Source organism: Rattus norvegicus, chromosome X (genome assembly GCF_036323735.1).
Source record: "Rattus norvegicus strain BN/NHsdMcwi chromosome X, GRCr8, whole genome shotgun sequence".
NCBI classification, from domain to species: domain Eukaryota; kingdom Metazoa; phylum Chordata; class Mammalia; order Rodentia; family Muridae; genus Rattus; species Rattus norvegicus.
The window spans coordinates 108,093,243-108,237,421 of record NC_086039.1 but is presented as its reverse complement, the minus strand read 5'-3'; the positions used below and the strand labels follow the sequence as shown (position 1 = coordinate 108,237,421).

The following is a 144,179-nucleotide window of genomic DNA, read 5'->3' as shown; positions in this document are numbered from 1 at the left end:
GTGAGTGGGTGGGTGGGGAGGCTGCAGAAGGGGAGGCTACATAGTAGCAAACTGTTCTCCAGAGGGAACTCCCAGTCCCAGCAACCTGGGAGGTTGAGTCCAAGACATGGCACATTTGGGACATTTGGACTTGAGAACAGAAGCCCCAGGCACCATTTGCTCTCTGTGCTTTGGGACTGTGCTTGCGTAGTAGAGAAGGCCTATGCTCATCGTTCTGAGCAGCCTCTGCCCACCTTTTTGCCTCCTCCACGCAGTCCCGTTCAATGTGCATTCAGGCTTTGTGTCCCCAGCACAGGATGCTGATTCAAGAAGCAGACACTGTAATGACAGTGTGGGATGCAATTTCCAGACAGGAGAGAACACTGGTTACTGGGCCTTTCAGCTCAGCTCCTGGGGCTGCATGACCGATACCTGCTGACTGAGGCACTTCCTGACTTTCTGGTAGCCCCTTTTCTTTACTGGCTTCTGGTGGCGACACTGGTAACACAGTGTTAAGGGCCCAGTGATTGAGTTCCCAGCTTAGTTTTGTCACTTTCAGCTCTTTGACCTTGGGCAAATGTCTATCTCACCTGCAGAATGGAGCCTTTAGTAACACCTTTCCTCCGAGTTTCCTTGTGACGATAAATTAAGCCCTGTAAAGTGTTTAGACCGCTGTCTAGCACATCTAAGTTTCACTGATGTTCCCTGCTCTTAGTATTTGTTCTGAGCTACTTCTCTCCACCAACATCACATCTCCTTGCTGTGTCCCTAAACTCAGCTCAGTACATTTTTCTCCTTCATTCATTTTTTTTTCTGGAATTGACCATTCTTTTGTTAAGAGCAAAGAACTCTGTGAACAGTGAATTACAAAATGACATATGCACTACTTCAATGGTCACATTCTCTTTTACTATGACTCCCAATAAGCTATATACTTTACAGCACAACTCAGTGCACAAATTTATGTATGTATGTATTATGTATGTATGTATGTATGTATGTATATATGTATGTATGTATGCATCTATCTATCTATCTATCTATCTATCTATCTATCTATCTATCTATCTATCTATCTATTCATCTACCCAACCACCTACTTATCTATTCATATCCATCTACCCACCCACCTACCCACCCATCTCTGTCTGTCTGTCTGAGTAAAATAAAAGTTTCAAAGTTGAGAATGTGTCTCATCATTGTCAAATGGAATTCGTTCTTTATTTTTATCTATTTTTGTGATAGGGTCTCACTATGAATCTTTGGTTTCCTGAAACTCACTGTGTAAGCCAGGTTGGTTTCAGATTTACAGAGATCTACTAGCCTCTGCCTCCCGAGTCCTGCTACTGAAAGCGTGTGCCACCACATCCAGGTGGGGTTCCTTTTTACATTCGCTATTCATTTTTTTAAACCCTGATCTCAACCTACCAAGTTAGTTTTGAAGCCTGCCAAGAATTTATGAGCCAAGGTCTGAGAACCACAGCCTCGGGGAGAACCCCAAGACTCTGTGATATACTCCATTCAGAGTGAGCATAAGATATTTCATGGCTGGAAAATGTATGAATTGGTTACAGATGAAAGTCCTGTTTGTAAAATAGAAATGGAGTCACTGGGAACTGCAGAGAATCTGACGGAGCAGGCTGGACTCAAATGACAAGGAACTTCCACACAGAGGAGTTTGGCTTTTCCCCATAAGTAACTAACTGGGGATGACTAGCAGTTTGTAAACGGAGGAAGATCACACACGGGACTGTTATAGGAAGATTATTGCACATTGGGTTGGCAAAGCTAAGTCAAAGACAATCAGGAAGTTAGCTTGCTTCAAAAAGAATTATGGTTTTGGACCATGAGTTTTAAATGATTAAAACTAGTCTTAAACATATTTTCATGGATCAAAATGGAAACCATAATAACTTTTTTTTTTAACAACAAGAAATGTTTGTTTATTCTTGTAGCAGAAAAGTCTGTGATTCAGGACTTGACAAACTCTTGGCGAACATTTTTCTCCGTCCTACTAATCGGGGGAATGTTTTCCCCGCAAAATGTTGTCTAGATAGATGCTGTAAAAAATGGGAGAAGATGCTTGAAGAGTTGCTGAGAGATTAGTTGAAAATAGCAGATGAGGCAAGACTTAGAAACTCGAGTTCTTTATTTCCTTTCTTTAGTAATTAAATTTGTTCAATGGTAATTTAATACATAAATACAACACACAACCAGTAGAGGAGTGGTTCATTGCTGAGGACTGGAATGAGGGAGGGTGATAGTCTAAAAATGACAATTAAAAATTACTCTCGGGGATCTAGCTCAGTGGTAGAGCACTTGCCTAGCAAGCGCAAGGCCCTGGGTTCGGTCCCCAGCTCTGAAAAAAAAAAAAAAAAAGAAAAAAAAAAAAAAGAAAAAAAATTACTCTTATTCTTCACCTTCCCTTCCTTAGATCTCTCTCACCCCTGGAAACACTGGTCTTCCAGACAGTCTCCTTTAAGTTTTTCTTTTCTTTCTTTTCTTTTCTTTTCTTTTCTTTCTTTTCTTTTTTTTTTGAGAAGAAGACTTTATTGAAATAAAGGTTTGGGAGCTGAGGATATGAGATGGCTCACTGGTTAAAAGCAGCACTGGTTGCTCTCGTATGGTTCAATTCATAGCACCCACATGGCAGGTTCCGGGGGACTTCATCTGGACTCCGAAGGCGCTGATACTAACTACAGGAAAACCATGAGCTCAACTCTGCTTAAACCAGCTGTGCCCACCTGGGAGAATGACAGGGAAACCTGGACATGTTGTCTAAACCAGAAATTCCATTTATTAATCCATTTTACCCTACCCAGGCATGGTGCCCATCAATTGGGGACTAAGTGAATGAGCCCTTAGTGCATTACAAGCCCACTAGTGGTACACCTGTTATCTCAGCTTCTGGGAGAGATCCACACCACCCTCATATGCAGCTGGGATTCATTACCCCCCCCCCAATCTAATTACAGTAAGGCTCAGGTCTATTATTTAAAAGGTACAGGGATCTGTGAGTAGTGCCCACAGGAGCCCTTTAAGCTTTGATTGTACAACATGAGGTCAGGTATTATTATGGAGAATTGGGCCCCTTCTGTTGACAATACTGGCTGTGTTCATTGTAGTTTCTGGTTATCTCCCCAATGTGCTGAGCATACTACTAGGATGTAACGGCTTCAATAGGGAGCTAGAAAACTGGACAGGTAGGCATCACACCACCCAGTAGGACCCAAGACTTAGTATTTGATACAAGTTTGACTTTGGGAAGTGTTTTGAAACTTCTCAGTCCACTGAGAGGACTGTCACCAGTTTGTCCTATGACATGCACACAGCCAGTTGAGAAATGGCTCGTTGCTGTTGACTAAAAGAAGGCAGGATGGTAGTCTAAAATGACGATTAACATCTTTTTTTGGACAGCTCATAAGGCACTCATCAGTTTTGCTTCCCATTCTGAATGGCTATTAAACAGTCTCCAATGAAATCTTCACTGTCTACTCTAGTTGTAAGAGGACCAGTTTGGATTGGTCGTTGGCACTTCCTGGGCTAAATATGTTGATGATGTTGAGAGTTGTCTTTGCTGCTCTACAATCACTTTGAACTTGGATAGGAAAATCACTTGAATCTGGGGGGTTTTTTGAGACTAATCTTGTTTACACAATATAAAATAAGCATCCAGGGAGGGCCTTGTAGACATGACTCAGTGGAAGAGCTGAGGCTGCTCATCTAGAGGACCCAGGCTCAATTCCCAGTGCCCACAGGATAGCTCACAAAAATCTGTAACTTCAGTTCTGAGGAATCTAATGCTTTCTATGGCCTCCATGGGCAATGTGTGCATATGATGCACATGCAGGCAAAATATCCATACACATAGAAATATGCATTAATAAAATAAATAAATAGCCAGTCCTGGAGCCACATGGCTTTAATTCTAGCACTTGACTGGCAGAGTCAGGAAGATCTCTGTGAGTTTGGGGTCATTCTGGTCTACATAGTGAGTAGGGACAGTCAGGGACACATAGAAAAACCCTGTCTCAAAACAACAAACAAACAAACAAACAAAACAATGAGAACAAAAGAAAAAAGTAACAAGTCATTAAGAAAAAGACAGAAAGCACAAATGTGCATTAAAATGGTATATAACAAAACCACACTTATTTAGGAATGTATCCCAGGCTAGAAACATAACACGTTCTTTCAATAAATATTTATGAGAGTGATGCTAAGAAATTAGCATCTCATTTTACCAAGTGAAAACATTAAAGAAATACACTAGTGTTCACCATCACCTTCACTTTGAAAATGAGATCATTTTATCACCCCAAACTAGGAAAGACAGAATCTCAGAATGAAGGACAGTTGTTTAGAACTCAATAAATTTAAATTGTCCAAAAATTCTCCTAGTGAAGTTCCTCTCATTTTACTGTGATCCACTGGGAAAAAAAATCACTGTATCATCTGGATTTGAGGCTCACTAAGTGGGGAAATGAGCAAAGGAAGAGAGGTCAGCTTCAAAGACTCTCAGCCAGGCCTGGTAGAGCATGCCTGAAATTTCAGCAGGAAGTGGAAGCAGAAGGACCTGTATAGGCTACAGAGACCCTGAACCAAAATAATAATAATGATGACGAAGAGGAAGAAGGAGGAGGAGGAGGAAGAGGAAGAGGAGGAGGAGGACGAGGAGGAAGAAGAGAAGAAACTGTGAGGTTCAATTTCCAGGAGAGAGATGATAGAGAGGAAGGCAGACAGGGAAAGAGAGAAAGAAAAAAAAAAGAAGAGTATCGTGGAGAGCAAAACTGGAAGACAGATTTGAAATCTTAGCCCTTGGCCAACAGGGTCTATTGTTGGGCATTCCCTAGCAAGGGGATGGACTAGAAAGAGGACCTACAGTTCAGAGAGTTCATCGACTTTGGCAACTAAGAGGTTATCAGTGACCTTTGTCAGTGACTTGTCAGGAGATGATGGGACTGGAGCCAAATTGCCATTGGCTGAGGTGTGAATGAGAAAAGTGGGAGTCCAGAAGAGACTTTCAACAGACCTGAGAGGGAGGGAAAGAAGAGAACAAGGCAAGGAGGTGGGGAGAGAAAGAAACAGGGAGAGAGTGTATTAGGGGAATAAGAGGACTCGTGTGAGAAATGGGGGGTGTCCCTTGTTTTAGGAAGTCACAACAACAGGTGGTTAATACTCTGGTGTGGGGAAGCTGGGTTTTCCTATAGGGAATGAGTATATTGTCCTGGAGGGAGGGCACAGAGGAGGGTGGATGAGGCCAAGGCTCAGGAGAGAAGGGATTAGCTTTTAACGAAAGGGGCACCTTGTTAGGGGAAGGTGGAAGGAGGGAAGGACTTTGAAGAGGCAAGTCGGTTTTGGTGGTTGGGGCAGGGCACTGAGGTAATCCATGCTTGAAGGCCTCTGTTTTCTCAGGGAAGTAGGAGGAGATGTTGTTCTGAGCAGGGAGAAGGGTGGGGTAGGAATATGGTAGGTTGCTGAAGGAAATTTGGAATGAGGCCCAGAGACACTTGGAGGCTGCTCAGGGGCCTTGACAAGGGAACCTGTCTGAGGTTGGTGGAGGGGTTCCTGTTTGGCAGAGACTAAATGGTTTTCCTCCACCCTCTAAGCTCTGAGCCCTTTGGGGCAGAAGCCACAACACCTTCCTCTTTCTAGGCCATCTCTTTGCCAAGCAATGCTTACCAAAGTGTTGGGCCCAGACAGTGCAAGTATTCCTCTCAGAAAAGTCTGAGGAAACAATAACTGACAAAAGCCTGCATGCTATTGTTGATAGAGAAAATAGGTGACATCTAATCACCCTTTATTAGCAGTTGCCCTGTTTGGCTTAGCCTGACCTTTCCTGCCACCATTTTGACCACCTCACTCCTGTTCTGTACTAAATACAAGAGATAGGCTCAGATATTTTGGTTCAGCAACAGGCACTGGTCAGTGCCTTCATCTCCTCCATGGCTGGCTGACTCTAAGCTGAGTCTCATGAGGCAGCAGTCAGAGCAGGTGGATCAGGAGAATGAACAGTTGTGGAGACAGATGGGGACAAGCAGAACGCTCGCTGGGAGTTAGGAGAGCACGCTGGATGTGAGTATGAAGCAATCCATGAAGCCTGCTTTGGGGAGGGAAGGGAGAAGCTGAAGAAATACCAGTTTAAGATCAAAGGTGGCATGGTGGGTGACAAAACTAAGTCAGGTTGAGAATGACCTGGGACCTGCAGAGAAATATGTGCATCCCCACTCCCCTTCCCTCTGACCTCTTTTGGATTGTCAGAGGTTACCTAGAGAGAAGCCAAAAAGATTCCAGTATACGACAATATATCTTGGGTTCTCTCTGATTTGTAGGCTGTCTCTTTTCAGCCCAGTCTTTTTGACTTTATTACTTCCTTCTCTTGGCCTCACCCTTCCTTTTAGCAAACTTTCACAGGATCCCTGTCTTAGATCCAGCATCCAGCTCCAACTTATAATTCAGCATCAGAGAGCTTAGCCCAGTCCTAGGTAGTGTATCCCACGGGACTCATTTTACCTCATATAACAAACCTCTGTTTGTGGATGGTAGGTACAGTGCCAGGCCCTTAGGTAGTTGAATCGTTAGAAACATTTCCTTAGACTAGGCCAGAATGAGTCTTCCTTTAGCTTCTATCCATGGGCCTCTCTCTGTCTTTGAAGTCACACAGGACAAGTATAATTCCTTGAGGTCCAATCCTCAAGTATTTTAAAATGGCTGCTGTCTCCCAAAGAATTTTCGTGCTTCCTGGACAGATGTTATATATATATATATATATATATATATATATATATATATATATATATATATATATATGTGTGTGTGTGTGTGTGTGTGTGTGTGTGTGTGTGTGTGTGTGATATGTGTGTGTGTATTTGTATATATATAATTTTATTCATCAGTTAAAACAGAGAATATTTACTGTTTTTAATATATATTCTTTAAATATGTATTCAATATATATTTGAACATGTCTTCAAGAGTGAAAAGCTTAAGTTTCAGAAATATCACTTAGGACTATCCCATTTTGATAAGAAAAAATGTGGAATGTACAGTATGCACAGAAAAAATGCTGTTTGGTTTTCTTCTACTTAGAAGAAAGGATAAATAACATATCTGGGTTAGGAAAACATAAATGCAATGTTTTTACTAATTGAGAAGGTATACGGCCTGTTTTTACCACCCTTCCAAATTGGCCCCACATTCATAGCCATTCAACTTAGTGTTCTCATTTATTTTTACATTTTGTTCACTAAACAGTATCGGTTCAGGTGAGGAGCTTGTTTCAAAACATCATAGAACCATAAAGGAGGTAGAACTCCACCTTGTTCTCTTACTCCCAGGGCTGAGACATTGCAACAGCCTTTCCTCTAACCAGCCTTTTTCCCCGAGCATTCTGTACATTTTTTCCTTATCAAATGGGATTATCCTGAGGGATATTTTCGAAACTTGCGATGTTTCTCGCTCTTGAACACATTGGCTGTTTACGCATTCTTCCACCAGAACATTCTTCCACCAGGACAATTTTTATATGGAGTCGTTGTTTTCATTTTTCCTTTCTGGGAATAGGGGTCAAACCCTGCTGTGCGTTTGCCCTGCCACAGAGCCATCCATATCTTTAGCTCCGTCTTTCATTCTTTTCTTTGCTGGACAGATCTGAATAGGGTCAGAATCCAAGCAGAGTGGTGGTCGGTGGGAACTTGATAAGGAGCCGTGGGGATAAAATTCGTCACAGCATTTGGCATCTAGCTTTCACAAGCTTTTGCATTGATAACATGATTTTGACTGTCTGCTTAGTTTGTGACTACAAGATTGACCACAATTAATAAATCTAACTGGTTTCCTATTATTGGACACTGAGGTTGTTTCTAATTTCTGACCATTACAAGCCAGGCTGTGATGAATATCCAAGACACTAAATCCGGGCAGGTGCTGGCCACTGAGGTCAGGAGGAATATTTTTGAAACCTCTAAGCATGAAGTGCCTGCCAGTTGTTGTAACTGGAAGCGTTTTGGCAAGGGCCCAAAAAGCTGGCTAATGCCAAGGGCTCTGCTCAAACCTTTTGGCTCTCTAGGGTCACTACCCATTACCCAGCTCTTGTCACAGAGTGTTCAGGTTGGCAAGGCTTTGGGGACCACTGAGCCAGCACCCTCATCTCACGTGAGATGAGGCCTGGGATGGTCCTTTGGCAACCCAATGCTGGGCAGAACCCTCCCAGCCTCCAGCACCTGGGCTCCAAAACTAGAAACTGAGCTGTGCCATTTGGAATCTGCCTTGAAAACTCCCTGGGCCTGCTCCGCTCCCCACACCAGACCACTCTCTGCTTAGGCTGAGGGGGTTTTAGGCACTTTTGCAATTCAACTGAGCAGTGAGAGGGGAGGGGAGGGCATTGAAAGATGACTTGAGGTTTACCCAGCAGGAGACTGAACCTGCTCCACCCAGAACCCTTCTTTATTCTAAGGCACGTGACATGCTTCATGGCAGTGACCCTTTATCCGGGTCCACCTCGCAAATCTACTTGGGATTTGAGCTGAAAGAGCTGGTGAGTCCCTCACTCTCTTTTCTCACTGGGAACCAGCTTTGCTAAAGGCCTGGTATTCAGCCTTCTGTCCCAGACAAGCCTGGGTACCTTTGGGTACTAATGAGAGCCCCTCCTTTCCACTTTGGGACCTGGTCCTGCCTGGGAAATTCACACAAATGGTGTGAAATTTGCCCCTACTTTGTTTTCTTTACTGACTTGGAGCTATAGCAGACCCCTCACCTCCACCCTGGACCCTGTTTACTCAACTGGGAGAGATTTCACACCCAAGAACACAGCTCTCTCTCCAGGATCCCCCTCCCTAGATCTTTACCAGCATCCCGCATCCCCCATGCTTGCATTGCCTGAATAATTGATGAGTCAAGGCAGGGCTTATAAAAGGGTCTCTAGGGGAAAAGCCAAAAGAGTGCTGAAGGTTCTGAGAACTGGAAAAGCTGTCTGGCTTGGTGTCCCAAGGATGGACCCTGCTGTCCCTGCTGCTGACCCTGCAGCTGCTCCTGCTGCTGCTCCTGCTGCTGTCCCTGCTGCTGCCCCTGCAGCTGCTCCTGCTGCTGCCCCTGATGCTGTCCCTGATGCTGCCCCTGATGCTGTCCCTGATGCTGCCCCTGATGCTGCCCCCCATGGCCAGGACCTGGCCCAAGCCCCTGCCCTAGCACAAATCAATGGACGAGAAGGTGCTGAGAATGAACGGTAAGTAGAACTTGGCCTTTGACAGTCTGAACCTAGGGAGCTGAGGGCAGGAGGTGTGACACCTATGGTGGTAGACTTCGTTCTCTTTGAAGGGGGAGAGCCAACAGAGAGCCTCAGCCCTCCCTCTATACCTTTGGCTGGAAATATTTCACAACACTTCTCACTCCAGGTGACAGAAGAGGGACTGAGAGAAAGAGTGAACATTGGCAAAGCTGAGAGCCAAGTAGCCTGATCTTCCTGGGGTAGTCCATACAATTCACTGAGGGAACAGTAGAGGCTGCTGTGGAAGCTAGGCTTAATGCAACCTGGACTATGGGACCTAGATGGTGGCAGGTGACAGAGTGAAAGGGCCAAAGTCTAAAGAGACCTCTGGCTGGAGTGCTGCCTCTGTCCTGAGCATGCCACATTTGCCTTTCCTTGCTTCTGGCAGTCTAGAGGAGAAGCAATGGGCCCAGGAGTATTCTAGACCCTTTCTCCAACTAGAAAGATGGCAGGATTCTGTTCTCAATTACTTAATGCCAGAAGTAGGCAGTAAGATAGATACTCCTTATATAACAGGCATTCTCCCTTCCAAAACATTTCATGTTCACATTCAACAAATGTTTGCTCAAGCTCCTCCTTGCACAAAGCATTGTACTAGGGGTTAAGGATTCAGATATACTCATACATATCTTTAAGCATAAATGGGCTCAGGCAGAAAATGACAAAACAGTGGAATAAAAGTTGTGATAACATTGTTGGAGCGGGGGGGGGGGGGTATCTGTCACAGCCTTGGCTTAGTGGTCACGGGACAGAAGGTCCCGTGGAGCCTGGAACACATGGCTTGTTAACCAAACTTTCAGAAGGTCAGTTCTGTGATCAGAGGAAGCCTATGTTTAGGTCTCTTCCTGTACCAATTTATCTTTTCTCTTTGCCACAGAGAAGCTTATCTTTGGAGACCCTGGCTGTCCTCTATAAATGACCAGCCAAGGCAGGCTAGGAGCCTGGTGGACTGGGTGAGTTTGAGGCTCTGTGACATGTTTGCAGACACTTACAGTCATGTCCCTTCTCAGAAATCCCCTGACCCCAGTCCAGGGATGCCAATCTGGGGCAGCATTTTGCCAACTCTGTTAACATTTCATTCCCACAGTAACTCTGGGAGGAAGGCAGGACCAAGGTTTCCATGACAAATGAGAGTAGGAGATCAAAGCATAGAGTGGGTAAGGGACCTGGGCTGTGCTTGAAGTGTGTTGTGGAGCTGATGCTGGGATCCAGGTCCCTTGGTCCCTTGCCTCAGTGCTCTCTTACTCTTCTGCCTAAACGTTTCATCCTTTAAGAGAACTCTGTCCCCTGGATAGCCTCCAAACGGACACTGGGACACTGAAACAGGGTCAGGAAAGAAAGCAATCCCCATGACTCTTTTGACTTATTTTCAACCAGATCGAAGACAGACCCCTTGCTGTAGGGCAGGGCTGGGAGGTGGCTGGATCCCAAGGGATGCCTACAGTATTTTGGAGATGGTCAAAACCTGCAGGTTTCTGAACCTTTGATATGGGAGAGGCAGTTAAGCCACATGCTATCTTTTGATTTGAACAGGCTGCTGGTGAGGCAACAGCTGCTGAGGCCAAGGCTGACTCAGAGTTCCACCACCCTGTCAGGTAAGTGTCTGGTGTTCAAGTTCAGACTGTGACAAATAGCCACAAGTACTATGGATGCTCATGACAAGGCCATGACGCAGGAGGAAAGAGGCCATGGAACCTAATAGGCCAAAGTGACTTTCCCCAGAGGTCCTCCCTGTCACTGAGCTCTAAGAATGGAAATCCCATGACTCCAACCAAGGAAAGATTCCTTAGTAGGAAGAGAGGGACTGGAATGATGGAGGGGTTAGTGAGGCTGGTACTAGACTCCACTGGCTCTAGGATGACTCACTGTATACCACTGTGGTAGGCCTGCCAGAGGTGATGTTCTTTCTTGGAACCATTCGGTAATGGTTGTAAAGGTTCTGTACCACAGCTTCTTCTTTCTTTCCCTCTCAGCCCTTCACTGTACCTAGCTACGGGTTTAAAGGTTGACTTCCTTCTTGGCCTTACTGGCTTCTCTGCATTTGAGAGTTGCCTAAGTTAGGTGCCGTTTCTTCTCTGTCCACAGGCTCTACTGGCCTAGGTCCCGCTCCTTTGACTACCTGTACAGTGCTGGGGAGATATTACTACACAACTTCCCTGTCCAAGCCACCATCAACTTATATGAGGATTCCGACAGCGAAGAGGATGAGGAAGATAAGGAGGAGGACGAGGAGGAAGAAGAGGAAGAGGTCAATGAAATTGAAGCAGAAGGGTGTGTGGGGGTACCACACGAGGCCACAGCTCATTCCCCTGACCCATACTCGACCAGTCCAAATTGAAGCAATTCCAGTTAAACTTGGCAGGTTTCCAAGGGCATCAATTAGCAAAGCGTCTCCAGACCCAGCTTTTCTGGATTGAAACCAGTGTCCTCAGGCTGTCTAGCTCACCCTGGCTTTCTGGATTGGCCTGCAAGTCTAGGCCTCTGGCATGTTCTTGTCTGGGCTGCTCTTGTGCCAACAGTAGGAGGTTCCTCGGGCCTGGAAGGGACTAGGGAAGACTTGATTTCTGAAGCCCTCATGAAGTAGAGCAGAAAGGATACCCCTGTACAGTGAGCAGTCACTCCTCAGGGCCTTTCGAGTTTTCAAAGATACCAACACCAGTTCCAAGCAATACTAAGGCATCTGGAGGGAAGGGAAGGGAAGGGTGTGGAAGGGAAGAAGAACCTTAAGAATCTGCTTATCTGGGGACCTGCATCCCACTTTGCCTGCTATTCACTTAGTCTGGGTATTGGCCTAAGGTGAGTCAGGAGAAAAATAAATGGAATGATGTTTGCTTTTTTCTTGGAATTGTGCTGATTTCTTAACTGAACTCTGCCCATGTTGTGAAGCCATAGGCAGAGGGTCAGAGACCAACCCAAGGCCAACTCTTTGTTCTACCTCTACCTCAGGTCAGCTGACAGATTTTTCTCCTCTGAGAATGTAATGCTGGGGTCAGAGCCTCTTTGCTGAGGCCTTCTCTGTTCACTTGTGAAATCGGGCTTGATTACACTTCAAGGGCAGCTTAGAAAAGGAAGGAAAAAGCACTGTCACCACAGCAACCACACACACACACACACACACACACACACACACACACACACACACACACACACACACACAGAGTTTGAGAGTTATGGGTAGAGAATGTGGACTTGGGTAAAAGTGAGATGTGCTTAGTCATTTAACCCTTAGGGGCCGCTGTTTGATGTGAAGAGAGACACCTAGGCACCCACTAACTCCTGTCAATTGTATCTCTTTGGTTCCCCCAGTGTCTACCACAGCTCCAGCTGTGTTAACTCCTGTCCCAATTATTCGTCAACACTCTGACTTACTTTCAGCCCTTTGTTTCACAATCTGTCTGCACACTGGCCACCAAATAAGGTCATGTCCTTGCCTCACCAACAATTAGACTTGTGGTTTACGGTTTATTCTTTTCTGAGGGGTGGGGGCTGCCATAGATTTACCACAAGGCACCATGGCTTCTCTTGTTAGGAAAAGCCCATGCTTGTTTGGCTAGGCCTCTGATGCTATATCTTCTTCACAAATTAGGTCTTTACTGTGCTGTTCTGGCTTTTTTAGTTATCTGCTTTTGTGTTTGCAGCCCCAGTCCTCCCCCGCCCCCGTGCCTTTTTAGGACATGGACTTGTTTTGTAGCCCTGGCTGTTCAGGTACTCTGCAGCCCAGGCTGGACACAAACTCACAGCAATCCTCCTGCCTTAACTCTCACTTGAACTACAGTGCCTACTGCTAGTTATGGATTTCTGCTGGTCTTTTCAGATTCATCTCTCCACCCTTAAACTTTGTTTTGCTTGCCCTTAAATACTGCATACTTTCCAACTCCTCTGTGACTTTAAATGCCTACCCGCCATGGCTTTCCTCTTACGGGCCCTTTAAACTCTAATTCCTTCAATAGAAGTACCTCATACTACCCTTTTATGGGGAGTGTCTCCAGGCCCCCAAGTCCTCACACACCCAGTGAAAACATCTGCCTCCTCCTTTCCTATATTTGATATCCCATGCAACCTCGCATGCTACGTTAAAAGAGGGCTCAGAAAATTGGAAAGGAAAAATCCTCCAGTGTTCTCAAAGTAGCTCTTGGGAGGAGGACTTCTGATCCACTAGCCCACTCCCTTAAGTGGGGAGGGGAAATGCTAACACCATCTTATTGAAAAGCACAGTGGTGACTCTTTTCCTTTCTCTTCCCTGTTGCTCCAGCTCTGAGCCCTAGCAGAGACTTCCTTAAAAGGGATGGACATGCTGGAGTAGGCCGTCAAACTCAGGGAACGGGGCTATCTATCAGTTAAAGTTGAACCTTGGTCTGGGAAGCAGGCTATCAGGCCATTGACCTTTGACTTCTTTAAATTCCTTCAGTCCATTCTGTTTCTTCTGGTAAATGAAATGGAATCTCCCAGGAGCCGGATGCATGACCTTGGGTGAGTTACTTATCCACCCTGAGCTCTAGTCTCTTTATCCCTATCATGAGGGTTCTGGTGATGGTTGCTGTCAGGGTGACTGTGCTGATTCAGTGAGATGGAATAAAGAAAATAGTGTGGGTTCTGACACATGGGACGACTGCTCACAAGCCGGCAGTCACTGTAGTGTTAACATCTGAACTAGGAATTACTGATATTATAAAAGAAATATGCTTCCAGGCTTGCTTGTGATGGTGACTGATTTATTTAACTAATGAGTGTGTCTGAGGCCTCTTTGGTTAATCTTTGTCATCATTTGATGGTTTACCAGGCAAAGTAAAGCTTACAGTGTTGATAAATGATTAAAACACAAAGAGAGGCCTACTGTGGCTTGTTGGGCCTCTCTACCTTCAAACGGTCCTTAGACTTGATGTTCCTTTGTTCTGGGACAGAGGTTTTAAAACTTGACAGTCTTTAGCAGGAAACCCTTTCTTCTGAATTGAATGTGGAAGTCTAACAAGTAAATCAGATAAAAGTATCGCTGTCCCAGGGAACTGGAAAACTGAACTGTAGGGTAGAGGGGGTGGGCAGAATCCCTCTTGTACTCTCTCTTGTAAGCAAACTCTCTTCATCCTCCTTGAAAATACCTTTAAAGCTCCCCAGACTGTGGGAGAAGACAATTTGGAAACACTGTCCCAAGGGTAATGTCAAGAATGGTTTGAAAATGAAGAGGGATTAATTAGTATTTTAACATGTCCGGTGTTTCATCTAAAATCCTTGTTTTGGATCCTAAGCTCCAAGCATTTAATAATTTGCTCAAGTTCTTCTTCTACTGTAGGTTATAAGGATTTAAAGTCCTTGGAATCCCAATATCCTTGGTTTTAAAGTATTATATAGCTTAGAATTATGAATCCATAAATCCTCATGGGTTTAGAGACCCTAAAACCTTTGGAGTCGTAATTCCCTACTCCAAGGAGCGCAGCTCACCCTCATCCCCACCCCCATTACTCACATGCTGTTTATTGGACTGACATTTTGTCTTCTGTTCCTCTCAGTGTGTGCGTGTCCTGAAATGGCTTCCATCCTCTTCCCCTGCATGGTTGCTTAGTGATTGGAATGTTCTGTTCTAATTAAGCACAGCCTGTGAGCCCTACCTCACAACAACTGCAGTGCCGTGCCGTAGATGCAGGAGAAAAATATCTGCATAAAATCCAGACACTTTCTAGTTCCTCCAACTTCTTCTGTCCTAGTGTGCCACCCATCATTGCCCCAGCATGGATTGTTTCCTACTTGGTAACCACACTTGATGACAGCGGGGCTGTATTTGAGCCTTGAAATATAGGCATTGATACAATAAGTGCTAGGGGCCAGAGAGATCAAACCAATAAGTAAGGTCGCCATGTTAAAAAAAAAAAGGTAGAGATGTGAAGAGGATCTGGGAAGACTTTGGAGAGGAGAAAGAAAATAATCAAAATCTATAATGTGAAAAAAATTAATAAGAAACCTCCAACAATTATATCTATGAGTTTTTACCTGCCATTATATGAACACACTATGCTAATACAGTGCCCGAGAAGGCTAGCAGATTCATAGATTCCCCTGGATTCAGAGTCACAGACACTATGTGTATACAGGGAATTGAACCTGGATCCTTTAGAAGAGTCAGTACTCTTAATTACTAAGCCATATTTCCAGCCCTGAGACCCCAGTTTTTTTTTTTCTTTTTTTTTCCGGAGCTGGGGACTGAACTCAGGGCCTTGCGCTCACTAGGCAAGCGCTCTACCGCTGAGCTAAATCCCCAACCCCGAGACCCCAGTTTTTACTACCAGAGTCTGGGGAGGCAAAGGGACAAACGGTCCGCAGAGGTTCAGTCAAGGGTGTGTGGGTGGTTGGTAATGCCACCGAACTGGAAGAGGCAATTTTTTTTTTGGTCATCCTGAAGAGCACACACAGGGGTAGAGTGACTGTGAGGCATGGCAGAACCACAGATAGTTCTCGAAGCGTTCCTAAGTAGCAGTTTTGGAGACTCAACCTGAAACTGACATACAGCAATTCTGAGGGACGGGTAGTTAGGGAAGCTGAGACTTAGATTAGGCTTTATTAAAAACCGATAACCTGGACACTTGTAAGTGCCAAGTTCTTTATATGAATCACCTCATGTAATCCTTACAACATCCCCAAGTGTAGCAACTATTATTACCCACATTTTATAGACCAGGAACTGGAGGTTCAGAGATAATAAAGGATCTGTTCATGGTTACACTCATTCTAAGAGTGTGGCTTCTACGAAGCAATGGTTGGAGAAGTCATCGTGCTTGCCCATGATTACAGTGATGGAGAATGGAGGAAGTAGGGGTTGGGGCCCTGAGATCTGAAGCCCTCTGCCCCAGGAGGTCAAGTGACCAGGGTCTGGCAAACGCATATAGTCCTGTGAGAGGGCCAAGAAGAAAAGGTTTAAGTTATGCCTGGAGGGAAGTGAGTCAGAGGATGTGAACTCTGGGCCAGTAGCCAGGAAAAGCTGAAGGCCACTGAAAGGAGTCACAGAAGAAGGGACTATGGCGACCTGTGACTTGGCACAGAGAAGGAAGCATTTGGAATGATAGTTATAGGCACAGTGCTATCAGAGGCAAGGGACTATTGAGAGAGAGAGGAGGGAGGCTTATCACCACCCCAGTGCCAGGCTGGTGGAGAATGGGCCAGGCCTCATCTGCCTAAACCGGAAGTCACTCAGAACTACCCATTGCTGAGCACTTCCTAGGTGACAAATTTGGTGCTTTTCACCCTTCACATTCTGCTGAGAAAGTGCCTTACTAAAGCCTAGCAGAGTGGGTGAGGTGGTCCTCATGCATACATGCATGTGACTCAGAAGTGGAGTGGCTCGGCCAGTAGTCACTCAGTGGGTCAGCTGGAGACCCGAGACAATCAGTCCTGGCTTGTAACTAGTAGGGCTCTGTTTCTTTTCCTCAGAGAAGCCCCCAAGATCCCTGCAAGCAAACTGCGTCATACAGACTACAGGAAAGTGTGTAAACTGTCACCTATACCTATCATTGGTGAAACCTGAAGCCCAACGGGAAGTGTGGATTGTAAAACACAGAGACAATCCTACAACTAACTGGAATCATAAGGTGTGAGCCACGCTCTGGGGTCAACTGGTGTCTATTACCAGAAAGGTACATAGCGCCCCCTCGTGGTTCAGCCCTAAACGTACAGTTTTTGGATTCTAACTTGGCTCTTTCTTACCTATGGCTATAATGAAAAGCTCCCTATATGTTCTGAGTAAAGGAAAATGCTGATGTGTTAATTAACGAGTTGTCTGTTACAGTAAGAATTCTATGAAACGCGTTCAGAAACCTTGCTTGAAGAAGGTATACATGAAAGCTGAGGAAAATAGCATCCAAGGGAAAATATTACCATAAAATGTCTCTTCCTTCATGGGGGAAGGAGAGCTACACATTAAAGATTAAGAACTTGCCATACGAGACTAGGACAGAACCATTAATATTAAAAAATCATTTTCAATGGTTCAGTGGGACAAATGTTTTAAAAACCACGTAAAATTATAGCCTTATAGCATGTTACCAGGGATTTTCAATTGGTCCAGAGCTCCAGTACAGCTTAAAAGTCTATGTGATTTGATATAGAAATGTGTCACCCATCAAATGTTAACTACAGAAGTAAGTCACCTGCCTGCACTTTGTTATGTTCCTGTGGGTCTTGCTAGACATTGAGTTCAAGCTATCTTTCCACCTCTGACGCTTAGATAACTGAGACTATGGGCAGGTGACAGCACACCTGGGCAGCAATATTTAGTGCCAGGTTGTAATGTGGATGGGCTGTGGAGTGAAACTACATCTCCAGTGACATGGTCTTCTCTAGCTATGCATTCAGTAGAACATTAATACTTAAGGCTTAGCTTCCTTCCCTCCCCTTCCCTTTCTTCCTCTTTCTTCTTCCCTCCCTTCCTTCCTTTTAGACATATGGCTATTACATACATATACATACACATACATATACATATACACATATACATATACATATACATATATTCATACATATATACATAAGATATATTCATGTGTGTGTTTGTGCATATTGCACACAATTTTAGACAATTTACAGTGGCTGAGGCTGACCTTGAACTCAATACATAGCAGATGACCATGACCTTTGACTTCTGATTCCTCTGCCTTCCTCTTCCAAGTGCTGACATCACAGGCATGTGGTACCACAGCGGGCTGACTGCTTTGTTGTAAACACATGCTTAGTAGTAGAATCTCCGACTTCCCCTCCCCTTCCTACTCTGTTTCTCTTCCTTATTTTACTGTCCTATCTTTGGTTACCTCTGTCCTACTGTCTTGTCCCAAAGGATGCACTGACGACAGCCACGTGTGTTCTGACTGTGTATGAGGTTGTATAACTGAGTCAGGGGGTAGCAGCAAATTTTGGCCGACAGTAAAAGTTTTCTGAATGCATATATAAAGACATAATTTTCCAAATCAGTTTTCTCCAATAGAAGGTCACTGGGTATAGCAACCAAACCCTAGGACAGGTCCCATTGTGGGTGCATGTGTGTGCGTGCGTGCATGCATGCATGCATGCATGCATGCATTCTTGAATTTTTTGTTTTGGCATTTTTCATATCTTCTCGTTTGATTATAATTTTTGTGCTTCTGAGAGAGGGAGAGAGGGGGAGAGAGAGTGAGAGAGAGCACATATCAAGTTAGGTGGACTGGGAAGATCTAGGAGGAGTTGGAGGATGGGAAAATAAAATTAAAATACATTGTATAAAAATTTTATGTAAAAGTGAAATTTTATTTTTTTCAATCAAACACAACCTGAATCTGAGGCATTTTATTCATGCTCACCGTGGAGCATTGCTTAGCATCACTAATGCCTTACTGCTAACCATGTGACACACAACATGCATATGTGCGCATGTTGTCAGTCGCAGCATGCAGTTCCAAAGAACACTCTCTGAACTGCCTTGGGCCAGATCCAAGACTACTACGTATATGAATTGTGTGTCTGGTAACCTTAATGAGCTCTCTCTTCTTATAGAAGTATTCTGGTTTGAGTATATAGCCAATAAAGACTTTCACCCATTTCTTTCTGTCATTTCTCAGCATGTATCAGGTTAGCCCATTTTTAAATTCTATCACAATGTTTAAATTTGAAATTTGCTGCTGGGGTTGCTGATATGAGTTTAATCAAAACAATCACCAAATGATCTTTGGCTTGGAATTAATAAAACATTTCCTATAATTTCTGCAATGGTTCTAAACATAACGATACACCTAGGACCTAGGTACAATGGCATTCCCAGCACTGACAACTGTCAAAAATAAATCAAACTAACTCTGGAAAATGTGGAAGACGCTCTACAGCCTGTAGGATCAAATATTCCACCAAGGTTTAACTCTTTATGTAAAGCCAGGAAAGCACATCTGTCTCATTTGCAGACAAATTGTTTTCATATGTATCCTTGTTATTGTTCCTGTGTGGTTGCCTGTGTGAGCGTAGGTATAAACATACCACAGGGCTCATGGGAAATTCGGAGGACAAGTTTTTCAGAGTCAATCCTCTCTCCTCCATTGTGGGATCTGGATAGCAAACTCAAGTCAGCAGGTTTGCACAGCATGTATTTTACCTACGGAGGCATCACAACCAATAAGCTAGCCCTGTTTTTATCTTCAACAAATGGTAAAAAATTATTTGTATACCAAAGAATTAAAAATCTTTAGTGTTTATTACAGGTAAATGTCTTATGTATAGCCTTTATATATATTTATACACCAAAAGCTGTGCAAAATTTCACTGAGTGTAGAGGGTTCATAAGTGAGAACCATTTAAAAATGCATTGCTTTAGTGCTTGTGGGCTAGACTAGCATACTTGGTCTTTTCCGTGTCTGTTTTAAGATGCTCAACTGCACATTTCCAGTCTCTTGCGGATACTACCATTGCCTCGCACAGGCCAGCATCTCTATCTGTATTTGAAAGTAACTTTACTCTGAGCTCCCAGTTGCTTTTCACACTCACTAAAGAGATGGAGTAGGGTGGAAAGGAAACACTGTGTTCAAGGCTGCCCAGGGGGCAGGACCAACAACACCCAGAGTCTTAAGTCAAGCTCAGTGCTTTCTACCAGCCCTTGCAATCACCTATGACCCTGAGTTCCGTCCAAGGATGAGGCATTTATACCCCAGGTCATGGATGACTCTTGAAAGTCACATCGCTACACTCTGATACCCTATTTCCTATTTCCACAGAAGTTGAAGTTGTTCCCCTGGTAAACGGTCACACTAGAGGTCTTCACACAAAGGAAATGGCAGCATGTTGCTAGGCCCGGTGACCCAAAATAGCCACATCTTAAAAGTAGGCCAGGAGTATGATCAAAGATTAGAGGACAGGGCTGAAGTGCCACGAACATTATGTCCTCACCCAAGCACTGTACACTGCTAAGCTAATGTCTGCACTCACAGCCTGCTTGGTTTAGTGGCTCATCTCCTGTTGGAACTAACCACTTGGTCTCCGAAGGGCAACTTGTCTCTAGTTCATGCAAAGATGGGGAAGTGTTGATTTGTACCCTCAGTGTGGATCCCAGTGGTAGGCAGCATTTTTTTTTTTTTTGCAGGCACGGATGGGGCTGGTGATAATAAATAACTCAAAGCTCTCAGTGTCACTTGACGTGTCCCAGGGGCAGAGAACATAGGCTTGACAGCCACTACCAGAGGCTGCCTTGTCTTATTCTAACATGGTGGTAACCATCCAAGCGGGACTGAGATAAATCACTGAGCCCAAAGACCCCCCCCCCCCAGCCCTTATTTGACATGGGAGCTCTGGCGAGCGTGGCTCTGCAGAGAGGGGAAATCTTGTTACTTCTTCCTGCTGGATTTCTGAGTGACACTGAATTTCGCTTTGTGCTGTCACTTGATCTTCACTCTCTCGTTACCATGACAACACAAGCTGAGGAGCCAGCATTGAGATCAATTTCTTCCCAATCGGCATTTGTGGAACAGCTAGTGGAGCACTGTAATATTAGGGAAACAGAGCATTTTTAACCCTCTTTTCATACTTCAGCTGTGCTCTATGGCAAATACTGTCACTTGTAATTCCAGGCACTTGGGAGCTTCCTGTCTTCCGTCTTTCTACATGGGACTTACAAATCGGATTAGCCTCAGATCAAGTACTGGGCCTCCCGTCACAGCAAAGATGTCAGAGCAAAGCATGATCCCCATCCTTTGTACACAGGCCATGTGGTATAAGATTCCTAGGGCAGGCCAAATCTGTTCTGAAGACTGGCTCCTCAGGCTGACAGAGAAGTATCCTTACGCTGCATTTTCCAATTCCTCAAAAGCCAGAGCCCCCTGGGATGGTCAGAGAGAGGGAGATACTGAACTCTCAAATCAAGGTTTTGTTAATATTTTCTGCTTTGTCTGAAAGAACAGCAAATGTTAAGATTCAGGTAAAAACTTCCCTTTGAACGCACAGCACCTAGGGTTTCAGCTCGATCCCAATCCATGTCCACTGTGGGTAGAAAGGGGACACATACTCGCTTTCCACACCCATCACTGATCTGAGGAACAGGGACATACATCAAGTTAAATTCAACAAATTAATGCAACTATGCATGTTATTGTGTGTGTGGTGGGGTGGCTATTCCAATGCATTTACAATAACAAGGAAAGACAGAATCAAGGCGATTGGCTTATCATTCCCTCCAAGGATTTCTTGGTGTTAAGGCTGTTCTAATTCTTCTCTTCTGGCCATTTTGAAGTCTTTTCTGGATTCCTGTTAGTAATCCCACTGTTCTGTATAGAACATAAGGAGTTATTTCTCCTTGCACCCTTTAATCATTTTTTTGTTCCCTCACTCTCACACCCTTCTCAGCTTGCAGTGCCCGTGAGGCGCTCCACATGCAAGTGAGAGCCCGGAGCACTGGCACCTCCGTGTTCACCTATTCTACATAAATGCTGTACATCTGTGAGCACCCGCACGCATGGGATAAAATAATGAGACCAGTGTTTCCAAGGCAAAGAGAGAAATAAAGTTGGCATGGTCGCTAAAACAGTAGTAATCCCAACAGTCTGGTGGCAGAGGCAGGAAGTTTGTGAGTTTGAGGCCAGCCTGAATTAAACAGTGAGAACTCATCATTAATTCATAAATAAGTAATGAATGTTTTAAAAAGGAGATAGGCAGGTTAAAAAGTAAAATCTACAAACAGTATCTAAGAGTGCATGATCTGTGAGCTTTTCATTTTTATTCGCTTGTTTTCCAAATGTTCCTTAGAAGGCTTACATTGCTCCTTTTGGCTTTACGGGTTCAGCCAGTCAGAGGGGGACAAAACCAAGGCAAACCAAAACAACCCCCACCCCGATACATCAGCCTCAAAGGGCACAATAGAACTGGCAGCTGCATGGAATCAGTAAAGGCCAAAGGCAATGGGATATTCCTATAAAGTCCTGGACACAGTAAGAGCAGGCAAAACGAAGTCTAGAAGTTGATACCAAGGGGCAAATGTCTTCTAAAGATGAAAATACACCCATACACACATATAGCAGATTGGGTTTTGTCAAAAGCATAAAAGCAATTCTAGGGGAGAAAGAGCTTGTCCCAAAAAGCCAGTACTGGCCCAACTACACAGGCAAAGGCACAAAACACTGAACCTCAAATTACACCTTGTCCTTTATTTAAAAGTCCAAAGTGAATCAAGTCTTTCAGATTGCACATTTAAGTGAGATCAGCTCGCATTTGCCTCTCTGTGGGTGGCTTCAGTTAAGATCACTGTGCCCTCCAGTCATTCGTATCTCGAACGGCAGGACTGCTTTCAATTTTCAGTATTCCATTGTGCATGCTTACCACCCTCTCTTCGTCCATTCATCTGCTGTTTACTTCAGTTATTGTGTGTAGTGCTAGCAGGACCGCGGGAGCACACATGTCTCTTCAGCATACAGATTTCATCTCTTGAAGTATATCTCCCAAAAATCGGAGGACAGTTGCTCAGGTCAGAGGTTAGAGGCCAAAGAGAGGAAGTTGGAGAGAGACTGGCGAACAGATACAAAATGACTATGGTTATTGGCAAGATGCTGCAGTTTTGAAAAATGCTAACAGAGCCATCCATCTGCCGTTTGTTTATGAGTTATTGCGGATACTGTGAGAAGGATCATGGGAGCACAAGATGATGATTATGCTGCCGTTTTGAAAATGTCAACAGAGCCAAGCATAATGCTTCATGCCACCACCCGATACCAGTACCTGGGAGGCTGAGACAGGAGGACTGCTACAAGTTTAAAACATACCGTGATAGCTTGTGAAATACAGGCCAGCTAGGGCTACACAATAATGCTCAGACTCTACAAAGTAAGGGACAGGAGGTTAAATATTTTCAGCACAAAAATCTAGAATAATGGAAAGGTAATGTGTCTCCTAACTGGGGAGACTTGGTTATTCCATAATGCAGAAACACTTTAGAAAATCATGACAATTTTATCTGTGATTTTTAAAGACAATTTCAGAACAACAACAGAAACTCTAACAATAAAACAGCTTGGTTCCAGAATTCTGACCAACTGGTGGCGATGAGGGAATGACGAAAAGATAGACACTTTTCCATAAAAGCTGAGATACAGTGAGCTGGACGCTCTCATGGAGAAGCCACAGCATCCCAAAATGCAGCCTGTTCAATATGTTCGATTGAACAGGGAAATGGGCTATTGCAGTGGAACAAGGAAACAAACTTATTAAGGGAGCATTCTGCAGGCCCTTAATAGCTTGGGTTGGGAGAAAGCTACAGTGGATGCTTTCTGTACACACTGGTAACATTCACACACAGTCCCAAAGAAGGCTTTGCCATACCTCTGAACCCTGCTTGGGTAAGGCTTTTCCAGTCCTGTGGGTCCAAAGAACTTGGGTCTTTGACATGTCTATACTCATACCAAACAATACACATTTACTCAAAACGTCCCTTGCTCCCTATGCACACACACATGCACACACACATGATAGATAATTAAATAAGTAAAATTCAAATTAAAAAATAAAACAACAAACCAAAGGCTCAAAATGCACCATAGGCAAGCTGACTTAACAGGTAAAGTAGGTGCTTTATTTGATGGCCTGAGTTCAATTCTCCACATTCACAAAGTGTCAACAGAGGGTCCAAGGATGTCCTCTGACTTACACATTTGTGTCATGGAATATGTGTGTATGCACATATACACATACAATAAACACATGACACACATAATACAATAAAGACATGTAACTTAAAAAATGGATCATAGATGCTTCACTCCTTCATTAAAAGAGGAACAAAGAATACCCTTGGCAGGGAAGAGAGAGGCAAAGATTAAAACAGAGACTGAAGGAACACCCATTCAGAGCCTGCCCCACATGTGGCTCATACATATACAGCCACCAAACTAGATAAGATAGATGAAGCAAAGAAGGGCAGGCAGACAGGAGCCGGATGTAGATCGCTCCTGAGAGACACAGCCAGAATACAGCAAATACAGAGGCGAATGCCAGCAGCAAACCACTGAACTGCGAACAGGACCCCAGTTGAAGGAATCAGAGAAAGAACTGGAAGAGCTTGAAGGGGCTCGAGACCCCATATGAACAACAATGCCAAGCAACCAGAGCTTCCAGGGACTAAGCCACTACCTAAAGACTATACATGGACTGACCCTGGACTCTGACCCCATAGGTAGCAATGAATATCCTAGTAAGAGCACCAGTGGAAGGGGAAGCCCTGGGTCCTGCTAAGACTGAACCCCCAGTGAACTAGACTGGTGGGGGGAGGGCGGCAATGGGGGGAGGGTTGGGAGGGGAACACTCATAAGGAAGGGGAGGGGGGAGGGGGATGTTTGCCCGGAAACCGGGAAAGGGAATAACACTCGAAATGTATATAAGAAATACTCAAGTTAATAAAGATGAAAAAGAAAGAAAGAAAGAAAGAGAGAGAGAAAGAAAGAAGGAAGGAAACCTTAAGCAAATAATATGGACTGTGAGTTCTGTAGCTAGTGGAAGTGTTTGCCCTACTGTTTTGTGCTTTTCACTTACAAAAAAAAAAAAGATTAGTAGACTATTCTAAAGCAGTTTTAGGTTTGTAGAAAGCTATGCAGAAATGACCCTCTACACATCGTCCTCACTAAAGTCTTGCAGTTGTGTGGTGCATTTGTGCGATGAACTGACAATTGTGTGTTGTTGTATATGTAACAGTGCAGTTTTTGTTTTTAAGTTCTTTGACCTTTGAGGGATGTGTAGTGTCATGTATCCACAACTACAGTATATTATAATGATATTTAATAAACATAAATAGCACATCTATTTATTCGCCCCTTTTCCTTCTGATGTAATGGCAACCGCTGACCTCTTTACTACACCCACAGGCTTATCTTTTCCCAACAATCACATTGGTAGACTGATAAAAATCTGTAGTTTTTCACACTGGCAGCTTCAATTAATTATATGCATTTATGTCCATGTCTTCTTTTTTTCTTTCTTTTCGAAAATTTAATTTATAAATTAGCCACACCAAGATGGTAAAGTAATAACTGATGAAATAGTTATACCAATATATGCAATAAAATCACTTAAAATTAAAAAAAATGGATCATAGACTGGTGCAAAAGCAGAAAATCTTTGAGATCCCCAAGCAGGCAAAGAATGCCAAAACAACACCTAACATGACTACAAAGGAAAATGGATAAATTGGACTGTATTAAATAACAACTCATGTTCCCTTAAAGATCCTTTGAGTCATTAACTACAAGCTACAAAGGACAAAGACATTTAGATTATAGAGCCCTCAAAACACGACAGCAAGAACAAAACAAGCAAAAGGAGAGTAGATATGTAAGTTAGCCAGGAAAATGACAAAGGGCATGAGACAGCAGTGCCACCATGTGGATGAATATACAGATGGCAAACCAGCACATGGGAAGGTGGCCAGAGTTATCAGCTACATTCGTTTGCTAGGCCCTGCCATAACAAAATAGCCCGGGCCATGTGAGTTCAACAACAACAACAACAACAACAACAACAACAACAACAACAACAACAGTAATACCAGCCCATATATACGAAGCCACCAAAACTAAACAATATTTCTGAAGCCAAGAAGTGCATGCTGACAGGAGCCGGATATAGCTGTCTCCTGAGAGGCTCTGCCAGAGCCTGACAAATACAGAGGTGAATGCTAGCAGCCAACCATTGAACTGAGAATGAGACCCCCGTTGGAATCAGAGAAAGGTCTGAAGGAGTTGAAGGGGCTTGCAACCCCATAAGAACAACAATGCCAACCAACCAGAGCTTCCAGGGACTAAACCACCACCATCCAAATAGTATACATGGACAGACTCATGGCTCCAGCTGCATATGTAGCAGAGGATGGCCTTGTTGGGCACCAATGGGAGGAGAAGCCCTTGGTCCTGCCAAGGTTGGACCCCCCCACCAGTGTAGGGGAATGTCAGGGTGGGGAGGTGGGAAGGGGGAAGGATGGGGGGGAAACGCCCTTACAGAAGAAGGGGAGGGGGAGGGGATAGGGGGCTATGGACAGGAAACTGGAAAAGAGAATAAAATTTGAAATGTAAGTTAAAAGTATCCAATAAAAAACTGAATAAAAAGAAATGTAAATAAAAAATATCCAATACGGTCTTCCTGGTTGCTGCCGCTGCAGAGAGCCCGTGGGCAGCACCCCACGAGCGAACTTGAGCCCCGGGACCACAGGTAAGACCAACTTTTCTGCTGCAAGAAAGCTGCCTGGTGAGCTTGGGACACACGGAAGCAGAATTCCTGTAGGACCGGGCACGTTCTGTGTTTACCGGAAGTCCCACACCCGCGGATCCCGGCCTGCAGCAGCTCTCTGCCCCCAGACCCTGTGAGAGAGAGACCCAACCGCCTGGTCAGGTGGGCACTCCTGAGGCTGCAGAGCGGAAGAGACCACCAACACTGCTCACCCCTGCCCACATCCCTGGCCCAAGAGGAAACTGTATAAGGCCTCTGGACTCCCGTGGGGGAGGGCCCAGGAGCGGCAGGAACCCTGTGCCTGAGACACCACCAGAACCAGAAGGAAACAGACCGGATAAACAGTTCTCTGCACCCAAATCCCGTGGGAGGGAGAACTGAACCTTCAGAGAGGCAGACAAGCCTGGGAAACCAGAAGAGACTGCTCTCTGCACACACATCTCGGACGCCAGAGGAAAAAGCCAAAGACCATCTGGAACCCTGGTGCACTGAAGCTCCCGGACACGGCGGCACAGGTCTTCCTGGTTGCTGCCGCTGCAGAGAGCCCGTGGGTAGCACCCCACGAGTGAACTTGAGCCTTGGGACCACAGGTAAGACCAACTTTTCTGCTGCAAGAAAGCTGCCTGGTGAACTCAAGACACAGGCCCACAGGAACAGCTGAAGATCTGTAGAGAGGAAAAACCACACGCCGGAAAGCAGAACACTCTGTCCCCATAACTGACTGAAAGAGAGGAAAACAGGTCTACAGCACTCCTGACACACAGGCTTATAGGACAGTCTAGCCACTGTCAGAAATAGCAGAACAAAGTAACACTAGAGATAATCTGATGGCGAGAGGCAAGCGCAGGAACCCAAGCAACAGAAACCAAGACTACATGGCACCATCGGAGCCCAATTCTCCCATCAAAACAAACATGGAATATCCAAACACACCAGAAAAGCAAGATCTAGTTTCAAAATCATTTTTGATCATGATGCTGGAGGACTTCAAGAAAGACGTGAAGAACTCCCGTAGAGAACAAGTAGAAGCCTACAGAGAGGAATCTCAAAAATGCCTGAAAGAATCGCAAAAATCCCTGAAAGAATTCCAGGAAAACATAAATAAACAAGTAGAAGCCCATAGAGAGGAGACACAAAAATCCCTGAAAGAATTCCAGGAAAACACAATCAAACAGTTGAAGGAATTAAAAATGGAAATAGAAGCAATCAAGAAAGAACACATGGAAACAACCCTGGATATAGAAAACCAAAAGAAGAGACAAGGAGCTGTAGATACAAGCTTCACCAACAGAATACAAGAGATGGAAGAGAGAATCTCAGGAGCAGAAGATTCCATAGAGATCATTGACTCAACTATCAAAGATAATGTAAAGCAGAAAAAGCTACTGGTCCAAAACATACAGGAAATCCAGGACTCAATGAGAAGATCAAACCTAAGGATAATAGGTATAGAAGAGAGTGAAGACTCCCAGCTCAAAGGACCAGTAAATATCTTCAACAAAATCATAGAAGAAAACTTCCCTAACCTAAAAAAAGAGATACCCATAGACATACAAGAAGCCTACAGAACTCCAAATAGATTGGACCAGAAAAGAAACACCTCCCGTCACATAATTGTCAAAACACCAAACGCACAAAATAAAGAAAGAATATTAAAAGCAGTAAGGGAAAAAGGTCAAGTAACATATAAAGGGAGACCTATCAGAATCACACCAGACTTCTCACCAGAAACTATGAAGGCCAGAAGATCCTGGACTGATGTCATACAGACCCTAAGAGAACACAAATGCCAGCCCAGGTTACTGTATCCAGCAAAACTCTCAATTAACATTGATGGAGAAACCAAGATATTCCATGACAAAACAAAATTTACACAATATCTTTCCACAAATCCAGCACTACAAAGGATAATAAATGGTAAAGCCCAACATAAGGAGGCAAGCTATACCCTAGAAGAAGCAAGAAACTAATCGTCTTGGCAACAAAACAAAGAGAATGAAAGCACACAAACATAACCTCACATCCAAATATGAATATAACGGGAAGCAATAATCACTATTCCTTAATATCTCTCAATATCAATGGCCTCAACTCCCCAATAAAAAGACATAGATTAACAAACTGGATACACAACGAGGACCCTGCATTCTGCTGCCTACAGGAAACACACCTCAGAGACAAAGACAGACACTACCTCAGAGTGAAAGGCTGGAAAACAACTTTCCAAGCAAATGGTCAGAAGAAGCAAGCTGGAGTAGCCATTCTAATATCAAATAAAATCAATTTCCAACTAAAAGTCATCAAAAAAGATAAGGAAGGACACTTCATATTCATCAAAGGAAAAATCCACCAAGATGAACTCTCAATCCTAAATATCTATGCCCCAAATACAAGGGCACCTACATACGTAAAAGAAACCTTACTAAAGCTCAAAGCACACATTGCACCTCACACAATAATAGTGGGAGATTTCAACACCCCACTCTCATCAATGGACAGATCATGGAAACAGAAATTAAACAGTGATGTCGACAGACTAAGAGAAGTCATGAGCCAAATGGACTTAACAGATATTTATAGAACATTCTATCCCAAAGCAAAAGGATATACCTTCTTCTCAGCTCCTCATGGTACTTTCTCCAAAATAGACCATATAATTGGTCAAAAAACGGGCCTCAACAGGTACAGAAAGATAGAAATAATCCCATGCGTGCTATCGGACCACCACGGCCTAAAACTGGTCTTCAATAACAATCAAGGAAGAATGCCCACATATACTTGGAAATTGAACAATGCTCTACTCAATGATAACCTGGTCAAGGAAGAAATAAAGAAAGAAATTAAAAACTTTTTAGAATTTAATGAAAATGAAGATACAACATACCCAAACTTATGGGACACAATGAAAGCTGTGCTAAGAGGAAAACTCATAGCGCTGAGTGCCTGCAGAAAGAAACAGGAAAGAGCATATGTCAGCAGCTTGACAGCACACCTAAAAGCTCTAGAACAAAAAGAAGCAAATACACCCAGGAGGAGTAGAAGGCAGGAAATAATCAAACTCAGAGCTGAAATCAACCAAGTAGAAACAAAAAGGACCATAGAAAGAATCAACAGAACCAAAAGTTGGTTCTTTGAGAAAATCAACAAGATAGATAAACCCTTAGCCAGACTAACGAGAGGACACAGAGAGTGCGTCCAAATTAACAAAATCAGAAATGAAAAGGGAGACATAACTACAGATTCAGAGGAAATTCAAAAAATCATCAGATCTTACTATAAAAACCTATATTCAACAAAACTTGAAAATCTTCAGGAAATGGACAATTTTCTAGACAGATACCAGGTATCGAAGTTAAATCAGGAACAGATAAACCAGTTAAACAACCCCATAACTCCTAAGGAAATAGAAGCAGTCATTAAAGGTCTCCCAACCAAAAAGAGCCCAGGTCCAGACGGGTTTAGTGCAGAATTCTATCAAACCTTCATAGAAGACCTCATACCAATATTATCCAAACTATTCCACAAAATTGAAACAGATGGAGCCCTACCGAATTCCTTCTACGAAGCCACAATTACTCTTATACCTAAACCACACAAAGACACAACAAAGAAAGAGAACTTCAGACCAATTTCCCTTATGAATATCGACGCAAAAATACTCAATAAAATTCTGGCAAACCGAATTCAAGAGCACATCAAAACAATCATCCACCATGATCAAGTAGGCTTCATCCCAGGCATGCAGGGATGGTTTAATATACGGAAAACCATCAACGTGATCCATTATATAAACAAACTGAAAGAACAGAACCACATGATCATTTCATTAGATGCTGAGAAAGCATTTGACAAAATTCAACACCCCTTCATGATAAGAGTCCTGGAAAGAATAGGAATTCAAGGCCCATACCTAAACATAGTAAAAGCCATATACAGCAAACCAGTTGCTAACATTAAAGTAAATGGAGAGAAACTTGAAGCAATTCCACTAAAATCAGGGACTAGACAAGGCTGCCCACTCTCTCCCTACTTATTCAATATAGTTCTTGAAGTTCTAGCCAGAGCAATCAGACAACAAAAGGAGGTCAAGGGGATACAGATCGGAAAAGAAGAAGTCAAAATATCACTATTTGCAGATGACATGATAGTATATTTAAGTGATCCCAAAAGTTCCACCAGAGAACTACTAAAGCTGATAAACAACTTCAGCAAAGTGGCTGGGTATAAAATTAACTCAAATAAATCAGTTGCCTTCCTCTATACAAAAGAGAAACAAGCCGAGAAAGAAATTAGGGAAACGACACCCTTCATAATAGACCCAAATAATATAAAGTACCTCGGTGTGACTTTAACCAAGCAAGTAAAAGATCTGTACAATAAGAACTTCAAGACACTGAGGAAAGAAATTGAAGAAGACCTCAGAAGATGGAAAGATCTCCCATGCTCATGGATTGGCAGGATTAATTTATTAAAAATGGCCATTTTACCAAAAGCAATCTACAGATTCAATGCAATCCCCATCAAAATACCAATCCAATTCTTCAAAGAGTTAGACAGAAAAATTTGCAAATTCATCTGGAATAACAAAAAACCCAGGAGAGCTAAAGCTATCCTCAACAATAAAAGGACTTCAGGGGGAATCACTATCCCTGAACTCAAGCAGTATTACAGAGCAATAGTGATAAAAACTGCATGGTATTGGTACAGAGACAGACAGATAGACCAATGGAACAGAATTGAAGACCCAGAAATGAACCCACACACCTATGGTCACTTGATTTTTGACAAAGGAGCCAAAACCATCCAATGGAAAAAAGATAGCATTTTCAGCAAATGGTGCTGGTTCAACTGGAGGTCAACATGTAGAAGAATGCAGATCGATCCATCCTTATCACCCTGTACAAAGCTTAAGTCCAAGTGGATCAAGGACCTCCACATCAAACCAGACACACTCAAACTAATAGAAGAAAAACTAGGGAAGCATCTGGAACACATGGGCACTGGAAAAAATTTCCTGAACAAAACACCAATGGCTTATGCTCTAAGACCAAGAATCGACAAATGGGATCTCATAAAACTGCAAAGCTTCTGTAAGGCAAAGGACACTGTGGTTAGGACAAAACGGCAACCAACAGATTGGGAAAAGATCTTTACCAATCCTACAACAGATAGAGGCCTTATATCCAAAATATACAAAGAACTCAAGAAGTTAGACCGCAGGGAAACAAATAACCCTATTAAAAAATGGGGTTCAGAGCTAAACAAAGAATTCACAGCTGAGGAATGCCGAATGGCTGAGAAACACCTAAAGAAATGTTCAACATCTTTAGTCATAAGGGAAATGCAAATCAAAACAACCCTGAGATTTCACCTCACACCAGTGAGAATGGCTAAGATCAAAAACTCAGGTGACAGCAGATGCTGGCGAGGATGTGGAGAAAGAGGAACACTCCTCCATTGTTGGTGGGATTGCAGACTGGTAAAACCATTCTGGAAATCAGTCTGGAGGTTCCTCAGAAAATTGGACATTGAACTGCCTGAGGATCCAGCTATACCTCTCTTGGGCATATACCCAAAAGATGCCTCAACATACAAAAGAGACACGTGCTCCACTATGTTCATCGCAGCCTTATTTATAATAGCCAGAAAATGGAAAGAACCCAGATGCCCTTCAACAGAGGAATGGATACAGAAAATGTGGTACATCTACACAATGGAATATTACTCAGCTATCAAAAACAACGAGTTTATGAAATTCGTAGGCAAATGGTTGGAACTGGAAAATATCATCCTGAGTGAGCTAACCCAATCACAGAAAGACATACATGGTATGCACTCATTGATAAGTGGCTATTAGCCCAAATGCTTGAATTACCCTAGATCCCTAGAACAAACGAAACTCAAGACGGATGATCAAAATGTGAATGCTTCACTCCTTCTTTAAATGAGGAAAAAGAATACCCTTGGCAGGGAAGGGAGAGGCAAAGATTAAAACAGAGACTGAAGGAACACCCATTCAGAGCCTGCCCCACAGGTGGCTCATACATATACAGCCACCCAATTGGACAAGATGGATGAAGCAAAGAAGTGCAGACGGACAGGAGCTGGATGTAGATCGCTCCTGAGAGACACAGCCAGAATACAGCAAATACAGAGGCGAATGCCAGCAGCAAACCACTGAACTGAGAATAGGTCCCCCGTTGAAGGAATCAGAGAAAGAACTGGAAGAGCTTGAAGGGGCTCGAGACCCCAAAAGTACAACAATGTCAAGCAACCAGAGCTTCCAGGGACTAAGCCACTACCTAAATACTATACATGGACTGACCCTGGACTCTGACCCCATAGGTAGCAATGAATATCCTAGTAAGAGCACCAGTGGAAGGGGAAGCCCTGGGTCCTGCTAAGACTGAACCCCCAGTGAACTAGTCTATGGGGGGAGGGCGGCAATGGGGGGAGGGTTGGGAGGGGGACACCCATAAGGAAGGGGAGGGGGGAGGGGGATGTTTGCCCGGAAACCGGGAAAGGGAATAACACTTGAAATGTATATAAGAAATACTCAAGTTAATAAAAAAAATAATAAAAAAAAGAAATGTAGGTAAATAAAATATCCAATAAAAAATTACCAGTGAAAAAAAATCCAATACAAACAACAATAATACCAGTAGCAGCAGCAGCAGCAGCAGCAGCAGCAGTAGTAGTAGTAGTCGTAACAACAACAAATTTCTCACAATTCTGGTGGCTTAAGGGCCAAGCTCATGTCAGCACTCCTGGTTTCTGAAGCCTCTCTCCTCAGGTGTAGATGGGCCTTCTCATTGCTTCTGTATGTTGTCAGTATTCCTCAGTGCACACACTCACCCCGGTGTTGACCTTTCTTTTCCAAAATTAAAATATTTGTACTTACCCTTTAAAGTTTTGTGTAAGTATATAATACAATGATTATATCCACCCCTCACTCCCCATTCCGATCCCCACTACTCTCCAATGCCTCCAACAACAACTTCTTCTTCTTCTTCTTCTTCTTCTTCTTCTTCTTCTTCTTCTTCTTCTTCTTCTTCTTCTTCTTCTTCTTCTCCTCCTCCTCCTCCTCCTCCTCCTCCTCCTCCTCCTCCTCCTCCTCTTCCTCCTCCTCCCCCCCTCCTCCTCCCCCTCCTCCTCCTCCTCCTCCTCCTTCTCTCTGTCTCTGTCTCTGTCTCTCTCTGTGTGTGTGAGTGTGTGTGAGTGTGTGTGTGTGTGTGAGTGTGTGTGTGTGTGTGAGTGTGTGTGTGAGAGTGAGTGTGTGTGTATCACTGAATCTGATTACTGATGCTCATATGCATGTGACTGTGGGGTCATCCACTGGGGCCTGGACAACCTACCAGTGACTGTACCTATAAAGAAAAGTGACTGTTCTTCCACAAAGTCATCCACTGGTAATTGCTCTGCTGAGAGCTGGGGACTTGAGAGCTCTTTTCTCATGCATGCTGGAAATTGTTTATCAATTAAATTTGTTTTCAGATAATATCATATATATATATATATATATATATAGTATATGTGCAGGTCTGTCTTTTCTTAACACAAACCATTCTTGCTGGACTAGCACCCCAACCTAAAGGCCTCAATCTGTTTTCTGACGATTCCACACATGTATGTAATGTATCCTTATCGCCTTCTCTCTCTTCTCTCTCTCTCCCATCCCTTTCAAGACTGGGCTTGACAACAGTCAGTCATGAATGAGGGAGGGAGCTCTCATGGGGTCCCATCCCTCCCTGGGGAACTACTGGTTCTTACTGGGATGAGGTCTTATTTCTGATTTAATCATCTCCTTGGAAGCCCCGTTTCAAACCCCCTGTTTCCAAATTTATGCTGTGAGGTAATGGGAATTAGGCGCCAATATCTGAACTTGAGGTGGACAGAGAGCTTCTCTCAGGAACTATCAAGATCATAAAATGCTGTTCAATATTAAGTCCCAGGCTAATAATATGAATCAAAACCTGCAGTGAGATATTACTGCATACTAAAACAGCTGTTAATAAAGAGACAGAAAATAACAGGTGCTAGCAAGGATGCAGAGAAAGAGTAAACCTGATCCAGTGCGGCCGAAAATGTAAAACAGTCCAAGCACGTTCGAGAACAATCTGTCAGTGCCTTAAAATATTCAAAGCAGAGTTACCATATGCCTCAGTAATTCTATTTCTAAATATATAAATACTTTAAAGAAATGCATAAATATGGGTACAAAAATACAAATACAACGGTCCTTCCAGACACATTATTTAGAATACTCCCAAATTAGGCAGCAAAATTTCTATCAAAAGTAGAATGAATTTTTTAAACTGTATCTATACAACAAAATATCACAGCACAATCAAAGGGAACTAAGGGTTGAGATACCATATGAACACATTTCATGAGCATAATGCTGACTCAAAGAGGCTAAAGACAAAAGAATGCATATTTCATCACAAGTGTAAGATTGCAGATACATAATTTTCAAAAATGGGCAAAACAAATTTGTGAGTTTTAGAAATCAGTATTGTTATCTCTGGAGAGAATCAGAAGAGCTGAGGCCCAGCAGGGGTCAGTAAATCTATAATGCTCCCTGAGGTGTATGTTCACTCAAGAAAGACTTCATCCATTTAACTGTGTGCTTAGGGTCACATAGCAAGATAGTTCACCTGTAATTTCCAGGGGCTGTGACTGGGACCTAGTTTTGACATGAGGAAATAGACATGGGCTCCCATACCCAACCAAGAATCTATCTCCAATTGACAACTGCTCACAAAGGAAAAAATAGTTTTCTTCAATGGAGACTCACTGGTTATATTTACCACAGGAGAATGGGCCTGATGACCAGCAATAAATGATCAACACAAGATGAAACCAATAATATATAGTTTCATCATGCTGTTTAATCTAGCATGTTGCCTAGAAAGGTTTGTAGTATTGAGAGTACAAATACTTCTCCAGCATGTCTCCTAGAGGCCAGTTCACCCACTGCTCTGTTTGGCTGCTAGCCTCTTGCCTCTCTCTTCAGCAATGGTGAGGCAGATTCCTTTTCCTTGGGGAGGAGAGATCCATGGTTTATTGCCCTTGCCAATAATGATAATGTTGGAGAGCCAAGTGGTAAAGCTGTTGCCATTGGCGTCTTTCACATGAACCACATCACAAGAGCCAGGATGTCTCTCCCTATTGGTGACCACACCAATTCTCCCCAAGTTAGCACCTCCAGTCACCATACGCAGGTTCCCAGTGTCGAACTTGATGAAGTCAGTTATTTTGCCTGTTTCCAAATCAATTTGAATGGTGTCATTCACCTGGATGAGGGGATCAGGGTAGTGATCCTGGGTCACCAGACGTGGGATTCCTTTTGTGCCCGCAAAGATCTTTCTCACTTTGCACATCATGTACATGGCCTCCTAAGGTATAATTCAATGATCAGACGGAAATTCTCTTTAGTCTTGTCACTGCTGATGACACCCATGAACCCAGCAGGGTACGTTAGATCAGTCCTGACTTTCCCATCAATCTTAATGAATCACTGCATGCAAATCTTTTTTACTTCATCTCCAGTCAGGACATATTTAAGTCTGTCCCTTAGGAAAATGACCAGAGGCAGGCATTCCCTCACCTTGTGAGGATTAGTGGATGGACGAGGAGAAACATGTCAGTCAACTTATCTAGCATCCAATGTTTTGGAGTGGCTATGCACTTCAGATGTTTCTTGGGACCACAAGCCATGGTTGTGCTGGGAGCTCAATGATATTTCTATAAACCATGGTTTTCATGTTCCTCTGTTTGGGCATGTTTTGTCTTACTGGTCGTCGGTTTTTGTATTATGCTTTCCAACTTTGTATTTTTATGTTTCTTTCTTTTTTTTCCGTGTGGGTAATTCTTATAGTTTTTTTAAATCCTGGTTTGTTTTTTGCCTTTTGCCCATTTGTTTTCTAAAGAGAAAGAAGGGGTGAGGGTCTGGGAGTTGTGAGAGGGGAGCTATTATCAGAATATAATGTATAAAAACACTAAAAAAATTCCCAGGGCCAGCAAGATGGTTCGGTTCTTTCTGTGCAGGTGTGACTTAAGTTTGATCCCATGAATCAGGGAAGACAACCCAACTCCTGAAAGAAAGGTGACCTCCGACTTCCGCATGATCATCATGGAATGCCTCCACGTGGAATAAATCAAGTTAAAAATGTTTTAAATCTTCCTAAATTATTAAAAAAGAAAACAAAGGTCAGGCAAAGTAGTGAGGCAGATGGCACTGAGAAGCTAGGGGCAGGAGGACTATGAGTTTGAGGTTAGCCTCAACTAGAGGACACATTAAAGTTTCATCATCTCCTAAAATCTCTGTTGCTTCTTTGTGGTCAGATGTAGCCATACCCTGAAACCCAGAGCAGCCATTGGTCTCTTCTTTATCACTATAGCTTTGGTCTTTCAAGAATGTCCAGACTTTATTTTAAAAGAGTATATTACATTTAGAAAAGACTACTGATTGGTACAGAGAATCAACATAAGACTTTGCATTGAGAAGCAAATAGAAGAACACAACGTAGGGGTCGGCAGGACTGCTCCTCATTGAAGTATATATCAAGGGAAGGTACACCATCCCGTTCCCTACGGAATTCTTCATTTTTTAATTTGTATGATGTTGAAGACTAGACCACAGGGCTAGGCAAGAACTGTACCAATGGCTTTATCTTCTTTATTAAACAAGGTCTCTCTGTGGAGCTTGCTGTCCTGGAACTTTTTATGAAAGTTTCTATGGCTGGCCTCCACCTCATAGAGACCCACTTGCCTCTGTCTGCTGAGTGCTGGGATTAAAAATGTGCACCATCGGGGTTGGGGATTTGGCTCAGTGGAAGAGCGCTTGCCTAATAAGTGCAAGGCCCTGGGTTCGGTCCCCAGCTCCGGAAAAAAGAACCAAAAAAAAAAAATGTGCACCATCATCCCCATCTTATGGTAAGTTGACTTTATTGAAGTTCATCAGACAACAGTCTTTTCAATAAAGTACAACAGTTGAGTATCTAATAGCAAGAAAATTAAAATGGATTATTTATTGAAACCATATAAAATCACATCAAATGGATTAAAGACTGTAAAACTCTATGAAATTTTCATGAGCAGTTTCCTTAATCTGAATCAGAAAACAAAACAAAAAACCCCCCAAAAAAACCCAAAACCAAAACCAAAACAAACAAACACACAAACAAAAAAAAGAAAAACAGGCCACAACCAAAACCATAGGAGTGTATCAAACTAAAAGTGCTGATACCAATGTGGCAACAGCCACCAGAGAGAAGAAACAACCCATGGATTGGGAGAGAGCATTTGTAATCTATTCATTTGATAAAAGGCCAATATCTGCAACATGCAAGGAGCGAGTTCATTAGTTAGAGAAACCTGTGAAAATGATTTTCTTCATCTATTTTGCTTGCTGTAACAAAATGCCTTATAAACAATACATATGTATTGCTTGTGGTTTTAGAGACTTGGAAAGTCAAAGACCAAGAGGCAAGCTGCTTCATAAATGGCACACTTCTTTCTGTCTTTACCAGGCACAAAAGACAGCTCTCTTGGGTCTTTTCGTAAGGGTACTAATGCCTTGGGACATAATTAACATTTTTAATGATTTTATTTTATTTGCATTCGTACTTTGCCTACATGTGTGTCTGTGAAGATGTTGGATGGCCTGGAACTGAAGTTACAGACAGTTGTGAGCTGCCATGTGGGTGCTGGGACTTGAACTCAGACCCTTTGGAAGAGTAGCCAGTACTATTACTGCTGAGCCATCTCTCTAACCCCCCAATTAACATTTAGTTTGTCCTCAATACTATTTAGAATTGGGGGTTATGTTTCAATATATGAACTCGGTAAGGAGAAACATGGACATTCAAGCTCTACCAATAAACAAAGCCCTGGAGAGATATTTCTAAAATAAGATAAATATTAAACACAAGTACTGTTCAAAACAAAAAATTAAAAAAAAAAAAAAACCAAACCCAAACCCACGACTCAGCTTTGTTAACTAGACAGAGAATACAAACTGTAATCTCTGTGAGCTATTATTTCCCACCGGTTAAAAGGACTAAAGATCACCATTGCCGAAGATGTGCAGATGCAAGATGCTCATGAGTTCCTTGATATGCGCTTCTTGTTGTATGACCTGACAATTTGTCATGGGGGGAAATAGTCCTGTTCTTTTTTTTTTTTTTTTTTTTTTTGGTTCTTTTTTTCGGAGCTGAATAGTCCTGTTCTTAATGTGGCTTGATTTCTATTAGAAGGCGATGAGGGGGTAGAGCTTTGGGTAACCCTCATTAAGACAGAATTTTCTTAAAGCCTGATAATATTGAGGAGCAGAGAATGATCCAGAGAAGAGTGAGAACAGAGACAGAATCACTCAACATACTGGGCTTCCTATGAGTCTGGAAATGAGGCTCAAGGAACAGAGTCTTCACTAGAGAAAGGCCATGGCCACGTAGGCAAAAAATCATACACAAAATTAAAATTAAAAACCAGATAAACCATAAGACATGCAGACCACTGGAAAGATTAAGATTTTAAAAGCATGAGGGCGGAGGCTCACAACTCAGTGGTTAACAGCATTTGTTACTCTTCCAGAGGACCCAAGTTCAGTTCCCAGTACCTACATGGTGGCTCACAACCATCTGGAACTCCAGATCCAGGAGATCTGATACCCTCTCTGGCTTCAGAGGGGCACAAAACATGAATGTGATACGCATACATAGGCAAACACTCATGCACATAGTCTAAAATGAAATACATCTTTAGAAACATATCTTCAATCAGGAATCAGAGATGGTTCAGCAATTAACAACATTTTGTTGCTTTTGTACCGGAATTGAATTGATCTCCTAGCATCCTATCAGGTACTCACAAATGGCCCATGACTTCAGTTTCAGGAGTTCTGATGCCTTCCGGACTGCAAAGATTCCTGTCCTCATATGTATATTCACACATATACATAATTGAAAAATTAAAGTGATTTTAAAATTAATCACAAAAAACTGATGCCTGCAAAAGAGATAGGTGGAATTAGGGTGGCTAGTAAAGGATGGCATGGTTGTAAAAATGTAGTTCTAATGACAGAAATAGAAACTGTAGCATAATGTGAGCTTGAGATAAAGTAAACGTGCTTTTTCTGATGAATGTCTAGGAATGAAGTTACTGGAAGAATCTGTCTTGCCTTCAGAGATCCAGTGGCACAGGGCCTCAATGTCACCCGGATGTCTACCTCAAGCCCTCAAACAAAATATAGCTGATAATAAACCAAAACGCAAAGTACTAATGTGATCCAGTTAAAAATGGCGGGGGATAAATTGTTAGCATTCAAAAATCACTTTTACACCTACTCCAGAAGCAGACACCTCCGTCTCCAGAATGCACTGCGTTTCCCTGCCTTTCCTATGGCTTGCCAATCATTTAGAAATTCTAGGAACACGTGTCTGATTAACCACTCCTTAGTTACATGGCTATAAGGGGTAGAGATGTTGGGGAATCAATCATCTGCTGTTTTTATAAAGTTCAAAACCGATCCGTGCCTGGTGAGGTGTGTGAGAGAATACATAAATGGATGGCATTTTGTTCCTAGGGCAAAGAAACTATTCTGTATTCTTGTTGTGATACAAGTATATACATGTTAAAATTCACAGATGTATATACTGTAAAAAGTTAGTTTATGGTATCATCAGACCAAACTCTTCCCACCACAATGACAGCCTTGACCAGTTGGATAAATGAGGACTGCAGGAGACACCCAGTTTCTCCATCCTCATGAGGTATATATATATTCATATATAATATCAATTTTCCTCAATAGTCTCTCCTCCCTCTGTTTTATATCCGTTGGTATTCACTTTATAGTTTACACATTGCAGGCTCTCAAGATGAGATGGAGAATGAATAAGGAGGAACAAACATCAGCCATGCATGGATTCGAGAGAGACTTGGATCTTCCGTTAGGAGAGCAGTGTCCTGTTTATTGGAGGAAGGTTTCTGGGATGACGGGCTGGGGCAGCAGCTTCTGTTATTACCTATTATTTATAAATATATTAGAAGGGCGTGGTGTGTGGTGAAAGAAAGAAGTAACATAGAAAATGACACAGATCGACACTGGCGGCAGGTAGATTCTAGGGCTCTCGGGGGCACCTCTCCTAACCTCTGCCCGCTGATCTTGCTTTTCTGAAATCCTCTCCCCTTAAGCACAGGCAGCACTGATTACTTGTTGTTTTTTTTTCATCAAAAGCACATGGCAAAGGCAGGGGCACCGCTATTGGGGTTACGTCAGATCTAAGATACTCTTCCCAGAAGACTCACTCTGGAGGCTGGCCTTTTATCTTTTTATCTCAAGACCTACAGATGCTAAAGTCATCTGTGGAATTGTGTGTAGCCTTTAGCAGCTGAGCTTCGCCACCTGTAAGAGGCTGTGCTTTCAGACCTAGATAGAAAGGACATAGAGACTTGGAAGTAGACTTCTTCCCCAACCGAAACTCTACCTGAGAACCAGTCTAGATTATCCCTAGGTCACAGCCTCATAATCCTACCCAGAGGACCTAGCTAGGCTGAGTCCCTAGTGATGACATACTAAAATAATTAGTTACTAAATGTGTATTATACTAATTTATTATGCAGCACGAGAAGGGGTAAATCCTCACACAGTTCAAAGGATCCATTCCGGTCTATGAGCGTGTCTGCTGGACTTCAGAAGGGAAAAGCACAATTCCCGTATTCCTTTACCATCATCATTCTGGACTTCTGACATCTCTACTGCTGAAGATGTCTATGAAGATGTTTGGCTGTTTCGCTACAATTTAGTTGGGAGTGCATGGGTGGTGAGGGGTAAGGAACTAGGCATCCATTTGCAAGCAAATCACGTTTCCGGACAAGAATTAACAACTTTCCTGGTAGCCTGGGAGGGGCGTGGTCTTGGAACTTATAATTGAAAGTTCAACTAAGCTGGTCTTTCAATAATTATACAAGCCACTTACTATCCAGTGATAAACAGTTTCCTGCCTAAACTATTAGGGAACAAGTTCTGGTTTTCTTACAGCTAGACCCTACACTGACGTAGAAAGGATACCCTCAAGTGATCTTTCAGTTATGTGTAAGTAAAATGCATAATAAAACAACATTTGGGGGCTGGGGATTTAGCTCAGTGGTAGAGCGCTTACCTAGGAAGCGCAAGGCCCTGGGTTCGGTCCCCAGCTCCGAAAAAAAGAACCCCCCCCAAAAAAAACCAAAACAACATTTGGCTTTTTAATAAACAGTTCATATTTAACATAATAGATTTTTAATACTTAGCTTTATAAAGACACGTCATCTTATAACATTTAATGTAAAAGGCGTTAGTGCACTGGTCCAGTTTGACACAACAAAATATTTTGAATATTGTGACTCATAATAATCATTTGCTTAACAAGGCAGCAGCTACAAAACTATAACATGTTTCACTTCTCTTGGAGACTCAGAAAATACATTGTTGTCTTGCTAACCTTCATTTATAATCTTCTTGAAACTCAAAAATCTCTTTAAGTAGTTAATTAATCTAGACTAAAATACAATATTCAGTCATCTTTACAATTTTGACTCTAAAATAATATCAAAAATTAACAACATATTCTCTTAAGAAAGTATGTGTTGTAAATACAACTGACAAAATATTAACCAAGTGTGTATAACAGTGTCTTTGTATACAAGCACGGAGCATATGTTTTTCTAGAGCTATTGTCGTATAATTTAACAATCATTGCATAATGACAGATGTGTGATGGTTCTCACATAGACTATTAACTAAAATTGAAAACGGGGACATATTTTAGCTAATCATTTCTGAATTGAGGCAGAAAGGCTTAGTTTTACACTATCTCTTTTAAATAGTTATTTCCTTGAAAAGGCAGCATAATCAAACCTTAAAGACACTACCAGCATTTGACCACATCCAACTCAGGAATTTTCAAAGACAAAATGTGAGAAGTGCTTAACTTCCTTGAAAATAGTATGCAGTATGGCAACACGGCTCGGTTTTATTCACGGTACGTTCTCGTGGAAGGCAGACCACACCAATTCCTTCCCACAAAGGGAGACTTTGGTCACCATGAAGGAGGGCTACCCTTTCATTGTTTTCCTTCTAGCCAAGGCAACGGCTTGAAATCAAAGTCTAGTGTGGAGACACAAGCTCCACATGATGGTTCCTGCCCCATTTCCCAGGACAACTGCTAAATAAAGTATTCGTTAAAAATGGCAGAAGATAGGACAGGTCCACGTGGTTTGCTTGTTTTTTGTTTTGTTCTTTTTAAAGTGCTATCAAAGTCCATATATATTTACATGGACCGCCATAGAAGAAGCATAAAGTGTGTAAAAATTGCACATCTAAGTCGAACCTTTTTAAGGTAGGTGCTGGCAATTCCACATAGTACCTTAGTGAGTATTACATGAAGTATACTTCACATGCTTGCCAGACTAGTACAGCAATTCAATCTTAGTGTAGCTGTTCCGCACTACCTACTACAAATTAAAACACAACCAGTGAAAATTAAAAACATAAGGCTGGGACACAAGCAATCACACGCTATTCTGAAACAAAAGCCATAAACAATTTGTAGTTATATCTCAGTCTAACTGAAAGAGCTAGATAGTCAACTGAACTGTCTCCTAACCTTTTCTTGTTTTTCAAAATGCTGGCTTTATCTGATTTAAGTCTAAATCTAGTGTTGTTTTTCTTTATATCAGCCCAGAATTTAGACTTCCTGATTTGCATTATCAGCAACAGAGTTAATAGTGTTAACCTCCAAGTGCTTAATCCCTCAGGAACAGAGAATGAAGAAGTTGATTTTAAAAACCATGTATTACTGTCCTGAATAAAATTACATTTTAGAAGTTAATCTTTCAGTTATAGAACTTGGGAATCAGGGCCCTAAAAGGCAACTTCCTAGATAATTAAGGCTATAGTTCTGAAGTCCAGTTTTCTAAGGTGGTTTTATAGGACTGGGGCGATTTGAAAAACAAAGCTTACCAATATGCTATGACAGCATTAAAATAAATACATCATCACCTTTTGAAACACCAGTAATCTCATGGAAACAGCAGTACAAACTTGTGAGTGACTCACTAAAGTGATATGGTGGCGCCCTCTGGTGGTTCCACGGAGCATGTGACCCTGATGATGCTTATCTTGTGACATAGAGTGGGAGAATTTTTTAAAGTGCAATTAATACAAAGCAATGAACCATTGTGCTTCTGAGTGTCTTTCTCTTCTGCCCCGGAGCACATTGGTAATGCAATCTATTCCTGAGAAGTATTCCCAGGAGCCAGGCTGATAGAACAGGAATCTTAGCAAACCGGAGGACGGCAGAGATTTACATCTTGGTTCTAGACCTTAACTGGGAGCTTTTCGCCTTTTCTAGCTTGGCTTTTAAATCTAAGGGTCTCTCAAAAAACCTCACCAGGGCCGGTTCGTTTAACAGGGAAGCAAGAATCTGCTCGAATGCAAAGGACCACTGATGTTCTTCTCTGGGAGAGGAAGGATCTTTCTTCACACTGCTCTCTGTGTTTCCCTCACTGGGTCCAGAATCACAGGCTACACTGGACAGTCCTTTGGCTGATGACGCCGGGCTATGGAGTTTCCTTCCAACTTCTTCCATCCTGAGAAGAAGGTTGGTTACAATAGCAATGGCTTGATATAGCGCCTCTTCTTCGGGGTCCTCATGAAATAAATTATACAGGGTCTTTGAAAACTGAATAAATTGTGACTAGAAGACACAAGTTGGAAATGGAATGTTTTAACGTTAGATTTAGCAAATATAAGTGGAACTCAAAAGTGGATACCATCCTGTATAAAATTTATAGTACATAACCTTCACCATAGAACTGAATCCATGATACATCTTTGCTCAAGAAAAGTAAGTATGAACCATGGAAGAACATGCCACTAAAGCCATCTCACACATTGCCTAATCAAAGACTACCATATCCAAACTAATCTCTGGCAGGTTTATTGGTACTAAATATCCTGGCTTGCCAGGATTATTTAGTGCTGGGTGACAATTTTGGTTATTCAAAATTCTGTGTTTTCCTCCATGCAATTTTCATCAACCAATTTTAAGAAAAGGGTTATGGACTTCATCTGATCTCAAAAGGCTACACTGGGCACTAAACAAAGGTGATTTAACTTTGGGGAAGAATGACTTTTTGAGACCTACTTAGTAGTGAAAGGAATCTAAGAAATCCCTTCGGATGTGCTTATCTTTAAAGGCACACATGGGGCCAAAGTTAAGAAAATCTAGTATTTCTGCTAACTGTCCCCAGAAAATTCTAGATATTCCTAGTAAACACTTGTCAATTTAAAAGCTATTCAAACGGGGTTGGGGATTTAGCTCAGTGGTAGAGCGCTTGCCTAGCAAGCGCAAGGCCCTGGGTTCGGTCCCCAGTTCCAAAAAAAAAAAAAAAAGGCTATTCAAACCCAAGTGTTCTACAATTCAGTCATCTAACATTAAAGGTTAATATGTATATAAAACAAGTACAAATAATATTTCATAAAATGTGTTATAAAATGCTTTCCTCCTTCCTTTTCATATTACATTCATAACATATTTCAATCATTTATAAAGATTGAAAAATAAATATACCATATACTTATTTTATAAAGGATTCATTTAACTATCAAACTGGAAAGTCCATTAAGACACGCTAAGCTATTTGATAGTTGTTTTTGCAAAGTTCGGGAAAACTTCAGTATGAGAGCATCACTTGGTCTTTTGTTAAAGAATATAAAAACATATGGGCAATGTGTAAGAAAGAGATCAATTTAGATCATATTTATACTAGTCCTTAGTACTGCCTACGTAGTGTCAACTACAAGATCACTGGGTACTAAAGTGAGCTCTATCTTAGTAATTTCTTAGTAACTAGCAATAGATTTGACATCTGGTAGACAACTTAATGTGTACTTGGTAAACATATGTTTTGATGTTGGAAATATGTCCTATGTACAAGATTTCTTATAGAACAAAAATACATTTAAGTGTATACAGTATAAAATAATTTAAAAATTGTTCACCTCTTTAATGATACCTGCATCTTATAAAGATGATAACCTGTGGATTAGTTAACTCTTTTGTAATAGTATATGTTATTTTATTTTTCTTTCTTTTTCTTTTGTGATATTGGTGACTGAACCATGGGCATCATGCACTCACATTAATAAAAAAAATTAAGAATTTTCACTGAGAAAATTGAATTGAAAAAACGAATACCTGATTCATTCTTGGTAAATCTTTAATGTTCTCTTCTTTTTTGAGAAGTTCATCTTGCCATTGACTTAAATAGGCTTGAATATCAATTTTTCCTTTGCCTGAATGAAAGAAATACGCAATTTTGTAATGAACAGCTCACAACATTTTCCCAAATTTCAAAAAGAATCCCTGAAACCAAAAGTTATTTCACCAAGGTAAAAGAGCCCATCTCTTTCAGTCCAGGACATCATCTGAATTTAGCTTTGATCTCACTCACTGGTCTTCAGAATACATTTTCCAATTCCATTTAGATCAGTGGCTCTCAACCTGTGGGTTGTGACCCCTTTGGAGTGGGAGTCAAACAACCTTTTCAAAGGGGTTGCCTGAGACTATTGGAAAACACACATACTTACATTAGGTTTCATAACAGTAACAAAAATCAGTTAGGAAGTTCTCTTAGGGTTTTACGGCTATGGGCAGCCCACACCATAACCAATGCAACTGTTATAAGGACAACATTTAATTAGGGCTGGCTTACAGGTTCCGAGGTTCAGTCCAGAGGTGGGAAGCAGAGAAATGTGCAGACAGACTGGTGCTGGAGGAGCCAAGAGTTCTTCATCTTAATTTGAAGGCAGCCAAGAGGAGGCTCTGATTCCATCCGGGCTGGAGCTTGAGCAGCAGGGACTTTGAGCACTAGGAGGCCTTAAAGCCAACCCCCATAGTGACACAAGTCCTCTAACAAGGCCACCCCTCCTCCATTAAGGCCATACCTCTTTTTTTTTTATTAACTTGAGTATTTCTTATATACATTTCAAGTGTTATTCCCTTTCCCGGTTTCCGGGCAAACATCCCCCTCCCCCCTTTCCTTCCTTATGTGTGTCCCCCTCACAACCCTGCACCCATTGCCGCCCTCCCCCCATAGTCTAGTTCACTGGGGGTTCAGTCTTAGCAGGACCCAGGGCTTCCCCTTCCACTGGTGCTCTTACTAGGATATTCATTGCTACCTATGGGGTCAGAGTCCAGGGTCAGTCCATGTATAGTCTTTAGGTAGTGGCTTAGTCCCTGGAAGCTCTGGTTGCTTGGCATTGTTGTACATATGGGGTCTCGAGCCCCTTCAAGCTCTTCCAGTTCTTTCTCTGATTCCTTCAACGGGGGCCTATTCTCAGTTCAGTGGTTTGCTGCTGGCATTCGCCTCTGTATTTGCTGTATTCTGGCTGTGTCTCTCAGGAGCGATCTACATCCGGTTCCTGTAGGCCTGCACTTCTTTGCTTCGTCCATCTTCTCTAATTGGGTGGCTGTATATGTATGGGTCATATGTGGGGCAGGCTCTGAATGGGTGTTCCTTCAGTCTCTGTTTTAATCTTTGCCTCTCCCTTCCCTGCCAAGGGTATTCTTTTTCCTCATTTAAAGAAGGAGTGAAGCATTCACATTTTGATCATCCGTCTTGAGTTTCATGTGTTCTAGGCATCTAGGGTAACTCAAGCATTTGGGCTAATAGCCACTTATCAATGAGTGCATACCATGTATGTCTTTCTGTGAATGAGTTAGCTCACTCAGGATGATATTTTCCAGTTCCAACCATTTGCCTACGAATTTCATAAACTCGTTGTTTTTGATAGCTGAGTAATATTCCATTGTGTAGATGTACCACATTTTCTGAATCCATTCCTCTGTTGAAGGGCATCTGGGTTCTTTCCAGTTTCTGGCTATTATAAATAAGGCTGCGATGAACATAGTGGAGCACGTGTCTCTTTTGTATGTTGAGGAATCTTTTGGGTATATGCCCAAGAGAGGTATAGCTGGATCCTCAGGCAGTTCAATGTCCAATTTTCTGAGGAACCTCCAGACTGATTTCCAGAATGGTTTTACCAGTCTGCAATCCCACCAACAATGGAGGAGTGTTCCTCTTTCTCCACATCCTCGCCAGCATCTGCTGTCACCTGAGTTTTTGATCTTAGCCATTCTCACTGGTGTGAGGTGAAATCTCAGGGTTGTTTTGATTTGCATTTCCCTTATGACTAAAGATGTTGAACATTTCTTTAGGTGTTTCTCAGCCATTCGGCATTCCTCAGCTGTGAATTCTTTGTTTAGCTCTGAACCCCATTTTTTAATAGGGTTATTTGTTTCCCTGCGGTCTAACTTCTTGAGTTCTTTGTATATTTTGGATATAAGGCCTCTATCTGTTGTAGGATTGGTAAAGATCTTTTCCCAATCTGTTGGTTGCCGTTTTGTCCTAACCACAGTGTCCTTTGCCTTACAGAAGCTTTGCAGTTTTATGAGATCCCATTTGTCGATTCTTGGTCTTAGAGCATAAGCCATTGGTGTTTTGTTCAGGAAATTTTTTCCAGTGCCCATGTGTTCCAGATGCTTCCCTAGTTTTTCTTCTATTAGTTTGAGTGTGTCTGGTTTGATGTGGAGGTCCTTGATCCACTTGGACTTAAGCTTTGTACAGGGTGATAAGCATGGATCGATCTGCATTTTTCTACATGTTGCCCTCCAGTTGAACCAGCACCATTTGCTGAAAATGCTATCTTTTTTCCATTGGATGGTTTTGGCTCCTTTGTCAAAAATCAAGTGATCATAGGTATGTGGGTTCATTTCTGGGTCTTCAATTCTATTCCACTGGTCTATCTGTCTGTCTCTGTACCAATACCATGCAGTTTTTATCACTATTGCTCTGTAATACTGCTTGAGTTCAGGGATAGTGATTCCCCCTGAAGTCCTTTTATTGTTGAGGATAGCTTTAGCTATCCTGGGTTTTTTGTTATTCCAGATGAATTTGCAAATTGTTCTGTCTAACTCTTTGAAGAAGTGGATTGGTATTTTGATGGGGATTGCATTGAATCTGTAGATTGCTTTTGGTAAAATGGCCATTTTTACTATATTAATCCTGCCAATCCATGAGCATGGGAGATCTTTCCATCTTCTGAGGTCTTCTTCAATTTCTTTCCTCAGTGTCTTGAAGTTCTTATTGTACAGATCTTTTACTTGCTTGGTTAAAGTCACACCGGGGTACTTTATATTATTTGGGTCTATTATGAAGGGTGTCGTTTCCCTAATTTCTTTCTCGGCTTGTTTCTCTTTTGTATAGAGGAAGGTAACTGATTTATTTGAGTTAATTTTATACCCAGCCACTTTGCTGAAGTTGTTTATCAGCTTTAGTAGTTCTCTGGTGGAACTTTTGGGATCACTTAAATATACTATCATGTCATCTGCAAATAGTGATATTTTGACCTCTTCTTTTCCGATCTGTATCCCCTTGATCTCCTTTTGTTGTCTGATTGCTCTGGCTAGAACTTCAAGAACTATATTGAATAAGTAGGGAGAGAGTAGGCAGCCTTGTCTAGTCCCTGATTTTAGTGGGATTGCTTCAAGTTTCTCTCCATTTACTTTAATGTTAGCAACTGGTTTGCTGTATATGTCTTTTACTATGTTTAGGTATGGGCCTTGAATTCCTATTCTTTCCAGGACTCTTATCATGAAGGGGTGTTGAATTTTGTCAAATGCTTTCTCAGCATCTAATGAAATGATCATGTGGTTCTGTTCTTTCAGTTTGTTTCTATAATGGATCACGTTGATGGTTTTCCGTATATTAAACCATCCCTGCATGCCTGGGATAAAGCCTACTTGATCATGGTGGATGATTGTTTTGATGTGCTCTTGAATTCGGTTTGCCAGAATTTTATTGAGTATTTTTGCGTCGATATTCATAAGGGAAATTGGTCTGAAGTTCTCTTTCTTTGTTGTGTCTTTGTGTGGTTTAGGTATAAGAGTAATTGTGGCTTCGTAGAAGGAATTCGGTAGTGCTCCATCTGTTTCAATTTTGTGGAATAGTTTGGATAATATTGGTATGAGGTCTTCTATGAAGGTTTGATAGAATTCTGCACTAAACCCGTCTGGACCTGGGCTCTTTTTGGTTGGGAGACCTTTAATGACTGCTTCTATTTCCTTAGGAGTTATGGGGTTGTTTAACTGGTTTATCTGTTCCTGATTTAACTTCGATACCTGGTATCTGTCTAGGAAATTGTCCATTTCCTGAAGATTTTCAAGTTTTGTTGAATATAGGTTTTTATAGTAAGATCTGATGATTTTTTGAATTTCCTCTGAATCTGTAGTTATGTCTCCCTTTTCATTTCTGATTTTGTTAATTTGGACGCACTCTCTGTGTCCTCTCGTTAGTCTGGCTAAGGGTTTATCTATCTTGTTGATTTTCTCAAAGAACCAGCTTTTGGTTCTGTTGATTCTTTCTATGGTCCTTTTTGTTTCTACTTGGTTGATTTCAGCTCTGAGTTTGATTATTTCCTGCCTTCTACTCCTCCTGGGTGTATTTGCTTCTTTTTGCTCTAGAGGTTTTAGGTGTGCTGTCAAGCTGCTGACATATGCTCTTTCCTGTTTCTTTCTGCAGGCACTCAGCGCTATGAGTTTTCCTCTTAGCACAGCTTTCATTGTGTCCCATAAGTTTGGGTATGTTGTACCTTCATTTTCATTAAATTCTAAAAAGTTTTTAATTTCTTTCTTTATTTCTTCCTTGACCAGGTTATCATTGAGTAGAGCATTGTTCAATTTCCACGTATATGTGGGCATTCTTCCCTTATTGTTATTGAAGACCAGTTTTAGGCCGTGGTGGTCCGATAGCACGCATGGGATTATTTTTATCTTTCTTTACCTGTTGAGGCCCGTTTTTTGACCAATTATATGGTCAATTTTGGAGAAAGTGCCATGAGGAGCTGAGAAGAAGGTATATCCTTTTGCTTTAGGATAGAATGTTCTATAAATATCTGTTAAGTCCATTTGGCTCATGACTTCTCTTAGTCTATCGACATCACTGTTTAATTTCTGTTTCCATGATCTGTCCATTGATGAGAGTGGGGTGTTGAAATCTCCCACTATTATTGTGTGAGGTGCAATGTGTGTTTTGAGCTTTAGTAAGGTTTCTTTTACATATGTAGGTGCCCTTGTATTTGGGGCATAGATATTTAGGATTGAGAGTTCATCTTGGTGGATTTTTCCTTTGATGAATATGAAGTGTCCTTCCTTATCTTTTTTGATGACTTTTAGTTGGAAATTGATTTTATTTGATATTAGAATGGCTACTCCAGCTTGCTTCTTCTGACCATTTGCTTGGAAAGTTGTTTTCCAGCCTTTCACTCTGAGGTAGTGTCTGTCTTTGTCTGGTGTGTTTCCTGTAGGCAGCAGAATGCAGGGTCCTCGTTGTGTATCCAGTTTGTTAATCTATGTCTTTTTATTGGGGAGTTGAGGCCATTGATATTGAGAGATATTAAGGAATAGTGAGTATTGCTTCCCGTTATATTCATATTTGGATGTGAGGTTATGTTTGTGTGCTTTCATTCTCTTTGTTTTGTTGCCAAGACGATTAGTTTCTTGCTTCTTCTAGGGTATAGCTTGCCTCCTCATGTTGGGCTTTACCAATTATTATCCTTTGTAGTGCTGGATTTGTAGAAAGATATTGTGTAAATTTGGTTTTGTCATGGAATATCTTGGTTTCTCCATCAATGTTAATTGAGAGTTTTGCTGGATACAGTAACCTGGGCTGGCATTTGTGTTCTCTTAGGGTCTGTATGACATCAGTCCAGGATCTTCTGGCCTTCATAGTTTCTGGCGAGAAGTCTGGTGTGATTCTGATAGGTCTGCCTTTATATGTTACTTGACCTTTTCCCCTTACTGCTTTTAATATTCTTTCTTTATTTTGTGCGTTTGGTGTTTTGACAATTATGTGACGGGAGGTGTTTCTTTTCTGGTCCAATCTATTTGGAGTTCTGTAGGCTTCTTGTATGTCTATGGGTATCTCTTTTTTTAGGTTAGGGAAGTTTTCTTCTATGATTTTGTTGAAGATATTTACTGGTCCTTTGAGCTGGGAGTCTTCACTCTCTTCTATACCTATTATCCTTAGGTTTGATCTTCTCATTGAGTCCTGGGTTTCCTGTATGTTTTGGACCAGTAGCTTTTTCCGCTTTACATTATCCTTGACAGTTGAGTCAATGATCTCTATGGAATCTTCTGCTCCTGAGATTCTCTCTTCCATCTCTTGTATTCTGTTGGTGAAGCTTGTATCTACAGCTCCTTGTCTCTTCTTTTGGTTTTCTATATCCAGGGCTGTTTCCCTGTGTTCTTTCTTGATTGCTTCTATTTCCATCCTCCATTCCTTCAACTGTTTGATTGTGTTTTCCTGGAATTCTTTCAGGGATTTTTGTGTCTCCTCTCTATGGGCTTCTGCTTGTTTATTTATGTTTTCCTGGAATTCTTTCAGGCATTTTTGCGATTCCTCTCTGTAGGCTTCTACTTGTTCTCTAAGGGAGTTCTTCACGTCTTTCTTGAAGTCCTCCAGCATCATGATCAAAAATGATTTTGAAACTAGATCTTGCTTTTCTGGTGTGTTTGGATATTCCATGTTTGTTTTGATGGGAGAATTGGGCTCCGATGGTGCCATGTAGTCTTGGTTTCTGTTGCTTGGGTTCCTGCGCTTGCCTCTCGCCATCAGATTATCTCTAGTGTTACTTTGTTCTGCTATTTCTGACAGTGGCTAGACTGTCCTATAAGCCTGCGTGTCAGGAGTGCTGTAGACCTGTTTTCCTCTCTTTCAGTCAGTTATGGGGACAGAGTGTTCTGCTTTCGGGCGTGTAGTTTTTCCTCTCTACAGGTCTTCAGCTGTTCCTGTGGGCCTGTGTCTTGAGTTCACCAGGCAGCTTTCTTGCAGCAGAAAAGTTGGTCTTACCTGTGGTCCTGAGGCTCAAGTTCGCTCGTGAGGTGCTGCCCACGGGCTCTCTGCAGCGGCAGCAACCAGGAAGACCTGTGCCGCCCCTTCCGGGAGCTTCAGTGCACCAGGGTTCCAGATGGTCTTTGGCTTTTTCCTCTGGCGTCCGAGATGTGTGTGCAGGGAGCAGTCTCTTCTGGTTTCCCAGGCTTGTCTGCCTCTCTGAAGGTTTAGCTCTCCCTCCCACGGGATTTGGGTGCAGAGAACTGTTTATCTGGTCTGTTTCTTTCAGGTTCCGCGGTGTCTCAGGCAGGGGTCCTGCCGCTCCTGGGCCCTCCCCCACGGGAGTCCAGAGGCCTTATACAGTTTCCTCTTGGGCCAGGGATGTGGGCAGGGGTGAGCAGTGTTGGTGGTCTCTTCCGCTCTGCAGCCTCAGGAGTGCCCACCTGACCAGGCGGTTGGGTCTCTCTCTCACCGGGTCTGGGAGCAGAGAGCTGCTGCAGGCCGGGATCCGCGGGTGTGGGACTTCCGGTAAACACAGAACGTGCCCGGTCCTACAGGAATTCTGCTTCCGTGTGTCCCAAGCTCACCAGGCAGCTTTCTTGCAGCAGAAAAGTTGGTCTTACCTGTGGTCCCGAGGCTCAGGTTCGCTCGTGGGGTGCTGCCCAGAGTCTCTCTGCAGCGGCAGCAACCAGGAAGACCTGTGCCGCCCCTTCCGGGAAAGGCCATACCTCTTAATAGTGTCATTTCTCATGGGACAAGCATATTCAAGCCACCACAATTAGGAAGGTTGAGAACCACTGATTTAGACCAAAATTTTTACTTTGGGAAACTTGGGGAAGAGCAAAAATATGAGCAAAGAGGGAAGATGATGTATTTAGATTAAAAGAGCATGCTCTGATCCCACGATAAATTTCATGTAGCTACACACCCATATATCCTATTATGCTTAATATTTTCTATATGCAGTTCTTCATATGCACATATGAAAGTCATTAATGGTAGCTCTTTTTCAAAAATTAAAAACACTGCTTATTGATTCATTTGTTTAAAGGGTTCAGTTAAGATGATATTTCTGTGACCTTTAAATTCTTATTTAAATTTCTTGAAAGCTGAGTAAAATAGTGGAGGAGTTATGTTCAACTAGGTCTTTGGGAATTACTTTTAATTAAATGTTTTAAAATGAGTGATGAGCTTTAAATGAATAATGTCATAGTCTCTATTAAAATATCAAGTGTGCATTCTACTTTATTCAATATTCTTATACTTCTCTGTATTTATCTTATTTTAACGAGATATTTCTTAAATTGTCCTGAAATTTATATGTCAATTTTTGGCATCATAGTTTGCAGTAAAAATAATTGGAAACATATTAAATGTCCATCAGTATTGAGCTACTGATTGAAAAAAGTCTTAACAATTAAATCATGAAATGTTCTGTTCCCATTCAAAGTCAAAAGAGTAAATGAATAGACATGAAAAATTACCCATGATATACTACAAAATAAGAAAATAGCACTCAGACGACTGTTTGTGGATAATTTAAAAAGAGATATGCCTACATGTTTATGTATAAAAAGAAACAAGTCTGAAAAGGATATAGCCAAAAATATTACAATCTTTACTTCTGGATAGGCTTATCTGGGGGTAAGAAAGACTACATACTATCTGAATTCCAGCCATAAACAATACCTATTATTTTGTAATTAAAATAAAATATTTAAAATGATATAAATGAATATGGATCACTCAGTGTTATATTTTTATAACTTCTGAGATGGAAGTATCATAAGAAGAAAGAAATTGTTATATTAACATGATGTAAGTAAAACCTTCATTGGGATACATCTACAGCCTTTAAAAACCTCTACCTTCCCTCCCCTCTTTTCAGCTATCCCTCCTTATAGAATGAATAATTTATTAAATTGAATGATATTCCTAGATTGTTATCATAGTACCTTTCTCAGGGCTTTTTCTTCCCAATTCTGTTTCCTTCCCATCTGCAGGCTTAGAAACTAAAATGGAAAGAGGGTAATTCACATTTTAAACTGTTTAACAGGTATCTTTCAAAAGTAAAGTACTATTTTGTACAAAAACTTATAAGCACTTAGTTTTTTTACCCACCAAAGCAATTATGTAACCTGACCTCCTAACATGAGAATATAAAGTATTAGAGACATTCATAGTAAAAGAACACTGTATATTAATATTAAAACTATCCTAGAGAACAATGCACCAGTACTTGTTTCTGAGTGATAGTTTCCTTATTTGACTGCTTTCAAATTAAGTGGTATTACTTTTATTACTGGGAGGAAGACTCCTCACATAATGGGAGTCTGAAGAAGAAGCCACAAGTCCCAAGTATGGTAACAACTCGTTGTGAAATGCTGTACAAATCACTTGTTTCTGTACTCGACGCCCTTATATGTAGAGTTGCAAGAATTAAATAGATAATTTTTCGGTTTTTATAATACTTACTTTATATATAGCAACCAAATATAGACATGCACACATAAATTTTCTCTATAAGACCATTACATATCTATGAAAATAAAGCAAATGACACATACAAGTGTGTATTACTTCCAATTTATGTCAGAAAGCACAATCATCCCTACAGTTTTAAATAAAAGCTCTGACTTATAAATCATCAAAGATCTGATTGGCTTCATTGTCCTTTATCAAAGCATAAACATGATATGATATAACATAGAGATTCCTTTAATAAAATTAAATACAAAATATATTATAAATACTATTTTTAAAATTCTTTCATAAGAAATTTCAAAACAGAAAAATTGTGAAATACAGTCTGATCGGTCAAATATTTAGAGGCTTTGCTAGTGTGGTATCAAACAGTGAAAGTGCAGTGGCTCAGGAAGATTGCCACGAGTAAGCAATCAGGATGTCCTTAGTCCTAGCTACCGGAAGACTGAGGCACGAGGATCACTGGAGCCCAATACAGCAAGACCCAACTCAAAACAAGCCAGATTTTGTTATAAGGTTAAACAAATATTTACCTTGGAGCTGACTGAAATAAAGTAATTCTTCTGTTGAAAGCTCATCACCTTTTGAAGAAGTCTTAGATATCACTTCAGTATAAGCTGAAAACATATAACCCAAATTCACATTTACTAGCAACAAAGGACAGACAGGTTAAAGAGCAGAAATTAGATGACGTGTGTGGAAATACTATTGCTCTGCTCTGCTGTACACCCAATAAGCATTTGATCACTTTGAGTTTTCTGATTTCTCTTCCTTGTGCTTTCCTTCTTTTATTGCTTGAGAACATCATATATTTGATCAAATTCATCTTCACACTTCCTTTCCTGCAATGTTCTCTCTTTCACTACTACTATTCCTTTCTACCTTCATGGGCTCTTTTATAAAACCCAGGGAGTACATTTGATACCCAGGGCCATCATACTGGAGCAGGGGTAGCCTACTTGTTTTACTTTTTTTTAAAAAAAGTCTTAACTCTTTTTAATTATAATTTTTAATAGCTTCTTTGGGAATTTGACATCATGCACCACAATCCCACTCATTTCCCAGTCCTTCTATATTTTCCCTCTACCCTAACTTCCCCTCCAAAAAACAAAAATAGAAATTAGGAAAAAAAACATCTCCATGACCCCTCCTGGCAATGACCTGCTCCTTTATCAATGGAAGCCTTCCACTCTCTTGTACCAGGCAGAGCTGTTGCACCTCCTCCTTACACATTGAAAAAAGGAAATCTGGCATTTAGGTCACATCTAAACACAAAACCTCAGCATGTTTAAAACTTCTGCACTACTAAGTAAAACACGAAGCTGAGTGCCTTGCTTTGCCTACCACTGGTTATGTAACAGGAACATAATATTTCCTATTTAATATTCCTACTTTTAATTCCTCTAAAAAGATACATGAAATGGAAAAATTAAGCCTTCAAATGGTAACCTAACATAATAACAAAAATTATTCTTATAATTCAGTTATTATGTGGTTTATCTTTTGTTTCTAACATTGTATTTGTGATTCAAGTGTTTGAAAGGTAACGGTGTTTTTGATCTTTTTGTCTGCTAAATAATGATTCCTTACTAACCTGAAAAGCATTTATAAAGCTTTAAAAGGAATCCAGGGAGAGCATTAGACAAATTATGAAGTGCTATTTGATTTTTATAAATTACCCAACTCAAGCTACTTTTTGTAATATTTTGTTTTTAGAGCAGGGATATGTTGGAAGTAATTGTCTTAGGTCAGTGGAAAGAACTTTACGAGTTCTGAAAGGGAATAGTAACTTTGGGGAAGTATAGTAGAATGGAGAAAAGAGCTGTGGATCAGATAGATCTCATATCAACCATGTGATATTTGCCATATACTTGAATCTTCTCAACTGTCGGTTTCCTTTTTGTAAAAATTGGAAGGATGGCATAATTTTTCAGAGATTGTGAGGCTAAAATAAGAGAGTGCATATAAAATATATTTTATAATGTGTGTGGTTATGCATGCTTTCATTCATATGCGCTCATGTGCATGTGGAGCTAAGGTTGCCATTGGATATAACGTGAATAACATGACATAGCACACACTCAACACCATGGCTTTTGTTCTTCTTTGTGTAAGTATTTACTATACTTGCCATCTGGTCCTATACTCTGAATAATTTGCACCATCTGCAAGTTGGTAATTTGCCTACGGTGAATCTCTATCCTAATGACATGATAGCAGAAATTCAACATTGTCCCAACATTTCAATGATACATAATTCTTGTACAAGTTATCATTTAAGATATAGCTAGCTGGACATAATGACACATGCCTGTTATACTTGCACTTCTGAGGCTGAGGTCAGCTTAGGATACATTGAGATACTATATCAAACCACATACATTTATACATACATATATAGATAAGTAAGTGACTAATAGGAAACCGAGGATCCACCTGTTATACAGAATCTCTCCCATGATTTTATTCCACTTATATCTATATCATACCAGCAAAAATACTTATGATACTACTTGAGGTTATAATGAAACAATAGCTTTGTGTCAAGTGGGAAATTATTTTTTTAAAAAATAGAATTGTCTATGCAACGATGCCTGTTACAATGGAATGAGCTCTTACTCTATACCCGTAAAGACAGCTAAATTCTTACCTGGAGGAATATGCAGCTTAAAAAGCAGCTTGAGCTTCTCAGTAAAACTTCCATTGTACATTATATCTGTTTGGTAAAATTCAATTAGAAAAATCATGTTATCTAAATATTCAACTGATTTCAACCAAATGACTAAATATATCTGGTGTGGCAAAGCAGCCAGGAATTAGGATCCAAAACATTATGTTCCTTAAGATAACCGTTAAACAAACCACTCATTCAGTTCGATTCCTCTCTTTCGAACACAAACAAAAACACTCTGCCAGGGACGTACCATGCTCCCTTAACTGGCTCTTTTCTCTCAACCTCAAATTTGCCTTTCTCTTTGAATGAGGGTTTACAATTCATTTGAGGAAAGAACTGCAACTTTAAAACCCACAAAAAGAAACCATTGCTCGGAGGGCATGGTAACCAAAGACACAAAACCTATAACATCAACTATAGGCACAACTCATTTACTTGCTATTTCTGTATCACTTATCTAGGCTACATGGATAGATTTTTACCTGAGGAGAAATCCTTTCTTTGCATCTATATATCTGGTGTGGAAAAAAAACCCTGGACATTCTCTTCCTGCCTTTTAAATCATTAAAATATTCACAATGAACAGGGTTCTTTGAGAGGGATGGGGCAAAAAGAGACCAATATGTGGGGCTGGAGAGAGGGTTCCGTGGATAAGAGCAGTGGCTGCTCTTCCAGAGGACCCAGGTTCAGTTTCCAGCAACCACATCATAGCTCATAAATGTCTGCAGCTCTAGTTCCTGAAGACCCGACACCCTCATATAGACATATGCAGGCCAAACACCAATGGACGTAAAATAAAAAATAAACCATGAAAAAGCTTTATGCATAGGTTTAGCAACAAACACATTTTAGCCCCCAAATTACTAGTGAAACATCTGTCTAAATTATCAGCAATAGGCAGCAGTATAAAACGGTTTTTGGAGGTGGGAAGGATATTTATGTCTTGATTTAGAAACTGAAAGGGCATTAGCCTACCGATTGCAGAGGAGAATTCTTTGAAGTTTATAAGGCAATCAGAGTTCTCATCCAACAATCTGAATGTCCACAAAGCTAGAGAGTCTCTGTTTGCAGAATGAGCCCAGGGACACAACAAGTGAAACAATACTCTGAATTGCTGGCAGTCAATCTGATATTGTTCCAAATATGACAGGCTGGGGTCATGATGCTTCAGTCCTGGACAACTCAAATACCAATAACAAGATATGAACAGCTCTTTCTAGCAAAAACAAATAAAAAAGGAAGATCATTAAATCACAAAAAGTAAAAGGTTTCTTTTAAACATGTCCATTAAAACATAAAAATATTTAAGAGTAATTTTGATAAAATTCTGCTAAAAGGTTAGTTTTCATTACAGAGGAACAACTGTACCTTAAAAATGACATAAAGTTCATCCAATTCCTGAAGGCTCATTTTCACATCTTGTGATACAACACGCAACTTTAAAAAGATTAAAAACAAATTAGATGGTAACATTTCTGCTTAGAAACTATCTTTTTGAATTCACTCCCAGTTTTCCTCTTCCAGGAGAAAATGTTTTTTTTTAAATCTACATATCAATTTTTTACTGCAGCTTTATTCATCATAGCCAAGTTAGTTCTTGATATTTTTAACTGATGAACTACCTAACATTTTGTTTCTGATATAAACACTATTTAAACACTATTTGATTTTAGTACAGTCATTATATAGTGTTAGACTATTAACACTTTGTTAATTAATTGAAATAGTAAAATACATTTTAGTGTAATAAAAAAATCACAAATAAACATCGATGAGAAAAAAAATATATGGACTGGCAAAATGGCTGAGTGGATAAAGACTGATGACCTGAACCCGATTGTAGGAACCCATGTTGAGAGAAGTGAATGTCATAATTTGTACTCTGGCTTCCATATGGATGTATGGCACATAAGTGTACCCTCCAACAAATAAATATAATAAAAAATAAAAGATAATAGATAAAGATGGATATGAAAGTCATTATGGTATTCATTATATAGAATGAGATAAACTGAGGCAAAATAGATAACTCTCTCGGAAAACATGTTACCAAAATAAACTCAAATGTGCAAAAAATTGAATAGACAAAATGGAAATAATAAGCCGAGAGCTGCCAGCATCAGAAGTCAGCAGACCCAAAAGTGTTGATAATCTTGTTTGCCCAAACTTTCTATGTAATGTAAAATATTCCAGAGCATAGAAAAAGATGAGTTTGCTACAAAATCTATTATGTAACATAAGTGAAACTGATCTAAAAATTAGCATTCACAAAAAAAGAAAATCTTAACTGTGCCTAGTAGTGGTGCACACCTTTTATCCCAATACTAGAGAGACCAGATTAGGCAGCTCGCTGTGAGTTTCAGGGCAGTCTGGTCTACATAGCGAGCTCCAGGCTAGGTAGAGCTATATAATGAGATAACGCCTCTAAAAAAGCAAAAGAAATTCTGAAATCAATATATTTTTAAAACAGCTGCAGAGAACCTTGCTACACTGTTTAAATCATCAAAACAGAACATGAATAAATCTTAGAGCCAAATAAGGTTCATTTAAAAATGCAAGGGAGTTCTAATAATTCTTCAACAAAATTCACTGTATTAATAAAGTAAAAAGCCACTCAATCTCAAGAAATGAACATCATTCTATCAAAGTTAATATTCACTATAAATTTTTAAAAAAATTGTTCTAAATTCCAGTTAGAATTTTCTGTGTGGTTAGCAAACACTCTACTATTACCTCTTAACCTAGAAACTTAATAAAACTTCTTTAGTTTAATAACTGACATCCTCCAAAAATAAATAGTAATAAAACATGAGGCATCTCTATTAAATTTAGAAATTATATTAAAAGGCCTACTTCTGGTGTTATTCAATATTTCTTCAAGGTTTTAAGATATATACACACAGAGAAAGAACATGTATTAGGAATGGTCAAAATGCTTAGTACTGGAAATGATACACTCTTTAAGATACCAAAAAAGCCAAGTGAGAAATAGGACAATCAGTAAGTCAGTGCTGTAGGTGCAACGAAATGCAAGGAACCCAAATCAAGAGCTTTTGCATTTATGCCAATAAATAGCTGGAAATTTTAAAGAAACAAGTCTCATTCATTTTAGCCATAAAATGTATGAGGACAAAATCAACAAGAAATATTTAAGACCTTTGTGCTAGTTAGCTTTATGTCAACCTGACTCGAGCTAAAGTCATCTGAGAGGAGGGAACCCCAATTGAGAAAGTATCTCCATAAGATCAGGCTGTAGGCAGCTAAGCCTGCAGGATATTTTCTTAACTAGTGATTGATAGGAGAGGCAACAGCCTACTGTGGTGGCGATACCCAGGCTGGTGGTCCTAGGTTTCAGAAGACAGCAGGCTGAGCAAGCCATGAGGACCAAGCCAGCACACAGTACTCATCTATGGCCACTGTATCAGCTTCTTCCTCCTCCAGGTCCCTGCCCCGACTTCCTTGGATGACAGAGCATGAAACTGTAGGAGAAATAATCCCTTTCCTCCTCAAAGTGCCTTTGGTCATGGTGTCCATCACAGCAATAGAAACCCTAAGTAAGATAAATGTACACGATCAAAACCATAAATGCTTGCTAAAGGACACTGGAAAAGTCAGACAACTACAATGGATATTAAAAAGGAAAAACTTCTCCCCAGTTTTTGAAATATACTATAAAGACACAGTAATTAAAATGTATGACTTAACTGCAACAACAAAAAATATTATAGATGTACTTTTATATATGTATAAAAGAGTTCAGAATATGAAAAAGTATAATATAATAATAGACAATTTAATAGTATTCAGATAATGGTTTGAGTTAAAAATATTAATACTATGTATAAACCAAAATCCTCCAGCTACATTAAATTTTAAATGTTAAAATATGAAATGTAAATATAGAAACAAACATAAGTAATTTTATAATTTGGATAGAGAAAGCTCAAGTTTTACACTAAAAACAGGCATTATATAAAAAAAGGAAAGATTTGACTAACGTAAAAATCTGTAATTTGTATAATCTGACAGACATTATAAAAACACGGCAGAGAAATGTTAGGTTATAAATATAACTTTCAAATAATTTATACTACTAATATTCAATGAGAGCTTATACACCAAGGATAAAAAGATGTCATAGAAAATGGGCAAAGGCTACAACTAATCAATTAAGCCATGAGAAAAATTAATAAACATACGATTAGTAAAATACTAAAAACCTTAGGTTGTCTAGCCTCCAGAACTTGATACTAAGACCCTATTGTTGAACTCACCTGAGTCACAGACCATGGACAAACGTGGCTGGTACTGGACAGTGCAATATGTCTGCTGTCCAGTTGGGAACTCTAAGCTACAGCAATACCTGCCTGGTAAGATCTGCCCATTGGTGCAATAGTGGCTAACTGCTTTTTGGTTAAATTTAGGGCCCTCCACAAGATACAATCCATAGCTTCCCAATGACTTATTGCTATAACCATAGATCAGTGCATCTCTCAAGCCTCATTAGAGACGCTGCTCCTTGCAGTAGACAGCAATTGGAATAGAGACCGACAACTGGTTAATGGGAAGAGAATAGGAGAGCTTGGAGTGTTCAGCCCTAAATTGGATGTCTATATCACACCTTGCTTCACAAGGCTCAGAGATCTATGTCTGCAAAGGGGACAGAAAGGTTGAAAGAGTCAATGGCTTCAGCTAAGTTCATGGAAACAGTTGCCCAGACACAAGAGGGAAGATGCACATATGAACTCACAGTGCTCAGGATAATATGCATATAATCTCGAACCTGAAAAAAATTCCAGCATGCAGAGGGGAGGCAGCCATAAAACGTTATTCCTGGCTGAGGGGCCATTGGCATTCGAGGACTACCGGGAGAGACAAGATCAGTGTGCTAGTGTACTGACTGTACTCCAGGACAAACCCTATTCCCAGGAGTACTCAGCCCACAGAAACTGGACTCAACAGATTTAAAAGAGACAGAATATGAAGTTGAGTATCAGAGAGGGAGGTGTGGAAAAATCTGGGAGGAGTTGGTGAAAGGGGAGGAATATGATTAAAATATAGTATATGAAAAAATTAAAAAATTAATTATACTATGGTATACTACTTTGTGCACTAAAAAGAATGAGATAGATTTAATTGTACTGATATGCAATGATAATTAGATGTCTGAGTGTAAGCATACTTTCATCTAATTTTAAGATTGTGGGATAAGAAAACTTCATTTTAGAAATATTCTGTAATGTTTTAATTATCTATAATAAATATATGTAACTCTATTTTAAGTTAATATTTAGAAACAAAATCTGAGATTCTCTGCCTTATGTCACAGTAGCATTACTGAATTATTTAATTGAAACCCAAACCTAGCATCTTCAGAAATGTTAATCCTCCTAGATTGTATCTCTGAGGACTCAGTTTTTAAGTTATGAGGTTTATAAAATAATAAATCCCTATGATAAAAAATTCAAACAGTATATGTCAATATAAACAGCAAAGTAAAGTTTTTCTCTGTGGGATCAGTGATCTATTCATCTCACTGACCAGAGGTAAAGAATTTTAACAGCTGCCTATAAAACCATAGAAATATTTTAAGAATTGATTCTGTTTTATACCCTTTAAATTTTCCTTTAGGCATTACAGAGCCTATATTTACTAGAAGCACTGACTATTATGAGGGTTATTTTTAATTTTAGGTTTAATTTTTAATTATGTGTATTTGTACATGTATAGATTTGTACATTTGAGTGCAATGCCTGTGGTGGTCAGATGAAGGTGATGGATTCACTATAGCTGGAGTTAGAGGTGGTTATAAAGGGCTGGATATGGATTTCTGGAACCAAACTTGTGCCCCCCAACCCCCCAAGAAGAACATGTTCTTAACCTCTGAGCTCTCTAGCCCAAGCTAATTTTACTGAAGCAACATGCCACAAATGTATGTCAGTAAATGTTAGTAAATGAATCGTAGCATTCAGTACTGCTTCACAGTAATGTTGAAGGCCAAGTAATACAAAACGTGTTGAAGGAAACACAATCATTCATCCAGAAGAAAACAACATTGCTCCTCTAAAAACCTGCAATGACGCAAGCTAAGGCAAGAACTTAGCTGTAAAGTTTAGCCCCTTTCATTCTATTCACATGGAATTTTAAACAAAGTAAACGTTACTACACACACACACACACACACACACACACACACACACACACACACACACACACGCAAACACACACACACCCCGCCCCAGTGGATACTTACCACATTCTGCTTTGTTGTTTCCTCCAGGGTCTGTATCACATACAACCTATTTCGACAGCGCATGCTATGTATATCTTCATAGCGAATACTACCATATTTCTGCAAGAAATGATTTCAGTGGATACTCACTCATAATAAATATCCACATCTCTTACAATTGCATTTCATCAGACTCAATTCTCTGAGGCCTTGATTTAATTTCTGGTTATTGTCATGATCTGTTCAATGATTGCACATTTTCATCCTAGTTTGTTTGTTTGCATATACATATATACATATACACATATATATATATTCACTGAAGAAATTATATATAGCTACTATGTGTTTTCACTAAGAACATTGGTAAAACTCTTAGTCTATAAAAGAGAATCATTTTAACTTTTTATACACTGATACATATTTAAAGATGTCATCATTTGTGAAATCAAGTGAATTTTGTATCATTTAATGAAAAATAAATTGAGAAAGAGGCAGTTATACAACCTAGGATCAATACACAGAACTCAATTTTATAGTAAAGTTTAAGTTGTTTCTTTCTTTGAATTGTTATCTCACTCTTAATAAATAAATATGTCATACAATTATTTATAAATATTTAAATATGCTAAGTCATGATGTTTATGGTATAAAACCCTTACCTCATTGGACTCTCTAATCAAATCTGTAATATCCACTTTAGCATGATTGCTTTTTCCATCATTGATATTTGAACCCTGCTGAACATTTGAAGGCAATGGGCTATCCTTATTAATGACATTGTCAAAGAACCTATCCAAAAATGACAAGAATATAAGAGTTAGTGGAAGTCACACAGTTGTAGCAGAAAAAAATCCACAGTTAATATTGCCTGAGTTAGTCATAGATCAATTTTATAACTGAGAACTCTTGGGAAGAAGTATAAAAAAGAATTTGAAGATGGTTGGGAGTTAGGAAAACAAGTGGAAAGAATTAGATGCAAACATTTCTTTGTAAGAAAGAACACAAGGGAAGTGATCAGGTGTAGCAAAATTTTTGAGAGACACAAATTTTAAATTTTCTTTTAAAAACACAGAAATATTATAAGAAAGTGCTTTTGTTTTAATCCCAGATGTAGAGATGTGGGGCTGCTTCAGGCTGTCCACAGCAGCCAACTGTTATTTGCTTCGTGCTCTAGCAGAAGTGTAGTTTTGTCAGCTGCAGATAATCTCTGCGACTATGTGACGTTTGGAATTCAGGGAACTTTTCAGAGGGTATACAAATGCTAGGGCCCTGAGAGGTGTGAAGTTGATGGTCATTCAGGGAGGTTGGTTGTGATTTATTAGTATCCATGTTCAAAGAAGAAATGAAAGGAAAGAAATTAGATTCAGTGGAGTACATGTCTTTGTTATATGTTGGGGAATCTTTTGGGTATATGCCCAAGAGAGGTATAGCTGGGTCCTCAGGTAGTTCAATGTCCAATTTTCTGAGGAACCTCCAGACTGATTTCCAGAATGGTTGTACCAGTCTGCAATCCCACCAACAATGGAGGAGTGTTCCTCTTTCACAACATCCTCGCCAGCATTTGCTGTCACCTGAATTTTGATAGCCAGAAGCTGGAAAGAACCCAGATGCTCTTCAACAGAGGAATGGATACAGAAAATGTGGTACATCTACACAATGGAATATTACTCAGCAATCAAAAACAATGACTTTATGAAATTCATAGACAAATGGATGTAACTGGAAAATATCATCCTGAGTGAGGTAACCCAATCACAGAAAAACACACATGGTATGCACTCATGGATAAGTGGATATTAGCCCAAATGCTCGAATTACCCAAGATGCACAGAACATATGAAACTCAAGAAGGATGACCAAAATGCGAATGCTTCACTCCTTCTTTAGAAGGGGGAACAAGAATACCCTTGTCAGGGAATAGAGAGGCAAAGATTAAAACAGACACAGAAGGAACACCCATTCAGAGCCTGCCCCACATGTGGCCCATACATATACAGCCACCAAAGTAGACAAGGTGGATAAAGCAAAGAAGTGCAGGCTGACAGGAACCGGATGTAGATCTCTCCTGAGAGACACAGCCAGAATACAGCAAATACATAGGCGAATGCCAGCAGCAAACCACTGAACTGAGAATGGGACCCCCATTGAAGGAATCAGAGAAAGGACTGGAAGAGCTTGAAGGGGCTCGAGACCCCACATGAACAACAATGCCAACCAACCAGGGCTTTCAGGGACTAAGCCACTACCCAAAGACTATACATGGACTGACCCTGGACTCTGACCTCATAGGTAGCAATGAATATCCTAGTAAGAGCACCAGTGGAAGGGGAAGCCCTGGGTCCTGCTAAGACTGAACCCCCAACCCCGCCCCCGTGAACGAGATTGTTGGGAGGAGGGTGGTAATGGGGGTAGGATGGGAAGCCCATATAGAAGGGGAGGGGAGGGGTTAGGGTAATGTTGGCCTGGAAACCGGGAAGGGGAATAACAATCGAAATGTAAATAAGAAATACTCAAGTTAATAAAGATAAAAAAAAAAGAAATTAGATTCAGGAATTTTCCTAATTCTTCACTCTCCTCTATCCTTGTTTCTTTCCTATCTAGTGTTAGTGCATAAAACTATGTTGATCAAGGGTGGGAAAAAGAAGAACCCACAAAGTAGCAAAGACCAGCTACAAAATATGTTCAGCACATATTCAGCAAATACTCCAAACCCATTCAGAATATTAGGTCAGGTCTGTAGAGGGATGAAATGGGAAATCAGTTTTAAAAAGGAAAACTGAGGCCTTATCTTAAGAGTTCTGAATGCCAAAGGGAGGTAGGTGTCTCTATTATTCTGTACAGAATGGAGTTTAATGAAGCATGACAACAGCTGCCAATTACTTCCTTCCTTCCTTTACTTAACTCATACAAATACATGTATATACACAAAATCCCATGTGCTCCAATACAAAATAGCATTCATAGAAAATCACGCAGGAAAATAAAGTTCAACCTACCTGACTCCACTGGATTTGAACACTTTAACATTTCCTTGTGTGTATGTGTGTCTACACAGCAGACATGCTGAGGGGCCTATGGAGGCCAGAAAAGGCTATCAGGTCCCCTGGGGTTGGACAGCACCTTTACATGAGTGCTGGAAAGTGAACTCATTTGGGATAGCAGCAAACCTTCTCAATTGCTAACCCATCTCCCCAGCCCCACCTCCAGACGTAAACATCATGGTCCTTACAGTACCTGTTTAGTGCTGTCACAGCTTCAGCGTCATCTTTACATGTCAGAAGTTTGTCTAAATTATAGTCCAGTATTGCCAATCCCAGTTGTAAAATGGCTTTGATTCCGTCATAGAAGAAACAGTCCACCACATTCACTGCACTTTCAATAGGAAGCACACTAATGAAAAGCGTGAGGAACCACGAGAGAGAAACTGAGGAAAAGAAAGTCATGTCGGTCATGTGGTCTGTCAGCTGAGGAAGGTGATCCCTGATTAGTTCTTCAAACACTGCCTGATCCACCAAGGCACCTGGAAAACATCAAAACAAATTCCTCTCAAAAGGCTGGATTTGGGATTCCTCTCCACTTTCATTAGCTTCAGGAAGGAGCTCACCATATTTCCTCCAAGTAGGAGCCCATCACTACCTTTTCTCTAATTTGCACATCTCTGCAAGTGCAGTGTTATGAACCTAAAACCTCTTGAGAAACTCATTTCCAATTCATTTGAAGGGTTCCTGAGTCCTTCATACAGCCAGAGACATGTACTAGACACTAAAACTAGTGGTGTGAGCTCTTCTTCAAAGAATTTAGTATCTTTTGTGGTGGTAGCATGTAACTCAGACTGGTGCTTACTAAGCAAATGTGCTAGCACTGAGCTACATCCTTCCGCCTACAGGAATTCAATAGTGAGCAGAGGTAAAGGTAAATGCACAGATAACTATATTAAAGACAACATAATCAAAACCTGGGCACAATACTTTACATTTATAAAGGTACAAAGAACAGATTATCTAGAGGTTTAAAATAGGTGATCTTTATGTATTTGATAACTAAAGATAATATCACACATTAACAAATAAAAACTCCATTTCCTTTATATGTAAACATACAAATATGAAAGATTTAAGTTGATTAAAATCTCTTTCTTATCAAGAAACTATTAAAAAATTTCCTTAGTAGTTCTAGATGTCTCAAATCATTATTTGGACAATACAATGTTTATAAAGTTAAGTAAGTTTCCCTTTTAATATGGAGCAGACCACGTCTTTCATTTTTAAAAAGTGTCATATAAAACATTTTCCTAACTGTACATTCAGTATCAGAAGCTCTTTTCCCCAAAGCATTAGTCAATCCAATATTTTGATATAAATCAATTTTTCTATCTTTCTCAGTCTAATTTACTAACCCTTCAATTAGACTTATAATTTACTAGGTAAGAAGCCAGGCATGGTGGTTTATATCTGTAATCTCAGCACTTGGAAGGCTGGGGCAGGAAGACTGCTAGTTGACGCCATACTCTGAGTTATACCATCAGACCTTGTCTTAATAAACACCCCGCTCCCCAATTCACAAACAAAACCACTCTTGTACGAAATAGACATTAAAAATTGTTTTGAAAATATTAAGTCTTCTGTGGTTTAAAAAATCCATATGGTCCTTGATTCATATATCAATATTTAGAGTTAGGATCTCTGGGAAATGATTGAGATTCTGCCTTAATGAAGTAACAAGAATATTAATGAATAGATTAGTTAATTAATGGGTTAGCAAGTTATAATGGAAGTGGTTTTGTTATTTTTAAAAAGCACACTACCACTCTGTCTGGCCATATGATACTTTATGCCATGTTACTGTGAAGTAATAAGACACTGACATCATGCTGAGCAGATGCTGGCACCATGCTCTTGGACCTCCCAGCTTTCAGAAACACTAGTTCAAATAAATGTCTATTCTTTATGAATTATTGCCTGTGCTATTTGGTGATATCAGTGAAATGGATTAAGTCAGCAATTATGTGGACATATATGCATGTATGGCTTTTTACATTTGTTTTTACCAATGATTCGACGATTAAAATAATCTGGCAACATTCGTTCACATACAGCAACCAGAAGCCAAAAAGCTTCTTCTTCTTTTGCATATAGGAGCAATACTGAAGTCAAAATGTTCATTGCCTAAATTTCATAGGAAAGAAATGAAAACAGTGAATATTGCTCAGGTAATATCTGCATTTCTCCCTCAAGTACAGAACTTCTCAACAACAGTAATAACAGTTCAAAACAGCAATGTATAATCAGGTGAACATTTGCTAACCAGGTATTTTATATCGCAATATTAAAGTAGTAGCATCATGGATACAATGTAATTAGGCTGATTTAAATGGGTTAAAAGTATTAATTATTATGAGCCTTAAAACAAAACACATAATTGTGAATGATATCCTAATGTTGCAGAAAACAAACTTTATAACTATCTACTGGAGCCTATCCCTCAGACATGAAATCAACTACCCTTCACTATGCACAAATGAACCCCCCCCCCATTAAATTCTTTGTCTTCCTAGTTATCTCATTTGTCATCACTGTAGAATCTCATTGTCTGGTACATGTAATTTTGAGTCAAATCCTAGAGTTTCTACTAACAAAATAGATTTTTTTTAGATATATTCTTTCTTCTCCATTTCCATCCCTACTTAACTTTCTGCTTATACTGGAGGGAAGAGAAAAGGGGTTGGAGCTTTTCTACCATTTGTAGAGGACTGTCATTATTCAATCTGTCTGACAGTCTTCTGAAGACTCCATTTACACAGCGGTCTTTACTTGTACTGACACCAAGTTCATCTAGCACAGAAGTTTTTCTCAGGAGTGTGTTAAATAACCAGAGGTATCTATTGAGCATGTGGCAATGGATAACAGCTGGGCCAAACAAGAAATTAGCAATAAAACATTTGGAGGGAATCTGGGGACTTTGAAAAACTAGCATATCCACGAGAATCTAGAAGTCTATGTCCAAGTATATTTATAGCTTTATGTATATTATTTTCTGAGGTGCTGGGTATGAAAGTCATGGCTTTGTGGATGCTTGGCAAGCATTGTATTACTGTGCTGTCTTCTAGCCTGTATGTATGCTAAGAAAGAAAAAGGCCAAGCTCTCACCATTGAGTAAGGTTTGGACTTTTGGCAAGCATAAAGTGGTAGAAAATGGAAAAAGGAAAAGATAAGAAAACTTAACTGTCCCGCGCGACCTCTCGCCAGCAAGAATACGTGGGAACACATGAATCCTTCTGTAGCCAAAATGCTTATATTTATTAATAATAGAGGGCGGCCGCGGGGCGCCAGCATGGCGCGGCTTATATACACCCTAGTGCAGCGCATCCACACCTGATTGGTTGCTTACCCATGATCTCATTAGGCACGCCCCGGAGTGGGCCAAGACCTGGCACGAAGGTACTCTTGCACATGCGCACACAGTTAACTTCCTGAAAGGAAGTCGGCTGGCGCGGCGGAGGCCAGCGCCATCTTGTAATGGCAAAACTGTCTCGGCCTACCACGTGGGGCGCAGTGGAAGCCAGCGCCATCTTGTGACGGCGAATGTTATTGCGCCCCTCTACACTTAACATTATCAGTCTTACTCAGCTATGAATTAACTACATTAAGAGCTGACCTTGCAAGACATCTCTAGGTGCAACAAGGGTACAAATACTATGGGTGTAGCCAATCACTTTCTCATTATATTTATGGCTCACTCCACAAGATGAAACCCATAAATGACACCATTGCCAGGCTGAGAATTTATAGCTAGAGAGATCATTGACCCTAGGAAAGAACCTATGCCTGTGATTTGCTAAATGAGCACAATATTAAGCCAACTCCTAATGATGTCATCACACCCACACATTAAGGCATCTGCTAGCCCTTATCAAAGAAACTATTTGCGGTAGATGATGATGATTGTGGCAACAAGCCACAACTAGCCAAAGGGCAAAGAATAAGAGGCTACCTAATGTTCAAGCTTAACGTGAACTCCTCCCACTCAGAGGTCACTGCAAAAGAACACTGGAAAGAGCCAGCTGTGGTGAACAACTACAAGGAAACAGTGCCTTCTGGATCCTGCAGGGCTTCTGAAAATGCGAACTCACAGTGGTTCTGACAGGATGTATAAGAGCTATGTGAGTATAAGGCAGACCAAATCCCAGCATGGAAAAGATAGTTGGGCACAAAGTCGCATCCCTAGCTCAGCAGTTATTGGCAAGTCTTAGCTGCTTGGAGAGAAAGGGACAGTTTTCTCTATGCATACAGGCCTTGGTATGTCTACCATGTGCCAATGGACAGTGACACATCCAAGCCTATTTAGGTAGCACAAATTGGCCTTGATGGGACAAGGAAGGAAAAAGAACATAAAGTTGGGTGGAAAGGGAATGAGAGTGAGTCTAGGAAGAGTTAGAACAAGGAGGGTAAACATGACTAAAACATGGACAAAGTTCTCAAAGGACTAATGAAAATATGTTATTTAAAAAAGAATTACAACAAGTAAGTTAGGCTCACCAAAACATTTTTAAAACAGTACTCTTAAACACTACCTATCTTTAGGTAATTTAACCAAAATGAGAGAGAGAGAGAGAGAGAGAGAGAGAGAGAGAGAGAGAGAGAGAGAGAGACTGAACTACATTACCATATGAAAGAGGTAACATGCAAACATCATAACAGAAACAGAATGTGTCCAACAACTGTTTGTTACAAATTGGATAAAATGGGCAACTTTCTTAAAAATACTAATTGCTAAAAACAGCTATAGAGGAAAGACAACTCAGAATGGAGATCCAGTAACAGACTGAATTAGTAATGGAAATAATTCCTTCAAGATAATGAAGAACAGAGGGCCTCACTGGCACATTCTGCTAAACATTTAAAGAAGTAAAACCAGTTCTTCATAAACCATGCAAATCCTAAGAGGAAGAAACACAATCCAACTCATTCTAAGAAATCCTTACACAGAAATTAGACAAAGATATTACAAGATGACTACACAATGTATTTTATGAATATGAATGTAAAATTCTCAACAAAATAATAAGAAACCAAGCTTAAGATCATATAAAAATATTATATACTAAGAGCAACTGGGATTTATAATGGGAATGCAAGAATAGTACAAAATATAAAAACCAAATAATGTGACATGTCATTTTAACCAAAAAGGAAAAACCATGATAATCTCAATGGACACAAAGAAAAAAATCATTGACAAAATTTCCAGAGGCCTCAACCTTACACAAAGAACTACGGGCATCTGAGGAAGCAGGGAATAGGAGAGGTGACCCTCCCCAGAAAAGAGCACATTGAGTGCTTATCCAGTGCCAATTGGTCGGCCCTGAGAACATACATATGTGTAGCATTATGTGGCCTGGACAGGTTATATTTAGAAATATATGGATGTGTGTGTGTGTGTGTGTGTGTGTGTGTGTGTGTGTGTGTGTGTGTAGTAATAAGTAATGAACATAGAGGCCATACATTTGAAGGAGAGTAGAAAGAAGTTTCTGTGAGCTTTCTGGAGAGAGGACAGGGAAGGGGAAAATGTTGCAAATAAAAATTAATCCCGCTTCCTGGTTGCTGCCGCCGCAGAGAGCCCGTGGGCAGCACCCCGCGAGCAAACTTGAGCCTCGGGACCACAGGTAAGACCAACTTGTCTGCTGCAAGAGAGCTGCCTGGTGAGATCGGGACACACAGAGGCAGAGTTCATCTAGGACCGGGCACGTCCTGTGTTTGCCAGAGGTCCCACGCCCGCGGATCCCGGCCTGCAGCAGCTCTCTGCTCCCAGACCCCTTGGGAAAGAGGCCTCACCGCCTGGTCAGGTGGGCACTCCTGAGGCTGCAGAGCGGAAGAGACCACCAACACGGCCCACCCCTGCCCACATCCCTGGCCCAAGAGGAAACTATATAAGGCCTCTGGGCTCCCGTGGGGGAGGGCCCAGGAGCGGCAGGACCCCTGCCTGAGACACCGCTGGAACCTGAGGGAAACAGACCGGATAAACAGTTCTCTGCACCCAAATCCTGTGGGAGGGAGAGCTGAACCTTCAGAGAGGCAGACAAGCCTGGGAAACCAGAAGAGACTGCTCTCTGTGCACACATCTCGGACGCCGAAGGAAAACACCAAAGGCCATCTGGAACCCTGGTGCACTGAAGCTCCCGGAAGGGGCCGCACAGGTCTTCCTGGTTGCTGCCGCCACAGAGAGCCCGTGGGCAGCACCCCATGAGCGAACTTGAGCCTCGGGACCACAGGTAAGACCAACTTTTCTGCTGCAAGAAAGCTGCCTGGTGAACTCAAGACACAGGCCCACAGGAACAGCTGAAGACCTGTAGAGAGGAAAAACTACACGCCCGAAAGCAGAACACTCTGTCCCCATAACTGACTGAAAGAGAGGAAAACAGGTCTACAGCACTCCTGACACACAGGCTTATAGGACAGTCTAGCCACTGTCAGAAATAGCAGAACAAAGTACCACTAGAGATAATCTGATGGCGAGAGGCAAGCGCAGGAACCCAAGCAACAGAAACCAAGACTACATGGCATCATCGGACCCCAATTCTCCCACCAAAACAAACATGGAATATCCAAACACACCAGAAAAGCAAGATCTAGTTTCAAAATCATATTTGATCATGATGCTGGAGGACTTCAAGAAAGACATGAAGAACTCCCTTAGAGAACAAGTAGAAGCCTACAGAGAGGAATCGCAAAAATCCCTGAAAGAATTCCAGGAAAACACAATCAAACAGTTGAAGGAATTAAAAATGGAAATAGAAGCAATCAAGAAAGAACAAATGGAAACAACCCTGGATATAGAAAATCAAAAGAAGAGACAAGGAGCTGTAGATACAAGCTTCACCAACAGAATACAGGAGATGGAAGAGAGAATCTCAGGAGCAGAAGATTCCATAGAAATCATTGACTCAACTGTCAAAGATAATGTAAAGCGGAAAAAGCTACTGGTCCAAAACATACAGGAAATCCAGGACTCAATGAGAAGATCAAACCTAAGGATAATAGGTATAGAAGAGAGTGAAGACTCCCAGCTCAAAGGACCAGTAAATATCTTCAACAAAATCATAGAAGAAAACTTCCCTAACCTAAAAAAAGAGATACCCATAGGCATACAAGAAGCCTACAGAACTCCAAATAGATTGGACCAGAAAAGAAACACATCCCGTCACATAATAGTCAAAACACCAAATGCACAAAATAAAGAAAGAATATTAAAAGCAGTAAGGGAAAAAGGTCAAGTAACATATAAAGGCAGACCTATCAGAATCACACCAGACTTTTTGCCAGAAACTATGAAGGCCAGAAGATCCTGGACTGATGTCATACAGAACCTAAGAGAACACAAATGCCAGCCCAGGATACTGTATCCTGCAAAACTCTCAATTAACATAGATGGAGAAACCAAGATATTCCATGACAAAACCAAATTTACACAATATCTTTCTACAAATCCAGCACTACAAAGGATAATAAATGGTAAAGCCCAACATAAGGAGGCAAGCTATACCCTAGAAGAAGCAAGAAACTAATCGTCTTGGCAACAAAACAAAGAGAATGAAAGCACACAAGCATAACCTCACATCCAAATATGAATATAACGGGAAGCAATAATCACTATTCCTTAATATCTCTCAACATCAATGGCCTCAACTCCCCAATAAAAAGACATAGATTAACAAACTGGATACGCAACGAGGACCCTGCATTCTGCTGCCTACAGGAAACACACCTCAGAGACAAAGACAGACATTACCTCAGAGTGAAAGGCTGGAAAACAATTTTCCAAGCAAATGGTCAGAAGAAGCAAGCTGGAGTAGCCATTCTAATATCAAATAAAATCAATTTTCAACTAAAAGTCATCAAAAAAGATAAGGAAGGACACTTCATATTCATCAAAGGAAAAATCCATCAAGATGAACTCTCAATCCTAAATATCTATGCCCCAAATACAAGGGCACCTACATATGTAAAAGAAACCTTACTAAAGCTCAAAACACACATTGCACCTCACACAATAATAGTGGGAGATTTCAACACCCCACTCTCATCAATGGACAGATCATGGAAACAGAAATTAAACAGAGATGTAGACAGACTATAAGAAGTCATGAGCCAAATGGACTTAACGGATATTTATAGAACATTCTATCCTAAAGCAAAAGGATATACCTTCTTCTCAGCTCCTCATGGTACTTTCTCCAAAATTGACCATATAATTGGTCAAAAAACGGGCCTCAACAGGTACAGAAAGATAGAAATAATCCCATGCGTGCTATCAGACCACCACGGCCTAAAACTGGTCTCCAATAACAATCAAGGAAGAATGCCCACATATACTTGGAAATTGAACAATGCTCTACTCAATGATAACCTGGTCAAGGAAGAAATAAAGAAAGAAATTAAAAACTTTTTAGAATTTAATGAAAATGAAGGTACAACATACCCAAACTTATGGGACACAATGAAAGCTGTGCTAAGAGGAAAACTCATAGCTCTGAGTGCCTGCAGAAAGAAACAGGAAAGAGCATATGTCAGCAGCTTGACAGCACACCTAAAAGCTCTAGAAAAAAAAGAAGCAAATACACCCAGGAGGAGTAGAAGGCAGGAAATAATCAAACTCAGAGCGGAAATCAACCAAGTAGAAACAAAAAGGACCATAGAAAGAATCAACAGAACCAAAAGTTGGTTCTTTGAGAAAATCAACAAGATAGATAAACCCTTAGCCAGACTAACGAGAGGATGCAGAGAGTGCATCCAAATTAACAAAATCAAAAATGAAAAGGGAGACATAACAACAGATTCAGAGGAAATTCAAAAAATCATCAGATCTTACTATAAAAACCTATATTCAACAAAACTTGAAAATCTTCAGGAAATGGACAATTTCCTAGACAGATACCAGGTATCGAAGTTAAATCAGGAACAGATAAACCAGTTAAACAACCCCATAACTCCTAAGGAAATAGAAGCAGTCATTAAAGGTCTCCCAACCAAAAAGAGCCCAGGTCCAGACGGGTTTAGTGCAGAATTCTATCAAACCTTCATAGAAGACCTCATACCAATATTATCCAAATTATTCCACAAAATTGAAACAGATGGATCACTACCGAATACCTTCTACGAAGCCACAATTACTCTTATACCTAAACCACACAAAGACACAACAAAGAAAGAGAACTTCAGACCAATTTCCCTTATGAATATCGACGCAAAAATACTCAACAAAATTCTGGCAAACCGAATCCAAGAGCACATCAAAACAATCATCCACCATGACCAAGTAGGCTTCATCCCAGGCATGCAGGGATGGTTTAATATACGGAAAACCATCAACGTGATCCATTATATAAACAAACTGAAAGAACAAAACCACATGATCATTTCATTAGACGCTGAGAAAGCATTTGACAAAATTCAACACCCCTTCATGATAAAAGTCCTGGAAAGAATAGGAATTCAAGGCGCATACCTAAACATAGTAAAAGCCATATACAGCAAACCAGTTGCTAACATTAAAGTAAATGGAGAGAAACTTGAAGCAATCCCACTAAAATCAGGGACTAGACAAGGCTGCCCACTCTCTCCCTACTTATTCAATATAGTTCTTGAAGTTCTAGCCAGAGCAATCAGACAACAAAAGGAGGTCAAGGGGATACAGATTGGAAAAGAAGAAGTCAAAATATCACTATTTGCAGATGATATGATAGTATATTTAAGTGATCCCAAAAGTTCCACCAGAGAACTACTAAAGCTGATAGACAACTTCAGCAAAGTGGCTGGGTATAAAATTAACTCAAATAAATCAGTTGCCTTCCCCTATACAAAAGAGAAACAAGCGGAGAAAGAAATTAGGGAAACAACACCCTTCATAATAGACCCAAATAATATAAAGTACCTCGGTGTGACTTTAACAAAGCAAGTAAAAGATCTGTACAATAAGAACTTCAAGACACTGAAGAAGGAAATTGAAGAAGACCTCAGAAGATGGAAAGATCTCCCATGTTCATGGATTGGCAGGATTAATATAGTAAAAATGGCCATTTTACCAAAAGCAATCTACAGATTCAATGCAATCCCCATCAAAATACCAATCCAATTCTTCAAAGAGTTAGACAGAACAATTTGCAAATTCATCTGGAATAACAAAAAACCCAGGATAGCTAAAGCTATCCTCAACAATAAAAGGACTTCAGGGGGAATCACTATCCCTGAACTCAAGCAGTATTATAGCAATAGTGATAAAAACTGCATGGTATTGGTACAGAGACAGACAGATAGACCAATGGAACAGAATTGAAGACCCAGAAATGAACCCACACACCTATGGGCACTTGATTTTTGACAAAGGAGCCAAAACCATCAAATGGAAAAAAGATAGCATTTTCAGCAAATGGTGCTGGTTCAACTGGAGGGCAACATGTAGAAGAATGCAGATCGATCCATGCTTATCACCCTGTACAAAGCTTAAGTCCAAGTGGATCAAGGACCTCCACATCAAACCAGACACACTCAAACTAATAGAAGAAAAACTAGGGAAGCATCTGGAACACATGGGCACTAGAAAAAATTTCCTAAACAAAACACCTATGGCTTACGCTCTAAGATCAAGAATCGACAAATGGGATCTCATAAAACTGCAAAGCTTCTGTAAGGCAAAGGACACTGTGGTTAGGACAAAACGGCAACCAACAGATTGGGAAAAGATCTTTACCAATCCTACAACAGATAGAGGCCTTATATCCAAAATATACAAAGAACTCAAGAAGTTAGACCGCAGGGAAACAAATAACCCTATTAAAAAATGGGGTTCAGAGCTAAACAAAGAATTCACAGCTGAGGAATGCCAAATGGCTGAGAAACAGCTAAAGAAATGTTCAACATCTTTAGTCATAAGGGAAATGCAAATCAAAACAACCCTGAGATTTCACCTCACACCAGTGAGAATGGCTATGATCAAAAACTCAGGTGACAACACATGCTGGCGAGGATGTGGAGAAAGAGGAACACTCCTCCATTGTTGGTAGGATTGCAAACTGGTACAACCATTCTGGAAATCAGTCTGGAGGATCCTCAGAAAATTGGACATTGAACTGCCTGAGGATCCAGCTATACCTCTCTTGGGCATATACCCACAAGATGCCCCAACATACAAAAAAGACACGTGCTCCACTATGTTCATAGCAGCCTTATTTATAATAGCCAGAAAATGGAAAGAACCCAGATGCCCTTCAACAGAGGAATGGATACAGAAAATGTGGTACATCTACACAATGGAATATTACTCAGCTATCAAAAACAACGACTTTATGAAATTCGTAGGCAAATGGTTGGAACTGGAAAACATCATCCTGAGTGAGCTAACCCAATCACAGAAAGACATACATGGTATGCACTCATTGATAAGTGGCTATTAGCCCAAATGCTTGAATTACCCTAGATACCTAGAACAAATGAAACTCAAGACGGATGATCAAAATGTGAATGCTTCACTCCTTCTTTAAAAGGGGAACAAGAATACCCTTGGCAGGGAAGAGAGAGGCAAAGATTAAAACAGAGACTGAAGGAACACCCATTCAGAGCCTGCCCCACATGTGGCCCATACATATACAGCCACCCAATTAGACAAGATGGATGAAGCAAAGAAGTGCAGACCGACAGGAGCTGGATGTAGATCGCTCCTGAGAGACACAGCCAGAATACAGCAAATACAGAGGCGAATTCCAGCAGCAAACCACTGAACTGAGAATAGGACCCCCGTTGAAGGAATCAGAGAAAGAACTGGAAGAGCTTGAAGGGGCTCGAGACCCCATATGTCCAACAATGCCAAGCAACCAGAGCTTCCAGGGACTAAGCCACTACCTAAAGACTATACATGGACTGACCCTGGACTCTGACCTCATAGGTAGCAATGAATATCCTAGTAAGTGCACCAGTGCAAGGAGAAGCCCTGGGTCCTGCTAAGACTGAACCTCCAGTGAACTAGACTGGTGGGGGGAGGGCGGCAATGGGGGGAGGGTCGGGAGGGGAACACCCATAAGGAAGGGGAGGGGGGAGGGGGATTTTTGCCCGGATACCGGGAAAGGGAATAACACTCGAAATGTATATAAGAAATACTCAAGTTAATAAAAACAAAAAACAAAAAACAAAAAAAAAGTAAAGTAAAAAGTTAAGTAAAAATAGTATGCAAATACTAGATATTTTAAGTACAATTTATGTACTATGATACAGTTCATGTATCTATGGCATACCTTTGACTCTTTGAATAAAATCTGGTGTTTAGAAGTTAAAAAAATTTAATCCCAAAAATTGAAAATTTGAATAATGTTTTTCCTGATTAGCTTTTTAAGACAGAGCCCATTAAAAAGCCCAACTTCGGCTTAAACTCAAGATTCCCCGTGTCTTAGCCCCTAAGTGTTAGAAGATATAAATCACAAGACTAGAATATTCATTTTCAATACAGTTATCAGGCCAGGTGTGCTGGGATACATTTGTAGTCCCAGCTGCTCAAAAGGCAGGCGTGAGAAGGTCACTGAAGCCTAGGAGAACTAGACAAGTCTGAGCAATAATGAGATGGCATCTAAAAAACTAAAATAGTAATATTAACAATTCCACTTAACATTAGATTGAAGGTTATCAATTTAGGCAAGAAAAAAGGAAGACCAGTGCTCAGACTGAGATGGAGAAAAGCATGTCATTATTCAGATTTTGTGATTTCAATATTGAAAGTTGAAAGAAAGCCACAAACTATTTATTAGGACCAATAACAGGTTCAGCAAGGCTGAAGAAGGCAAGATAGGTATATATAAAATGAATTGTGTTTAATGCACTAGCTAAAAATAATAAAAGAAACAAATTTCATTTGCTATACTTTCAAAAGGCATTCCCTGCTTCCTCAGATGCCTGTAGCTCTTTGTGTAAGGTTGAGGCCTCTGGAAATTTTGTCAACATGTACTATTCCCCAAGTTGATCTGCAGAATCCATGCAATGCCTATCAAAATCTTAGCTTTTTCTCTAAGATGACATTTCGAACTCATATCCTAAGTTCCTTAATAATCTGATGAAAGAGAACTGTCTACTGACCTAAATAGTTGTTTCTATTCACTCCTATAATTAAAAATACTCTATATTTCAGTTATTTTCTATTTGTGTCTAGTAGCAGTTAACTACCTTATGAACACAGTGAATCCCTAAAGAATCTTTACCAAAGATTCCTCCACTGTCTACAAAATAAATTTTAAATTCCTTTTGATTTCTGAGACAGGATTTGTCTGTAGCCTTGGCTGTCACAGAACTTGCTCTGTAGATTAGGCTGGCCTCAACCTCACAGAGACCTGCCTCTGCCTCCCAAGTGCTGGAATTAAAGGTGTGCACAAAATATGGATGTGCTGTCCTCTGGCAGGTCCATGTGAAGGCCAAAGGTTGATGTTGTGGGTTCTTCCTCGATTCACATTTCATTTCTTTTAGAGACATGTTTTGTTTTACTGGCCCCAAAGCTTGCCATTTCAGGTAGACCAGCTGGCCCCAGAACCCACTCATCCCCACCTCTCCTCAGCTCTAGGGTTACCGATGCACAATGCCATAAATGCTTTTGGTTTGTTTTTTAAACATCAGTGCTAGAGATTCAAACTCAGGTGCTCATGCTTGCACTACAAGCATGTTACATACTGAGCTACACCTTCTCAGACCTGATCTTTATATATTTTCAATGACAAGATCTTTATGTGATGCATCTTTATATAGCATTAAGTATGTAACACAGTGTCATTTTTAGAATAATCCATATATATACATATATACACACATATATGTATATGTATATATGTGTATAAATATATATTTGTTAAATGAAAAAATAAGATGGCTCAGTGGTTAGGAGCTCAGAAGACTGGAGTTCAGTTCCCAGTGCCCATGTTGGGCAGCTTACATCTGTCTGTACCTCCAGCTGCAGGAGATCCAATGCCCTCTTTCAGCCACCTAGGGTACCTATACAAATATGGCAAGTACCCTCACAGAGACACACACACACGGTGAATAAAAGCAAATGTTTACAAAAGAAAATAATGAAACATCAATACTCTAAAATGCTCCCACTATCAACCTCCTTAAATAATATTCACTATCAATCTTAGCCTACCTCTGTTCTCATTATCATATGTTCCAAAATTCTGGAGTTGAAGTTGATAGTATTATTTGAAATATGCACATAATATTTGGGAATCACAGTGATGCTCTACCTGGCAGTATCCTATTTTGGGATTCCTATATGCATAAGCTGTCAGTACCCGCCTCAGAGCAGATATGCCAGTATCACTCTGAAATGCTGGGTGTTCAGGCAGGGAGCGACGCAAATCACGCTCAATTTCTTCAGTTGCCAGGTTGGAGGTCCCTAAGGATTGTTCAACCACTTCAGCATAATAGCCAGGGTTAGCTGCCATGTCATTAACAGCACCTGCAAAGACAATCGCATTGACATACAAATAGAATACACTGAAGCTAAGATTTGCATACAGTGACATATTTTTATTTATAATTTTAAAGTTAAGCTTTATGCTTAATAAATGTCTGAACACAAATAAGAGAAATTGAAAGAAAAGGGAAGCATTGTAGACAGGAGAGTCTACAATACCAAGTTAATGTTATTTTCTAGAATAACATTTTCAGGAAGTTTTTTTCTTTTAAAATTTCCTCGATGCTACAGATATGGACCCCATACTCAGAATTATATGTATTTTGCCTAATGAATTCATCTTGCCAGACAGTCAATGTGTAGATACTTAGGTAAGCACATGTAACTACAGCTTTTTCTCTTTGAGTAGTCTGAACTCATGTCCTAGCCATCTCTGTGCTTAGAGCCTAACTCCTAGAAGGGCCATGTTCACTGTCTATTAACTGGATAAATCAAACCAATGTCATACCTGAGAAAAGCATCCAGAGCTCCCCTCTTAAAGTCTCTGGAATCCCTCTTACAACCAGGTCTCGAGTCTTTTTTGTCCGGAACATGCTAACCCCACGACCACATTCTGAAAATAAGATGTTCCATGATTGTTCCTTCATCTTTTCCTTTAACTGGAACCAGAAAAGCAAGACATATCAACAGTGAAAAAATAATTTCTTTAAAGTGACTTCTTCACTCTGTTTACCATGAAGCAATATAATGCAGAGCAAAGACTTAGAAAATCAAAACTCGGATTCCCATTCTAAAGCACTGGACCCTTACCATACAAAATCTTAAACCCAGGCAAACCTAACAGTTTTAATGGACTATCATTACTAGTTAAACTCTTCAAAGTTGCCAGAGTCTAACACCTAGGAGGTAAAAACTTTGAACCATCGCTCTTCCCCAATCAATTCCACTTTAGTACAGACTATTAGAAATCCATGCAAAGAAACCTTGATATCCAACAGTCCTCTTCTATCTTCACCATTGATGATAGTCTGAGTGTTTCAGAACCAAGCAAAGTACGCTGCAAACCTCAAAAGGCACACTTTCTGTTCTCATACCATGTAGTCTAGTGGTTCTCAACCTGTGGGTCACAACCCTTTTTGTGGTCAAATAACCCTTTCACAGGGGTCAATTAAGACCATCAGAAAGCACAGAAATTGACATTATTTTCCATAATAGTAGCAGAATGACAATTATGAAGTAGCAATGGAAATAATTAATTTCATGGGTGGGAGTCAGCACAGCATGAAGATCTATATTAAAGAATTGCAACAGTGCTAAGAACCAATGACCCGCTCTGCTTTCAAATCACCTTTCATCAACAGCTCTGATCAATAGAATTAAGGATTTTGTTTCCTTACCATTTTAGAATCAAGATTTTCCAAATTTTGAGGGTGAAATACTGTCATTAAGGCTTCAGTGTTCACAGTTTTACTGCATTCCTTCGGAAATGTCAAAGGTTGTTCCTCAAAATTCTCAGATAGGCCTGTAGAGTCAGAACTAATAGCAACCTGAAAAGAAAAGTCAGAGTGTGACTGTCAAATGCTGTTCGCATGTTTCAGAAAGAAAAATGTGTTCAAATGGAGAAGAAGTGGATCTGGGGAAGGGAAATGAGTGGAATGGTGGGACTTGGAGACAGGAAGGAGGGAATTATGGTCAGGATGTAATATATGAGAGAAAATTTTAAAAAAGAAAAAAAAGTCTTAATGTTCGGTCTGTCATTTATAAGCCAAAGTTTAATGATATATTAAATATTAAAGAAACATTGCTTAATTTTTTGTCAAAATTGAGTTTGTCAACAAAGTGGCCTCTAATAACAGAGCAAAAGGAAGAGAATTGGAAGTACACTGTGTTCTTGGTGACCTGGCTGGCTGCTAATATAGCATTTTTCTCCACTTCTATACTTTAACCCAAATGGAACCCTTGACTTTTAATCTTTCCCTCTTTAAATCCCTTCTTTGTAGATTTAATGAGATGTCAGTTTGTTCCCCTGCAAAAAGAGAGACCACGCCTGTTTGGCAAGAGTACAAGTTTGTTTAATTAATTTATTGGTGTGTGGAGAACAAACCAAGTATCTCAACCTTCCAGGACAAACATTCGCCCACAGGCTACACCACAAGCTCTCAAGGACAAACTTTGGGGGTTCCATAGGCATGGAGTCAAACCTGGCTCTCTAAGTAAGGGAAGCTAAGAAACAAACTATTAAATACAAATCAGCCATAATTTGCAGGCTTTAGAAATGTTTCATTTTCAGTTTTGATACATGAAAAGACAATTCTGAGAACAAGATCTAGCTTCTAGGCAAAGATAAAAGCCAGAGCCACTCTTAGTAAATTAGCAAAACCAGAGCGCACAACTAAAGAGTCATTTCGTAAGATATCATAGAGACCGAGTTGGTGCTTCCTAGACGCTTTCTCTAAAAATACTGTAACAACTCTTTCTGTAAAATATAAGAAAAGAGTAACCTTGTCCAGGAGGTCAAGAAAACCGAGACTTGGAGTATGATGTTGGTTTAATAGAAAGTAGAAAGTTATTTAAAAGAATTCATAAGAAGCCCACATAATTTTTAAAGGAACTATTTGTAGTTTGAATGGAAAGAATTTAGAGAGCACAAATGGAAAATAAGTAATAGGCAAAAGACAGGAAGATATAGCAAATAAAAATATTAGGCATCATATGATATTACTAAATGCACTTTTTTATTTGATATTTTTTATTTACATTTCAGATGTTATTCCCTTTCCCTGTTTCCAGACCAGAAGCCCCCTATCTCATCCCATTCCCTTTTCTACAAGGGTATTCCCCCTCTGCAACTACCCCCCTTGACACCCCACCTGATATTAGCCTGCACTGGGGGTGGGGTCCAGCTGTAGCAGGACCAAGGCCTTCTCCTCCCATTGGTGCCAAACAAGGCCATCCTCTGCTACATATGCAGCTGGAGCCATGGGTCTGTCCATGTGTAATCAATCATTCAGTAGTGGTTTAGTCCCTGGAAGCTCTGGTTGGTTGGTATTGTTTTTATGGGGTTGCAAGCCCCTTGAGCTCCTTCAATCCTTTCTCTAACTCCTCCAATGAGGACCCCATTCTCAGTCCAATGATTTGCTGCTAGCATTGCCTCTGTGTTTGGCAAGTTCTGGCTCCTGTCAGCATGCATTTCTTGGCTTCATCAATATTATCTAGTTTTTGGTGGCTGTATATAAATGAGCTGTATACCAATCTGGGGCACGCTCTGAGTGGCCATTCCTTCAGTCTCTGCTCCATATCCCCTGCTATGAACATATTTGTTCCCCCTTCTAGGAAGGACTGAAACATCCACACTTTGGTCATCCTTCTTCTTGAGTTTCATGTGGTCTGTGGATTTTTATCTTGGGTAATTCGAACTTTTGTGATAATATCCACTTATCAATGAGTGCAAACCAAGTGTATTTTTCTGTGATTAGGTTACCTCACTCAGGATATTTTCCAGTTCAATCCATTTGCCTATGAATTGTTGCCTCAGTCTCTTGAGTACTAGGATTATAAGCATGCATTGCTACGCCCAGTTTTCAGTATTGATTCATCTATCCTAAGTTATTTCTATTTCCACGTAATTTTTTTCTTTCTTTTTTTTCTTTTTTTCGGAGCTGGGGACCGAACCCAGGGCCTTGTGCTTGCTAGGCAAGTGCTCTACCACTGAGCTAAATCCCCAACCCCTCCATGTGATTTTTATTACCTCTGTTTTGACTTTTATGATATATCATTTACCTAAGCTTCTGAAAATTAACTATCCCAGAGATCTTAAATGATTGAAAAGAAAAATCATTTGACCCCTTAAATTTTACCAGCTTAAGAAAGATAGATAATGCCCATGGCTGAGGTAGATAGAAAGTAACACCTTCTTTGTAAATATAGATAGAAAATTCAGGCTGAATCTCAAGTAATGAACCACCATATGACCAAGGCAGCAATTATTGATAATAATACTCACACTACTGGAAAAATATTTTAAAGGAAGTAAAAAAAAAAAGCTCATGACAAAACCCTAAATACAAATTTACAAGAGCAACTGCAAGTATTTTAGTTGTATTTGTAACTGCCTCTGAAGTGTTCATAAAAATCACATTCACCTACAGTGACAGTGGCTTGAAACAAGTGAATATTGGAATCGTTACATGAGTGCAGTGAAGTGGACTATTTAAGCAACAAAGCTTAATTCTTGTCAATTATGTTTTTTCTCCCCTGACCTTTACTTCATGGCTATAGCATTTCTAAGCAGCACTGATTTGGTGCTCATAATTACATAAGGAATAAACTTGGCACTCAGACATTTTGTTGCCTGAACAAAATCCACTCCCATCTAGAAAGTAACATAGGTTATTTTTTGACAAGTACACTTCAACCTGTCTTATCCTTTTTTTTTCTGTATCAAGCACTGATTTTAGAAATAGGATGTGTCCAAAGAAATAGGATGTGTCTTTAACAGTGAAGGAAATGTAGGGCAAAGGTTAATATTTCTTTGTGTATAACCTTTGTTTAAAGTAATAGACTTAAAATATCTTACAATCAGCACAATCAGTAGTGATTGGGAAACAGAGTTGAGCTGTAAAATAAAAAAAGACAAAATGTACAAAGAAATACTTCTTTCAAATACAAGAAGCTTATTGTAAATGGCATCCTATTCACATCGACAACTTAAAATAGATTGCTAATTTTATTTCTAACAAAATTTCTGGTTTCCTAATAAATCTGCTCCCCTTGAGCTAAGATACCTATTTGTAATTGTAGTCACAGAAAACGCTCCTTCTTATTCTTTAAAAAATTACATTTATTTAGTGTATGTGCTGTGTGTGTGTGTGTGTGTGTGTGTGTGTGTGTGTGTGTGTGTGTGTGTGTAGATCAAGGGATGACTTGCTGGAGTCAGTTCTTCTTTTCCATCTAGGATCAAGATAAGGTTGTCAGGCTTGATGGAAAATGCTTTTACCTGATAAGGGTTGTCTCTGGTTCATATTCCCTTATTTTTAAGGCAAACAAAATCAAACACACACACACACACACACACACACACACACACACACAAACACACACACACACACTCTTTCTGTCTCTGTCTCTGTCTTTCTCTCTCTCTCTCTCTCTCTCTCTCTCACATACACACACACACACACACACACACACACACACACACACACACACACACGGATTTGGAGTCACTTAGCACTAGGAAAACTGTTCCTTTCAGAAGCCATGATTTACAAAATAAATAACCCAGTGTGGCTAAGGAACTGTGGAACAGTCTGGGACAGGATCCTTCCAGTCTCCATCTGCACCCAGAGCAAAGGCTGTCACACAGCCCTCTGGAACCAAAACCTGCCTAGAGGAAACTGGTCTCCCAGGACTGTTCTCGTTATTAAGCCCCCAAGTGAGACCCCACTTTCGTTCCACTAATTGTCCAAAGAGGCACCCACCAGGAGCACAAAGGGCACAGACCTTCATAGAAGACCTCATACCAATACTGTTCATACTATTCCACAAAATAGAAACAGAAGGAGCACTACCAAATTCCTTCTATGAAGCCACAATTAAGCTTATACCTAAACTACACAAAGACTCAACAAAGAAAAAGAACTTCAGACCAATTTCCCTTACGAATACCAACACAAGAATACTCAATAAAATTCTTGCAAACCGAATCCAAGAACACATTAAAATGATCATCCATCATGATCAAGTAGGCTTCATCCCAGGAATGCTGGGATGGTTCAATATTCATAAATTCATCAATGTAATCCACTATGTAAACATACTGAAAGAAAAAAACCTATGTGATCATCTTATTAGATACTGAGAAAGCATTTGACAAAATTCAACACCCCCTTCATGATAAAAGTCCTGGAAAGGTTAGAAAATGAAGGTGTCTTGGTTCCAAAGAATTTCAAAGCCAGTCACTCTGAATCATTTAGGATTCTGCTGCAGGCTAAAAATCAAATTGAAAATGTCATTCTTTAATGCCAAAGTCTTAGTTGTTGTAATAAACAGCTGAAATGCTTAAAAAAAAGTCCTGGAAAGATCAGGAATGCAAGGTCCATACCTACACATAGTAAAAGCAATAGACAGCAAACCAGTAGTCAACATCAAACTAAATGGAGAGAAACTTGAAGCAATCCCACAAAGTCAGGGACTAGAAAAGGATAATACTTGAAGTCCTAGCCAGAGCAATCAGACAACAAAAGGAGGTGAAAGGGATACAAATTGGAAAGGAAGAAGTCAAAATATCACTATTTTCAGATGATATGATAGTATACTTAATCAACCCCAAAAGTTCCACCAGAAAACTCCTACATCCACTAAACAACTTCAGCAAAGTGGCTGGATATAAAATTAACTGAAGCAAATCAGTAGCTTTCCTCTACTCAAAGGATAAACGAGCTGAGAAAGAAATTAGGGAAATGACACCTGTCACAATAGTCACAAATTATACAACATACGTTGGTGTGACTCTATCCAAGCAAGTGGGAGATCTCTATGACAAGATATTCAAGTCTCTGAAGAAAGAATTTGAAGAAGAGCTCTGAAGATGGAACGATCTCCAATGCTCATGGATTGGCAGGATTAATATTGTAATAGTGGCCATCTTGCCAAAAGCAATCTATAGATTCAATGCAATTCCCATGAAAATTTCAACTCAATTCTTCACAGAGTTAGAAAGAACAATTTGCAAATTCATTTGGAATAATAAAAATCCCAGGATAGGGGCTGGAGAGGTGGCTCAGTGGTTAAGAGCACTGACTGCTCTTCCAGAGGTCCTGAGTTCAAATCCCAGCAACCACATGGTGGCTCACAACCACCTGTAATGGAATCCGATGCCCTCTTCTGGTGTGTCTGAAGACAGCTACAGTGTACTCATATACAAAATAAATAAATAAATCTTTAAAAAAAAATCCCAGGATAGTAAAAACTATCCTTAACAATAAAAGAACTTCTGGGGGAATCATCATCCCTGACCTCAAGCTGTATTACAGAGCAATAGTGATAAATAAAAAAAGTGTATGGTATTGGTACAGAGACAGGCAGGTAGAAGATCAATGAAATAGAATTGAAGATCCAGAAATAAACCCACATACCTACGGTCACTTGATCTTTGACAAAGGACCCAAAACCATCCAATGGAAAAAAGATAGCGTTTTCAGCAAATGGTGCTGGTTCAACTGGAGGTCAGCTTGTAGAAGAATGCAGATCGATCCATCCTTATCACCCTGTACAAGGCTTAAGTCCAAGTGGATCAAGGACCTCCACATCAAACCAGATACACTCAAACTAATAGAAGAAAAAGTGGGGAAGAATCTCGAACACATTGGGTAATGGAGAAAATTTCCTGAACAAAACACCAATGGCTTATGCTCTAAGATCAAGAATCAACAAATGGAATCTCATAAAACTACAAAGCTTCTGTAAGGCAAAGGACACTGTCAATAGGACAAAATGGTAACAACAAATTGTGAAAAGATCTTTACCAATCCTACATCTGATAGAGGGCTAATATCCAATATATACAAAGAGCTCAGGAAGTTAGACACCAGAGAACCAAATAACTCTTTCAAAAAATGGGGTATAGAGCTAAACAAATAATTCTCAACTGAGGAAAATCGAATGGCTGAGAAGCACCTAAAAATATGTTCAACATCCTTAGTCATCAGGGAAATACAAATCAAAACAACCCTGAGATTCTACCTCATACCAATCAGAGGGGTTAAGGTCAAAAACTCAGTTGACAGTAGATGCAAGGATGTGGAGAATGTGGAACACTCCTCCACTGTTGGTGGAATTGCAAGCTGGTACAACCACTTTGGAAATCGGTCTGGAGGTTCCTCAAAAAAGGATCCAGCTATACCACTCCTGGGCATATACCCAAAAGAGGTTCCAATATAAAACAAGGACACGTGTTCCACTATGTTCATAGCAGCCTAATTTATAATAGCCAGAAGCTGGAAAGAACCCAGATTCCCTTCAATAGAGGAATGGATACAGAAAATGTACATTTACCCAGTGGACTACTACTCAGCTATCAAAAACAATGACTTCATAAAATTTTTGGGCAAATGGATGAAACTGGAAAATATCATCCTGAGTAAGATAACCTAATCACAAAAGAACACACATGGTATGCACTCTCTGATAAGTAGATATTATCCCTAAAGCTCGGAATACCCAAGAAACAGTTCATAGACCATACGAAGTTCAAGAAGAAGTAAGACCAAAATGGATGCTTCATTCCTTCTAAGAAGGGGGAACAAAATACTCATTGGAGGAAACACTGGGACAAAGAGCAAAACAGGGACTGAAGGAAAGGTTATCCAGAGACTGCCCCGCCTGGGGATTCAGCCCATATACACACAGCTACCAAACCCAGAAAATATTGCTGATACCAAGAATTGCATGCTGAGAGGAGCCTGACATAGCTGTCTCCTAAGAGTCTCAACCATAGTGTGACAAATACAGAGGCAAATGCTATCAGCAAACCACTGAACTGAGAATGGGGTCCCCTTTGAATGAATTAGAGGAAGGATTGAAGGAGTTGAAGGAGCTTGCAACCCCATAAGAACAATTATGCCAACCAACCAGAGCTCCCAAGGAATAAGTCACCAGCCAAAGAGTACACATGGAGTGACCCATGTCTCCAGATGCATATGTAGCAGAGGATGGCCTTGTTTTCTATCAATAGGAGAAGCCCTTGGTCATATACAAGCTCAGTGTAGGGGAACTCCAGGGCTTTGAGGTGGGAGTGGGTCGGTGGGAGTGGGAGCATCCTCAGAACCAGGGGGAGGAGGAGGGGGGAAGGGACGTGGGAAAGGGGATAACATTTGAAATGTAAATACATAAAAAAGAAAGTCACTCAGGGTGTCAGAAAAAGAAGACGTGTAATAAAAATTAATAAAAGCTGATGCTATCATGCTTTCCAGAAGAGAATAAAGCTCCGAATGACAGCCTCCTACTGCACAGCATTGGCATTTCCTATCCGTGACTATCCTTTCATTAAAAAGATGAATATTGGCCAAGAGTTCTGGCTGCTCTTCCACAGGACCTAACTTCAATTTCCAGAACCCACATGGCACGTCGCAACTGTCTATAACTCCTGTTTAAGGGGTTTGATACCCTCAGGGCAATGCATACACAAAAGAATATTAATTGAATTATGTTTTAAAAAACAGTGTTTGGGATACTTCCCTAAATTTATTGGTTATGGTTATCCTAGAGGCCATCTAAAAATATCGGCTATTCCCACTGTTCGTGATCATCACAAGAACTTGATGCTAAGAATGCTATTGGTGAATACCACATAGTTTGTACACAGGACAGGAAGAATTAAATTGGTACTGCCCAGGGAGCTGCCCCAGATTGCTACCTTTCAAAGTATCAATATCAGGCTGCTGGGGGAGAAATATGTCAATAGTTTCATGTAGCTATGAACTCTTGGATTATCCCTGGGCACAGTATTGTCACAAATATTGCAGGGGTGACCAACTGCTTTCTGATGGGATTTAAAGCCCGCTCCACAAAGAGTAACATATGTCTAGTACTGTAAGGATCACAAAGAACCCATGGTTGGAGAAGCTCACAGGTTCCTATTACTATTATTTTGCTAAATGAATGACATATCAGGCTGCCCTCTAAACACATATTCTCATACGTATAGATTAATACAGCTCTCAGCCCACATCAAAGAAGCTTTTTTGTGCAGTGGACAGAGATAATTCAGAAACTCACAACTGGTAAAAATGCAGAGAACAAGTGTTTCCGCAGTCACCAGCTATAAATGAGACATAAATATCATATCCCCTTTCCCCATGGCTTAGCCATCTTAGAAGAGGGAGAAGAAAGGTTTTAAGAGCTAGAGGTTATGGGAGGATGCAGGTGAAACTGTCTTCTAGGCATAACAGAACCACTCTGTGCAATGGTAACTCACAGCAGCTGTAGGTACCTGCACAAGGCTTGAGTAACATCAAGCCAGTCAACATTCTAGCATGAAATGGGGGAAAGGCTCATGAGACCCCACGTCTAGCTGAGGAGCTATGGAAAGTTGATGGTTTCTGAGGGAGGGAGAGTCAGTTTTCTTTAAGAGTGTGGCCACTGGCGTGAGTACTATGCACCAGCCAAGGACTCTACATCTATTCACATGTGAGCATAGATTAGGAAGGGCGTTAAAAAAAAAGGGAAACCCTAAAGTTGGGAGGTAATTTGGGAGGAGTAAGAAGGAGAAGTAAGAGTGACTATGTCAAAATATACTGTATGCATATGTGGAGTCCTCAAATAATAAAATAGATTAATAATAGAAATAAAACTGTCCTTGACAGAAATAAACCTCCTTTGTTTGTTTTAAATATGGATTCAATCCAGGGATAGAAGCATGCGATAAAAAAGCAGTAATCCTGAGCCATATCTCTAGCTCGTTTTTTTTTTATTGTTTTTAACTTTTTAAACATTTTATTTTGAAAAAATTCTATTATTCTAATTTACTAATACTAACACCAGCTCTGTTTTGACAGTGTTTTTTCTTTAATCCTTTTTTAAAGTCCAGTCATTATCCCCCTCAAGTTCTGCCCTCCAACTGTTCCTCATGCCATTCCTCCTCCCCCCTCAAAGAGGCCCAACAAGCAGCTGACTGACAGAAGCAGATACTTACACCCAACCAATGGTCTAAAGTCAGGACCCCTGTGGTTGAATTAGGGAATGGCTAGAAGAAGTTGAGGAGGAGGGCGGTCCTATAGGAAGACCTTCAGCCCTTTTATTTTTTAATTCCCTTAGTTACTTAGGCTGTGCTTAAACATGTAACCTTCCTGCCTCAGCCTCCCAGGTAGCTGGGGTTATAGGTCCTGGCACTATCAGCTTTTATTTGCAATTCTAGCATTAGGCAACATCAATATGTCAAGTAGAACACATGTTCCCAGAACTTAATACTTACAACCTAAAAACTTAAGAAATTCAGACAAAACCAAGAACTAATTACACATGCTTTGATAATCTGTAGAAAATATTTGCCCTATCTAAACATGTTAAGGCATAAATCCAATTCTATTTTTTTTGACATTCTATAGCAGTGGTTCTCAACCTTCCTAATGCTGTGACACTTTACTAGTTCCTCACATCGTGGTGACCCCAACCATACAATTATTTGCATTGCTACTTCAAAACTGTAATTTTGCTACTGTTATGAATTGTAATGTAAACATCTGTTTTTTCCAATGGTCTTAAGCAACCACTGTGAAAGGGTCATTTAATCCCCAAAAGGGTGATGACCTACACGTGGAGAACCACTGTCTTATGGTTCATTTGTAATGCAATTTAAAATAAAGGGATCTCTGATAGTGCTTTCTAGTCTTGGGACCACTTGCCTCATGCTAAACTAAAAGAGCCCAACTTTCCTATACTTAGTAGCTTCGAATCTTATCTAGTAATATTTATTATACACATCAAAAACAGTTGGTCCAGATTTTATAAAACCTCTTCATGTGCCCATGTTTTAGTGTAACTTATTAAACTGTAGAACATGGTAATTGATACCTAGTTAAAATTTGGACAGAGCTGGTGCTTATGCATAATCCCAATTATTTCTGGAAGGTTTTGTTCTTTGTAACATATTTTATGTCCTCAACAGGCCCTATGACATGGGAAAAACTTCCTGAAGTCCTTTGTGGCCTCAGATTCAGACATGTTGATTTAGACTCTAAGATTTAGATTTTAAAAGTTTTATTGTATAAAAGTCACTGAGTTTGTTAAAATTACATAATGCACTTTTCTCATTGTTTAGGTAAGTTTCCTATAGCTATAAACAATGAAGCGACAACTTCTGTTATTTAGAATTCAAATGTACTGGCAATTTTTTTTTGAGGTTGAAAGAATTTTTATTTGCAGATAGTTAATACACATAAATTAGGTGAAAAACATTACATGTCAGTTAATATATAAGTTAGGTCATCTATTTGGCTCAGTGCAATGCAGAAAGGTTTCTCCAAGGAAAGTCGGTTGGGCTGTGCTTCAGGGTACTGGCAATTTTTTAATGCTAGGTATTTAATGCCGGACACTATCCATTGAGATATATCCCTAGTCCCTAGCTCTTGTTTTAGAAAGCTTTCTCTTCACTAATTTTTATGATGTCCTACAGATATAGCAAGGTATACAGAGATAATTCTAAAATGGGTCAAATTTCTTCACCATTGCTAAGATGAAAACCTTCAGTTATGGGTCAGTAAAATGGCTCGGTAGCTAAAGAAAGCTGCTGTCAGGCTGAGTCCAATCACCAGGACCCATATGGTGGAAGCAAAGAACTGACTTCTACAAGTTTTCCTATACTGACAATCAATCTCTCTCTCTCTCTCTCTCTCTCTCTCTCTCTCTCTCTCTCTCTCTTCTCCTCCTCTCCTCTCATCCTCCCTCCCTCCTCCTATCCATTCCCTTCTCCCACCACCCTCTCTCAGAGTCACACATACTTAAAATCACTGAAAATAAAACATGAGAATTCAAAAATATATTTCCATGCAAGCTCTTATACTAATTAGTATATTCTGAACATCTTTACACTAAAGCCTCTGAAATGAGAAAGAACTAGACATCCTTAGCATTTTGATGCATCTAGAAGTGGTGAACATTTAAAACAAAATCTTTCCTTGACACTCATCCACCAAAGACATGTGAGGCTTCCAAGAAAATTTATAGTGGGACATGAAAGGAAAGTGGAGGATACTCAGAATAAATGCTGGATCTAGACTAAACCTAAGATTTAAAAAAAGGGTAGGACAGATTTGACAAAAGCAAGAATGTGGAGCTATTAAGAGATTAATTATCAAGACTAGTTAAATTTTACTTGTGTTTTTGCATTAGGCTAAGGAATATTCTGGCTAAAAATATTCTAAAAAATATGTGACAGAAAATATGGGCAAGAAAAGTTCTTCATGGCCTACATAAAGATTCTGAATGTGGGACTGAGATGACACATATATTTAAATACTGAGGTTTATTGAAGGGAAGGCTTAGTCTACCAATACTACATTATAAATGAATTAGCATATTATTTAGTCTTCATTCCCCAGTGATAAAGGGCCTTATATGGCAATCTAAAGAAAATCATGCAACCCGAAACATCAATTTTGATTATTTACACGTGAATCTTTAATTAAAAATAAACTGTTAAGTTTGGTACAATTTTTAAATATGTAAAAACACAGAACTCCTGGATTGAGAGTGGAAAATTCATTTGAATTCAATCTGTCAATCCGTCTACACTTTCTTGAAAAACATACTAAAAATAAAAACCAGGTTTCTAACTACACTTTGTTCAGAATATTTATTATCTCTAACATTTTTATAACTTAGAACTTTCAGCAATATCATTGTGTATATTTAAAAATTAGAATTATTATTGCTACACTTGTGTGTTTGTGTACAGGTATGTATGTACAGAAAACACAGGTCAACTCTCTGGACTTATTTTCTTCTTTCATCCTTCCTTGGTTCTGGGAATCAAATTTAGGTTGCAGGGCTTGTATGGCAAGTCATCTCACCATCCCCCTTCCCTAAGATTTTCCTAATAAATGCCTACGTCACTGTTTTGCCTCGGACAAAATTATGTTAATAAAGGTGAACAATTAGGTATTAAAATATTTAATCTTGTTTAAAACTTCTATCTCTATAGCAATAAAAAGAAAATGTTTACTCTTTGTCATTTTATGTGTGTTTGCCTGCATGTTATGTATGTGCACCATGTGCATCCAATAACCACAGAGATCTGAAGACGCATCAGATACCCTGCAACCGGGGTTATAGGTGGTTATGAGCCGCCCAATGCAAGTGCAGACATCAAGAGCCACTGTAAGAGCAGTCTGCACTCTTAACCACCGAGTCTTGTCATCAGTCCCAATAAGAGACAACAATCAAGGTTCTCAAATACAGATTAAAAGTCAAGTTGAATGAACATATAAGAGTGCTTATTGAACAAGAGCAAATAAAGTAAAATCAAATTATAATATTTCTTAAAGTATTAATTCCTAAACACATTAAACTCCTTAATTTTTACTTCAGCACATATTTAGAGTATATAATTTCTTTAGACTTAGGCTTTTACAATAAGACAGACAGATATAAACAGGAAAATTATCATAGATTCCTTTTGGAAGACCAGACTATTCTAAAGACAAAACTGTCCTTCAAAACTATGTTATTGCCATAGAGTTTACCTCTGTGCTACCATCATCTTGAGTTGAAGCTGCCCGGCACTTGAGCCTGAGCTTTGCCACCAGTTGCTCAAAGTCTTTAACCTCATTGAAACGAAAAGCTGTTTTTCCTTTGATGCTAATGATGACGGATCTGCTGGAGTCATCAGTTTTATCTACAGCTAAAACCTGGGGAGTAAAAGAGAAAGAAGTCAATCACAGTTTCTCCTAGTGCTGACATTCAGATATGTGCTTGCTTTACTCTGTCCTGGCTGACAGTTTTGGTCTGTGGTATGACACACTAAGAGACTTGCGAATAGGAATCGTGCTAATGATCACCCACAATTCCTCAGTTCAAGTTACTTTACTTTTCAAGGAAAAAGCTAAATTAGCATGGCCTCTAAAATTATCAAGTCAAATAAAACACTCAGTGATGAATACTAATTTTTGACTAACATTAAAGTTACCAATTCTATTCCTGATGACCAAATGCATCAAATGTGACAGCCTAAATTGTTATCCTAAGTCATCACCTCTTAAACTGTGAGTCATGACCCCTTTGAGGACAAATGACCCTTTCATAGGGCTTACATATCAGATATCCAGCATATAAGATATTTAAATTATAATTCGCAAGAGCAGCAAAATTATAGTTATGAAGTATCAATGAAATAATGTTATGGTTGGAGGTCATCATAATAAGAGAAACTGCATTAAAGGATAGCAGCATAAGGAATGTTGAGAACCACTGCCCTAAATTTTTATCTACTTTTTAAAATTCCCCACTTTTTGCAAAGCTTTTCTAAAAGCAATCTCAAAATAGCTCGTAAGCTAGTATTTTTAACTTGAAGAATAATTTTGTACTTAAATGATTTTTTTAAATTGCTAAAAGGATACATTTCCTCAGCCTTGTACTACTTCACAGATTTATAGGGCGTTCTATAAATTAAAAACTTATGAGTACCCAAATTTATATTACCTCTCGTAATGGAATGATAACACTACATAGATTCCCATCCTGGCTAGCAAAGCAAATATAGTTTTCTGAAATGCACATTTTTCCATGAGTACTGAAGTGGCTGAATGGTACCCATAAAAAACATTCATGTACTTCTTTCAAAGTTTCTTCTTTGGGTAGCCTAAAAAAGGCTTTGAATTGCTCACTGTGGGCTCGATATTCCAAACCTCTGTAGAAAAAAAAAAAGGAGGGAGGGGCTCAAGTGATAAATTCTAAAGTATGAATATACCAATAGTGTTTAACCTATATAAACTATAAAGCAGAAAGATTACACATTAAGTGGTATGCTCTTCAATGAATTCTTAAATGGAAAAATAAATTAACATACAGATTCCTGATAAATTTCTTTTATTTTTTTTCCAATTTCATTTTATTCAGATTAGGAGACCCAAAAGTTACACATATTATAGGTCTCAAAATGATTGATGTCTTAGGGGTGTTTTTCTGGAGAACTAGTATTATAATACATTAATAATATATTCCTATGGCTAAACCCAACCTTAGAATATAGTAATTACATATTTGGTTATTAGAAAATCAAGCAGCTATACAAATAAAACGAAATTTAATAATGAAAACTGGTGGCATTAAAATTTAAAGAGGAAGAGCATATTATAAAGCAATATCAAGATTCAGTTAAATGAAAGTTTACATGACGGTTTAAAAACATCTAAAATTGGAGCAGAACAAAACAACACTGTTTGCACCATGCTAGGCAGAGGACTGGAGTTGATAAACAGATGCATCTTGTTAACTGACAGATAAATATATAAATACAAAGCTGTCACTCTAAATAGCATGGTTTTTCTAGAGGCACTAAATACCTTGTGCTAAGCAGCGATGCCATCTGGGGTGGTGAGGAAATTATGCAAGTTCTAACTCGAAGCCAACACAACTGAAACTAAATTCAGCCTTCCTGCATCTCCAGTTTGAAAATGTAGTACTTCACTGTGTCTGGCAAAATAATCCCGATCTATATAACCAGAAACCCATGCACATTTTCACTCTACTTCAGTTGTAATTTGGTAGATTGCTTCATTAGTAAACGGATGACTAATCACAGCCCATTCGTGTGAATAGAAAAAATTTCTGTGGCATATTATTACAAAATAAAACTGTATGCTGTGTTAAGCCCTAATTTTGCTGACATTTAAATTTTTCTGGAATAAAACACGAATGGATAGACACTAAATGTCTGCAATAGGGCTTCCTGATTGTTTACATGTTAGAGTGTATATTTATAAAGCAAACACAGGCAATGAAAACGCCCATTTAAAAATGTGACCTGAAGTCTTTCCTAGTTATTCTTAACTTACTAGAAAAAATATTTAGACATATGACTTTCGATATGCTCAGTCAAAAATATATACAAAGACAAAAATTACTACATCTCATTTAAATAATCACTAATGGATAAATTCACTGATATGTGATCTCTTAGATCCCATTTTAAGGGAAATAAATTTTTAATTTTATAAATTTTGGATTTTTCCTTTATTTTGTCTACTTTTATGTACGTGGGTGTTTTGTCTGTATGTGGGTCAGCATACCATGTGCATGTAGTACCTGAAGTTGTCAAAAGAGGACATTGGATCCCCTGGGACTAGAGTTCCAGATGATAGTGAGCCACTATGTGGGTGCTAGAAATTGACCCCAGGTCTTTTGGAAGAGTAGCCAGTGCTCTTAACCACTGAACCATCTTTCCAACCCACAAGTTTTATATTTAATTAAAATATTATATCACCTTTCCCTCCAACTCCAAACCTTCCCATCCCCCATCACCCTCTCAAATTCATGGCCTCTTGTATATGTTTGTATGAATGTATAGATACATGTATGGATAAATACATAAATATAACTTGCTGAGTCTGTTTAGTGTCACTTGTATACACATGATTTTAGGGCTGGACACTTGGTATTAGGTAACTGATTAGGGGCGCGGCCTTTCTAATCCTCTGTTTCTCAGCAGTCATTATTTATTTGTAATTCAAGCAAATGCCAGCAACATTGTAATATGAAGTGAATCTTTAAATTGCTTTCATTTATTTATGTGAATGTGAGTGTACCTGTATGAGCTTCTAGGGACCATGTGCATGCAGGAGTCTGAGGAGGCCAGAGCATGTCAGATCCCCTGGAACAGGAGTTACAGGCAGCTGTTAACCACTGTATGGCTGCTGGAAATGAAACCCAGGTCCTGTGCAAGAGCACACAGTGCTCTTACCTTCTGAGTCACCTCTGCACTTTACATTCTTAATGGAATAGTTCCGTTCATAAATCATAGAGATATGACTTTAGTAATAAAGTATAAAAATTCACTTCATTATTCTAATTTCTAGAAAAGCAGACTCTCCAAGTAATCTTTACACATCTGAATTTTAGGAATAGTTTAAGTATCATATAAAATAACTACCTGATCAGGGCTAGGTAGGACACAACAAGCCTCCATAGCCCTTGTTCTAGCCTATCCAGACGACTTGATTAGGTCTCAAACTTTCCCAGTCTATCTCCTCATCTTCCTTGCCAAAAGCAGCTTGCACTAGCTATTTCTGGATCCTTTCCTTGCCTCCTTCCTGTTGGCAAGTTCCCTTCATTCAACTGTTTAAGTGTTGAGCAGAATGAAAGGCTCTGTTTGGTTTCAGCACACCGAATATAGTAATGAACAATGATCAGTCAGATACTGTTTTCTTCCTCCTTAAAGACAAGGTCTCCTTGTGTAGGCCAGGCTGGACTAGAACTAATTAATGATCCTCCTGCCTCAGCCTTCCAAGAGCCGGAATTCTGTACACATGTCCCCATTTCCACCTAGTCAGATAGTTGTGATGTTGGCACTAATAATGATTAGTACTTCTGTAGTTCTTTTATATTTAATCACCACACATTCCACTCCTTTCTAATAGGGGTCCACAGAGGTAGGAACGCTAGAGGAGGAAACAGAAACCCTCAGTAATGATAACAGACAAATTTAGAGTTACCTAGCTGCATTAAAATCTATGCATTTCTGAAACTACTCTGTGCTGGCTACTTTTCTGTCAACTTGACACAGCTGAATCATCAGAGAAGAGGGGCCCTCAACTGAAAAAAAAATGGCTCCTTCAGACTGGGCTGTATGGAAGCCTGTCAGGCATTTTCTTAAGTGGTGGCTGATGGAAGAGAACCACCCACTGTGGGTGGTACCATACCTCAGCAGGTGGTCCTGGGTTCTATAAGAAAGCAGGCTGAGCAAGCCTTGGGAAGCAAGCCAGTAAGAAGCACTCCTCAATGACCTGTGCTTCAGCTCCTGCCTCCAGGTTCCTGCCCTGTTACCCTGTTGGAGAACTCCTGTCCTGACTTCCTTTGATGAAGGCCGGTGATATGGAAGTGTAAGTCAAATAAACCCCTTTCTCCCCAAGTTTCTTTGATCATGGTGTGTCATTACAGCAACAGAAATCCTAAGACATGCTCTAATAAATCTTATTTAAAAAATAATTTCCAAACCTAACTTCTATTATCTCTTAAAATAAAATTTCATGGACGAGGAACAGTTCTTTAGTATATGCGAATAAACGTACAAATATATACATCAATGACCAATCCCGGAGCAAAATTATCATATAATAAAGAACAGTTAACTTTTAATGTTAATCAGTGTTATATGATTCTTACAGCCAAAAATATTTTAAAATGTAAATACTGGGGCCAGCGAAATGGCTCAGAGGGTAAAGGTGCTTGCTTCCAAACCTGAGGACCCGAGTTGCCAGAATCCACTTGGAATAAGGAAAAAACTGACTTCTGCAAGCTACCCTCTGACCTTTCTACCCATGCCTGGGAATATATGACTCCCACATACGTCCCTAAAATAACAAATGAGAAGGAAAGATTAATAATTGAATACCTTTTGGTAATCTGTAGAGGATCATCAAGGACTGGGTCATTATCAAATGTTTCCTTATCAAAAAGTCTCTTTATGGCATAGTTTGTCAGCTGTTCCATAAGAAGGTAGGTTTCATTGATGTGTAAAAACATTGAGAAATAGTGGTTCTCTCCTTGAGAACATACGTGAATACTCTCTGCTACTATAACACTTGAAGTCTTTTCAAGTTTTGAGATTGCATCCCAGGAGATTATGAGTTTAACTGCAAATAAGTAAGTGTGATTAAATTCTCAATATTGATTTATCTTTGTAATTCAGTTATTTTATCATGATTGCTGGCAAAATGTCACAGTATTTTAGAGATCAAAGTTTAGTTAATAATTTGAAGCACTGTCATAAATATACAATAGTCAATGATTCTAAAAGTAGATGTATGTTCTTGTTTTTTGTTTTGTTTTGAATGTTATTGGGATTGAACTCAAGGCCTTATGTGTACTACACATGTGCTCTGCTACTGAGCTACATATCTAATACTTAGAACAATATCTTTTTAAAGAATTAGAAAATGATTTTTATATGTTTAAGTCTGTTTCTTTATATATAATTATCTAATTATACAACCATTGATGTAAAAGCTATACATATGCTATAAGTAATATCATTTTTGTGGCTTCAAAATAAGACGCAGTTCATGAGGTGCATGGCTACTAGTTAATGTTGGCCGTTTAAGAGATACATAAAGAGTCTTAAAGGGATTCTTTCTGTGGTTGGAACCTTTTTTTGATATGTATATAAGTTAATTACTTTTAATATCAATCCCTTTACTATATAAACAAGCTAACAGCACTGAGTTGAAAGGACAGTCAGAAAAGCAAAGCCGTGATAAACAATAAACACTTACTTTCTGATCCTAGCAAGAAAGAATAGAAGCTCAGAAAGTTGGTACTTAGATAGAGCCAACCCTGACAAGGAACCCGTCCTCTCCAGTAACTGCAAGAATAATAAGTTACTAGTTTCTCCTGCTCTGGTAAACCAAAAGATTTTTCAAATTTCAAAAGGGCTTCTCGAAATTTCTCAGGATCATCTTCTTTAGCAAAAGATTGTTTTCCCTCTTCAGCAATTAGTCCCTAGAAGAGAAAAAAAAATCTTCTGAAAACTAACCATTGCCTATTAACAAAAATCTTTTCCATAATTAGTTTTAAGCATAGTTGATCAAATAGACCTATATGGATACATAGGTTTTATATATATATATATATATATATATATATATATATATATATATATATATACACCCACACATACACATACATACATATATATTATATATACACCCACACATATATATACACATATATACACATATATATACATATATACATACTATATACATATATATGTGCTAGTATTTTTCTCTTCATAAGAAACTATCACAAATGTAGGCATCAAACATCATCTGAATGAACAAAAGCTTTGTTCACAATTCAATGTAAAAGACAGTGAAATGAAAATACCAACAGGAATATTCATAAGAGCACCCAAACCAAACCATTGTGTAATTTTCTGAAGCACTGATTCTGGCCTTCATTCATGTGCTTCTGAAAGTCCTGAAAAGTGCAAGTAAATGGATGACCTTCCATGTCACTTCCAATCTTTATATAAGAGGACTGAAGATTTTAGTACTCCATTTACAGAATACATCCAGACACCTTTTTTCGAGTCATCTGCATTTTATTTGGGGCCCTTCAAACTCATACCAACTGACAAAGCAATAAGGAAGCTGAAGGTGAGTTGATTTCCATAAATTCTTGTTATTTAAAAAAGATATAAAATACTGGGTTTCAATATATATATATACATATATATATATATATCTCACTGTAATTTGTGCATAATTCACCTCCATAACCCTCTCTTGTTCCCCACTACTCTACTCCCACAGACCCCTTCTTACTCTCAATTTCAATGTTGTATGTGTATACAATGTAAATTTTAACATGCATTTATATTTGTGCACAAGATACATGAGACAATTTCTCCTCTTATAATCAAGATACTAACATACATTTAAATCTGTGTATGAGAGAAACATACAATATTTCTATTTCATTTTGTTCACCTTTCTCTTCCTGTTCCCATTAGTTCCCTTCCTTCCTCCTTGTAGTTTTGTCCTTCACTTTGAGTGTGCGCATGCGTATGTGCATGCGTGCATGTGTGCATGCGTGTGTGTGTGTGTGTGTGTGTGTGTGTGTGTGTGTGTAGAATTTAAAATCTGTTTATGAAAGAAACATAGGATACTTGACTTTGAATCTAGTTTACTTTGCTTAACAAAGTTATCTTCAATTCTATACAACTTTTGCAAATGTTATAATTTCTTTATGGGAGAATGAACTCCTCTGTGAATGTATACATCTTCTTTATGTACTTATCTATTCTACTTACTCTTATTTTGCCTTGTACAAAATTAGTAATATCTTCATTTGAATCGAACACAGATAAAGTCTTCATGATATTTTGTTCCAACCAGTCCCAATGTTTTGTTATTTCTTCTCTGTTGGCTCCTGGTTTATAATATAGAAAAGAAAGATCAAGGAAAACTCCTTAATAAACTTCTTGATACTTAAATTTAGTTTAAGAAGAAATTTGTCCCTTTCACAAATGATGGTCATAAAAAAACAAAGATATTAAATTTATTCTTTATTCCATCTGAGTATATAAGCATAAAGAATAGAGCTATAGTTATTATAAATGTAAAAATACAATATTTAATGAAATGGGGAAAAGTCAGTATAGCTTATGAGAAAATATAAAAAATTCTGAAGAGTAATTAGTGCCTAGAAAGTAATCAGTACCTTAAAAGAAACATGTAAACACAAAGAACACACACACACACACACACACACACACACACACACACACACTTATCCCTTGGTCCTCAAATACAACTACTACCATTGTAGTAGTTGATGGCTGAGCAATAGCAGACACATGACAGTCCTTCACATTGCTATACGAATGAGGACGTTTTACTATGGTCACAAAACATAAGAAACATTTGGTAACAATCAGACCATTCATTCAATAATCTAACAAACTTACAGAAATTTTACAATACAAGTCAGGAACCTTGTGGCAATAGTAAACCATAAGACCTATAGCTATCTTATTGAAGGTCATGATAATATTATTATTTCTAGGTTTGATTTCCCTTGTAGAAAGTGTCATTATCAAGACCCACTACCCCATTACCCAGTAACATTAAGAGTCTTCCGAGAGCCCTGCTCTGAAACACCATGAGAGAGAGAGAGAGACAGAGACAGAGACAGAGAGATCATTGCCCAGACGTGTGAGCAAACCTGAGACTGCAGGGCAGGAGAGACCGCCACTTCTGCCCACCTTTGCCCACATCCCTGGCCCAAGAGGAAACTGTATAGGGCCTCTGGGCACAGTAAGATAGGGGCAGTCAAGCTGCAGGAGCCCTGCGGTCCAGACTGTGCCCGGATCTGAACAGACCCAGTCAAAAAGCTCCCTGCACCCAAATCCCATGGGAGAAAGAGCTAGACCTTCAGAGGGGCAGACATGCCTGGGAAAGCAGAGGAGACTACTCTCTGCTCACATATCTGACTCTCGAGGAAAACGCCTAGCGCCATCAGGGGCCCCTGCACAGCACAGGGACCTAGAAGTAGGGGCAGGCCCTTCTGGTTGCTGCCCTCAGGGAGAGCCGAAACACAGCCTCGAGGAGCGACTTCAGGCCTGAGGTAAGACTAAATTTCTAGGGCTGGAGAGCTGGCTCAGTGGTTAAGAGCACTGACTGCTCTTCCAGAGGTCCTGAGTTCAATTCCCAGCAACCACATGGTGGCTCACAACCATCTGTAATGAGATCCGATGCCCTCTTCTGGTGTGGCTGAAGACAGTGACAGTGTACTCACACGTACATAATAAAATAAATCTTAAAAAAAAAAAGACTAACTTTTCTGCTCCAAGTGACCTGCCTGGTTGACTCAGGACACATGCCCACAGGAACAGCTAAAAGCCAGTGGACAGGAAAGACTACACGCCTGAAAGCAGAACACTCTGTCCCCATAACTGGCTGAAAGAAAACAGGAAAACAGGTCTGCAGCACTCCTGACACATAGGCATATAGGACAGTCAAGCTACTGCTAGAAATAGCAGAACAAGGTAACACCAGAGACAACCTGATGGCAAGAGGCAAGCGAAGGAACCCAAGCAACAGAAACCAAGACTGCATGGCACCATCAGAGCCCAATTTTCCCACCAAAGGAAACAATGATTATCCAAACACACCAGAAAAGCAAGATCTAGATTTAAAAACACATTTGATCATGATGATGGAGGACTTCAAGAAAGACATAGTAAAGAACTCCCTTACAGAAATACAGGAAAACAGAAATAAAGAAGCAGAAGCCTATACAGAGGAAATGCAAAAATCCCTGAAAGAATTATAGGAAAACACAATCAAACAGGTGAAGGAATTGAAAATGGAAATAGAAAAAATAAAGAAAGCACAAAGGGAGACAACCCTGGATATAGAAAACCAAAGGAAGAGACAAGCAGCCATAGATACAAGCATCACCAACAGAATACAAGAGATAAAAGAGAGAATCTCAGGAGCAGAAGATTCCAGACAAATCATCAGCACAACTGTCAAAGTAAATGTAAATTGAAAAAGCTACTGGTCCAAAACATACAGGAAATCCAGAACACAATGAGAAAATCATACCTACATATAACAGGTTTAGAAGAGAGTAAAGACTCCCATCTTAAAGGACCAGTAAATATCTTCAACAAAATCATAGAAGAAAACTTCCCTAACCTAAAGAAAGAGATACCCATAAGCATACAAGAAGCCTACAGAACTCCAAATAGATTGGACCAGAAAAGAAAATCCTCCCGTCACATAATAGTCAAAACACCACATGCACAAAACAAAGAAAGAATATTAAAAGCAGTAAGGGAAAAAATTCAAGTGACATATAAAGGCAGAACTATAAGAATTACACCAGACTTCTCATCAGAGACTATGAAAGCCAGAAGATCCTGGACAGATGTCATACAGACCTTAAGAGAATACAAATGCCTGCCCAGGTTACTGTATCCAGCAAAACTCTCAATTAACATAGATGGAGAAACCAAGATATTCCATGACAAAACCAAATTTACACAATATCTTTCTACAAATCCAGCCCTACAAAGGATAATAAATGGTAAAGCCCAACATAAGGAGGCAAGCTACCCCCTAGAAAAAGCAAGAAACTAATTGTTTTGCAAAAAAACAAAACAAAACAAAACAAAACAAAGAAAAGACAAGCGCACAAACATAATCTCACCTCCAAAAACGAAGGTAACAGGAAGCAACAATCACAATTCCTTAATATCTCTCAACATCAATTGACTCAATTCCCCAATAAAAAGACACAGATTAACAAACTGGATATGTGATGAGGACCCTGCATTCTGCTGCCTACAGGAAACACACCTCAGAGACAAAGACAGACACTACCTCAGAGTGAAAGGCTGGAAAACAAATTTCCAAGCAAATGGTCGGAAGAAGCAAGCTGGAGTAGCCGTTCTAATATCAAATAAAATAAATTTTCAACTAAAGGTCATCAAAGAAGATAAGGAAGGATACTTCATATTCATCAAAGGAAAAATCCACCAAGATGAACTCTCAATCCTAAATATCTATGCCCCAAATACAAGGGCACCTACATACATAAAAGAAACCTTACTAAAGCTCAAAACACACATTGTACCTCACACAATAATAGTAGGAGATTTCAACACCCCACTCTCATCAATGGACAGATCATGGAAAGAGAAATTAAACAGAGACAGACAGACTAAGAGAAGTCATGAACCAAATGGACTTAACAGATATTTATAGAACATTCTATCCTAAAGCAAGGATATACCTTCTTCTCACCACCTCATGGTACTTTCTCCAAAATTGACCGTATAATCGGGCACACAACAGGCCTCAACAGATACAGAAAGATAGAAATAATCCCATGAGTCCTATCAGACCACCACGGGCTAAAGCTGGTCTTCAATAACAATAAGGGAAGAATGCCCACATATACATGGGAGTTGAACAATGCTCTACTCAATGATAACCTGGTCAAGGAAGAAATAAAGAAAGAAATTAAAGACTTCTTAGAAGTTAATGAAAATGAAGGTACAACATACCCAAACTTATGGGACACAATGAAAGCTGTGCTAAGAGGAAAACTCATAGCTCTGAGTTCCTGCAGAAAGAAGCAGGAGAGAGCATATATCAGCAAGTTGACAGCACACCTAAAAGCTCTAGAACAAAAAGAAGCAAATACACCCAGGAGGAGTAGAAGGCAGGAAATAATCAAACTCAGAGCTGAAATCAACCAAGTAGAAACAAAAAGGACCATAGAAAGAATCAACAGAACCAAAAGTTGGTTCTTTGAGAAAATCAACAAGATAGATAAACCCTTTGCCAAACTAACGAGAGGACACAGAGAGTGTGTCCAAATTAACAAAATCAGAAATGAAAAGGGAGACATAACTACAGATTCAGAGGAAATTCAAAAAATCATCAGATCCTACTACAAAAGCCTATATTCAACAAAACTTGAAAAGCTGGAGGAAATGGACAATTTCCTACACAGATACCAAGTACCCAAGTTAAATCAGGAACAGGTAAAACATTTAAACAACCCCATAATTCCTAAAGAAATAGAAGCAGTCATTAAAAGTCTCTCAACCAAAAAGAGCCCAGGTCCAGACGGGTTTAGTGCAGAATTCTATCAGACCTTCATAGAAGACCTCATACCAATTCTATCCAGACTATTCCACAAAATTGAAGCAGGCGGAGTGCTACCAAATTCCTTCTATGAAGCCATAATTATTCTTATACCTAAACCACACAAAGACCCAACAAAGAAAGAGAACTTCAGACCAATTTCCCTTATGAATATCAATGCAAAAATACTCAATAAAATTCTTCCAAACCAAATCTACGAACACCTCAAAACAATCATCCATCATGATCAAGTAGGCTTCATCCCAGGTATGCAGGGATGGTTTAATATATGGAAAACCATCAATGTAATCCACTATATAAACAAACTGAAAGATAAAAACCACATGAAATTTCATTAGGTGCTGAGAAAGCATTTGACAAAATTCAACACCCCTTCATGATAAAAGTCCTGGAAAGAATAGGAATTCAAGGGCCATATCTAAACATAGTAAAAGCAATATATAGCAAACCAGTAGTTAACATCAAACTAAATGGAGAGAAACTTGAAGCAATCCCACTAAAATCAGGGACTAGACAAGGCTGCCTACTCTCTCCCTACTTATTCAATATAGTTCTTGAAGTTCTAGCCTGAGCAATTATACAACAAAAGGAGATGAAGGGGATACAGACTGGAAAAGAAGAAGTCAAAACATCACTATATGCAGATGATATGATAGTATATTTAAATGATCCCAAAAGTTCTACCAGAAAACTAGTAAACCTTATAAACACCTTCAGCAAAGTGGCTGGGTATAAAATTAACTCAAATAAATCAGTAGCCTTTCTCTACACAAAAGAGAAACAAGCTGAGAAAGAAATTAGGGAAATGACATCCTTCATAATAGTCCCAAATAATATAAAATACCTTGGTGTGACTTTAACCAAGCAAGTGAAAGATCTGTATGATGAGAACTTCAAGCCTCTGAAGAAAGAAATTGAAGAAGATCTCAGAAGATTGAAGGATCTCCTATGCTCATGGATTGGCAGGATTAATATAGTAAAAATGGCCATTTTACCAAAAGCAAGTACAGATTAAATGCAATCCCCATCAAAATTCCAATCCAATTTTTCACAGAATTTGACAGAACAATTTACAAATTCATGTGGAATAACAAAAAACCCAGGAAAGCGAAAACTATCCTCAACAATAAAAGGACTTCAGGGGGAATCACTATCCCTGAACTCAAGCAGTATTACAGAGCAATAGTGATAAAAACTGTATGGTATTGGTACAGAGACAGGCAGACAGACCAGTGGAATAGAATTGAAGACCCAGAAATGAACCTACACTATGGTCACTTGATTTTTGACAAAGGAGCCAAAACTATCCAATGGAAAAAAGACAGCATTTTCATCAAATGGTGCTGGTTCAACTGGAGGTCAGCATGTAGAAGAACGCAGATTGATCCTTTCTTATCTCCCTGTACAAAGCGTAAGTCCAAGTGGAACAAGGACCTCCACATTGAGCAGATACACTCAAACTAATTGAAGAAAAAGTGGGGAAGAATCTCGAACACATGGTCACTGGGAAAATTTCCTGAACAAAACACCAATGGCTTATGCTCTAAGATCAAGAATCGACATATGGGATCTCATAAAACTGCAAAGCTTCTGTAAGACAAAGGACACCTTTGTTAGGACAAAACGGCAACCAACAGATTGGGAAAAGATCTTTACCAATCCTACAACTGATAGAGGGCTTATATCCAAAATATACAAAGAAGTCAAGAAGTTAGACCGCAGGGAGACAAATAACCCTATTAAAAATGGGGTTCAGAGCTAAACAAAGAATTCACAGCTGAGGAATGCCGAATGGCTGAGAAACACCTAAAGAAATGTTCAACATCTTTAGTCATAAGGGAAATGCAAATCAAAACAACCCTGAGATTTCACCTCACACCAGTGAGAATGGCTAAGATCAAAAACTCAGGTGACAGCAGATGCTGGCGAGGATGCGGAGAAAGAGGAACACTCCTCCATTGTTGGTGGGATTGCAGACTGGTGCAACCATTCTGGAAATCAGTCTGGAGGTTCCTCAGAAAATTGGACATTGAACTGCCTGAGGATCCAGCTATACCTCTCTTGGGCATATACCCACAAGTTGCCCCAACATATAAAAAAGACAAGCGCTCCACTTCTTCATAGCAGCTTTATTTATAATAGCCAGAAGCTGGAAAGAACCCAGATGCCCTTCAACAGAGGAATGGATACAGAAAATGTGGTACGTCTACACAATGGAATATTACTCAGCTATCAAAAACAATGACTTTATGAAATTCGTAGGCAAATGGTTGGAACTGGAAAATATCATCCTGAGTGAGGTAACCCAATCACAGAAAAACACACATGGTATGCACTCATTGATAAGTGGCTATTAGCCCAAATGCTCGAATTACCCAAGATGCACAGAACACATGAAACTCAAGAAGGATGACCAAAATGGGGATGCTTCACTCCTTCTTTAAAAGGGGAACAAGAATACCCTTGGGAGGGTATAGGGAGGCAAAGTGTAGAACAGAGGCAGAAGCAACACTCATTCAGAGCCTGCCCCACATGTGGCCCATACATATACAGCCACCAAACTAAATAAGATGAATGAAGCAAAGAAGAGCAGGCTGACAGGAACTGGATGTAGATCTCTCCTGAGAGACACAGCCAGAATACAGCAAATACATAGGCGAATGCCAGCAGCAAACCACTGAACTGAGAACGGGACCCCCGTTGAAGGAATCTTAGAAACGACTGAAACAGCTAGAAGGGGATTGAGACCCCATATGTACAACAATGCCAACCAACCAGAGCTTCCAGGGTCTAAGCCACTACCCAAAGACTATACATGGACTGACCCTGGGCTCCAACCTCATAGGTAGCAATGAATAGCCTAGTAAGAGCACCAGTGGAAGGGGAAGCCCTTGGCCCTGCTATGACTGAACCCCCAGTGAACTAGACTGTTGGGGGGAGGGTGGTAATGGGGGGAGGATGGGGAGGGGAACAGCCATATAGAGGGGTTAGGGGGATGTTGACCTGGAAACCAGGAAAGGGAATAACAATAAATAAGAGATACCCAATTTATTAAAGATGGGGAAAAAAGAGTCTTCCTAGAGATGTGTATTATACAGATCTCATTAAAACGAATAAGCTTGACTGCTTAGAATGTTCCCATGATACATATAGAGGACCACAGTAAAATTGTATTGACACTGAAAATTTGTTTATTTTCTATAATCCAGTTAGACTTTTATCCATGTTATGAATATGAGCTAAATTTGTGTAATCAGCTTCATTTGCAAGAATAGTCACCTCTAACTCTTTAGAGTAGAAAGGACATTCCTTTAAAGGAATTTTGGCCAACCACCTTTAGAACTGAAATTACAAAATTCTCTTAATCTTATGTGCATTTAGTTCTGATGGATTCTAATTTGAGAGACAAAGAGAAAAGACTCAGTAGCAGGACTGAAGGAAATTTAAACCTGTCTTTTAAAGCCACACATGCTAATGATGTAATTGTGTGCTCTATCTTCACAAATATGAACGGTCTACAAATTCATGTGCATTTTTCCAAAAAATACACACTTTGGAAAAATGGAATCTGTCATTCAATTATTTTATAAGGCCTGAAATAGGGGCTGGAGAGATGGCTCAGAAGTTAAGAGCAACAGTTGTTCCTCTAGAGGACCCAGGTTCAATTCCCAGGAGGCACAGGCAGCCCACAACTCCTGTTCCAGGGGATCTGACATCCTTACACATGCATATAAGCAAAACACCAATGCATGCAAAGTAAAATACATACATACATGTATACATACATGTGTACATACATATGTAAAGAAATAAAATTTTTAAAAGACCAGAAATAGTAAGGTTTTAGTTTTGTTTAATATTGTAAAAGATACCAAACTGCCATTGCGAGTTTAAAAAAATCTGATCTGCATCATTAGCAAAACTCATCTCTTTTTCACACCACCAATATACACTGTGGAAAGATCTAGATAATTTGGCCATGAATGTTTATGTAGCACTACTTGTAAATCATTCCTTTGCATTTTAAAGGTCACAATGCCTTTTATGAAACAGCATGTAGGGCAACAAAAATACATTTCAAATATCAGGCTTCCACTTTTTCAGGGAACTACCTTTAAGTTTAGGCTCACCATAAACTTCAAGTTCTCCTCACCTCAGTTATTAGAAGAAAAAAAATAAAGAATGTCAATATTTAATGGAGGAATATCCAATCTTTCCAGCAGTTTTGTAAGGAATTAAAGAGTTGATAAAAGGAGTCAAGTAGCAGGAACCAAAAAGTTGCTCAGAATCTGCACTGCTGGACCACATACTTCGGTCTCCCATATCAATGGAGTTTTAATCACCCAATAACCTGTAATCATTCTTAAAGACAGGTCTTATTATTCTCTCAAAGAATAGTTGCATTTAACTGGCCTCCAAATCTCAAAATGACTGCAAAATAAAAGTCAGTTTAATATTCAGTCTTTCTATATACAATGCACTTGCAACCATGCTTAGTGCACAGTGACATTCAATATTTGGTGATTGGGTTTTATATAAGATACCTTATACATTTAAATATGATTAAAATCTTCATTAGCTAAAATTTTAGTAAAAGTATTTTAATTTCAGTACTTACTAATTCATCAATTTGGAATGTGAAGCTCAACTAGTTTTAATATGATTGCCTTAGTGTCTTGATGGCATTTGAACTGTAGGGCTTTTTAAACCACCATACTTACCACATGCAATTGACAAGTACACTTGAGAATCTGGTGTCTGGTGTAGGATGCGAAACGGAGCTACCTTAGCAGTAGAGTCTAAGACGGAATCAAGAGTCCCAACCAAAAGACCTGTTGTAAGAGAAAAATGTAAATTAGAGACTTTACAAGAAATGAAATAGTTATCAATTCATATGTCAAATTAATAAACTTTATATATATGGAAGATAGGGAAATAGTTCAACCAGGAACCTGAGTTCAATCTCCAAACCCTAAATTGAGGATACCAGCAAAGATGGCCCATGTTTTGCAATACCAGCACTGGAGAGGCAGAGACAAGTTAGGTCCTTGGAACTCATGGTTAGCCAGCTTGGTGAGCCCCAGACCAATGGAAGACCAAGATTCAAAGAGAAAAAAAGGTAGATGGTGCCTAAGGAACAATATCCACGGGTATCCTCTAGAGCATTCCAAGCACATGCACACACATACACATGCCACACCCACCCAGACATAACACAGACAAAAAGAGAATATATATTTGGAATAGAAAAACCAAATCTTAACAATATAAGTGGTGTTTGGGAAAATAACAATTTAATAAAAATATGTAAAGCTCAATTGTCCAAATCTTGTACTTGAGATTCTTAGAAAGTTCTATAATGAGGTTGTGTATTTATTAGACGAGGAGGTAGAACTAGTACCCGAGACTAACTAGTTGAGCTGAATTCTGGATTTGTCACTTATGCCAATTTCAACATGTTAAAGTAGTTTCCATTTCTATATCCTCATTTGCAAAATAGAGGGGACAAAACAGAATCAACTGCAAAGTGTATCAGATTAAATGAGCTATTACTTAGAGGAGCAGTTCTCAACCTTCCTAATGCTGTGAGCTCTTCATGTTGTGATGACCCCCAGCCATAAAATTATTTCATTGCTACTTCACAACTGTACTTACTGCTGTTATGAATTATAATTCAGATATCTGATAAGCAGGATATCTGCTATGTGTGACTCTGTGAAAGGGTTGTTCAACTCCTAAAGGAGTCTCAACCCACAGGTTAAGAGCTGCAGACTTAGAGCAATGCTCAGTACCCAAAGAAACATTTAATATTGTTTTTTTGTATTATATAAGAACATTTTAATATGTAAATAAGTGGGAAACTGACATTTTTGAGAATGGTTTGGCAAAATGATTTTCTTTTCAACAATTCCTAATTCCCCAATTTTGAATTCAAGGATCTTGCTCAATTAGTTCCTTTGTAATTATCTGATTATATTTCCTACTACTTCCTGGAACAAAATTTTCCGTTCTCTTAAATAGCCAGTTAATTTTCCCCTTAGGGTCTTTGCTGAACAATTATCTTTTTACTGAGAAATGTTAACAAACTTCTTCTAGCCCAGTCTAGCTAATCCAAACTACGTATTTCCTTTAAGACCCACTTCCCCATAAAATCTTTAGTAGCAATGCCAAGCAATAATATTTTCCCTCTTCTCTGGATACTTATAATACTTAAATTCTATACTGTATAACTAAGTATTTACTTATTAGGTTGGCTATTACAACTACTTTCTAAGTGTTTCTCATATATATAGGGTCCCTGAGAATAACTGTATTATCTACCTCAGGGACATGGACAATCACAATGAGGCATACTGTGTGGCCTTAACTATGTCATGGAATGGCTCAACTATATACATCTACTTTTATATTTTTAAAAGCATTGGTTGGCTGAGTGATGTTTTTGTTCTATGAACATTTCTTTTTAACTTCGCATACATAATTTCAAAAAAAATTAAAGACAACTACAAACCAGGCTTTTAGTTCTTTTCCTATTTTTACCCACTTGAAATGAGTTCAGATTTCAAATTAGCTTTGAATGAAAATGTAAGTATGCTGGCATATATTGGACAGGAAATCATCAAAATCACAAAGGGAGCCAAAAATAGAGAATAAAAGAAAGTAAAATTGACTCAGTGGAAAAGATAGGAGTATGGATAGGGACAGGAATGTAGGATTTGGATAGTGCAAAAATCCCTCAATGAAGAGTTCTTGGAGCTGGAGATGGCTTGGTGGTTGAAAGCACTTGTTCGTGCAGAGGTCTAAGCACCACATGGTTCACAACTATCCATAGGCATGCACATGGTGCACATACAGACAGGCAGGAAAAAACTCTCATGCACATATGATAAAAGAATTCTAAAAACTTTTGCTTATTTTGACCTTTGGGTGTGTGTGTGTGTGTGTGTGTGTGTGTGTGTGTGTGTGTGTGTGTGTGTGTGTAGGGAGGGGATGGGAAAGGAATGGGGAGGGGGATAGAGAGAGGGATGGAGGGAGGGGGAGAGAGAGACTGAGAGAGAGAGAGAGAGAGAGAGAGAGAGAGAGAGAGAGAACACACATGGACTTAGGTGGGTAGGGTCTGAGAGGTGTTGGAGAAAAAAATATGATCAAATATATTGCACATAAATCTTCAATGGAAGGATGCATGACACCAGTGCACCCAGGCCCTGAAAACATGCATACAAATAATATTATACAAACTGAGCAGGTTAGATATAGGAATATATAAAAACCAGTTATTGAACAAGAGCCCATGGGTTGGAAAGAAAGCAAGGAGGGGTACGTGGGAAGGTATGGAAAGAGGAAAAGGAAAGGGAAAACGACACAATTGTAGTCTTTAAAGTAAAGGAAAAATTCTTCAAAAAACAAAGTAAAAAAATAATAAAATGAGACAAATTTCCACCTATTGACATGCTTCAAATTAGGCTGTCCCCTGTAGTAGCCTTGAATGCAGCCTATTTAAAATTGTACAGTGGCACACTTTCCTACTCCACACTCCACGTGGCAGGTCATTCATCCCTTACATAAGGAAATGAAGCAAGATTTTAAAAAAGACTTCTGCAATGGCAGCATGTAGGTTATAAAGAAATAAATCTGACTCAGTCAAAAGCTACGGTGTGGGCTGGGAACATAGTTGATGGCAGAGTGGCTGCTGGCATGCATGAGACCCTAGAGTTTGATCTTCAGTACCATAAAAGAGGATGCCTTGTCAGGCATCAGTGGGAGGAGAGGCCCTTGGACCTGTGAAGATTCAATGTCCCAGTGTAGGGGAATGCCAGGGTGTTGAGGCAGGAAGGGGTAGGTGGGTAAGGGAGCACCCTCATGGAAGCAAGGGATGGGGGGGATGGGATAGGGGGTTTATGGAAGGGAAACCAGAAAGGGATAACATTTGAAATGTAAATAAAGAAAATATTTAATAAAAATGTGGATTTTAAAAAAAGAGAGAAAATAAATAAATATATTGCTGTTGTGTAAAAAAGTAAGGTATGAATTGAATATTTTATTGAAGAATCATGGATCAGAAAATCTAGACAGATACTATTTAAGAGGAGGTATTGGATAAGAGACAACTGGAATGAGACAGAGGAAATAATAATGCTTCAACTGGTGAGGAAAGAAACAGAGGAGTTCAGTGAACAAAGAAAGATAATGAAGCATCAAAGTAGTACCTATAAGAAGTTGGGCATTTGGTCAAGGATAAGGAAAGAGGAGCTGAACATATGCAGAAGGTCTTCTCAGAGTAATGTGAACCAAATCACCCAGGAGACGAAGAAAGGAAGAATGGTACCAATTCGAAGGCAGGATAGTGAACAATATTCAAAAGACAAAATGGTAAGTAGCAAAAGACAATCAAAGGAGATGGACTGAAAATCAATTTGTATGTGTGTGTATAAATACATATAACAGATTGAGAAAGTTGTCTAGATAGAGAAATTAAGACCTCTGAAATTATACTGGAATCTCATCACTTAGGAAAATCAGGCATTCAAAGCCAGCTTTGGTTACATATCAAGTTGGAGGTCGGCCCGAGCTCTGTGTCTTATCTCAAAGGGAAAAAAAATTCTTTACAACAGGGCAGTTGGGCTGCTAGTTTACTTGACACTTATCCTCCAAGAATTTAATTTTAAACAAGGTTTGGGGAAAAGAAAAATGTATAGTTGCAAGGAAAGCTATTTATTTATTTATGAGATTTTTAATAAAACTAGCTCAATTGTTATTTCTCCTTTTTTGCACACATTATAAAAGATAATATTAGAAGAACTGGTGAGAAATAAATGGGTAAAGGTTGGCAGAAAGAACACTGGCAGTGTTGATGTCCCAGGAGGCAGAGGACAGACAGGAAGAGGACACAAAAGCATTTCTAAATGACACAACAGTCCTCTCATAGGTTGTGACACTAGGGACAAAGTGGTCAAAACCACTGACAAGAAAGGTTATTACTAATGGGGGTGGGGTGGGGAAACAGCAGTGTTGACAACATTATGTCTTACATAATATAAAAGGAAATTGTAAGATTTTATAAGTGCATGAAATTAGGTAGTTAATATAAAACCATGCAACAAGTAATTTGGAAGCTAGCACTTGAATACATTTCTAGTCACTTGGGGGAACTCTTTCAGCTCATTAAGGTGTAATCATCATCAAGTCCCTGCAAGTCATGCAGGAATTAATATGTGCCAATGTCTGAGTTCGAAAAGTACAAGAAAATAAGCAAACAACAATGGGTTGTTTTTCCATATTACATAATGGTTCATCATCTGACTGCCTGAACACTGAATGTCATGAATCAGCCTACTCATGGGAAACCTTTGTAACTACCATAAATTCAAAAGAGACTAGACACTATCAGCTGCATGGTAGAATCAGAAACTTGAAAACATACTCAAATTATCCTTTGAGTGACGATAACTAAGACATCAATCAATATTCTAGAATGTCCATGGATTTTGGTAGCATCCTGGAAAAATAAGTTACACCCACCTTCTTAAGGACATAATAAGTACATTAATTAGTGTGAAATATATTTTTATTAAATGTCACACAGTAAGATTACAAAAATGCTAAGATACATGATGTTATTTTAAAAGGCAGTTTTTTTATGAACAATAATTACCATCCACAAGCCAATCCTTTTGTCTGGATAAAGAACCACAGACTTCAGAGATGAAAAAATATCCTGTCTAGTCATATAATCTAGCCTCTAGTACATTTACCTCCTCTCAGTATCCCTTGTCCTTACTTCTCTAAGGCTTCCTATTTCCAAAATAAAGAAGGAATTATATTCCCAAAGGTTATAGTCAGGGCCCGTTATTTGGGTTTATGATCTGTAAACAAAGCTCTGTGTGCAGAATGACTGCTTTGTTTAATGATATTGTCAGTACCCTAAAATCCTTATAATTTCAAGGGTCATTTAGTTTTCATTTTGCAGTTAGTTCCACCTACTACATAGTCTATCGTGGCTATAGTGGTAAAAGTGTCATTCAAAGTAGACTCTAAAGCAGATACAGTGGTTCCTTTCTATAATCCCAACACTTTGGAGATGGAGCCAGGAAAGTCATAGGTTCAAGGTTATCCTCTGCTACACAGCAAGTTTAAGACAAAAGTTGGGTTACCTGACACTCATCTCCAAAACAAGTCCAAATGAAACTATCTCAATAGCAGATAAGGTGTTGAGATTATAATGTGTAATTATATCATTCCCCCTTCCCTTTTTTCCTTCCAACACTTCCCACATACATCCCCTTGCTCTCTTTCAAACTCACAGCCTCTTTTTCTTTAACTGTTGTTACCTTTGTGTATGATACTAGATACATTTTGTATAATGTCATTTGTATTGTGTGTTCATGGCTGACCCTTTGGTATTCTATAACCAATTGGTATGCTTTTCCCCAGGAAAGACTGTTTCTCCCACTCTTGGTAGTTTTTAATTGCCCGTAGTTCTTTGTGCAGACTTAAGACTTTGTAAAGACCACAAAGATCCATCCACTCGGCCATGTCTGCTGCTGTCTTTGTTCACCTGATGCTTAGGCAGCATTGTTGGTGAGACTTCAGAGGTACAGCTCCTCACGTTTCTAGAAGCTACAAACTCCCTGTTCCTCTGGCTCTTAAAACCATCCCACCCCCTCTTCTGCAGTGGTCTCTGACTGGGTTTCGCACTTTGCACTTTGGATTGGTTATATATCACTGCCAAACAAAACTGAGCACTCCAAACCATCCAGATCTTTCTGAATCTTGATTTTTCCTTTTTATATTCCGTGATAATGATTCTCAACCCAAAGGACAAATCTGAGTCACTTAGACAAGTTTTAAAACGGAAGTCCAAGGATTATGATTTAATTGATCTGTCCTAAGATATTATAATGCCATTTTTCTTTACTTAAAACATAGCATAACTTCTATGTATCCATAATATAGATTCAATAATTACCAACACTTTTACTTAGTCTTGTTTCCAGAAATATTTTAAGTTAAATACAAGACATCAATTTCTCCATAAATACAGCAATATCATTTAGTAACTCTCAAAAGTTCCTCAATCAAATGTAACAGGCAGCCAGTGTTAAGAACACGGATCTATGATGTCTCATTGGGTTAGTGTACTTGCTGTCAAATTTGCCTATCTGAGTTTGATCCCTAAGAGACCGATATGGTGAAGAAGGGAACTGACTTCTACTTGTCTTCTTGTCCAATACATACACATATACACAGCATCAGAGTAAACAAATAAAATCTTAGACAATTGCAAATGTGAAATGAATGCCTTTTTCTGTATTGGAGCAATGATTGTGATAAGAAAGGAATTATAAAGACTTGCCTATTACAAAATGGCAACCAACAGATTGGGAAAAGGTGTTTACCAATCCTACATCCGATAGAGGGCTAAAATCCAAAACATACAAAGATCTCAAGAAGTTGGACTTCAGAGACTCAAATAACACTATTAAAAAATGGGGTAGATGCAAATCAAAACAACCCTGAGATTTCACCTCACACCAGTGAGAATGGCTATGATCAAAAACTCAGGTGACAACACATGCTGGCGAGGATGTGGAGAAAGAGGAACACTCCTCCATTGTTGGTGGGATTGCAGACTGGTACAACCATTCTGGAAATCAGTCTGGAGGTTCCTCAGAACATTGGACATTGAACTGCCTGAGGATCCAGCTATACCTCTCTTGGGCATATACCCAAAAGATGCCCCAACATATAAAAAAGACACGTGCTCCACTATGTTCATAGCAGCCTTATTTATAATAGCCAGAAGCTGGAAAGAACCCAGATGCCCTTCAACAGAGGAATGGATACAGAAAATGTGGTACATCTACACAATGGAATATTACTCAGCAATCAAAAACAATGACTTTATGAAATTCATAGACAAATGGTTGGAACTGGAAAATATCATCCTGAGTGAGGTAACCCAATCACATAAAAACACACATGGTATGCACTCATTGATAAGTGGCTATTAGCCCAAATGCTTGAATTACCCTAGATGCATAGAACACATGAAACTCAAGACGGATGATCAAAATGTGAATGCTTCACTCCTTCTTTAAAAGGGGAACAAGAATACCCTTGGCAGGGAATAGAGAGGCAAAGATTAAAACAGACACAGAAGGAACACCCATTCAGAGCCTGCCCCACATGTGGCCCATACATATACAGCCACCCAATTAGACAAGATGGATGAAGCAAAGAAGTGCAGGCCGACAGGAGCCGGATGTAGATCTCTCCTGAGAGACACAGCCAGAATACAGCAAATACAGAGGTGAATGCCAGCAGCAAACCACTGAACTGAGAATAGGACCCCCATTGAAGGAATCAGAGAAAGAACTGGAAGAGCTTGAAGGGGCTCGAGACCCCTTATGAACAACAATGCCAAGCAACCAGAGCTTCCAGGGACTAAGCCACTACCTAAAGACTATACATGGACTGACCCTGGACTCTGACCTCATAGGTAGCAATGAATATCCTAGTAAGATCACCAGTGGAAGGGGAAGCCCTTGGTCCTGCTAAGACTGAACCCCCAGTGAACGTGATTGTTGGGGGGAGGGCAGCAATGGGGGGGAGGATGGGGAGGGGAACACCCATAAAGAAGGGGAGGGGGAGGGATTAGGGGGATGTTTGCCGGGAAACCAGGAAAGGGAATAACATTCAAAATGTAAATAAGAAATACTCAAGTTAATAAAAAAAAGATTTCAAATAAAGTGAAATCCAATGGCCATAAAAAAAAAATGGGGTAGAGAGCTAAATAAAGAATTCTCAGCTGAGGAATACTGAATGGTTGAGAAGGACCTAAAGAAATGTTCAACATCCTTAGTCATCAGGGAAATGCAAATCAAAACAACCCTGAGATTCCACCTCACACCAGTCAGAATGGCTAAGATCAAAAACTCCGGGACAACAGATGCTGGCAAGGATGTGGAGAAAGAGGAACACTCTTCCATTGTTGGTGGGATTGTAAGCTGGTAAAATCAGTCTGGAGGTTCCTCAGAAAACTGGACATTAAACTACCTGAGGAGTCAGCTATACCTCTCTTGGGCATATACCCAAAAGATGCCCCAACATACAACAAAGACACATGCTCCACTATGTTCATAGCAGCCTTATTTATTATAATAGCCAGAAGCTGGAAAGAACCCAGATGCCCTTCAACAGAGGAATGGATACAGAAAATGTGGTAAATATACACAATGGATTACTACTCAGCTATCAAAAACAATGACTTTATGAAATTCATAGGCAAATGGATGGAACTGGAAAATATCATCCTGAGTGAGGTAACCCAATTCCAAAAAACATACATGGTATACACTCACTGATAAGTGGATATTAGCCCCAAAGCTTGAATTACCCAAGATATAATTCACTCTAGACCACATTGAAGCTTGAGAAGAAGGATGACCAAAGTGCAGATGCTTCAGTCCTTCTTAAAACTGGGAAAAAAATATTCATAGGAAGGGATATGGAGGCAACGTTTGGAGCAGAGCCCGAAGGAATGGCCATTCAGAGCCTGCCCCACTTGAGTATATAGCCCATTTATATACAGCCACCAAACCCAGACAATATTGCTGATGCCAAGTGCATGCTGACAGGAGCCTGATATAGCTGTCTCCTGAGAGGCTCTGCCAGAGCATGACAAATACAGAGGTGAATGCTCGCAGCCAACCACTGAACTGAGAACAGGGTCCCTGTTGGAGGAGTTAGAGAAAGGATTGACGGAGCTGAAGGGGCTTGCAACCCCATAAGAACAACAATACCAACCAACCAGAGCTCCCAGAGACTAAACCACCATCAAAAGAGTACACATGGACAGACCCATGGCTCCAGCTGCATAAATGGACCTCCCCAGTGTAGCGGAATATCAGGGCAGGAAGGCAGGGAGGGAGGGTAGTTGGAGAGGGAGAACACCCTCATAGAAGAAGGGGGAGGGGGAAGGATGGGAAACTGGGAAAAAGAATAACATTTGAAATGTAAATAAAATATATCCAATAAAAAAGGAAAAATATATAATTTTAAAAAAAGACTTGACTGTTAAAGGAACGGTCATTGAAAGAGCTACTGGTTGAAGATGGTGCTTTTGATGGCTAATGCTGGCCATCAATTTGACATATCTCGGAAGGAAGAACATCAATAGAGGAACTGCCTCCATCCAATCAGCCTCTAAGAACATCTGTGGGGCATTTTTTTTAATTGCTATTCAATGTACAAGTACCCAGAGCAGTGTGAGTGATACTGTCCTCAGGCACATGGACCATGGCTATCTAAGAAAGGTAAGAGTTTGGAAGCAAGCAGTAAGCAGTGCTTCTTCCTAGTTTCTGTTTCAAGGTCCTGCCTTAGGTTCGTGCTTTGGCCTTCCCAGATAATGGGATGTAACATATAAGATGAAATAAACCTTTTCCTACCCAAGTTGGTTTTTACTAGTGTTCTATCAAAGCAACAGAAAAGCAAACTATAGGGGTTGGGGATTTAGCTCAGTGGTACACTTGCCTAGCAAGCGCAAGGCCCTGGGTTCGGTACCCAGCTCTGAAAAAAAGAAAAAGGAAAAAAGAAGAAAAAGAAAAGAAAAGAAAAGCAAACTATAGTGTGTTCATTACCAATATGCTAGTTTAGTATGCAAAATTGTGTGTAATTTTCTTTGCCAAGCAGATTTGTTTATTTTTTTTTTTATTTTTTAAAGCAGCTCTGTTTAAAAAGTAGAATGAGGGCACCGTGTAAGACAACACCATTCTAGCTGCAGAAGAACAATGTATATGAACTTTCCAATTACCAATAGGATTCATTTCTAGTCTCTATAAAATATTTGATTATAAATTCTGTCCATAGTAATGATTGTTGTAACCTTACAACTGATTCTTTAATCATAAGCTGTCAGGCTTACAAAGTGTAACCAGCACACCTTTCTTGAATTTTTTATAATGTCAGCCTCATTAAATGTTAATGAGAAAACTAATTAGTAAACTGCCAATGCACTTAGTAAGAAACATATTCAAATAATAGAAAAGTGTTTTCAACAGAGGTAATAGATTTTCCTGGTTCTATTATTTTGCTCCCAGATCTAAACCCTTCAAACAGAACTGTGAGTGCTTCTTTTCAAATAACCCAATGGCCACATGGCATTTTGAAAGCTGCCAATTTTACACTAAGAGCTTTGGAAAACAGTTAATAAAAAAAATAATTCTTTTCTCGGTCCTATTTGTCATCCTTGGGCATTTTAAAAACATTTTGGTTCATTTAAAATAAGAAGAAAACAAAGATAATAAAACCCAGAAATTGTTATTATCCATTGCTACAAAACTTTACTCCTTTACCCTATATAAGGAAGAGAAAAATAAGACCATATACATTAAATTGAAATATCATCAAAGACAAATTAAATGTCAATTTTTAAGTCTCTTTAATTCACTGTTTCAGTTTTTCCTCTGCTATAGATGAAGATATTCTTTTCCAACAGCCTTTATATAGTTATTAACAGCATCATATCTTGAGTCCCATGTTTCCAATTCCAAATAAATGCATCTGGAATATTTATTCTGTCCCCAACAACTGCTATGTTTTGCTTTATAATATCATTCCTCTGTTAGAATATCCTTTTCCCTTCTCCCTAGCAAACAGTCTCCCAGATATTGATAGTGCTTATAGGCAAACGATTTAATTAAAAAATGATCCAAATTGAATTTTAGCAAAAAGCTTCACAGATGCCACACTGGAATTCTGCCACAAGTATTCCAGCTACTGTTATTTATCACTGATTTTAGGCAAACTTTTTTTTTCATTTTATAGCACCTCTGCTAAATATAAATTATATCAGATCTAGGTATAGAAATTGGACTGGAGGTTTCCAATATTCATTTATTCATAAATTAAATAAGTCAACAGACTGAATTACTGACTATCCTAGCAATAAAATATTTGTTTACTTGTTTGTCAACTACTCTAGAAGACTGCAAATTTTGTAGGAATCATGCCTCTTCTATTAACCAAAATCAGTAACAATGACCAGTTACCACCCCATTTCGCTGTATCAGAGCACAGTTAAATTATCCTAGGAATTATTACATTTGATTCTGTTACTAGATACAATTGGCTTATACGTTCTAAATCCCTTCAGTCTCTGCATAGATCAACTTATCTAAAATATGAACCCCTTCCTTGTTTATCAGAACAACTTACTTTATTCTTCATATTGCTTATCATCTCCACTCATATCACACAGGATTTGACTATTTACTGCTCTCAGTTAGAATGAGACCCCACGAAAAAGAATTTTGTTTTAGGGAATGCATTATCTTCAGCAATTAAAAACAGTTCTTGGAGGCTGGAGAGATGGCTCAGTGGTTAAGAGCACTGGCTACTCTTGCAGAAGACTTGGGTATGATTCCCAGCACCTACATGGTGGCTCACAACTGTTTGTAACTATAGTTCTATGGGACCCAATGCCTTCTTCTGGCCTCCATAGGCACAACATACTCTACATGAATACACGCAGTCAAAACATATATACACATACAAGTAAAAACAAGCAAACCAATCCTTGATTGTTAGAAGGCATTTAGTAAATACTTGTTCAGCAAATACATCTATCATCACATTTATGATTTTGCATTATCTTTTGTACTTACATAGCAGTATCAAAAAATGCAAACAGGGCAAATTTCCTAACAAAAAGGCAACACAAAGGCCATGTAACCACCATTATTACAACAATATGATAAATATCAAAATGCATTTATTATTTTCAGCTTACTTTATACCCATAGCCCTTCCTGAACTGTCCATAAGCAGAGTTCATCAGTTGAAGTGTTATTCCTTCTTCAAGAATTATGCTTTAAAAATAATAGTAGGGGATCCAAAATAATATATATATTGCTCCAGTACAAGTGATACTGTGATACTTAGATCTATAAAAGTACTACTTGGGGACTTCTGGGTTTAGAGCAATCATAGCTCAAACAAAACTTGGTCATGATAAATTATTGTAATTCTTTTAAATTATTCTGATTACAAACAACAGAATGCATAATCAGCACCATAATATTCTCTAGTGTTTATCACTATTTTGCTCTTGCAGTGTTATCATTATGTTGGACATATTCAATATTATTCCTTCAAATCAATTTCTATATACAACTTGGAAAATAATTATTATTAGGGAAAATGGTTAGGGATTACGGGGAAACTTGGGAAGAGAGGAAGAGAAGAAGAAGACTGAGACTGATTTCTTTGGTCTTTTGAGCCCTAAAATAGCATTTAATATGAAATGTTTGTCACATTTGGGTACTGCCCGTGGGTACAGAGAAATGGCTTCAAAACTCATTTGACCTATAGTATAGTCACCTGAGATAGAGAAGACAATGTTATCTTCAATTCACAGATGAGTAAGCTAAGCCTTTATTTGTAAAAAAAAAATTGACAACTTCAAATGTACCAAACACATATTAAAGAATCAAAATAGGTAAAAGAAGAAGCAGGGTTAATGAAAGATGTGCAATTACTGGACAGTGCATTTGCACAATATGAATGCTGGTTTAAAGCTGGATTATTGAAGCAAAAATTCAGAGGTTAAGAGCAGTGGTTGTTCATGTATGTATGTGTGTGTGTGTGTGTGTGTGTGTGTGTGTGTGTTATCTATATCTATATCCATTCCAAAGGTATATAATATCTCTAATACCTCTTTAAATATGAAAGGCCAGGTTGAAGTTTTGAGAAATGAAGATGATCAGTTCAGTCATTTTGTTTTCCTGATAAAAGGAAGGATTATTGACTGCCTACCTATAAGTCTTATGCTGTGTTAGGTACTTGTTGATTATGTGTCTCACCAGTTTCCTTTCCCTTACTGCCCCTAGGGTCCCTTCCTTTGCAGCACAGACTGGAAAGTTTGCTCCTATGCACCTTAGGGCCATGAACCTGCAGCCCTTAAAAATTAAATTAAAGCCATAATTATTACAGACTATATGCAAAGGGTTTGGGGAGAGACATGTAGATTTACAGTGCTAAACAGAAAAGCATATTCTTTTGAAAAGCTAGAAAACTCATAACACTGATCATTTTATTTCTCAAAGCCTACAAGACTACTTTTTTCTTGTTCCAAGAATTTTTTAAATTTATTTATTTCTATGTGAATCAGTGTTTTTCCTGCATGTATGTATGTGCACCCTGTGCATGTCTGGTGATGGGGAGGTCAGAAGAGGTTGTTGGATCTTCTGAAACTGAAGTCATAGACAGCTATGAGCTGCCATGTGGTTACTGAAAATTGAGCCTGCTCCTCCAGGGAGTAGTCACTGCTATTATTATTATTATTCTTGGAGCTATTTCCCCAACCCTCAAGAGATCTTTAAAGATACTTTTTACCTGATTTTACAGGAATCAGATGCGCCAAGGATTTGTCCCTCCTACTGTTTTCCATGTGAGATATGTGTGTGTGTGTGTGTGTGTGTGTGTGTGTGTGTGTGTGTGTGTGTGTATGTGTGTGTTTTGAGACAAGGTCTTTCTATGTAGTCCTGGCTGTCCTGGATCTCACTCTATAGATCAGGCTGGTCTCAGAGATCCACCTGCTTCTGCCTCCTGAGTGTTGGGATTAAAGGTATGCACCATCATCACCCTGCTGGGATTCTCTTTTTAATAAGTCAATATGATACTTTACTCTGAGCACGACTTGTATACATATTGTGAGTAGGACTTTCCAAACCTATCATAAAATAGCATGTTTACCCTTTGGGTACCAAACATTTTATCCAATGATTGCTTTGTGAGCATGGAATCCAATAGCATTTTGCTACTACCACGTATGTAATATGAATATTTTCAGAGTTAGACTTTTGAGTTGGGGGTTTAAACAAAAGAAAAGCTTTGGGTTTCTGTGATCTGGATAATAAAGGGTTATAAATTCTCTTTTGGCATATGTGTTTAGAGGAAATCATTTATAGTGATTCATAAAGTCTATATAAATATAAACTGAAAACTTACTTCAAATATTTGAAAATAAAATGCTTTTTTCAAATGTAACCATGATCTAATTACACAGATGCTTTAATTTCAAAGGGATAGTACCAAAGTAAAAGAGGGGATAAGGAAAGAGAACTAACTACTTATAAGATTTGTTTTAATGTTTATTTTCAAGCTTTGTTCTACCTAAAATTTTAAAAAGGTTTGTTGATGGTAATTACAAATCCAGTGTCTAAGAATCTGCTTACCACTATTCAGGTATGAAAAATTCAAGAGTAAAATTCTCTCAACAAACACCTAAGACTTCCTGATTGGCAAGTCTCCCTAAGCCTCATTCAGGAGTGTACTTAACAGGAGGTAGTCTATGTAGTGGCTCTCATCTGCCAAGGAGAGAAAATTGCTGATTTGTGCTTAATAAGCCAAATATGCATAAATTATTTTAATTATATAAAACTAGGGGCTAAATTTAGCTTCAATAGTCTTTACCTTTATCGACCATGAGAAGGCAAGGGAGAATGTGAGGCAACTAGAAAGATTCAGGTTAAAATAGTCTCTAAATAAAAAAAAAAACCCAAAGCAACAATAACAACTTTAGGTATAACACACATTTTTACAAAAATCCCATTGTGTTGTAATCTAGGATAACTATGAAAGACAAAGTTTGATAAATGGTCACTAATCTACCCAGATGCCTACTAAAAAGGATCTTATAATGTTAGAAGAGGGACCTTGTGATTCCAATGTGAAAATTCTCTTGAGAGAATCATCATTATCAAGAGAAAAATGAGTTCACCAAGCTTAGTGTGGTAGTGAATACCTATCATACCAGCACTTGAGAGGTTGAGGAAGGAAAACTGTGAGTTTGAAGCTGGCCTAAGCTATGTAATTGACTTTTCCCCCAAATGGAATCAACTAACTTCATCAAATTCATACTCAAGATATACTATTACAAGGGGTTACTCCCAATCATCACATATCAAAGAAAACAAATCTTAAAGTACAATAATTAACATTTCTCGATGGTCACTATCATTTTTCCATTGTACACAACATAAAAACTCATCTTATAAAAGGGTAGGACCTAACACGACACATCAATATAATGGACAAAGGCAAATTTATGAAGCATATACTGGTGCTCTGATGAAAGCTCATGTAAATGAGGACAGCACAGCTCTCAGCTTCACAAGTTTAACTAAGAAGGCAGCCATAAAAATCAGCATACGCTGTTGTTCTGGACCAAAAGGAACAAAAAAAAAATTTAAACACATCTCTTTGTTCCTTTTTGAGTTATTTTGTTGAATTCGCATGACGTTGGTGGTAATTTCTGGCATCTTATCATTGTCACAAGTAAAACAATCATGTAGGTACAAATGGACTATAAGTCACTAGTCACAACACACATATGCAAGTGATAGAAATTTACATTCATTTCTTCAGACAAATTTCCTTGTGTAGCAATGGGGAACCAATAAAAGAGGTGGGCGAGATAAAGAGAAAAACCCCTTTTTAATTGACATGTTTAATACTCCAGAGAAGAGGGGTGTGGGGGAGAGGGGACCATCACAGAGGTGAAGGGGGGATGGGTTGAAGAACTCTGGGAGGGGGGACCAGGAGGGGGGCAACATTTGGGATGTAAATAAAAAAATAATTAATTAAACATGAAATTTCTATTTAAATGAAACTGCCATTTAAATGAAAACGTTCCTTTTAAACAACCTGTAATTTTTAAAGATCAGGAAAAAAATGATAAAATGCTAGGTTTATTATGGGGGCAATTTTTGTCTCCACACTGCCTAAAGGCCCTTTTTGGAAGTTGGATAAGATGAATGTTACTTGTAAAGTTATATATCTTATAGGATGTGAATTTTATCGACATTAGAGGAGGCTTATCTTAGCATAAATAGACCTTTATGAGCATTATTTTCCATTTTATACTCTCATCTCCATAAAGTAGGTACTATGTTTTTTAGCCAAAGAGGGAAATCAATGTCACTCAGCCAAGAAGCTCCCCCTTCAACCCTTCAGGAGTCATTGGTTCTGATTATATTTTTTCTAGTAAACTAGCTAACTTTCCTAGTCTACTTCCACCCTCCTCCTTTAATTCAGCATTTTAAAGACAGAGAACAAAATTATAACTGTAGCACACAGTGGTGCCTTAAGACTGCATATATGAAAGAATTTGACCATGTCATCCAACAGGCAAGAGATAGGGATAGAATCAAAATTCAGGTTGTCAGATTTTTGTTTCTTCCCTCTACATCACCCTCCCCAAATTAAGTCTGGTCCACCACTTCAAGACCCTAATACCTAACCAGGAATTATCAGGAAAAACAGTTCTTGTCTCTCCAAGGTCCAAATATTTGAAAGCCCCTATCCAAGACTAAGGATCTAAAAATAGCCTTCTTTGGAATCTTCAGACATGGCCCCGTTTTGAATTTTTAAGATGAACAACTGTGGGAGAGTGGGTGAGAAGAGTTGAGTTTTCTTCTTGTTTAATTGGTTTGGTTTACACATCTTTGAAAGAAGGGGCAGCGCCAAACTTGCTGGAGAGAAACGCGTGCTTAAAAGAAACAGAGATTCCCAAGGGTTTTAAACATAGATATATATAAAGGCAAAGATGTAAAATTGGGAGGAGGTGAGTAATTCTGAGGGCTACTCCTCCACTTCCCCAGCATCAAGCAGCCCCACGCCCCGACCCAAATCTCACTTGCAGCCTCTCTCTTTCTCAAGGTGTGATTGGAGCACTTCATTCTCTTTAAGATTCCCATGTCCTAGCAACGTCCCCCACACACTCGCACTCACTCCCCAGGGTGGCGATTATTTGTATAGGTTTTGGAAAAAGTTAAGTCCACACCCGCGAACCCGCTCTCCCCGCCGGTCTTATTGGGACTATTCTAGCTAGCACACTGCCCATCAGCGCTCTCCCCCATGGGAAGCGACCCACCAAGTACTGGATTCCCCGCTAGCTTCTCCCATCCCGGTCAGACCCAAAGTGCAACTGGGAGTCCGGTACAAGACAGTCAGGACTCTGTAGTAGCGGCGGAAAGGCGGTGGCGGGAGCAGAATCCCCAGTCAGTCGCCCCGGGTTTAAGATGAGGCGGCGGACAGCGACGAGTAACTGTTTGCCTCGCCACCTTTTCAGTGACAGCGGACCCAGCCCTAAAGCTAGAGTAGCTGGCTGGCCACATCTGCTGGCCACCGCTTACCTGTAAGTCCTCCTCCGCCTTCTTCCCCGTAGCCTCGCCGCCTTTGCAGGACAAAGTACTCGTTGGATCTTTCCATCAGCCACAGCTTCAGCGCATTTTTCAACAACACTTCCTCGGGCTTCAGCCACATCTCGAAGAACTTTGTGCCGCCTCAGAAGCGGCGACCTATTTGTCCTCCTTACCTCCCCCCAACCCAGCCTGTCTTTACCCCTCTACTTCTCCTCCTACCAAGTCTTCCGTTGGCGGCGGCGGCGGCGCCTCCGGAGGTTTTCCACACTTCCCCCAACCGTGCCTTCTCTCCCACGTAGGCAGAGAGAGTGCCAACTCCCTCCCACGGAGCTACTGCCAGACTGGGAAATAGTCCCGTTTCACCTCCTCTTGGGAGTTGTAGTTTTCTATCCATTTTCCTGCTCCCATTCTAATTCAGCACCAGACTACATCTCCCACAATGCACTGGGTTACTAGTTGGGTGGGTTGGGGGCGTCTTCGAGGCGCTCCCGCCACCAGTTAAGTGAGTTTTGCCAGTGTAAAGTTAAAAAGGTTTTTCTTTTGTCTTTTTTGCTTCAAATAAGCTAACCCCGTGTATGACAGCAGTGCTCCTAGTTGAGAAGACGAGTTTGTTGAAAACAAAGTTTCCGGCATTTTTGAGTAACGGCCCATCCAGGAAGCAGTAGCCTGCAGCAACTTCCATTTACTTTACACTAACTAGGTACTAGGTGATTTCTCAAGTAATGCTCACAGAAATCTTTCGAAGTGGATCCTCCGCTTTGCTCACTAGTAGATGGAAACCGCTAGCACGCGAAGTTACTTAGCCATGGTCTCACAGTTGGTGAAAAGATTCATTATTCAAAAGCCTTACCTAATTAAACTCTGTCCATTCATAATGGAAGATAAATCTCAGAAAACACTTCTTCACACAGACTTTCGACTATACCTTCCCCCACGTTGCCTCTATTTAAGTTACTACTTGTATAAACGTCTGAAAAATCTCTACTCCAACTTTTTGAGTATTTCTTTTTTCTTAAGCAGTTTTAAGAAAAACATAATTCCTTGCAGGGCAGCCTTCCTTTCCTGATACCTTGACAATGCTGCACAACCGCTTATGTGCTAAGATAAAGAGGTCTGCTGTGAGGAATCATTTGAGGGTTGTTGTTGTTATTGTTGTTGTTGTTGTTGTTGTTGTTGTTGTTAGTATAACTCAATCCTGGGAGGGAAAGAATAGAATGAGAGTGAAAACTGGCTTACAGAAAGAATTCAGATAAAGGTTCCTGACAAGTTGGCAAGGTATCCAAAATAAAGCTATTGGGCCCTGTGACTAAAAGGATGAAGTAGGACACTCTCAGACTAGGAGTCTCAGAGCCAGTGAACTCTGCCCTGAAGGAGTGTCTCCAGGTTAAATATTCCAAGACTTGGGCGGTTTCTGGCTAAGCAGGTATATGTCACAAGAAAGTATTTATTTTTGTGGAAGAAAAACACCACCACCAACAACAACAAAAGGAAATTCCAAGCCAGGGTGTTTCCAAGTGCAAAGTCACACTTCGAAGGTGTGTTAAGGCACATCATTTCTCCTTTTCTTCTCAGTGAAAGGTCAACAAACGCAGCAAGTGTAGATAGCTTTTGTCTTCCTTCATTTGTACAGTCCCAGCCTCCATTGTCTGTCAGTATGCTTATGGTTCTTGTTACGGCAAAGAGCACCAGAATCCGATGGTTCCTTTCTCTCTACTCTGAACCCATCCAGGGCAACCCAGATGTTTGCTCGTTGTAAACAAACACTTCATTGGTTGTATAAAAAAAACAATTTTCAAATTGAATTACGTCTATTGTGTAAAATTTTTCTTGATCATAATCTACTTCAAGTCTTTGCAAATAATTGTTTCTCTAAAAACACATTAAAAATACCATGGCATTCAATTCACTGTTTAGTTAGGCATGTTCCTATAGAATACTAAAGAATTACAAACAATCTTAAATGTTGCTGCTGATGTTGTCCTGGCACTTAATGTATAACATGTCATACTCATTAATAAGTGTCTTAGTTAGGGTTTTCATTGCTGTGAAAGATACCAGGGCCAAGACAACTCTTCTTTAAAAATTTATTTATTTACATTCCAGCCATTGCCCCCCATAGCGATTCCTCCTTCCTCATCCCATTCCCCCTCCCCCTTGCCTCCTAGAGAGTGCTCCTTCCACCAGGTATCCCCACTTCCCTGGGGCCTCAAGTCTGTCAAGGATTAAGCCCATCCTCTCACACTGAGGCCAGATCAGACAGTCCTCTGCTATATATGTGCCAGGGGCCTCAGAGCAGCCTGAGTATGTTGCCAAGGCAACTCAGATAAAGGACTGAAAATTTAGTTTAATTGGGGCTGGCTTCCAGGTTCAGAGGTTTAAACCATTATCACCAAGGTGGGAACATGGCAGCATCCAGGCAGGCATGGTACAGGAGGAACTGAGAGTTCTACATCTTCATTTGGAGGCTGCTAGCAGAAAACTGGCTTCTAGCCAGCTAGGATGAGGGTATTAAAGCCCACCCTCACAGTGACACACCTACTTCAACAGGGCCACACCTTCTAATAGTGCCACTCCCTGGGGCAAGCCTATACAAACAATCACATTACACTCCCTGGCCCCCATAGGCTTGTTCAAACATATGAGTATATGGGGGCCATACCTAGCCCTAACATAATGCAAAATACATTTACTCTAACTTCAGAGTGTCCATAGTCTATAGCAGTCTCAAGAATGTTAAAAGTCCAAAGTTCAAAGTCTCTTCTAATGTTTATCTGACCATTTAATTGTAATCCCCTATAAAATCAAAATAAAAAAGCAGATCACATATCTCCCACATCACAGGATAAACATTACCATTCCAAAATGTCAGTGGGGAAATACTGTACTAATGCAAGACCAAAAGTCAGCTGGGCAAACTGCAAATTCTGCATCTCCATGTCTGATGTCAAAGCACTCTTCAAATCGCCAACTTCTTTCATCCATCAGCTATTGACTGGAACAAACTTCTTCCTCCTGGGCTGTTTCCACTCTCTGGTAGCAGCTTTCCTCAGCAGATATCCCATGGCTCTAACATCTTAAATGTCTTGGGGTCTCCAAGCAACTTCAAGTTTACAGCTTCTTGTTCCAATGTCTGGGATCTGCAAACAACCTTCTGGGCTTCTTGAAAGGGCTTGGGTCACTTCTCCATCTCTGCCCTCTGTAGCACTCTAAGCAGTGCTCTACTCCACTGCTGCTGCTGTTCCTGGTAGCCATCCCATGGTTCTGGCATCTCTAATATGCTGGGGTCTTCCACTGCAACTAGGCTTCACCAATAGTCTTGCATAGGCTCCCTTTATGGTGCCAAGCCTCAACTTCTTTACATGACCTATTCACTCCTAGGCTGTCAACTGCAACCCAGGCTACAATTTCTCCAACAGCCTCACACACTACCAAGCTTTAAAACCATTACCATCTGGGCGATTCTTACATATTATGAAGCAGGCAGCACGAGATACAACCTTGGCTCTCTCTGGAACATAACTTCTTTGTGTTCTCAGAAAATACATCCTAGAAGATTTCACCTCAGTGATGCTGGTCACCTCTTAATCATCACTAATTTCTTAGCTATGGCTAACTAGCACCAATTGTCCCAGTGGTCCCTTCTATTCAAGACTCTAAAGCCAGAGCCACATGGCCAAATCTGCCAAGTTCTGCTGCCTTCTGGGGCTGGGACATGCACTCTTGTTCCATTACATTATCACCAGCTTTCTGTTTTCCTATGTACTGCCTAATCATAGCTGTCCTAGAACTTGCTCTGTAGATTATTAACTTTGAACATAGTGATCTGCATGGCTCTGTTTCCTGAATGCTGGCATCAAAGGCATGTACCACCATGCCTGGAATGAAGCTTTTCTTCACCTAGAAATTTCTCTGCTTAGCCTGGCCTTGAATTCATAGAACTGTTTGTCTTTGTTTCCTCATATTGAAGGTGGGTACCACCATGCCTGGGCCTATGCATTCATGGTTACTATTCCTCAAGATCCAGATCAAAACTGTGTGTACTCCATTTCTGGACTGTAATTCATTTCAGACTAAAATTAACCAAGTAATAACACATAGATATGACTCTCCCTTGTTCAACTGCAAACGCATAAACAGTAAGCTTAGCTAGACAGGATCTTGCCCTGTATTCACAACTCCCTTAATCCATTTATCTCCTTGTGTGGGATGATGTCACAGGTGAGGCAGGTACAAGATAGAATGAGGCCTGTCATTGGACGAGAAGGAAGGATGGACGTGAGAAAAGTTTGAGGGAAGGGGAGGAGACTGGAGTGAAAAAGAGGAGAGAGGAGGAGAAGGCAGACTAGCTGCTTGACAACATGGAGGCTGACGTTAAGATTTCACGCTGTACCTTTACAGGTTGTTATAAATGTTCTTAAGGGATGGATGTGTACAGGGCTTTGTATGTTTAGGTGGGCAATTATATCTCATCAATTGGATCAGAGGTTATTGTGCTGTGTGTTCTTTCTTGTGCAGATTTAAGTGTAAGAGAGTTACACTTAATGTGGCAGCTGGTCTGGGACGCCACGGAGTTGGGTTATGTGCTTCTGGCATGGAAATCTGCCTTGGGAACTGGATGGGTAGAGAGATTGTTGCCAGGCTCAGAGAGAGGCCTTTGGCAGTGTGATATGGGATGGAGCAGAGCAGGTGAGACGCTTTGCTGACTGAGATATCTATCAGATATGTTGGGGCACTGCGGTGACGGACCTAGTGGGGGAAAAAGACTGTTTTATTTTTATAATTTTACAACAACATCCTTGAACACAGGATTTAGCTCCATTCTACTTCTTGGTGCCCCTTTAATACTTGATCCATACATTTTGTATTTTTCATTTCTTGCCTTGCTCCTTTTCATTAAAATGTTCTTCATAAAGTCCATGTCCAGTAAATAGACAGCCTCAAGAGATGATGTTACAAACTATAGTCAAAATTTCTGACCCAAAATTGTTCCTGTCTATAGGAACTGCAGGGACAAAATGGAGAAGAGACTGAGGAAAAGGCAGTCTAGTTATCAGCCCAAATGAGGATCCACCTCATGGGGAGATACCAAGACCTGACACAATTACTGACGCTATGATGTGCTTATATACAGGAGCCTAGCATGGCTGTCCTCTAAGAGGCCAAACCAATAGCTAACTGACACAGGCACAGATACTTACACTCAACTATTGGACTGAAGTTGGGGACCCCTATGGTTGAATTAGGGGAAGGATGGAAGAAACATAAGAGGAAGCTGACCCCATAGGAAGACCAGCAGTCTCAACTAACCTGGACCCCTGGGAGCTCCTAGGCACTCAGGCACCAACCAGACAGCATACAGGAGCTGGTCCAAGACCATTAACACATATAATTAGGGGATTGCCTGGTCTAGCCTCAGTGGGAGAAGATGCACCTAATCCTGGAGAGATTTGAGGCCCCTGGGGTGGGAGGAACTGGTGCTGGGGAAGCAAACTCTCAGGGATGAGGAGATGGTGGTAGAGGAGGAATGGGATGAGGAATTGTGGGAGGGGGACTTTTAGGGAGCAACGGTTGGATTGTAAATAAATGAAAATAAAAAATTAAATGTCACAACTTTAAAATAAATAAATAAACTCTGTACCTCCTGTAAAAAATGTTCTTCATAAGAGTGAACTTTAGTAACCACACAACAGAATTTATAGCAGGCTGTTGGGAGACTTCCTTTGTCAAAACAATTCATTGAAATCTCTTTGCACTAGCCTCAGGCAGACTCTTCAGACAATGGCAAAAAGCAGCCATATTCTTCACTAAAATATCACAAGAACAGTCTCTGAGCTAAATTCTTCTCCACTGAAACCTCTTGGACCAGGTCTACACAGTTCAACTCATCCTCACCACTAATGTCTTCCATATTCCTACTAGGATGATCCATTAAGCCCTACTTAAAGCATTCCACTGCTTCCCAAATACAAAGTCTCCAAATCCACATTCTTCCAAACGGAAGCATGGTCAGGCCTATCACAGCAAAACCAACTGGCACCAACTTCTGTCTTAGTTAGGGTTTTACTGCTGTGAACAGACACCATGACCAAGGCAAGTCTTATAAAGGACAACATTTAATTAGTGCTGGCTTACAGGTTTAGAGGTTCAGTCTTTCATCAAGGTGAGAACAGGGAAGCATCCAGGTAGGCATGGTGCTGGAGGAACTGAGAGTTCTACATCTTGTTCCAAAGGCAAACAGGTAAGACTGGTTTCCAGGCAGCTAGGAGGAGGACTTAAAGCCCACCCTCACAGTGATACACTCCCTCCAACAAGGCCATGCCTACTCCAACAAGGCCATACCTCCTAATACTGCCTTTCCCTAGGTTTCGCATATTCAAACCACTACAATAAGCCTATGCTTTTTCCTATGTTTACAAATGCAGATTCAGACACTGTTACTTTCCTAAGACCTCACATTTTAACAAAATGGCAGAATTGAGATCTGAATGTACATTATGACTACAAATCAAAACTCTTTATTATTATCTATGTACATGGCACATAGACACAAATGCAATGTGTCCAATGCTAAATTTTCTTCTTCAAGATGACTCCAGACTGACATTCTCTTAGTTCAGAGCGCTTGTTTACCAAGTATTCTTAGGACTTTAGAATAAGCTTGGATTTCTTTCTCTCTTTTCCTGTCTTCCCACTTCTACCAGTTTGTGTCTGTGTATATCTCAGCTTCCAATGGTTTAGGGGAACCCCACTTCATGTTATTGCTGCCCAATTTAATGGCTTCCCCATTCACCTGTTTGCTTTCATTCATATCTTCTGAGCTATATACCATCCCACCTAGGAATATGCCATGGGGGTATATTATGCAGAGGCCAGTCTTTTGGATGACTGTCTTCTCTAAACAGTGGCCTCAAATACCTATGAAAAAGTGTATGAGTGAAAAACCACCCTCCCCCAAAACGATTCCAGAGATTGTGCTATAGAAACTTTCAACTAACATAGATGGAGAAACCAAGCTATTCCATGACAAAACAAAAATTTACGCAATATCTTTCTACAAATCCAGCCCTACAAAGGATAATAGATGGAAAACTCCAACACAAGGAGAGAAACCACACCATACAGAAAGCAAGAATATAATTCCCTTGCATTGAAACCAAAACAGAGACAAACATAATTCCACCTCTAACAATGAAAATAACCAGAAGCGACTATCATTATTCCTTAATATCTCTCAACATCAACGGACTCAATTCCCCAACAAAAAGACAAAGACTAACAGACTGGATACGTGATGAGGACCCAGCATTTTGCTGCACGCAGAGACACACCTCAGAGACAAAGACAGACACTACCTCAGAGTAAATGGCTGGAAAATAATTTTCCAAACAAATGGCCCAAAGAAACAAGCTGGATTTGCAATTCTAATATCAAATAAAATTGACTTTCAACCTAGAGTCATTAAATAAGTTATGGAAGGACACTTTATATTCATCAAAGGAAAAATTCACCAAGATGAACTCTCAATCCTAAATATCTATGCTACAAATGCAAGGGCACAGACATTCATAAAAGAAAACTTACTAAAGCTCAAAGCACACATTGCACCTCACACAATAATAGTAGGAGATTTCAACACCCCACTCTCATCAATGGACAGATCATGGAAACAGAAACTAAACAGAGATGTAGAAAAAATAACAGAAGTTATGAACCAATTGGATTTAACAGACATATATAGAACATTCCATCCTAAAACAAAAGGATATATCTTCTTCTCACCACCTCATGGAACCTTCTCCAAAATTGACCATATAATCAGTCACAAAACAGGCCTCAACAGATACAGGAAGATAGAAATAATCCCATGCATCCTATCAGATTGCAACGCACTAAAACTGGTCTTCAATAACAACAATAATGACAGAAAGCCCACATATACATGGAAGTTGAACAATGGTCTACTCAATGACAACTTGGTCAAGAAAGAAATAAAGAAAAAAATTAAAGACTTCTTAGAATTTAATGAAAATGAAGATACAACATTCCCAAACATATAGGACACAATGAAAGCAATACTAAGAGGAAAACACATAGCTCTGAGTGCCTGCAAAAAGAAACAGGAGAGAGCATATGTCAGCAGCTTGACAGTACACATTAAAGCTATAGAACAAAAAGAAATAAATAAACCCAAGAGGAATAGAAAGCAGGAAATAATCAAACTCGGAGCTGAAATCAACCAAATAGAAATGAAAAGGACTATACAAAGAATCAACAAAAGCAGGAGCTGGTTCTTTGAGAAAATCAACAAGATAGATAAACCCTTAGCCAGACTAACCAGAGGTCACAGAGAGTGTGTCCAAATTAACAAAATCAGAAATGAAAAGGGTGACATATCGACAGAATCTGAAGAAGTTTAAAAAATCGTCAGATCCTTCTACAAAAGCCTATATTCAACAAAACTGGAAAATCTGGAGGAAATGGACAATTTTCTCGACAGATACCAGGTACCAAAATTAAATCAGGAACAAATAAATCATCTAAACAACCCCATAACTCCTAAAGAAATAGAAGCAGTTATTAAAATTTCCCAACCAAAAAGAGCCCAGGTCCAGAAGGGTTCAGTGCAGAATTTATCAGACCTTCATAGAAGACTTCATACCAATACTGTCCAAAGTATTCCACAAAACTGAAACAGACAGAGCACTACCAAATTCCGTTTATGAAGCCACAATTACTCTTATACCAAAACCACACAAAGACCCAACAAGAAAGAGAGCTTCAGACCAATTTCCCTTACGAATATTGACACAAAAATACTCAATGAAATTCTTGCAAACTGAATCCAAGAACACATCAAAACAATCATCCATCATGATCAAGTAGGCTCCATCCCAGGGATGCAGGGATGGTTTAATATACAAAAATCCATCAATGTAATCCACTATATAAACAAACTCAAAGATAAGAAACACATTGTCATTTCCTTAGATGCTGAGAAAACATTTGACAAAATTCAACACCCCTTCATGATAAAAGTCCTGGAAAGAACAGGAATTCAAGGCCCATATCTAAACATAGTAAAAGCAATATATAGCAAACCAGTAGCTAACATCAAACTAAATGGAGAGAAACTTGAAGCAATCCCACTAAAATCAGGGACTAAACAAGGCTGCCCACTCTCTCCCTACTTATTCAATATAGTTCTCAAAGTCCTAGCCAAAGCAATCAGACAGTGAAAGGAGGTCAAAAGGATACAAATTGGAAGGGAAGAAATCAAAATATCACTCTTTGCAGCTGATATGATAGTATATTTATGTGACCCCAAAAGATCCACCAGAGAACTACTAAAGCTGATAAACAGCTTCAGCAAAGTGGCTGGGTATAAAATTAACTCAAACAAATCAGTAGCCTTCCTCTACACAAAAGAGAAACAAGCCGAGAAAGAAATTAGGGAAACGACACCCTTCATAATAGTCCCAAATAACATAAAATATCTTGGTGTGACTTTAACCAAGCAAGTGAAAAATATGTATGATAAGAACTTCAAATCTCTGAAGAAAGAAATTGAGGAATATCTCAGAATATGGAAAGATCTTCCATGCTCTTGGATTGGCAGGATTAATATAGTAAAGATGGCCACTTTGCCAAAAGCAATGTACAGATTCAATGCAATCCCCATCAATATTCCTACTTAATTCTTTATAGAGATAGAAAGAGCAATTTGCAAATTCATTTGGAATAACAAAAAGCCAGGATAGCAAAACCTATACTCAACAATAAAAGAACATCTGGGGGAATCACCATCCCTAACTTCAAGCTGTATTACAGAGAAATATTGATAAAAACTGTATGGTATTGTTACAGAGACAGGCAGGTAGATCAGTGGAATAGAATTGAAGACCCAGAAATGACCCCACACATGTATAGCCACTTGATCTTTGACAAAGGAGCTAAAACCATGCAATGGAAAAAAGATAGCATTTTCAACAAATGGTGCTGGTTCAATTGGAGGTCAGCATGTAGAATAATGCAGATCTATCCATTCTTATCACTCTGTACAAAACTTAAGTCCAAGTGGATCAAGGACCTCCACATCAAACCAGGTACACTCAAACTAATAGAAAAAAAATTGGGGAAGAGTCTCTAACACATGGGCACTGGGGAAAATTTCCTGAACAAAACACCAATGGCTTATGCTCTAAGATCAAGAATTGACGAATGGGACCTCATAAAACTGCAAAGCTTTTGTAAAGTAAAAAATATTGTTATTAGGACAAAATGGCAACCAACAGATTGGGAAAAGATCTTTACCAGTCCTACCTCTGATAGAGGGCTAATATCCAAAATATACGAAGAACTCAAGAAGTTAGACATCAGAGAGCCAAATCACCCTATTAAAAATGGTGTACAGAGCTAAACAAAACATTCTCAGCTGAGGATTATCAAATGGCCAAAAAGCACCTAAAGCAATGTTCAACATCCTTAGTCATCAGGGAAATGCAAATCAAAACAACACTGAGATTCCACCTCACACCAGTCAGAATGGCTAAGATCAAAAACTCAGGTGACAGCAGATGCTGGCGAGTATGTGGAGAAAGAGGAACACTCCTTCATTGTTTGTGGGATTGCAGACTGGTACAACCATTCTGGAAATCAGTCTGGAGGTTCCTCAGAAAGTTTGACATTGCACTACCTGAGGATCAAGCTATACCTCTCTTGGGCATATACCCAAAAGATGCTCCAACATATAAAAGAGACACGTGCTCCACTATGTTCATTGCAGCCTTATTTATAATAGCCAGAAGCTGGAAAGAACCGAGATGCCCTTCAACAGAGGAATGGATACAGAAAATGTGGTACATCTATGCCATGGAGTACTACTCAGTTATCAAAAACAATGACTTCATGAAATTCAGAGGCAAATGGAGTGAACTAAAAAATATCATCCTGAGTGAGGTTACTCAATCACAGAAAAACACACTTGGTATGCACTCATTGATAAGTGGATATTAGCTAAAAAGCTCAAATTACCCAAGATGCAATCCACAGACCACAGGAAGCTCAGGAAGAAGGATAACCAAAATGCAGATGCTCCTATTCCTTTTTTAAAGGGGGAAAATATTCATAGGAGGGGATACGGAAGGAAAGTTTAGAGCAGACACTTAAGGAATAGCCATTCAGAGCCTGACACAAATGTGGCCCATATATATATATATATATATATATATATATATATATATATATATATATATATATATATATATACAGCGACCAAAACTAGATATGATTGATGAAGCTAAAAAATGCATGTGGAAAGGGACTGGATATAGATCTCTCCTGAGAGACACATCCAAAGCATGTCCAATACAGAGGTTAATGCTAGCAGCAAATCACCGAACTGAGAATAGGACCCCATTTGAGGGGAATTAGAGGAAGGATTGAAAGAGTTGAAGGAGCTTACAACCCTTATGGAACAACAATGCCAACCCACCAGAGCTTCCAGGGACTAAACCACTACCGAAAGACTATACATGGACTGACCCTGGGCTCCAACTGCATATGTAGCAGAGAATAGCCTTGTTGGGGCACCAGTGGAAGGGAAAGCCCTTGGTCCTGCCAAGGTTGTACCCCCGGTGCAGGGCAATATGGGGGAGGGCAATAAGGGGGATGTATAAGGGGAATACCCGTATAGGATAGGGGGAGGGGCGGGAATGGGGGCTTATGGACAGGAAACTGGGAAGGGGAATAATCTTTGAAATGTAAGTAAAGAAATATATAATAACAAATTAAAAAAAAGAAACTGTGATATCAGGTGAAGTTACAGCTAAAAAGGGAATGTGCTATTAACTAGCCATAATCACTTACTATACTTTTCTCTTTAAACATCAACAAGTATAGCATGAATACCTCACTAAACTCATGAAATTGCTTCCATACTAAAAGAAAGTTGAGGACTAGAGAGATTTCTCAGTGGTACGTACTTACTGCATTAAGCAAGAGGACCTGAATAAAAGGTCTAGAGCAACTATTCACACCTATAATCCCAGATCTGGGGTGGAGGAATAGACAAACAGGAATGTCTGGGCTGCCACCCTAGCTCTGAATTCAATGAGAGACTTCGTTTCAAGGGAATAAGTAATAGAGCAGGACACCTGATGTCCTCTTCTAGCTTTTGTGCATGCCTTCATGCATATACAACACACAGACAGACAGACATACAGACACACACACACACACACACACACACACACACACACACACACACACCCCTGAGAAGTTGAGGACTTCCCAAACTTTTCACAGAGGTAGCTTTGTTGGTAGTGGAGATCACTAGCGATCAATGTGACTACCACAACCCTTAATTTCTTTTATTCTCATGTAATGTTTTCAGTAAATCTTCTGTTAGTTATTGTGCTTAAGGTGTAAAAATTAACTCCAAACAAAAACAATGAGCAAATTAAATGACTAGAAATTTTATGGTCTGGGTTAATAATTCTTTAACAAAATATTTCACAAGTAAACAATCTCTATATACATAGAAGGGAGAAGATATGTTCCTAGCATTTCAATTGTGTGTCTATATTTTTATTACATTGTCTGATCAGGTGTGGGGCACATGTAGATTTTTAAAACCCAAATTCCACTAAATGTGAACTCATACACCCCTCTTTCTTAGGTTTACAACTCACTGTACAAATATCATCTACTGTCACTGTTAAAAGAATCAGCCTATGTTGTGACTATCACATGAGAGCATACAAAGTCTGACGCTTAAGCAAAAGTATATCAAATGAGAGTAGCAGGAAGTAATAAAGGTCACAAGTGGGATGGAATCCCACTCCTTGATATATACCAGGAGACTTCAAGATTTCTATCTAGAGGGTGATATGTATATGAATGTGTGTAGTAGTATTATCCGTAATGGTGACAGGGTTGAAATACTCTAAGAATTCAGTAACTAAAAAAAGGATAGACTAATGTCAGATATTTATATGTCAGAATATTACTCAACAATGAACTGGAATCATACACTATGAGTGAACCTTGAAAATATTATGGTAAGGGGAACCCAGTTACAAACCTTTATTGAACAATTCTGTTTGTATGATGTATCTAAAATAGACAAGCCTATAGAGACAAAAAGCAGACTAGTGAATGCATGTGTGGGCTGGAAATGGGAACAGGAATTGACTATCAGTTGGCATGAGGGTATGTTTTGGGATTATGGAATAAAGACCCAAATTCAAATCCCAAGCATCCATTCCCCCAAATACCTGTAGCTCCAGCACTGGGAGGTCTAATAGCCTTTTCTGGCCACTATATATGACAACCATCATCACACACACACACACACACACACACACACTCACACACTCACACACAACCCTCACCACACACACACACACACTCACACTCACACACAACCCTCACCACACACACACACACACTCACACACAACCCTCACCACACACACACACACACACATACACACTCACACACATACTCACACACATACATAAATATTTTATTTTTTTCTATATTAAAAATACCTCTCTCACTGAAAAAGCATGCACAGGGCCTACATGAGTCTGCTCCATGTTCTCTGTAATATATTATATTTTTCAGTTTAGTACCTACTAAACTATTCTAGGATGAGACTCCTGAATGTGTGAACAAGTGGGACTCTGATAATCTTGCTTGTTCTTGGGGCTTTCATTTTTCTGTCGGATTGGCTTGTCCAACTTCAGTATGATTTTGTTTTATATTTTATTTTGTTAAGATCTAAATACTTGGTTGCTGCCGCTGCAGAGAGCCCCTGGGCAGCACCCCACGAGCGAACTTGAGCCTCGGGATCACAGGTAAGACCAAATTTTCTGCTGCAAGAAAGCTGCCTGGTGAGCTTGGGACACACGGAAACAGAATTTCTCTAGAACCGGGCACGTTCTGTGTTTACCGGAAGTCCCACACCCGCGGATCCCGGCCCGCAGCAGCTCTCTGCTCCCAGACCCGGTGAGAGAGAGACCCAACCGCCTGGTCAGGTGGGCACTCCTGAGGCTGCAGAGCGGAAGAGACCACCAACACTGCTCACCCCTGCCCACATCCCTGGCCCAAGAGGAAACTGTATAAGGCCTCTGGGCTCCCGTGGGGGAGGGCCCAGGAGCGGCAGGACCCCAGCCAGAGACACCGCCGGACCCTGAAGGAAACAGACCGGATAAACAGTTCTCTGCACCCAAATCCCGTGGGAGGGAGAGCTAAACCTTCAGAGAGGCAGACAGGCCTGGGAAACCAGAAGAGACTGCTCCCTGCACACACATCTCGGACGCCAGAGGAAAAAGCCAAAGACCATCTGGAACCCTGGTGCACTGAAGCTCCCGGAAGGGGCGGCACAGGTCTTCCTGGTTGCTGCCGCTGCAGAGAGCCCCTGGACAGCACCCCACGAGCAAACCTGAGCCTCGGGACCACAGGTAAGACCAAATTTTCTGCTGCAAGAAAGCTGCCTGGTGAACTCAAGACACAGGCCCACAGGAACAGCTGAAGACCTGTAGAGAGGAAAAACTACACGCCCGAAAGCAGAACACTCTGTCCCCATAACTGACTGAAAGAGAGGAAAACAGGTCTACAGCACTCCTGACACACAGGCTTATAGGACAGTCTAGCCACTGTCAGAAATAGCAGAACAAAGTAACAGTAGAGATAATCTGATGTCGAGAGGCAAGCGCAGGAACCCAAGCAACAGAAACCAAGACTACATGCCATCATCGGAGCCCAATTCTCCCACCAAAACAAACATGGAATATCCAAACACACCAGAAAAGCAAGATCTAGTTTCAAAATCATATTTGATCATGATGCTGGAGGACTTCAGGAA

General features: G+C 39.8%; 2 protein-coding genes and 1 pseudogene across 6 annotated transcripts; 1 reads left to right on the top strand and 2 right to left on the bottom strand.

Moving 5' to 3' along the window:
- Positions 1-5,884: 5,884 nt before the first annotated feature.
- Ripply1 (ripply transcriptional repressor 1) lies at positions 5,885-12,089 on the top strand. 2 transcript variants are annotated; one of them, XM_063280530.1, is made up of 4 exons: positions 5,885-6,054; positions 10,122-10,197; positions 10,778-10,839; positions 11,330-12,089. In XM_063280530.1, the coding sequence occupies exons 1-4, from the start codon at positions 5,987-5,989 to the stop codon at positions 11,580-11,582; spliced, it is 459 nt and encodes a 152-aa protein (XP_063136600.1). In that variant the 5' UTR covers positions 5,885-5,986; the 3' UTR covers positions 11,583-12,089. The 2 variants fall into 2 exon arrangements, with proteins under 2 accessions (XP_063136600.1, XP_038956384.1); XM_039100456.2 differs by lacking the exon at positions 5,885-6,054 and adding an exon at positions 7,970-9,202.
- Positions 12,090-34,234: 22,145 nt separating this feature from the next.
- On the bottom strand, positions 34,235-40,742 carry Rps4x-ps12 (ribosomal protein S4, X-linked, pseudogene 12; annotated as a pseudogene).
- Positions 40,743-41,677: 935 nt separating this feature from the next.
- Tbc1d8b (TBC1 domain family member 8B) lies at positions 41,678-129,626 on the bottom strand. 4 transcript variants are annotated; one of them, NM_001401137.1, is made up of 21 exons: positions 129,302-129,623; positions 111,827-111,937; positions 102,734-102,852; positions 101,193-101,418; positions 100,313-100,553; positions 96,403-96,610; positions 95,448-95,612; positions 82,605-82,754; positions 81,716-81,866; positions 81,035-81,249; positions 68,816-68,933; positions 67,003-67,288; positions 64,428-64,557; positions 63,787-63,885; positions 58,902-58,970; positions 58,509-58,749; positions 57,510-57,575; positions 55,393-55,476; positions 54,331-54,387; positions 45,682-45,779; positions 41,678-44,178 (listed from the first exon to the last, which is right to left on the bottom strand). In NM_001401137.1, the coding sequence occupies exons 1-21, from the start codon at positions 129,429-129,431 to the stop codon at positions 43,786-43,788; spliced, it is 3,357 nt and encodes a 1,118-aa protein (NP_001388066.1). In that variant the 5' UTR covers positions 129,432-129,623; the 3' UTR covers positions 41,678-43,785. The 4 variants fall into 4 exon arrangements, with proteins under 4 accessions (NP_001388066.1, XP_063136079.1, XP_038956564.1 ...); XM_063280009.1 differs by lacking the exons at positions 100,313-100,553; positions 102,734-102,852; positions 111,827-111,937; positions 129,302-129,623 and having other exon boundaries at positions 101,193-101,323; XM_039100636.2 differs by lacking the exons at positions 41,678-44,178; positions 45,682-45,779; positions 54,331-54,387; ... (2 more) ...; positions 58,509-58,749; positions 58,902-58,970 and adding an exon at positions 58,977-61,083 and having other exon boundaries at positions 129,302-129,626.
- Positions 129,627-144,179: the final 14,553 nt, after the last annotated feature.

Bases quoted from the DNA above. Each gene is read 5' to 3' on its own strand.
- Ripply1 (XM_039100456.2), top strand. From the start codon at position 8,868: ATGAGTCAAGGCAGGGCTTATAAAAGGGTCTCTAGGGGAAAAGCCAAA. The intron at 10,198-10,777 runs GTGAGTTTGAGG...TGATTTGAACAG, and splicing joins CTAGGAGCCTGGTGGACTGG to GCTGCTGGTGAGGCAACAGC. The intron at 10,840-11,329 runs GTAAGTGTCTGG...CTCTGTCCACAG, and splicing joins GAGTTCCACCACCCTGTCAG to GCTCTACTGGCCTAGGTCCC.
- Tbc1d8b (NM_001401137.1), bottom strand. From the start codon at position 129,431: ATGTGGCTGAAGCCCGAGGAAGTGTTGTTGAAAAATGCGCTGAAGCTG. The intron at 64,558-67,002 runs GTACTGTAAGGA...ATTTTTGGATAG, and splicing joins GCTGTGACAGCACTAAACAG to GTTCTTTGACAATGTCATTA. The intron at 58,971-63,786 runs GTAAGTATCCAC...ATCTTTTTAAAG, and splicing joins AAACAACAAAGCAGAATGTG to TTGCGTGTTGTATCACAAGA.